General features: G+C 35.8%; 11 protein-coding genes and 2 non-coding genes across 24 annotated transcripts; 6 read left to right on the top strand and 7 right to left on the bottom strand.

Annotated features, from left to right (window-relative positions):
- Positions 1-5612: 5612 nt before the first annotated feature.
- LOC125499173 (small nucleolar RNA R71) lies at positions 5613-5719 on the bottom strand. The gene has a single exon (XR_007275890.1). It is a non-coding gene; the product is annotated as a small nucleolar RNA R71 (small nucleolar RNA).
- A 7847-nt stretch (positions 5720-13566) lies between these two features.
- On the top strand, positions 13567-13673 carry LOC125499213 (small nucleolar RNA R71). The gene has a single exon (XR_007275930.2). It is a non-coding gene; the product is annotated as a small nucleolar RNA R71 (small nucleolar RNA).
- An 11963-nt stretch (positions 13674-25636) lies between these two features.
- Positions 25637-29918, top strand: LOC104897846 (protein argonaute 7). The gene is made up of 3 exons (XM_010684801.4): positions 25637-26419; positions 26960-28172; positions 28272-29918. The coding sequence occupies exons 1-3, from the start codon at positions 25987-25989 to the stop codon at positions 29725-29727; spliced, it is 3102 nt and encodes a 1033-aa protein (XP_010683103.1). The 5' UTR covers positions 25637-25986; the 3' UTR covers positions 29728-29918.
- Positions 29919-39741: 9823 nt separating this feature from the next.
- On the top strand, positions 39742-40410 carry LOC104898073 (tyrosine-protein phosphatase DSP3-like). The gene has a single exon (XM_010685080.1). It carries the CDS (start codon positions 39742-39744, stop codon positions 40408-40410), a length of 669 nt encoding a protein of 222 aa, XP_010683382.1.
- Positions 40411-41681: 1271 nt separating this feature from the next.
- LOC104897845 (serine/threonine-protein kinase Aurora-3) lies at positions 41682-44471 on the bottom strand. Its single transcript, XM_010684800.4, has 6 exons — positions 44186-44471; positions 43829-44071; positions 43032-43127; positions 42348-42562; positions 42196-42268; positions 41682-42083 (listed from the first exon to the last, which is right to left on the bottom strand). Exons 1-6 carry the CDS (start codon positions 44381-44383, stop codon positions 41982-41984), a joined length of 927 nt encoding a protein of 308 aa, XP_010683102.1. The 5' UTR covers positions 44384-44471; the 3' UTR covers positions 41682-41981.
- Positions 44472-48599: 4128 nt separating this feature from the next.
- LOC104897844 (germin-like protein subfamily 1 member 13) lies at positions 48600-50271 on the bottom strand. The gene is made up of 2 exons (XM_010684799.3): positions 50132-50271; positions 48600-49207 (listed from the first exon to the last, which is right to left on the bottom strand). The coding sequence occupies exons 1-2, from the start codon at positions 50253-50255 to the stop codon at positions 48657-48659; spliced, it is 675 nt and encodes a 224-aa protein (XP_010683101.1). The 5' UTR covers positions 50256-50271; the 3' UTR covers positions 48600-48656.
- Positions 50272-54897: 4626 nt separating this feature from the next.
- Positions 54898-55818, top strand: LOC125498298 (uncharacterized). Its single transcript, XM_048646352.2, has one exon. The coding sequence runs from the start codon at positions 54898-54900 to the stop codon at positions 55816-55818; it is 921 nt and encodes a 306-aa protein (XP_048502309.2).
- A 6892-nt stretch (positions 55819-62710) lies between these two features.
- LOC104897843 (exportin-2) lies at positions 62711-69542 on the bottom strand. The gene is made up of 3 exons (XM_010684798.3): positions 69339-69542; positions 66003-68939; positions 62711-63051 (listed from the first exon to the last, which is right to left on the bottom strand). The coding sequence occupies exon 2, from the start codon at positions 68937-68939 to the stop codon at positions 66024-66026; it is 2916 nt and encodes a 971-aa protein (XP_010683100.1). The 5' UTR covers positions 69339-69542; the 3' UTR covers positions 62711-63051; positions 66003-66023.
- A 3583-nt stretch (positions 69543-73125) lies between these two features.
- LOC104897842 (uncharacterized) lies at positions 73126-75115 on the bottom strand. The gene has a single exon (XM_010684797.4). The coding sequence runs from the start codon at positions 74648-74650 to the stop codon at positions 73565-73567; it is 1086 nt and encodes a 361-aa protein (XP_010683099.1). The 5' UTR covers positions 74651-75115; the 3' UTR covers positions 73126-73564.
- A 2593-nt stretch (positions 75116-77708) lies between these two features.
- LOC104897841 (hypothetical protein) lies at positions 77709-82129 on the top strand. 10 transcript variants are annotated; one of them, XR_790703.4, is made up of 3 exons: positions 77709-78864; positions 80211-80282; positions 81215-81580. XR_790703.4 is itself a non-coding variant. In XM_048646071.2 (2 exons), exon 1 carries the CDS (start codon positions 77817-77819, stop codon positions 78843-78845), a length of 1029 nt encoding a protein of 342 aa, XP_048502028.1. In that variant the 5' UTR covers positions 77709-77816; the 3' UTR covers positions 78846-78864; positions 81968-82129. The 10 variants fall into 10 exon arrangements, 6 of the variants coding, with proteins under 6 accessions (XP_048502028.1, XP_010683097.1, XP_019106058.1 ...); XR_007275082.2 differs by having other exon boundaries at positions 81097-81580; XR_790701.4 differs by having other exon boundaries at positions 77710-78864; positions 80204-80282.
- Positions 82130-83966: 1837 nt separating this feature from the next.
- Positions 83967-89882, bottom strand: LOC104897840 (probable protein S-acyltransferase 22). The gene is made up of 9 exons (XM_010684792.4): positions 89234-89882; positions 89032-89145; positions 87335-87742; positions 87109-87177; positions 86943-87014; positions 86420-86548; positions 86184-86264; positions 85819-86001; positions 83967-85095 (listed from the first exon to the last, which is right to left on the bottom strand). The coding sequence occupies exons 1-9, from the start codon at positions 89273-89275 to the stop codon at positions 84331-84333; spliced, it is 1863 nt and encodes a 620-aa protein (XP_010683094.1). The 5' UTR covers positions 89276-89882; the 3' UTR covers positions 83967-84330.
- A 24804-nt stretch (positions 89883-114686) lies between these two features.
- LOC104897839 (protein ENHANCED DISEASE RESISTANCE 2) lies at positions 114687-119580 on the top strand. 3 transcript variants are annotated; one of them, XM_010684791.4, is made up of 9 exons: positions 114687-115091; positions 116095-116467; positions 116702-116785; positions 116921-117047; positions 117313-117475; positions 117551-117679; positions 118002-118181; positions 118408-118530; positions 118996-119580. In XM_010684791.4, the coding sequence occupies exons 2-9, from the start codon at positions 116191-116193 to the stop codon at positions 119107-119109; spliced, it is 1197 nt and encodes a 398-aa protein (XP_010683093.1). In that variant the 5' UTR covers positions 114687-115091; positions 116095-116190; the 3' UTR covers positions 119110-119580. The 3 variants fall into 3 exon arrangements, with proteins under 3 accessions (XP_010683093.1, XP_010683090.1, XP_010683092.1); XM_010684788.4 differs by having other exon boundaries at positions 116885-117047; XM_010684790.4 differs by lacking the exon at positions 114687-115091 and adding an exon at positions 115118-115555 and having other exon boundaries at positions 116885-117047.
- A 491-nt stretch (positions 119581-120071) lies between these two features.
- On the bottom strand, positions 120072-125240 carry LOC104897838 (probable WRKY transcription factor 3). The gene is made up of 4 exons (XM_010684786.4): positions 124655-125240; positions 123234-123931; positions 122991-123149; positions 120072-120751 (listed from the first exon to the last, which is right to left on the bottom strand). The coding sequence occupies exons 1-4, from the start codon at positions 125039-125041 to the stop codon at positions 120469-120471; spliced, it is 1527 nt and encodes a 508-aa protein (XP_010683088.1). The 5' UTR covers positions 125042-125240; the 3' UTR covers positions 120072-120468.
- Between the last annotated feature and the right edge of the window lie 4788 nt (positions 125241-130028).

Raw genomic sequence — 130028 nt, 5'->3', positions numbered from 1 at the left:
AAGGAAGGTTGTTGCTATACCAAATTTTTGAAAAAAAATAAGACTTGAAAACATTTATTATGTTCATATAACTTTTGCCTGGGCAATGCTACTTCTGAAGAATGACAAGAAGGCTTTGCCTAATTTTTCTGTATAGTTTTATATTTGAATAATTAAAATTAAATGCTAGTTATGGGATATAAACAGGGTGAAAATGACTATTTTAACTAGAAGTCAACAGATAGGACCCACCTATAATAGATGGGTAGCTATTCAAACTCAAATTTGAATCATGATTTTGAAAGTGAAAATATGAGGTATGACCGTATGAGAGTTTTATAGTTAAAATCAATCTCTTAATATTAATTGATTTTTTGCACAATAGAACTAATTTTGATGGATAAAAGTGATTTAAGTAACGAAGTTTTTTTTTTTTTTTTTTTTTTTTTTTTTGCAGTGAACATGGCCTAATCTAGAAGAAAAAAGTTTCATTTTTTATTAAGAGAAAAATGCATTATTCCACGCAAAATTTTGGTTCAATAATGCATTTTTCCGCACCATACTAGAATCTTATTGTTTTAAAGAGAAGAACCCTAGCCGCTATCTCCTCTTCTCCTCTCTCTGTCCTCTTATCACATAAAACCCTTTAGAGGGACAAGGACTCCTATATATGTTTTCGTCTATGGTGGTAAGTCCCTCTTTCTCTCTTTTTTGCAGTTTTTAATTTATTTTCTTACTTTTTTCGCTACTTTCAATAAGTCCCGTCTATGTAATGGCTACTTTATGATTTTTTCGCTACTTTCACGGTGGGTGTATTAGTTTGACATCTTTGTTTATTAGTGGGCTTTGGACCCAAACTCTAGTTAAATTGATTTGTTGATAGGATATTGTGCGGGATTACATCGACGGTCTATATTTCTTCACATACAATCAGTTGAATATTCACTTAAAAAACATTCTTGTTTTTTAAGAACTTATTTAATAAAATCAACTCCATGATATATGTTGGTAAGACAAAAATAATCAAGAACTCTCTACCCCATATGACCTACCAAGTACCAACCTTTGCTCTAGTGGATGTCCCCCTCAAACATGGATGTTGATAAAAAGTTGGTGCGTATGGCCGTATGGGGGCTAAAAAAAGGGTGATCTATTGGTCTTGAGACCAGGGTTGTGTTTGAAGACTCCAATATGCATAGAATATGGTCGCCTTTTGTGATAATTCTGTTTGGTAATCATCACATTATTTTAACACATTGTAAAATCAGCAGTAATTTAATTTATTTAATCTATGCTGTTAAGGGTTAAAGACTTAAAAGTTGTCTATAAAGTGAAAAATCATTTAATTATTACAAGTATATTTTATCCTAATAAATAGTAATGCTAGCTTACTAATTAATTGTAGTAGTGTAGTAGTGTGTCTTGTTATCCAAACTATGACCTCATATTATGAGAATAGAATGTTCTCATTCTTGATTAGACCTAATTTGTTTATGGATTACATATCTTTTTATGTTTTTCGTTTCTTTCTCACCTCTTTCTCGTAGCTTTAAACACCATCCATTACGTACATACTTTTTCCGTAACAGAAAGAATGCAATAGTTAGGTATTATTTGTGGTGAAAGTGTTGGGTCAGACCGTCTGACCAATACTTACTGTCAGACGGGCTGAGCCCAAAACTCAAACTCCAACTCAAACTGTACGCACCACTTTCTCTCTTCTCTTCTTCTTCTCCCCACTCTGTACTATTACCACTACAAGACCCTCTCGATTTCACACGTGAAGTTCTCTCATTTTTTTGATGTAATCTTCGGCGATGAAACTCGAACTTCGGCGAAGTCGTCGTTTGCCGGAGTTTCTGTATCTCGATCATTCTATGCTTTATTTTTGGCGTGGTAGTTATGGTGTCACCCCAAACCACTCAAAAATTTTGGATCGTTGGTAAGTGATATTGAAGGAGCCTGATTATTATTGTTGTTGTCGTCGTCGTCCTCGTAATCAAAAGAGTATGGAGGATCATTAGAGATGTAGAATGAATCAGCTTGAGAGTAATCATATGGATGTGAATTGGCATGAGTTTGAAACAAGCCAAACCAACAATGTGCGATCAAAAAGCAATGGCTAATAATAAGAGTAATATCACCCCTGTATTCAAAAGAGTATGGAGGATCAAAAGTAATAAGAGTAATAATAAGGTACTTGGAAACTACCCGCAGATGCGCATAAGATGCAAGATGCGAATGAAGGTAATGGGTATGATGAGAAAGTTGATGTTTGGAGTGTTTCTCAGTCTCACCCATCATCTTTCTCTCTCTGAGGAATGAAGAAGGAGGAGAAAGTGAGAGAAATCAAAGGTTAGTGTTTTATTTTCTTTTCAGTTTGACTTTGTTTTCTTTCAGTTGGACTTTGGTTTCTTTCAGTTGGACTTTATTTTCTTTCAGTTGGACTTTCTTTTCTTTCAGTTGGACCAACTGAAAGAAATAATGGGCCAACTGAAAGAAATAATGGGCCAACTGAAAGAAATAATGGACTAACTGAAACAAAATGAAGACTACCTGAAGAAAAATGTAGACTACCTGAAAAAGAATAAAGACAACTGAAACCCAAGTAAGTCTAACTGAAGCACAAAAACCCACTGAAAAACAAAGAAGACTAACTGAAAACAAAATGAAGACTACCTGAAAAAAAATTGGAACCACCTGAAAAAAAATGAAGACTACCTGAAAAAAAATTGGAACCACCTGAAAGTCGTCCGACCAAGATTATGGTCGGACGAGTCCGACACAATACGTTCTCTTATTTGTAAGGTATAAAATATTCAAATGTTTCATTCTTTATGTTACGGAGGAAGTAATTGATATAAGTAATAGTTATTTGACTTCTTATTCAATATTGGAATATTTTTCAAGATTTTTTTTAACAAGATCTAGAAAATTAAAAGATGGTTTCCAACTATTGAGAATGATATTAAATTTGAATAATCCAATATTTAATCATGGTTTCTAAATACAACCTCACTTTACTAACTCAACCCAGTAAAATACCTAAAATACCCCTCATAACTCCATTCACCATCTACCAATTTCTGCCTACTTTCTCTCTCTACCATTTCTCTGGCTTTTTTCTAGGGTTATACCAATTTAATTTCTAAGAATTCCTCCATTTTCGAGTGATTTCTCCATAACAACACAACAAATTCAGTGATTTCTCTTCCTCCTTTATCCATTTTTGTGGTTTCAAAACAGTAAACAGCAAATTGCGAGTTACAATTTGGAAAACTGCGAAAATTATTGAAGGTTCGAATTTACTGTTTCGTGCAATCTGCCTGAAATAGAATAGACTGTTTCGTGCAATCTGCATGAAATAGAATAAACTGTTTCGTGCAATCTGCATGAAACAGAATAGATTGTTTCGTGCAGATTGAACGAAACGGTCTTTTCTGTTTCATGCAGATTGCACGAAATAAGGCAGATCGATGCATAATAATCGCCCGACAAAGTGATATTATGGTTTTATATAGAGTTTTCTCCCCTAATTATGTGCTAAAAGTTGTGATTATGGTGCTCTTAGGAGCCATTTGGTATTAATTCTCTCCATCTAGTTGTGGTTTGCTATTTTGTATTGAATTGTAGGTTTTGGAAGCTTTCACCTACTTTACATGACTGCACAGTGGATTAGAGAGGTTAGATGCCGAGTTCTAGATCCCGAGGATGATTTCCGGGACTTTGAGCAAAGAAAGAAAAGAAAACGAAGATAACCATCGGCCCGATGTGATCGGGCGGCCCAGCCCGATCGGGCGATATACCAGTGCTTCATATTTCAGCTGCGGGCCCGATCGGGCGTTTCATGCCTTGTCGTAATTCGGTCTTCCGCCCGATCGGGCGAGATGGCCCGACGTCGGGCGCCATTCCAGCACTCTGCCTCCCATTTCATAAGGCCGCCCGATGTCATCGGGCGGGTCAGCCCGATTGCATCGGGCGTCTTGCGGTTTTGGCTTTGATCATCTTCTTTGGAGCCCGATCCGTCGGGCGACTTTGGCCCGATCGGGCGGCTGGCGTGACGCGAGATTTTTAATGATTCGGGCCCTTTTTCGAGATTTTCTTCTATTGTTTTAGGGCTTGTATAAATAGAAAAATAGAATTATTAACTTAAGAGTTCTGATTATTAGTTTTCTCTCTAGAGTGTTTGAAGAACCTTAATTATTGCTTTGTGATTTCAATTCAAGATCAAACCTTTTGCTTATTCATAGTTCAATATAATTCGGTAATCTTTCTTCTTTACTTCTTTGTTATTTCTTCCATTGTTAAATATATTGTTTTCTTAGTTATTGTTCCATGTTTCAAGTATGAGTTTTTATATGATTCTTGTTATTGATTTCATGATTATGAGTGAGTAGTTCTATATCTAGAATTGTGGAGATCTATGTATACAATAAGGGATTGATAGATTAGTTTGATTATCTGGTATTTCAATTGTTTCCTTTGATTGATTCTTCATGCTAGGATTATAAGTTAGGCCTGATTTATATTTCTAATCTGCAATACTGAATCTACTTCGAGAGGAGAGATACCGTATAGGCTTTCAATTATTAGGCAAAGTGACCCTTGACTAGCGAGAGCGGCTGGGTGATCTTTGAGGGAGGTAATGTTCGAGAGAAATTACATGTGCCCTAGACAATTGACTTACTAGGTGGTTATCGTTTATCCTTGATTTCCCGAATTGTATGCATAGTGATCCATGATTCTAGTACTTTATGATATATTTACACTTCTATTTAATTCTGTTACCTGTTTAGCTTAGTAACACAACCATTCATCTGATTTTGTTAGTGTAATATTAAGTTCAGATACAATAGTAAACTTCTCCCTGTGGATTCGATCCTGACTTCCCTGACTACTAGTTAGTGGACCTTAGGTTATTTTTGATTAGGTGATACGACTTTAGCCTGTCAAATTTTGGCGCCGTTGCCGGGGAGACGGTTTATTTATTTTGTCTGAATTATAGTATTAAACTAACCTCTACTCTGAAGAACACCTGTTCTTTGGAGCATCTCACGTTTGTTTTAGTGTTTTTGGTGTATGAGCAGGAAATTGAAATCTCAAATCTCATCCCGTTCGATCCAGAGATTGAAAAGACCGCTCGTAGACTCAGAAAGAAAACTAAGCAAGCTAAGCTGTCTGCAGGGACACCCTCCCAAAAGACACCATCTCCACCACTTCCCCACACCAGAAAACCCCACCTCACCTATTACTGTCAACATGGGTGAGAATGTTACTCGAACCTTCAGAGATATGCGCAACCATCTCCTGATAACGTGCCTACTGGGGTACGGATGCCCACTATTGCTGCTACAAATTTTGAGATCAAGTCTCATGTTTTGAATATGGTTCAGAACAATCAGTTCGCTGGGTTACCATCTGAAGACCCAAATCAGCATCTGCAGAGATTTTTACAGTGTTGTGCTACTCAGAAGCAAGCTGGTGTTACTCCTGATGAGATGAACTCCTTCTATTTGGTTTTCTCTGCGGATAAAGCTTTGTTCTGGTATAACAAGCTGCCTTCCACCATCACCACCTGGCCAGAACTTTCCAAGATTTTCCTCATCAAGTGGTACCCTTACCAGAAAACTGCAGATATGAGACATGCCATAGTTACTTTCACCCAAGATCCTGGTGAATCTCTATATGAAGCTTGGGAGCGGTTCAAGGATCTGCAGCGTCTATGTCCTCATCATGGGTTGGACCAGTGGTACTTGTGTCAGATTTTCTACACTAGAGTTGATGCAGATACACGACGGGTAATTGATGGAGCATCTGGTGGGTTCTTCATGGATAAAGCAATTGAGGAAGGGTATGAACTTTTGGAGAAGCTAGCATCTAATCAAGCCTCTACCATTCGTTCCTCTTTGAAAAAGGTGGTAAACATGATGTTGAAGCCATTTCTCTACTGTCTGGGCAACTAGCTACTCTAACTCAGAAAATTGACTCCCTGAAGTTAGGTAATGATTCCTCCCATATGAGTGTTAATGCGATGGCTAGTGCTTCTAACTATAATGTGCATGTATGTGATGCTTGTGGAATATCTGGGCACAACTCTCAAGAGTGTCCTGCGCTGGGAAATAACTGTGAGGCGTCAATGCTTTCCAATCACAACCTAGGAACCATTCAACCCCTATTCCAACACCTACAATCCTGGGTTAAGACACACCCAACCTCTCATATAGGAGTACTAATGTGTTGAACCCTCAACCTCAACAACCATATCCACCTCAACAACAGGGTCAACAATACCAACCTTCACAACAAGCTCCACCTGGTTTTCAGAGAAACACCTCCCACAGCCTGCTCCTCCTGCTGACCCAGCCATGACAGAGTTGAAGAATATGATGTTCCAGATGCAGAAGGGGTTCAATGCTTTTCAAGCTGACACAAAAGCTCAACTGGAAAATTTGGGCACGCATAACAAGATGTTGGAACTCAACTAGCTCAGTTGGCTAGTTCTTCTGCTAGTAGGCCACCTGGGGCCTTACCTTCACAATCAATGCAACCAAGGGACACTGCCAACGCCATCACTCTTAGGAGTGGACACATTATGATGGTCCCACAATGCCTAAGGATGGTCCGGTTGAGCCGGAAAAAAAATGCAGACATAACTGAAACTTCGTCAGCTCCTGAGGCTACCACCAACACAAATGCAGAGAAGCAGCAGATACCTAAAACATCCCTCACCACTCCTGCGATCAAGGTTCCCTTTCCCACTCGTCTATCAAGAATAAGCTGGATCACCAACTTGGTAAGTTTATGGAGGTAGTGAAAAATCTTCAGGTAACTGTTCCATTTACTGAACTCATTACTCAAGTACCTGCATATGCTAAATTTTTGAAGGAAATTTTGACTAGGAAAAGAGCCTTTAATGCAGTAGAAACTGTTGCCTTTACTGAAGAATGTAGTGCTCTTTTCAAAATCAATCCCCCCCTAAATTGAAAGATCCGGGGAGTTTCTCCATCCCTTGTAATATTGGCACCATATTTATTGACAAAGCCTTATGTGATCTAGGTGCTAGTGTTAGTGTCATGCCCTTGACTGTTTGAAAAAGCTTGACATGGGAGATTTAAAATGTACCAACATTACTCTTCAAATGGCTGACCGTTCTGTTAAATCCCCCTAGGTATCTTAGAGGACGTTCCTGTGAGGGTAGGTAAATTTTACATTCCTGTGGATTTTGTTGTGCTTGACATGGAAGAGGATACTCAAATCCCAATCATTTTAGGGAGACCATTCCTTCATACTGCTGGAGCTGTCATAGATGTAAAAAATGGGAAATTAACTTTGACTGTGGGGGATGATAAGGTAACTTTTAGTTTGACCAATGCTTTGAAAAGTCCCATGCTAGAGGAAGCCTGTTACAGAATGATGTCATTGATGTGCTGGTTAATGATGACATGCCTCAATCCCTTATGCGGGATCCACTGGAGGCTTTGCTTTGTTTTACTCTTCCACAGGTGATGATATTATCCGGACTACTGAAGCGGATGCTTGGGAAGCAGCTTTTACCTGTGTCGAGCTTGATGGTACTACCACTCATGAGGATGAACGGTTAGTATGTGCTACTCCACCGGTAGAGGTAAAGAAACCTGAACTGAAACCCCTTCCCCCTTCTCTGCGGTATGCTTTTCTGGATGATTCTGAAAATTGCCTGTGATTGTTAGTGCTGCATTAAATGATGGTCAAATGTCTCAACTTTTATCTGTTTTGCGACAACATAAAAAGGCAATTGGATATAACATTGATGATTTGAAAGGCATAAGCCCTGACTTTTGCATGCATAAAATCCATCTTGAGGATGATCATCGTCCTAGTATACAAGGTCAGTGACAGGCTAAAGTCGTATCACCTTATCAAAAGTAATCCTAAGTCCTCTAACAAACAGTAGTCAGGGAAGTAGGGTCGAATCCACAGAGAAACAGTGTTCTTTTCCTAATTGTCAGTCAAATCTAGAGTATAGGAACGAGTGTTTGTGTGTAATTATACTAAACTAAACTATAACTAATTCAAGAATTATCAATAATAAAAAGTCTAGGGCATAGGTTCACCAATGATCAATATTTGGGATGAAACACTAAAATCAACAATTAATAATGCAGTTAAACAGATTGATTCGCTCTCTCAAGTCTAAATCAAGCATAGAACGATATTAACAGGCTCTCGCAATTTATTAACACCAATTCTACCTATTGAAACTAGCCTTAATATCAAGTTTATACCTCTCGGCGCATAACCTAATATTGCAACACTATAACAATCAAATCTGGCCAAATTGGATTGAATAGACATAAAAACATTCAATAGGAATCAACATGCATCAATAAAAATCAATACTTTAATAAACATCCCTTCCTAATTGATCATGGATCCCCCTAAACCCTAGAAATAGACTACTCAATCATAATTGGGGAAAACATATTCATAATTAAATAAGCAAACATGAATTAATAATAAAGGATTGAATAGAAATAAGCAAAGAAGAGAAATAATACCAATTGTAGAACCAATCTTGCAAAAATCAAAGCTTCTATTGAAAATTCAATGTAAATGGAGAAAAAGCAAAACTAGGGTTCTTCAATAATTGAGAGAAAAAGAAAAATAACTTTTATGAATTAATGCGGAAAAAAAAATAGAAAATAAGATAGGAAATAATAATATTCCCTTGAGTCTTTATACCTTTCTATTTCCTAAAACAACTAGAAAAATAGAGTCAATTCGTCAAAAGATAAAGCCTTATTCGACTAGGAAACCCGGAATAATCCGCGGCCGCGGATTTTCGGGCTGCAAAACAGCGTCAACTTGCAAAGACCATATCTCCCAAACTAGAAGTCGTATCGGGGCGTGTAATATACCGTTGGAAAGCTCTTCAAGTCTAGTTTCCAACCCCACTGGAATCACGAATTCCGATCTCTGGATAATAAGTTATGATCAAAAGAGTGCACATGACTCAATTTCCATACTTCTTTTAATACGTTTCCGCTATGTTTGAGTTGCAATCCGACTTGAAGATGCCCTTTGGACTTCTCATTTGACTTAGCTCCTTCCTAGATGCTTCTCATGCTTAAGCTTATCCAATAATACTCCAATTGTGTTCTCAATACCTGAAAACTATCAAAAACACCGAAAACACACACAAGAGTAATATCTTCTCAACTTAAGTAACTATGTGCAATTATGGACTAATAATGCAACTAAATGATCCTAAAATGCAACCTAAATGCATCATGAAATGCCTATATTAATATGACTCATCAAACTCCCCCAAGCTAAACTGTTGCTTGTCCTCAAGCAATCAAACAATAGACACGGGAAGAAAATGATAACCTACAATATGGGACTAAAACAGGGTCAAGCACACAATCCAAAACACGAGAGATATCAATCCTACATGAACCAAGCATCGAGTATCAATGAAACAAAGCCGCATAGCACGTCATGTGACCAATCAACTCAACAATCTTACCACAGACCCTTTCCCCCAAGCTGGACTTAACAACACTTGACAGACCTCACTATAGGTATGTGAATAATACTCTCTTGTGTTTAGGGCGAAAATCAATGAAACTCAACGATCTCAACCTATATATATCAACTCAGAAGAAGCAATACTCTTTAACTTTGACCTTTTGACTCACTTTCAACACGAAAAATGTAACACACAAAGATCAAGAGGACTTTCAAGGGTTGTAATGAGGCTAGGGTTAAGGGTATGGATCATATTTTGGGAAATGTGGTGGAAAAGCCAAGAAGGGGAGCAAATATCAATGTAAAACGGCCTAACAAGGCATTCATCACAACTTCATATAACACCATCATTACCACAATATCTTTCATGCATAGTAACCCATATATAATCTTTTCACTTTTCTTTCAAAATATGTTCACCTTTCTTTTGTTCTTTCATTTCTTTTTCTTCACTCTTTTCATATTGCCAAGATCTCTTTGCACCACATTCAAATTCGATGATAAAGCTCATTAATAACACTTTCCTTCAACATAACCATGCATTAACTACATCCATGTAATACAGTATGACCAAACTAAACACTTGCTCCCCCAAGCTAGGCTTGGACAATAATCAAATGAGGTTCGGGTTGTAATATGGGTTAAGTGCAAGCAAGGGTCAAGAAAGCTCAGCGGGCTAGAGACGGGAAATATGTGAACAAAAAGAACTCTGGAGCTAAAATCGTGAAATGAACGCCTCAATCATATCAAATAGTGTACACAATCAAGTATCAAGGACGTACCAGGTCAAAATCAAGATCAATACATCAACTGAGAACTAATCACTCATGAAAGAACATAACCGACACAGATTCGTCAGTTTATTAGGCACAGAAGCTCACATGGGTCAATTTTTGTCTGCACAGTAAAGTTAAAGCCAGCCAGAGAGATCAAACAGTCTTACCACAACCAATCAATCGTATCACAATTATGCTATGAAGAATCATGAAACCACTGTACAACAAAGCTGTACTGTAGTAGAGATATCCACAAAATTCTCGAAGGTGTGCCAACAATAGTCCCATAGATGAAAACTATAATGAAATGAGCTAGCTAAAATGCAACTATGATGCAACTAAGAAAGCAGTACATTTTTTGGTTACACGTAAACTCCCACTCCTAATAAGCAGTACAAACGTGCAACATCCTATGAAAGCAATGAAATCTACCTAAAAAGCCATAAAAGATAGAATATTCCCCCCCAAGCTAGAATTTGCAGTGTCCTCACTGCATAGACTAGTTTAGAAAAAGAATCAGAACCAACCCCGACAATCATCCAACACCAAAGTCTCCCACTAACAACCATAACACATCACGAAAACCATACACAAACTCCAATAATCTAAAAATTCAATCAATGTGTGCAAAAGATTCTCACAAGAGGGCATTAAAACAAAAATTCAAGCGAGTAGAAGTGAGAATAAATGCTTACTACCCAATTAATTGGGGAGAAGAGGCAAATATGCGCAAAATCCATGTCGTAATGCTTCACAAAGACGAACTTGAATCTAGTTGGTGCGCAAATAAGGAACATTGGGTTGCTGGTGGTCCGCCGAATAGGAGGGGAACAGGAGTGATTGGGTTTGGGAATGGGGGATGGTTGCTGCGGGCGCGGGATTTCGGGGGGGGGGCGCGGGCTGGAAGGAGTTGGGAGATCCCGCGGGCGCAGGCGAAAACCCGCGGGCGGACAGAATAGGTGGGAGGCGTGGGATGGTTGCTGCGGGCGCGGGTTTCTGTGTGGGGCGCAGTGTACCCGCGGCGCGGGTTTTACCCCGCGGGCTGGCAGAACATTGGTGAGGGAGGGGTCGTGGCTGGCCGCGGGCGCGTGTTGGAGCTTGTGCTTTCACCTATAGTCAAAAATTATACACCAAAACCACTAAACAACACTTGTTAGCATGGTTAGTCTAATAAAAAATGAAGCTTGAATTCAAGTGAATTCAAAAACTAAAAGAAACTACGAAAAGAAACTAACTAAACTAAAAAAAAAGAAACGAATTCAAGTGAATTCAAAAACACAAAAATAAAAATAAATTGAATTCAAGTAAATTCAATATGCAAATATTTTTGTTCTTTTCTTTTGTTTAGAGAAATGAAAGAAGAAAAGAAAAAAAAGAGTTAGAGATTCGGGTTGCCTCCCGAATAGCGCTGGTTTATGCAGGTCCCGCACGACCGTTTACCTCTACATTACACACAGATCGATCGAACCTCTTTACCTGTTGGCATCCATCAAGGTCGAATTCTTCACTTTCAGCATCTTCTCAATAGCAGCTACTCATTGCTCCATATACTGCCATCACCTGTGGAAGACTCAAGACAAAGTACCGCCTCCAAGGGGTCTCTATAGAGAGCTTGGGGCATGTTATCATGGCAAATTACATCAACCACATCAATACTCCAACACTTTTCCTCTAGCATAGGACTTTTCAAAGCAGTGCTTAGATTAAAAGTGACCTCATCATCTCCAACAGATAGTGTAAGCTTACCATTTTTCACATCAATGACGGCACCTGCAGTATGAAGGAATGGCCTACCCAAAATGATTGGAATTTGCCTATCTTCCTCCATATCAAGTACAACAAAGTCCACGGGAATAAAAAATTTACCTACTCTAACAGGTACATCCTCTAAAATACCTAGGGGGTATTTAACAGAACGGTCAGCCATTTGTAGAGTAATATTGGTAACTTTCAAACTTCCCATATTCAATTTTGAGGAACAGACAATGGCATAACACTCACACTAGCCCCCAAATCACATAAAGCTTTATCAATGAACAAACTACCAATGTGACAAGGTATAGAGAAACTACCAGGGTCTTTTAATTTTGGTGGAGATTTATTTTGTAAAATGGCACTACATTCTTCAGTAAAAGCAACTGTCTCCACCTCGTTAAAAGCCCTTTTCCTAGTCAAGATATCTTTCATAAATTTAGCATAAGCAGGCACTTGAGTAATTAATTCCGTGAAAGGAACTGTTACCTGAAGATTCTTGACGACTTCCAAAAACTTACCAAATTGCTTGTCCAGCTTACTCTTGAGGTGACGATTGGGGAAAGGAAGTTTGATAGGAGGAACCTCAATAGCAGGCTTTTTGGCTTCATTGGTCTCTTCATGTTCAGTGGCTTGCTGAGAGTTCTCCTTGTCATTTTTAGCTTCAGCTGGACCTGTTCCTCATCATTTTTCACCTCAAAGTATCATCAATAGGCATGGGTGGTCCATTGTAGTGAGAACCACTTCGGAGAGTGATGGCATTTGCCGAATCTGTAGGCTGAACAGGTTGTGCTGGAAGAGCACCTTGTTGTGAGTAGGTTCGAAGTAGCCAATTGTGCCAACTGATTCTCCAACATCTTATTGTGAGCAAGAATGGACTCAATTTGTGCCTTTCAGCTTGTCGATCCTTTTGCATTTGTAGCATCATGTTTCTCATCTCAACCATCATTGGATCGGCAGGAGGTGCTTGTTGAGATGGATTGAAAGGTGGTCTAGAGAAACCAGGAGGGTGTTGGGAAGGTGTTGGTAGTACCTTGGTTCAATTGTTGTGCTTGTGGTTGTGGTGCAGGAGGATTTAGGACATTAGTGCTCTTGTAAGACAAGTTAGGATGATTTCTCAACCCGGATTGTATGTGTTGGAGTATGGGTTGTTCGGCTGATATGTTTGAAAAGCATTAACTTGTTCGAGAGAACTCCGACACTCTTGTGCCCAATGTCCAACTATGCCACAATTATCACACAAAACCGGATGTAGTACCCAAAGCAGCAACACTTGCAGGAGAGGAGAGTTGCATATTGTCAAGCTTATTGCTGATTGCATTCATCTGTGCAGCTAATAGGATATAGAATCTATCTCATGCTTTCCACCCTTGTTAGCTAGTCCTCGAGGATTACCATATTGAGAGTTGTGGATAGCCATCTCCTCGATCAAATCATGTGCAGCATCAATTTCTAGTTTCATGAATCTCCCATTTGCTGCAGAGTCAAGGATAAGTCTCGAGTTGTTCCCCAAACCATTGTAGAATCCTGAACTAGGAACCATTTTTGTAGACCATGATGGGGACATTCTCTCTGAAGATCTTTAAATCTTTCCCATGCCTCATGTAAAGACTCATCAGTCCCTTGGGTGAAGTTTGTAATCTGACTACGCAACCTAGCAGTCTTCTCTGGAGGGTAGTACTTTCTGTAGAAAGCTAGAGCCAAGGTATTCCAATCAGTGATCCCAAGAGTGGCTCGATTAATCCCATTGTACCACATCTTTGCCTTGTCTCGAAGTGAAAATGGGAAAAGAATCTCCCGAATCTGATCTTGTGTCACTCCCTGCTGCTTAATGGTAGAGCAATATTGGCAGAAATCTTGATAATGAAGATTGGGGTCTTCATTAGGTCCACCACCAAATTGTTTTCTTTCGATCATGTTTAGCAATGCAGGTTTGATCTCGAAATTTACAGCTTCGATTTCAGGCATTTGATTGCTCTTGGGAAGTTCAGCCAAAGAGGGTTGGGAAAAGTCAGTAAGCTCTCCGAGCCATCTCTGATTCTGGTGAGCACAGAGACAATGCTGGTAGAATCAGAGTCAGAATCCAAAGGATTATCTTCCCTTGGATTATCTCGCAACTGTCTGGAAAAGTTCTTCTGTCTATGAAAGGATCTTTCGATTTCAGGATCAAATTGTAGGCAATCTGAACTCAAACTCCTGCGCATAGAAGAACTAAAGAACAAACAATTAAGAGATTTTGTCCCAAAGAACAAGTGTTCTCTGAGACGAGAGTATATAATCTAGACTCTAAAACAATTAAAGAAAATGGAACAAAACCGTTTCCCCGGCAACGGCGCCAAATTTTGACAGGCTAAAGTCGTATCACCTTATCAAAAGTAATCCTAAGTCCTCTAACAAAAGTAGTCAGGGAAGTAGGGTCGAATCCACAGAGAAACAGTGTTCTTTTCCTAATTGTCAGTCAAATCTAGAGTATAGGAACGAGTGTTTGTGTGTAATTATACTAAACTAAACTATAACTAATCAAGAATTATCAATAATAAAAAGTCTAGGGCATAGGTTCACCAATGATCAATATTTCGGGATGAAACACTAAAATCAACAATTAATAATGCAGTTAACAGATTGATTCGCTCTCTCAAGTCTAAATCAAGCATAGAACGATATTAACAGGCTCTCGCAATTTATTAACACCAATTCTACCTATTGAAACTAGCCTTAATATCAAGTTTATACCTCTCGGCGCATAACCTAATATTGCAACACTATAACAATCAAATCTGGCCAAATTGGATTGAATAGACATAAAAACATTCAATAGGAATCAACATGCATCAATAAAAATCAATACTTTAATAAACATCCCTTCCTAATTGATCATGGATCCCCCTAAACCCTAGAAATAGACTACTCAATCATAATTGGGGAAAACATATTCATAATTAAATAAGCAAACATGAATTAATAATAAAGGATTGAATAGGAATAAGAAAGAAAGAAATAATACCAATTGTAGAACCAATCTTGCAAAAATCAAAGCTTCTATTGAAAATTCAATGTAAATGGAGAAAAAGCAAAACTAGGGTTCTTCAATAATTGAGAGAAAGAAAATTAACTTTAATGAATTAATCGGAAAAAACAAAATAGAAAATAAGATAGGAAATAATAATATTCCCTTGAGTCTTTATACCTTTCTATTTCCTAAAACAACTAGAAAAATAGAGTCAATTCGTCAAAAGATAAAGCCTTATTCGACTAGGAAACCCGGAATAATCCGCGGCCGCGGATTTTCGGGCTGCAAAACAGCGTCAACTTGCAAAGACCATATCTCCAAACTAGAAGTCGTATCGGGGCGTGTAATATACCGTTGGAAAGCTCTTCAAGTCTAGTTTCCAACCCCACTGGAATCACGAATTCCGATCTCTGGATAATAAGTTATGATCAAAAGAGTGCACATGACTCAATTTCATACTTCTTTTAATACGTTTCCGCTATGTTTGAGTTGCAATCCGACTTGAAGATGCCCTTTGGACTTCTCATTTGACTTAGCTCCTTCCTAGATGCTTCTCATGCTTAAGCTATCCAATAATACTCCAATTGTGTTCTCAATACCTGAAAACTATCAAAAACACCGAAAACACACACAAGAGTAATATCTTCTCAACTTAAGTAACTATGTGCAATTATGGACTAATAATGCAACTAAATGATCCTAAAATGCAACCTAAATGCATCATGAAATGCCTATATTAATATGACTCATCAGTCAGCGTCGTTTGAACCCGAATATGCAGGAAGTTGTCAAAAAGGAGGTTATGAAATTGCTTGATGCTGGGATTATCTATCCTATTTCTGATTCTAAGTGTGAGTCAGTTAAGTGGTTCCTAAAAGGGTGGTACTACTGTAGTTAAAATGAGAAAAATGAATTAATTGCTACAAGAGTAGTTACTGGGTGCGTATGTGCATTGACTATAGGAAATTAAATGTTGCACCAAGAAGATCATTTTCCCCTTCCCTTCATTGATCAGATGTTGGAACGTCTAGCTTGTCATTCTCATTTCTGTTATCTAGATGGCTATTCTGGTTTTTTCCAAATCCTATCCACCAGATGACCAGGAGAAGACCACCTTACATGTCCCTATGGTACCTTTGCCTATAGAAGGATGCCTTGGCCTATGTAATGCCCCTGCTACTTTCCAAGTTGTATGATGGCCATATTTTTGAATTTATTGAGTCCATTATGGAAGTATTTATGGATGACTTTAGTGTGTATGGCATTAATTTTGATGCATGTTTGCTGAATTTGACTAAAGTACTGAAACGATGTGAGGATGTCCACTTGTCTTGAACTGGGAGATGCCACTTCATGGTAACTGAAGGAGTGGTACTTGGTCTATATTTCTGAACGAGGCATCCAGGTGGAAAAGCAAAATTCAAGTGATTGAGCAATTACCCCTCTGTGAATGTTAAGGGTGTTAGAGGTTTTCTTGGTCATGCGGGATTTTATCGCCGCTTTATCAGGATTCTCTAAAATTGCTAAAACTTACTCAGTTGCTCCTCAAGGATGCCCGTTCCTGTTTACTGTAGTGTCTAGTGTTTAACAGGATAAGCAAGCTTTGTTATGCTCCCATCATCGATCTCCAGATTGGACCTCCGTTTGAGATTATGTGTGATGCCAGTGATTATGCTGTGGGCGCTGTCCTTGTCAGAGAAAAGACAACATCCTTCATGCATCTACTATGCTAGCAAGACACTCGATGAAGCTCAAGTCAATTATGCCACTACAGAGAAAGAGCTGCTAGCTGTGGTCTATGCCTTGGACAAGTTCAGGACCTATCTGCTCGGTCTAAAGTCATTGTTTACACTGATCATGCTGCATTGAAGTACCTTCTCGCCAAAAAAGAGGCCAAGCCTCGACTCATTCGGTGGATTTTGCTGCTCCAAGAGTTTGACTTGGAGATCAGAGATAAAAAGGGTGCAGAAAATGTAGTAGCTGACCATTTGTCCCGATTGCAATATGCAGATATGGAAGAAGGTCTTCCATTGACGACTCCTTTCCTGATGATAAGCTCCTGGCAGTCACTTCTGTTACCCCGTGGTATGCGGACTTCGCCAACTTTTGTGTGAGTGGACAAACCCCTCAGAGCTAAGCTACCAACAGAGGAAGAAATTTCTCCATGATGCCAAACAATTCTTCTGGGATGACCTCTGCTTTACAAGCTCTGTGCTGACACTATATACAGGCGATGTATCCCAGAGTGGGAGGTGCATGACATTCTGAAGCACTCTCACTCTCTTCCATGTGGAGGCCATGCTGGGCCTTCCAAAACGGTAGCAAAGGTACTTCATTTGGTTTTTATTGGCCAACACTTTTCATGATGCTAGTATGTTTGTTAAGTCTTGTGATGCATGCCAACGAACAGGAAATATTTCCCGTAGACATGAGATGCCCCAAACACCATCCTAGAAGTTGAACTATTTGATGTGTGGGGTATTGATTTTATGGGTCCTTTTCCCTCTTCTCAGGAACAATTTCATACTTGTTGCTGTTGACTATGTCTCTAAGTGGTAAAGCTATTGCATCACGACCAATGACTCTAAGGTTGTCATGAAAATGTTCAAAAAGATTATCTTTCCACGGTTTGGGGTACCAAGAGTTGTCATCAGTGATGGGGTCCCACTTTCACAAAAGAACCTTTGAAGCCCTACTCAAAAAGTATGGTGTCTACCATAGACTGGCCTAGCATACACCCCTCAGACAAGTGGGCAAGTAGAAGTGTCTAACCGGGAGATAAAATCTATTTTGGAGAAAGTGGTAGCTAAATCGAGAAAAGATTGGAGTGATAAGTTAGATGACACCTTATGGGCTTATAGAACTGCTTTTAAGACCCCTATTGGTACCACCTTATCGCCTAGTCTATGGAAAGCATGCCACCTACCTGTCGAATTAGAGTATAAGGCTTTTTGGGCGGTTAAAGAGTTGAACCTTGATGCTAAATTGGCCGGAGAGAAACGTTTACTGCAGATTAATGAGCTTGATGAACTTAGACTAAATGCTTATGATAGTTCGGGCTCTACAAAGAGCGACTAAGAGATGGCAATAGAAAAAAAATTCTGAGTAGGGAGTTCAACATTGGTGACCAGGTTTTACTATACAACTCTAGACTCAAGCTCTTTCCTGGTAAGTTGAAATCTAGGTGGTCTGGTCCTTTTTCTGTCACTAACACTAACAAGTTTGGTTCTATTGAGGTGATGAATGCAACAGGCGAGAAATTCAAAGTTAATGGACAACGTCTGAAGTTGTACTATACCGGAATCCTGTTGGATCTGTGGAGGAGCTATACCTTCAACCCCCTCCCCTTCTGTTTGAGGGATGAAGCATTATGGTCGTGCGGGACCTTTATAAATCAGCGCTAATCGGGAGGCAACCCGATTTCCTTCTTTTTGATTTCGTAGTTTTTCTAGGTTTTTTTTATTTATTATTTTTTTTTGATTTTCTTTACTTTGTTCATTTTTTGTAGTTTGGTGAGAGAGTGAGAGGGTACTGATATCCCTCTTCAGGTTACATGTGTGCAGGAGTGCTACCAAAAGAAAGAAAAAAAAATACGAGACAGAGCTCACTGGTATCGCCCGAAGACATCGGAGTGTTGCCCGATGGCGCGCAACGAGCAAGTGAAAAAACAAAGGAAAAGTCGTTCGCCCGATCCTATCGGCATCCCGCCGATCGGGCGAAACACCGTCAAAAATGTTACGACAAAAATGACGATCGCCCTCCCCGATCGGGCGCGCAACGAATTGAGAAACAAAAAAAAGCGCCCGATCGGGCGTGGCACCGATCGGGCCGCAACATATCTAGAAAAAAAAAAGACGCCGATGGCGTCGGGCAGCTCGCCCGATCGGGCTCGGGGTCCGGCTGGCGATTTAAAGGGGATTTTTCCCCTTCTTTTCACTCACTTCCTTCACATTTTCTCTCTCTTCCAAACCCTAACCCCCAAATTCTCCCATCTTCTTCTCCAAACCCCCTTTCCACCATTGAAGACCCTCCTTCAAATCTTCAAATTCTTACCAATTTTTCTCTCCTATCACTTTCTACTATCTCTCATCCTACTTTCTTTTTTTTTCTTTTTCCCACTCTATCTCTCTCCTTCATCTTTTTCTCCATTTTTTTCTCCACCATTAAAGTGAGGATTTGAGTGCTTCAAGTTTCCCCATCTTTTCCCCATTAAGAGTGAGTTGAAGGTTGATATTTTTGCACATCTGCATAATGTTCACAAGGCGACGAAGATCTACCACGGGTCCCACCACCACCACCACCACCGGAAATTCCCAGAGATGAGACTTTCCCGGAGTCATCTTCTCCACGGAAGAACAGAGGGAACGATTTCAGCGCCTCAAGGGCGCGAGGTAAGTCCTACCACATTCCTTGATATTGAATTCTTGGATAAATTGGGCATTCATAATGAATTTAAGGAATTCATGAAAATCATTGGTATGGAACCCTTTATACTGTTCATGTCAATACCTATCCCGTGCTTGTGTATGAATTTTATAGTAGCTTGAATGTGACTCACCCTCGTTCGGACCAATCTCACATGTTTCCTATAGGCTTTAAATAGGGACTTCACCCTCACCCTGCCGGAGTTTGCTCGCATACTCCGTGTCCTCAACCGGGGGGAATTGGGCATCCACCTGACTATCATCACAGGGATGTCTACTATGCTATAACGGAGGATGAAACTGATTTTACCTTGCAACACTGTCATGCTAGGTATATACACCAACCCATCTTCAAAATTTGGGTTCGTTTCATGTCTAAGACCTTGTTTGGGAGAGTTGAAGGGCAGCTCATTCCGGGGATGAGCTTTATCTCATAGGCAGCTACATGTATCGGGGCACTCCCCGCCGTTTCCACTACAACATCCCTCACCATGTTGCGCTCCAAATGGAGCGTATTGCCACCACATACCCTAAGAGGCGGCCGACGGGACGTTCTCCTCTCGGCCCATCGTGAACGGGGGGCTAGTCACTCTTTTTGCTAGGGCCATTCCAGACTTTGACGAGACCCGTATCAGCCAGCCTTAGGCCCTACCCTCTTGGACTATGCCTATCTCACTCGCCTGCATTGGTTAGAACGGGGTGGGGACACATACAAGTGGCAAATTAACGGAATGCGTTCCATTGACCTGCCCAACCCTTTGGCCAAAATCAAACCTGGCCAACCTCACTATCACCTTCCCATTGCAGGTTCTGACTTTCCCACCCCGCCCCGAGATCCCTGAGCGTACTATTATCGTCGTCCCCATGTTGAGGATATCCCTCATCTTCTGATGCTCCCCCTCCCCCATATTCTACTGCTCCTCCTTCCTTTGATTTTCAGGAAATGATGACCCTGCTTCACGCATGGATACTGGCATTACAGCCAATACAGCGGCTATCCAGGTATCAGCCAGCAGGTTGATGCCAATGGTGTTCTTCTACAGAATCTTAGTCAGCGGGTCGATACACTAGCCAACGATCAACACCTGGCTTTGTACTCGATGTATGACGAGAACTGCCGCTTGCATCGCATTGCTGAGCATGATGCACATCCTTCGTGGTATACTGGAACCCGAGCTACAGTCAGCCCGGCAATGAGGTGGATGGAGATGATGCTAGTGAGGACGTGCACATGGATGACTGATATCCATGTCTCCCTTCCTCTTGTTGCAATGAGGTCATTGCCTCGTTCAGCTTAGGGGGAGGATTTCTGTAAGTACCCCTCTCACTATTATTGCTTTTTAGGTAGGTTAGTGTTGTGTTCTTAGGTTAGTTAAGCTAGTTAATTGTTAACTTTTTCTTTCTCATAAAAACAAAACAACAAAAAAATGAAATATTGCTGAAAAAATACCAAAAATACGAGTTGAACATGAATAGTCTAATTGCTTCCCTGTGCCCCAAACTTTTCCCTTAAAAATGATTTAACTCATTATACTGGATAATCGGGCATTCGTGATTGGGATGTTGTGATGGCTTTGATTGCCTTGGTCTTGAGTAGATTTTGATGATAAAACACCTACTTTAACTGCATGCTTGGACTGGTTACATTGTAAGGATTCATTCGAGCCTTCGGATGCATATTTATGTCCGAATTATCCTTGTGTGTTAGTTCCTCATATCATTCTTATCTTGACTTTGGCATTGTACTCGTTGATTTCTGATGACTTTGAACATTGTGCTGTGATAGAGGCGTTCAATTGTTTTGATTTTTGGCCTCAGAATTTTCTACAAAAGAATCATTTCCCTCCTAGCCCCGCTGAGCCTAATGAGTTTTTTTTGGATCTATATCAAGCCACATTACACGCCTTGAGCCTTTTCAATGTTTATTGTCCCAAGCCTAGCTTGGGGGAGCATTTGTTAGGATAGAACTAGTGTGGTTGATTTTCGGGTTGATTGGAATAATATGTTTATGATGACATGAGTGAAGTGAATAAGAGAAAAAAAAAAAAAAAAAAAAAAAATAGATAGAAAATAACAATGAGATCAAGAAGTCACGAGTCATGAAAAAAGAGTAAAAACAGAACAATACATTTTGCTGAAAACTATCAAAGAACAATTGTTGGTTGGTTCGAAAAATCTAAAGTTGGTCATTATTTTGGGTATGTGATTGAGACCATGGAAGCTTTTTACCACACCTAGTTCTACTAGTGTTGATTGCTCCCCTTTTCTGGGCTTTTCCACCACATTCCCCAAATAATTCCCATACCTTTACCCGAGCCCCATTACAACCCTCAGAAAGACCTTTTGAGCACTTGTTTGAATGTTTATTGGAATGATACAGAGTCAATGTGCCAAAGTCGAAGTTTAAGTTTGTTATTCGAGTCGACTTGAGTAGGATGAGCGATATTTACCTTTTCTAAACACATGAGAGTGTGAGAGGGAAGGGATATTATGGTTGGGTTGGTGAGCGTTCGGGCACACTTTATGCTCGCCACAAAAATTGAGAGGAGTGACATCCTGGTGAGCCCCTTTTCAAGATGTGCAAGTTATGTATGGTTGCTATTTCGGACAATCTGCTTAAGTGATTGGTAGTCAAAAGTGATCTGATCAACTGAACTTGAACTTTGCTTGCTTGAAGGTTTTTGAGGTCAAAATGTTTGAGTTTCATACTTTAGGGGTGAAGCAAATTCTATTCATATTCATGTTGTGCTTTGCTTAGGGACAAGCAAAGGTTTAGCTTGGGGGAGTTTGATTTATGGTTTTATATAGAGTTTTCTCCCCTAATTATGTGCTAAAAGTTGTGATTATGGTGCTCTTAGGAGCCATTTGGTACTAATCTCTCCATCTAGTTGTGGTTTGCTATTTTGTATTGAATTGTAGGTTTTGGAAGCTATTCACCTACTTTACATGATTGCACAGTGGATTAGAGAGGTTAGATGCCGAGTTTCTAGATCCCGAGGATGATTTCCGGGACTTTGAGCAAAGAAGAAAGAAACGAAGTAACCATCGGCCCGATGGATCGGGCGGCCCAGCCCGATCGGGCGAAACCAGTCTTCATATTTCGCTGCGGGCCCGATCGGGCGTTTCATGCCCTGTCGTAATTCGGTCTTCGCCCGATCGGGCAGTTGGCCCGACGTCGGGCGCCATTCCAGCACTCTGCCTCCATTTCATAAGCCGCCCGATGTCATCGGGCGGGTCAGCCCGATTGCATCGGGCGTCTGCGTTTTGGCCTTTATCATCTTCTTTGGAGCCCGATCCGTCGGGCGACTTTGGCCCGATCGGCGGCTGCGAGCGCGAGATTTTTAATGATTGCGGGCCCTTTTTTCGAGATTTTCTTCTATTGTTTTAGGGCTTGTATAAATAGAAAAATCAGAATTATTAACTAGATTTATTATTAGTTTTTTCTCTCTAGAGTGTTTAAGAACCTTAATTTATTGCTTTGTGATTTCAATTCAAGATCAAACCTTTTGCTTATTCATAGTTCAATATAATTCGGTAATCTTTCTTCTTTACTTCTTTGTTATTTCTTCCATTGTTAATATATTGTTTTCTTAGTTATTTGCCATGTTTCAAAGTATGAGTTTTTATATGATTCTTGTTATTGATTTCATGATTATGAGTGAGTAGTTCTATATCTAGAATTGTGGAGATCTATGTATCAATAAGGGATTGATAGATTAGTTTGATTATCTGGTATTTCAATTGTTTCCTTTGATTGTTTCTTCATGCTAGGATTATAAGTTAGGCCTGATTTATATTTCTACTTCTGCAATACTGAATCTACTTCGAGAGGAGAGATACCGTATAGGCTTTCAATTATTAGGCAAAGTGACCCTTGACTATGCGAGAGCGGCTGGGTGATCTTTGAGGGAGGTAATGTTCGAGAGAAATTACATGTGCCCTAGACAATTGACTTACTAGGTGGTTATCTTTATCCTTGATTTCCCGAATTGTATGAATAGTGATCCATGATTCTAGTACTTTACTGATATATATTTACACCTTATTTAATTCTGTTACCTGTTTAGCTTAGTAACACAACCATTCATCTGATTTTGTTAGTGTAATATTAGAGTTCAGATACAATAGTACAACTTCTCCCTGTGGATTCGATCCTGACTTCCCTGACTACTAGTTAGTGGACCTTAGGTTATTTTTGACTAGGTGATGCGACTTTAGCCTGTCACAAAGCAAAATGACGAAAAAAAATGAACAACATACATCAGATTGAAATTCGCTTGAGTCAAAATTATTGTCCATTGAGTATCAGATTAAAATTTGTGAATAAGGTCTTTTAGGAAGTTTTTTTTCCTTTAACAGTTAGAAAGGAGGAGGAGATAATATTTTTAGAGAGAGATATTTTTTTAGAAAGAATATGATTATAAGGATTTTTGGGACTGCGTTAGTAAAGTGAGGCTGCGTTTAGTAACCCCCTATTTAATATATTGATACTAGCTACTTGGATAAAGATGGTTTTAAATTTAACTCCTATAGATATGTTTAGTTTGCGGTGACTAATCTAAGGAGGTCAAGTACAAATATTATTAAATTGAACATGGCTCAATTATTACTAACATCTATCATAATAAAAACAACTATTGTTAAAATTAAATGAGATAACGCAATTAAATCCTGCTAAATTCCCCATTTCCATATCCATTAATGATGACCATTGACCAATGCTATGATATCCCTGTACCTTTATATTCTGTTTTTTTTTTTTTTTTTCAAATTTGAGGGGACGCACAATGTTTACTGTTTTGCTACTCATATGCAAAGATAGCACTTACCTTTACGGCTCGTTTGGTTAGATGTTATAAACGGTGATAATGGTAATGCATTATAGGGTAAATTTGTAAAGGAAGTCCCACGTTATTATATCCATAGAGACCATAGTAATACTACTTGATCCCAAACATCCATTTCTTTCTAAAGTCTCATTACTATTCATTATCACTTGGAAAGGTGGTATTGAAATGGTAATGAAAATTTAGATAGGAAAACTCATATTTTGTGATTAAGTTTCATTACCGTTGTTATTGACATGAGAACTTCTTTATAAATTTACACTAAATTACATTACCATTATGATGCTTTGTGATTAAGGTACTTTCACTTTTATGAATTTTAAGTACTTCTCAACTATTAGGTGGAGAACAATGATAAAGGTACTTATGATGCTCAAAGTACAAGTGCAAGATTATTAAAGGAAGCTTATTTACTCCCTCTCCCTCTGTTTCAAATTATAAGTTATTTTGGCTAAAAGTTTTTGTTACAAAATATAAGGCATTTTTCATTACCGACGTAAAATTAAATGCAACTTTATACTATCAAGATAATATTATAGGTTATTTTCTATTATCAATACAATATTTAATGTCAATTCTTATTACCTATGCAAATCTAACTAAAACTAACTAAATTCTTAATATGCGTAAAAGTGGTTTACATGCCTTATAATTTGAAACGGAAGGAGCATGTTCTTGATCATGTTCTTGATGTTTTATCTCTTGAAAGTAAGTACTTTTTTTTATTGATATATTTACAACACAACTTGAAATTTAAACAGAACCTATTAACTTGAAATAATTTCTATACAAAAGACATCATGTAAAGTGTGAAAAATTATTATATACTCTAGCATGTACTATCTTAGAATGTTTTTTTACAAAAGTTGTCACATCTTTAGTGTATAAATTAAAGAGAAGTATACATCCACAAATAATGAATGGTCTTATTTATATAATCATATAAGATCATTCTTTATACTCCCTTTGTTTTCTTAAAATAAAATTGCATATAACTCGAGAACATGACCTAATCTAATATAATAAAGTCGACCAATTGTCACCAAGAAACACTCTAAGAGTTATACTCATAAACTAAGATTGATCGATCCGAACCTAACCAAAACTTTGTTGCACCAAATTGCAAAAGGCAAGAAGAATACCAAATTGCATACCATCACATATTCACATTGTAACTTTGTAAGGCACATTATACTTTTTTTTTTTTAACCACTTGGTCTTGGCATAGTGATTGCTCACTTTGTCCCTTAATCAATTGGTCGGGGGTTCAATCCTCGACCTTTGGAAATGGAAAGAGATTTTTGGCCAATCCTTTACCTTTAAGTGGAGTATCCGGGGTGAGGGGATTAGTCACTGCTATCAGCGATGGACACCTTGGTCCTTTAAAAAAAAAAAAACCTCTTTTTTTACAAGGTAAAACACTAAAATCTCATACACCTCAAACCTTCCATCCAAGCTAGACACAAAGAACTACAACTCCCTAAACTCCAAGACTAGTCACTTTCTCTCTCTCTCTCTTCAATAACTACATTTGTTTTTCCTTCTGCTTCACAGATCACACATAAAATCAAACCCTTTTTTTCCCTTTTTCAAAGTCCTGCTCATATCATATTCCCATAAAAATCCCACTTTTCATATCATATTCCTCAAGTTTTTCCAAAAACCCAGTTTCTCAAACAATTTTTTTTATGGAAGAAACAGAAGATACTACACCAACTACAAATTTAACTCCTCAAAATAGGAGGTTTAGAGAGAGAAATCATCACCACAACAACCACCATTATCAACAATATCATAGTAATAATCATACTATTGTTCCTTATAATAATAGTAATTATCATAATTATAACAACCTGTTTCATTTGCACCATTCTAATACTTATAGATTAATTGGGTTTTTTAATCAAAACTTACAACATCATCATCATCATCATCAACAACATCAGAGTTACCAAGGTCTTCTTCCATTACCACCATTGTTACCATTTCAAGAACCTTTTCAACAAAACCAGAAATTCAGAGCAAAAACCCAATTTCATAAACCTTCATTTAAACCCCATAAAACCTCCTCTTCTCCTCTTCTTCCCACTTCCTCTCAAAATGATAGAATCTTCTCACAAGGTAAACAATATAATTACATTTTTTTATAATAATAATAATAATTATTGTTATTATTATAATAACAATTACAATAATTATTATTGTTATTGTTAGTGTTGTTATTATTATTGTGTATTTTTATTGGGTATTAGTATTATTTATGCAAAGGGAAAAAATAAAATTTACAAAAAAACATTCCTTTTTGAAGGTATTGAAATGATTGAATATGGATATAGCTAAAAAACAACACTCTTTCATGTTTGTCCAAACTTTTTTTTTGTTTAGGAAATATTGTAACTTTTAAATGGATTAAGTCCTTTTTATTATTTTGGATAAATGTCTTGATTATTGCTTTTTATTTTCATGGGTACTTAACTTTATACTGTACTATTAATCTATCATGTTGCTTGTTCTTTTCTTCAATAAGTAGCTTAGAGTTCTATGATAAGCTTGATGTTTGTGGATTAGTATTAATTATAACCTCAATGTACTTTAGAGAAGTAAATTTTCTTAGTATTTTTTTCTGCAAGTACTAATAATGCAAGTGGATGAATAAAACAGTTGATGAACAGCTTGGGCAAGAACTTAGTGTACTTAGCATTAAGAAGTCTAATGCTATTGATACTACAACACAAGCTTTAGTGGCTGCAAAAAGACCAGATAATGGTGGAGTTGAAGGGCAGGTTATCTCTCTACTTGCTAACCATTTTCGCGTAAAATTCGATTCATATCAGCCTATCTTCCATTATAATGTACAAATCACTCCAAATCCTTCAAAGGAAGTAGCTCGTTTAATAAAGAAGCAATTTGTTGAAGAAAATTCAAGTTTGTTTTGTGGTGCTTCTCCTGCTTTTGATGGTAGGAAGAATTTGTATAGTCCTATTGAGTTTCGAAGCAGGAGGATCGAGTTATTTGTAAGTGTCCCGGTTGTTTGTGGTAGTAGCAAATCATGTGAGGTAGAAGTTGAGCAAAAAAAGGTTAAGGTATTTAGAATCAACATTAATCTTGTATCGAAATTAGATGGAAGTGATTTGAAGGAATACTTAAACAAAGAGGGAGGTGATTGGGTGGCACTTCCTCAAGAGTATCTTCATGCTTTAGATGTTGTTTTGAGGGAATGTCCTTACGAGAAATGTGTCGCTTTAGGAAGATCAATGTATTCTGTTTCGATGGGAGGGGCTCGGGAAATTGGAGGAGGAGCCATTGGATTAAGAGGGTTTTTTCAAAGTTTAAGGCCAACCAAACAAGGCCTTGCTCTGAATGTAGATTTTTCAGTGGCGGCTTTTCATGAGAGTATTGGAGTCATAGAGTTTTTGCAAAAACGGGTCAAGTTTTTACACGATTTACCTGAAAGGAAGGAAAGGAGTTTGACAAGTAAGGAGAGGAAGGAAGTTGAGAAGGAGTTGAAAAATTTGAGGGTGTTTGTATCTCATAGAGATGCTATTCAGAGGTTTCGGTTTCATAGCTTGACTGAGGAAGTTACTGAAAAGCTCTGGTTTGAAGACCGGGATGGTAGGAGATTGAAGCTTGTAGATTACTTCAAGGATCAATATGAGTATGATATACAATACAGGAATCTTCCTTGTTTACAGATTAGTAGGAGTAAACCATGTTACCTTCCAATGGAACTTTGCATGATTTGTGAAGGGCAGAAGTTTCTTGGTAAACTTTCAGATGATCAAACTGCGCGAATAATGAAGATGGGATGTCAAAAACCAAGAGAACGAAGATCGATCATTAATGGAATTATCAATGGATCAGTTGGACCAACAAGGTACTAAACAAGTTTTAAGTGATTAGCTCACATGTTATAATACACTGATAATTAACCTTAAATTTCTTTTCAGTATTCCTTACATTTTGTTTTTTGTAGTGGCGGCAAAGGAGAAGAGTTCAATCTACAAGTCTCTAGAGAGATGACAAGGTTGAAAGGAAGAGTTCTTAGGCCTCCAAAGTTAAAGCTAGGAGATAGAGGAGTTGTAACTGATGTATATCCTTCTTGCATTGATCGTGAATGGAACCTTTTAGGCGGGCATGTAGTGGAAGGGACACGAATTGAGAGGTGGGCATTGATGAGTTTTGGTGGAACTCCTGATCAAAAATCAAACATCCCTAAATTTATTAGCCAATTATCTTTGAAGTGTGAGCAAATGGGAATTTTCCTCAATAAATCATCTGCCATCACCCCACAATTCGAGCCCATACATGTCCTAAACAATGTCGCTCTCTTGGAAAACAAACTAAGCAAAATCAAAAGGGCAGCATCCAACAATCTTCAACTCCTTATATGCTTAATGGAGAAGAAACATAAAGGATATGGAGATTTGAAAAGAATTGCTGATACCCGAGTTGGAGTTGTAAGCCAATGTTGCTTATACATAAACCTTGGTAAACTAAATTCTCAATTCCTGACAAACATGGCTCTTAAGATTAATGCCAAAGTTGGTGGATCCACTGTTGCATTATTCAACTCGTTGCCCTCTCAAATCCCCCGTGTTCTTACACATGACGAGCCAATAATCTTTATGGGAGCCGATGTTACTCATCCTCATCCACTTGATGACTCTAGTCCTAGTGTTGTGGCTGTTGTTGGGAGTGTAAACTGGCCTTCAGCCAATAAGTATGTGTCAAGAATGAGATCTCAAACACACCGCCAAGAGATCATCCAAGATCTTGGAGAAATGGTAAGTGAAATACTTTGTGAATTTTATCAAGAAGTGAAAAGTCTTCCTAAAAGAATCATATTCTTTCGAGATGGAGTTAGTGAGACTCAGTTTTATAAAGTCTTAAAACAAGAATTGCAATCAATAAGAGCGGGATGTGATAAGTTTCCGGATTATAGACCATTGATCACATTTGCAGTGGTACAAAAACGGCATCATACAAGGCTGTTCCCGGATGAAACTGATCCAAATTGTTCCCAATTCTGTGATGAAAATATCCCTCCAGGAACAGTTGTAGACACGGTGATCACTCACCCAAAGGAATTCGATTTCTATCTTTGTAGTCATTGGGGAGCAAAGGGAACAAGTAGGCCAACACACTACCATGTCTTGTGGGATGAAAGCAAATTCACTTCTGATGAGTTTCAAAACTTGGTTTATAGCTTATGCTTTACATTTGTAAGGTGTACTAAACCAATTTCTATAGTACCCCCTGCTTATTATGCCCATCTTGCTGCATATAGGGGTAGATTGTACTTAGAGAGGTCGGAACCTGTGGTTTCAGTTAAGGGTGGAGCTTCTTCGATGTCTCGTGCTGGTCCTCCGAAAGCGACTCCTCTGCCTGACATTAGTGAAAATGTAAAGAAGCTTATGTTTTATTGCTAAGTATGTTCTTGATGTTTTATCTCATGAAAGTAATATGAGCTAGTTTAGCAGCTTGTAGATTGTGGACACGAAGTATTCATCCAGTTGAATTGGATCAGTGTATTCTTGTTTAATTTAGCTCAACATCTTGTATAAATTAGCTTCAATTGATGAATGGAAGCATGTTAATATCGATTTACTGTTTATTGCAACTTTTCCGAAACTTTGGACAGGTCCGTATAAGACTATTAGTCATTTTCAATGGTATAACTTTCTATCTCACACATAGGAGATCAAGGTTCAAATTTTGGCGCAAACAAAATTTCACTATTGTTTGGGGGGGGGGGGTGGGGGGGGGTTCAAGCCTTGTTGGACCTCTGGATGAGTGAGCCATGTACGAGGACAAACTAGAGAAAATTCATTTTATCACCAGTTCCCGAAAGAAAAAAAAAAATAGTGCTTGAGTTTTTTTTTTTTACTTTTGTTAAATGAAGACCAGGAAATACTATTAGAAAGCGACAGCATTCATGTTACACGTGCAATATAACCCTTTTTGTGTCAAGCAAACCAAGATTGAAAAGAAACCACTAATTCTCTAAATCCAAAGGTTTTTATAAACATAAGACGTTGAATATATTTTCTGTGAAAATGGTAGATTTGAGTTGGAAGTTTATAGCGTAGTACTTATCTTGTCCTATCATCTAACTCACACACTCTTTGCCAGGTTGTAAACTTGTAATTGCACCCAATTACCCAAAAAGTAAGCATGCACCATAAAAATTTTGGGAATATTATCGAAAATCTTGAGAGGTGGTTTCAAAAATAAAATTGTAAATCCGTCTAATTCTCGCTGAATAGATATAAACAAAAAAAACCCATAGCAAGTAGATTGACCAAACTACGTCGTAATAGTTATTACACGTTGGATGAAACTCTTCTAGTACTCTAAATCTCCGATTAATTGTTTAGAATGAAGAATGGTACATCGTCGAGGCTATGAAATAAGACTCGTCTCTTATCAAGTAACTAAATCTTGCTTGGTAACGAAGATAATATGCATAAGATAATATTTGCATAAGATAATATTATATCTTAACTACTAATATATCATACATATATTTATTATATCTATAGTATCCTACTTTATCTCTAACATATTTAGAAACCAAAAAGGCTATAGATTCTACTGAGATGGTATATACGGCCCGTTTGGTAGTCGTTAATAAATTGCGGTAATGGAAATGAATTTTAAGTGTAATTTTATTAGGGAAGCACCCTTAAAATCTCCATGGGGAGGCATTTTTTCTCCATGGACAAGCAATCTCACCCCTAAACTTGTGTTTTTGTCTCTAAGGGGAAGCAATTTTCATTACCACTCATTACCACCTACAAAGTGGTATTGGATGGGAATGAAAATTCAAGAAGGAAAGTGGACACTTTAGGATAAATTAGCATTACCATGGTAATGGACAATGATATTTTTCACAAATTTACACACAAATTCATTCCCATTACCACCATTTATGACCAACTATCAAACGGGCCGTTAGAGCTAGGAATTAAGAAGGCAGTGAGAGGTTTTTTTTAACAATGAGACTTTTCTGAATCTCTATGATTCTATTGAGTTGTCAACTTGCGTAAAATGTGAAATATATACACTTTGGTTCCCCACATGAATGCTGTAGACTGTAGTAGTAGACTGTGGTGGTGCAGTATGCATGTACCAATTTTGCAAATAAGATGAATATATTTTTGTAGGATGAGAAAGAAATGACAATGCTTACTTCCTTAGATCGTATTGGTGTGCCCTGTCCAAATCTCTAGTTTGTTTACCTTCACTATTCTCTATTTTTAGTACTGTTCTACTTTTAGTTCTAGCGCCCACCTCAGCCACTAATATACTTGTATAGTCGTATCAGAGTTAAGTATACTTTTGGAGACTGAACTTTGAATAAAATTGCAGTTTATTTACCCGAATTTCAAAAGTTGCAGTTTGCTCACTCAAAGTACAACGCTGTTAACTTCGAATTTAATATACAAAAAAAAAATGTGCGGCCCAAAAAACGAGCCTGACAGTCGTGCTTTACTAGAGAAAATTTTAATTCCCAACAATTACTTAATCTGGCTATTTATGGCTCCAAAAAAAATGTGCTTTTTTTCTCCAAAATTCTCCAATTAATGCCCACTTGTCCTTCTTTGTAATATTCAAAAAATTTAAACTTGATTAACATTAATAATTAGCTTAAATAAATTATTTAAAATTTATTTATTTAATCACTTCACTAATATATTTGAAACAAAATAAAATCAACTATTTGATAAAATAAGTTAAGTTAGCATGATGGTATAATAAAAAAAAGTAAAAAAAATACTAATTTATTAACGACTACCAAATGAGCAGTTAAAGTTTTGCTAAATTTGCTCTTGGTTTTCTTTCCTTATCTTATAGGCTATAGCCCAAATTCAAAGAGACAGTAAGGACTAAACACACTTGTAATAAGATAATTTGTGTGCAATAAGTCAAGAGAAGCGGACAAGTAATGTTATAATAAAGTGCAAAAAATAAATCACATGAACATCTACAATAAATAAAATTTGTTCACTTGTTTGTTGGAAAACATTGCACATTTAACACTATGTCCAACAGTTTGTTCCTATATTGTTGTCTCCACTCCAAAGTGAAAAACCAAGAACAAGGTAAAAGTACTCGTCAATCACGGATAAAACTTACAAATCTTGATTCTCCACAAGGGAATTACTAGAAATAAAAGTTGACAACACTCAAGTTACAGGTGCAAGTTATAAATTACACTTGCATTACAATAGAATAATTATATATGCATTATTAAAATGGAAAAATTTACAAGAGAGGGTCCAATTATTACCTTTTTTTTTATAAGTTCCAACTATGAATTATTCCTTACAGGTCCCATGTTTACCATCTTGTGATTTTTATAGGTCTTCACTTACTTATAAACGGATTAGATGGTAAAATTTTTAAAATTTGGTCCCAAATTATAGGTCCCTGTCACTTGCTAGAAGTTAGAAGATGGTAAATATTCAAAAATCTTACCTTCGAAATCGGTTATAAGTAACTCAAGACCTGTGAAAATCAAAAGATAGTAAACTTGAGACATGTAGGGAATAATCCAAAATTAGGACTTATAAAAGAAAATGTGTAATAGTTAGGCCCCTATTGTGAATTTTTCCTATTAAAAATTAAGTAAACATCTTATATTCATTTTTTTATTATTAGAAAATTAAGTCAGCCCAAGGACTAACCCCTACAAGGCTACTAAGCTGTAGGAAACACCAACACAACCCCTGACCTCAAGGGCCAAGGGGAAGCGCTCTACCCACTTGAGCTAACTCCTATCCTTTTTTTATTCCTATATTCATGTCTAAACTCTAAATCCTTCCTATATTTCGTTTAATTTTAGTCTCATAATTATATATCAATGCATACAAAAAAGTAAATAAATCTTTCTTTATAGAAATTAAAATAAAATACTTAAATTAGTGTAATTCATAAATCATGATTCATGACTCATGAGTCCCATGAGGTTACTTAGGAAGTACATAAAGTTTAAAGGTTAGATTTTTGTGGTTGAGCCCTATAGTAGAAGCAGTGGAAAGCTATGTATCATTGAAACCATCTGAATCTCTGGTAATTCTATGGACTTGTCAACTTGCGTAAAATATAGTATAATATACAGATACTGTATTCACTTTGGTTTCCCCACATAAATGCTGTAGTTTATTGCATTGCATGCAGCAAAACTGCAAATAAGATCAAAAATACTTTGCAGGATGAAAAAGAAAAGTCACTGCCAACTTCTTTTTAGCCTTTAGGTGTGGTGTGCTCACTGTCCCTGTGTCCCAACTCCCAATTCCAATTCCAATTCCAATTCCTTTGCTCTGATATCGTTACTATTTCACTGGTAGTCCTAACTCCCAACGCCTACGTCACCCAGCTATTAACAATTTTTGTCATTTCAAGTATGAAGACTGAAGAAGGCTCAACTACAACCTTTAGGTAACAAACAAATAGTGGAAATATCAGACATACTCTTAAATCTTAATCTATTCTATAGTTAGCTTTGGGATTGTTAAACATCGATACAAAATTTCTTAAAATCGTCATGGGACCACTTTTGATTTACTATTTTTTGCCTTGTTTGGTAATTAGCGATTGGTTGTTGGTTGTTGGTTGTTGGCTGTTTTATGTGGCTATTTTGACTAGTTGTTTGTATTGGTTGTTTGTGTTGGTTGTTTGACTATTTTTATTTTATAAATATGTTTGGTAAAATTGTCTTTGGTTGTTGGCTGTTACACTATAAATTGACCATTATGGGCATTGATTTTTTCCATCCAACTTATGCCATAAGGGTATATTTGTAATCTTATTATTAAAAAGTCAACAGCCAAGGAAGAAAAGCTACTTGGAGTAGCTTTTGGCTTAAAAGCCAACAAAAAAAGCCAGAAACCAAACATGATTTTTGACTGTTTGACCAAACTAAAAAGCTAAAAGCCAAAAGTCAAGCAAAAAGTCATTTACCAAACACCTCCTTTATGGCTTTATCCCTTCTCTTTTTTTTCGCCACTCGCCACCTTGCCACCACCCACCTCCCCCTATCACTCACCTAATATAAAAAATTGATTTTCATTGGGGACATGGGTGAAATGTCCAAGCTGGACGTTCCCCCCATGGCCTAAATTTTTTTCGAAAGTTGGGTGGTAGAGGAGGTGGCCTAAAATTGTTTTTGTTAGATTCATCTCATCATACTTCATAATTTATTAATATCGGCTTTTCATATTTTTCACTTATCAATATACTAATTCTCAAAATTGTATATGATAAAACGTAAAAAGGACTTTGAGTACAACTAAAACCTGAGTTAAGGTAATATAGTACTTTTAAGACCCCCAGTGCAAATTACTCCCCCATTTCTTTTTAACTATTGCATTTATCTTGAATAATTGTTTCTTTCTTTCTCAGTTTTTTTTTTTTTTTGGGTGTGAGAGAATTCTTTCTTCTTAGTTGCTACATTGTTTACATTTTCTTCATTTGGAATATTTGGTCCATCAAGAAGTAATTTTTTTTGTACCTTTCCACCAAACACTATTTTTCTTCATTTTGCCCCTTTTTTTATGAGGGATGATAAATGACTAATGGATAGTGGGTTTACTATCCACTATCCAGGGAAAAAGTGTATTTTCTTAAGGAAAAAAGTGAGAAGCTAAAATCTTATACTTTTTGTTTGAAATCATGTCTTACTTTTTGACAAAAAATTACATTTAATTAACACCAACAAAGGTTGTTTTATATATAACAAGTGTATCAAACACATAAACATGAGTTGGTTTATAAAAAACAAGTGTTTTGAACACATAAACATGAATTTTTAAAAATATCATGTTGTACTTTTTTGAGGGGAAAAGCTGGCAAAAGCACGCAAATCGAAACAACTTTTACTTTTTGTCAGAAATCAGAGTCTTGCTTCTTGGCAAAAAGTAGAGACGGCCAACAGTGCGGGCCAATCAAGCCCATCCAACCCAGCCCACCTCGTGGGCCGTGTGGGCCGGGCTTGCAAAAAGCCCAGTCCAGCCCAGCTCGAACCGTGAAATTGGTGGGTGGGCCGTGGGCCAGATTTCTTGAGCCTAGCCCACTAAAGCCCGCTACTAAAATCACCCAGCCCGGACCACGAAACCGGTCCAGCCCGACCCATGAACCAAACCAACTCAGTCGAAGTTAATATTGAACCAAATTGTATATATTTTAATTAAATTGTATATATTTTAATCAAATTGTATATATTTTAATCAAATTGCATATATTTTAATTCAATCAAATTTTAAAATAATGAAATTATTCATTAATTTTAATAATTGTATATATTTTTATTCATTTTAAAGATTTTATATAACAATAATGAATAATTTCAATGATTAAATAATTTTGAAAAAAAAACTCATGCCGGCCCGCCAGCCCGGTCCAGCCCACTAGACCCATGAACCGTCAGAACCGCTTCTCGAACCGTGAAAAACGGTAACAGACCGGTGTGCGCCAAGATTTTTCAGCCCGCGGACCAACCCACCCAACCCATGAATTTCACGGTCTGGTCCTGGGCCGTGAAATCTCTGCCCAGCCCACTATGACCCACAGTCCGGCCCGCCCAGCCCACACCAGTGGCCATCACTAGCAAAAAGTTACATTTAATTCACACCAACAAGAGTTGTTGTAGAAGTAATAAGTGTCTGAAATACATAAATATTTTTTTGGGCCCCCTTTCTAGAAGCCGTGGTAAGATGAATTTCCTCTAGATGCACTTGCACAAGGCCACTTACCCATATGCCCAACAAGCCCCAACCCCCCCCCCCCCGGCGTGTTCATGGGTGGTTAACTGTCCAGAAACAACATTTTGGTTCGCGCTTTTTGCAAATCGTAACCATTTAGACTGGTTACCGCCTAAACGGTTAACCGTTTTTTCGGAACGGTTTTTCGGTTAATCATTAACCGTTATTCAAGTTATACTATTATGTTTTACTTAATATACATATATATTTTTAAATTTTTTGTACATATATTTTAATATTATATATACTATAATATAAAAATGTACTATAAAGTAAATAATAAATCTATTGAAAAGCATAATTAACACTAATAATTCACTCCATTTCTTAGTTAGAGTTTCCAAATAATCACATACTTCATCTAATTGTTGTAGCTTAGTAACAAATATTAGAATTAATGTAATTGTTTGAAATATTTCACAATAATTAAATAGAGATAAAAAATCGGTATTTTGATTAACCGTTTACTCAAAAATCATAACTGTAACCTTACCGTTTGACTGTTAATTTTATCGGTTCAGTAAACGTACCGTTAAAATATTTTTTTAACAGTATGATTACCACATTTTGACCGATTTTTCGGTATTTCCGTACGATTTTTCGATTTTGGTTGTTTATGAACATCCCTACCCCCTTCCCCCGACAAAATTGAATTTTTGGCTTCCACCGAGATCTGAACTTTGGTCTCCCATGTGGGAGATAGGAAGCCATACCATTGAACACAACATCTTTGTCGCTAGCATAGTTTCTTCTTATTCGTCAACGTCTTATAATTAGGGTTGGGAGAATCTAATCCTATTTCAAAAATTAACCCTAGTTTAATCTAGAGCTGATCAAATTAGTCGAAAATGATATTTTAGTCTTAATTTCGATCTAGCCCGGTTGGCTCGAAATAGCGAGTTTTGAGTACACAAAAATTAGTCCGAATTTTGACCAGGTCCGACTCGATTTATGATCACCTCTAGCTCAATATGAAAATAAAAGTTTAGGGATTTTGAGTTGTTCTTTACAACCCATTTAAATGAATGGATTAACTCGATTGCCCATTTAGAATGCGTTCTGTTCAAATTAAAAAATTAAGTTTCAGGTCCAATAAGTTCAGATAAGTTCAGATAAGTTGCAATAAGGTCTAATAAGTGCAATAAGTTCCAATAAGTTCCAATCAGGGGCAATAAGTTCCAATCAGGTGCAATAAGTTCCAATAAGTTCCAATCAGGTCTAATAAGGTCCAATAAGGTCCAAATAGTCAATGTTTAATAAACATTTGTATTATTGTTCATTATTTTGTTACTCATAATTTCATATCACTATTAGCGGATTACGTTATTATTAGAATTTTAATTAAAGTACCACAATGATTATATAGTATTATACTTGTATTAGTGTCTATTATTTTATTATTTATTTGTATTATGTCTATTATTTTATTATTTATTTGTATTATGTCTATTATTTTATTATTCATATTACTATTAGCTGATTATGTTATTATTAGAATTTTTTATTAAAGTATCACAATGTATAGTATTATAATAGTTGTATTATTGTCTATTATTTGATTATTCATATTGCTATTAGATAATATTATAATCATGGTCAAATAATTAATGTTAACAATAATAATAATAATTATAATTACAATATTGTGCAATTCGTCTTTAAATAACTAGATATAACATGTTTTCTTCTAGTACATTCACATAAATGAAAGGAGAAGAAAGGAGAATAAATGAAGGAAGGAGTTGTTAGCAATAAATGTTAATGCTATCTACTTACCTTCACATTAATGAAAGTGAAGTGAGAATTTTTTATATGTGCCAATTTTAACTTGTTAGCAATAAATGTTAAATCAATTTTTGATTTTCTACTAGTGTTTTATAAAATTAAAACAAGACTATTAGATATATTAGTGATGAAAGTTATGTATAGGCAAATATATAAATAGTAAATCTTTTTGTTCTATTCAACTTATTGGACCTGAACTTATTGGAACTTATCTGAACTGAACTTATTGAACCTGAACTGAACTTATTGGAACTTATTAAACCTGATTGGACCTGATTGGACCTGATTCAACTTATTGGACCTGATTGAACCTGATTGGAACTTATTGGACCTGATTGAACCTGATTGACCTTATTGGACCTTATTGGAACTTATTGACCCTGATTGAAACTTATTAGACCTTATTGGACCTGATTGAAACTTATTAGACCTTATTGAACCTGATTGAAACTTATTTGACCTTATTAGACAAAAACATTGACCATGAAAACATAAATATTACCACTAACGTAAATACTACCCTCAAAATTTTTTATGGAGTAATGATTATTATAATTCGTCCTTTAAAAAATAATGATTATTAATTATCTCTTATGATAATTAATTTAACAAAAAAATTACTATTTATATATTTGCCTATACATAACTTTCATCACTAATATATCTAATAGTGTTGTTTTAATTTTATAAAACACTAGTAGAAAATCAAAAAATTAATAATCATTATTATTATTGTTAACCTTAATTATTATTATGTAATTATTATTATTATTATTATTATTGTTAACCTTAATTATTTGACCATGATTATAATATTATTCAATAGCAATATGAATAATTAAATAATAGACAATAATACAAGTAAATACTATACATTGTGGTACTTTAATAAAAAATTCTAACAATAACATAATCAGCTAATAGTAATATGAATAATAAAATAATAGACATAATACAAATAAATAATAAAATAATAGACATAATACAAATAAATAATAAAATAATAGACACTAATACAAGTATAATACTATATAATCATTGTGGTACTTTAATTAAAATTTTAATAATAACATAATCCGCTAATAGTGATATGAAATTATGAATAACAAAATAGTGGACAATAATACAAATGTTTATTAAACATTGACTATTTGGACCTTATTGGACCTTATTAGACCTGATTGGAACTTATTGGACCTTATTAGACCTAATTGGAACTTATTGCACCTGATTAGAACTTATTGCACCTGATTGGAACTTATTGAACCTTATTAGACCTTATTGGAACTTATATATTGCACTTATTAGACCTTATTGCAACTTATCTGAACTTATCTGAATTTATCTGAACTTATCTGAACTTATTGGACCTGAAACTTAATTTTTTAAGTTGAACAGAACGCACCCTTAGTCTAACATGTTTCGTGACTCCTTGACTCAATTATAATTGTATGATATTAGAATTTTGTTAGAGAATTTTTTTTATGTAATTATTTTCGTTACGTTTTTTTTTTTTTTGTGTGTTTTGCATTTTTGGGACTCTTGGTTTTATATTAATAAGAAGTTATAAATTTACAAAATTATTAATATAATATTCCCTCCCCCACTTTAATATAATTACTCTATATACACTCACATGGTACATAGGACATAAAAAATTTACAAAAGTAAAAAATAATACTATAAAAATCTCTAATTATCTTTAAAATTCAAATTATCAATCATATATTCCATAATTATATTAGATAACGTAGGATTATTTATCCTAATCCTACCAAGTTTACACTTTCCACATAACTTTTATATAAATATTCGTCTTAGGTTCAACTATCAAGCATCACAAACAAAAATATTGAACAAAATAGTTTGTGAACTTCTACTATACTTGAAAAGATGAGTGTTATTTTGTGGAAAAAGCAGCAAAAAGATGAGAATAAAGATGAAGAAGATGTGATGAATCCTCCTATAAACTTTTCAATGGTGGAAGAAGGACTTTACAGATCAGGATTTCCAGAACCTTCGAATTTCGGCTACCTTAAAACCTTGAATCTAAAATCAATCATATATCTGTGTTCTGAGCAATACCCAGAAGAGTATATGAAGTTTCTTGAATTGCACAAAATTCAGTTATTTCAGTTTGGTATGGAAGGAACAAAAGAGAATATACCTAAAGATGTCATATATAATGCTCTTTACATACTAATAGATGTAAGAAATTACCCTATTTTGATTCACTGTAAACGTGGGAAACATCGCACAGGTTGTGTCGTTGGTTGTTATAGAAAGTTGCAGAATTGGTGCATGAAATCAGTGTTTGAAGAATATCAGCATTATGCAGGAGGAAAAGCTAGATCAAGTGACATGAATTTCATGCAAGAATATGATGTATTACGCATTAGACAATCTCTTCATAGTCGGATTTACCAATATCATGGTTATGGTTCTAATAAGAGGCGGTTGCTCGACACAAGACGAGAAGAATTAGAATCCATCAAAGATATAGTTTCCTCAACATGTAGATATCAAACATACAAACCAAGGATGTCTTCGTCTAGTGGTTAAGATTGAGGTGTTGTGCACGATAGGTCACAGGTTCGAGTCCCCTCTCCCCTTTTTTGTACAGCCTTCATGACTCATATATATCAAAAAAAAGATATCAAACATACGATATAGTTTCTTAAACTTATGTAATAGAAGTTTGAAGTGATTATTAAAAATTTTGATTTGATCATAGTAATGTAACATTAGAAATTTAAGATAGTTTCATAGTATGTTTGATTTCAATTTTTTTTTATCAATACTAGATTTCTTTTGGCATGTGTTTTGCTCGTTCTTTTTGTTCTATATAATTATTATACAAAATGTAATTGATGCATTAATGTCTGTTGTTTCTTAAGTTAGTAGAGACTTGGGAGATCAAACAAAAAGATACTCCCTCTGTTTTTTATCATTCTCACTTAGAATCTTAACACTATTCATAGTTAGAGAAAATCTTCTCAATTTTTTTCAATTTATAAGAAAAAATGTAATCATGTGGGAGAGATGTACGCACGAAAGTGATAAAGATAAAAAACAGAGGGAGTACAATTTAGTACTAAGAAACAACATTAGACACACTACACTTTAACTTGATGAGTGAGCCAAAAGAGACCTGAAAAGAAATGACTAACTAATTATAGGCAAGGGAAATTTGGAAATTATGAAAATTACCTCACAAATTGACTTTCTTGGACCGTTTGTCCTTTTTCTATACAGGTTAAGGATGTATTGACAATGATTAACCGTACAAGTTCTACCTCGAATATTATGTCTATCTTATAAAAAAGAGGAGGAAATACATCACAATTGGAAAGGTAGCCTAAACTGCCAAAAAGATATTTCTAAACAACAAATCTGAGGGAGTACATGACAATTGAAAAGCTTGAGTAAATTGCCATAGTGGTGCTTTATTTTTATTTTTTTGGGGGTGGGATGGGGAGGAAGTATTCTCCCATATCCGATAGGGCCAACTGATCCCATACCATTTACTTGATAGGATTAGATGTAGTCTAGATATGATATAATAGCTAACTGATATGATAAGAGTGTTACGATATGATATAAGATTTCAACTAACAATCCCCAAATAAAAATACATGAAAAAAATAAATATAAATTTTTTAATATTACTTTGTCATAAAAATTACATAAATGTCATAATATTGGACCATACCAGGTATGGGAATATCGTTGCTCGTTGGATGGGGGGAGGAGTTGGGAAATTGTTTACCAAAGTCCAAAAGAAGAATGAAGCAAAGAATTTGGCGCGTATTAAAAAGAAAAATGAGCAAAGATTAAGGAACAGATGGAGTATATTACAACATATGTGTCTCCAAGCATATGTATATCCTGCTTATCATTTTCACAGTACATGTTGATGAATCTTTATCATTATACAGTAGTATATGTTTTCTCAGACAACATATGAAATAGCTCAGGCAGACCAAAACATTGTATGCGATTCCAACTGCCACAAGTTACAGCAAACAATATTAGGAGGGACAGTTCTTACAGTCCACAGGAGCATTCCTGGGAAAATCACTAGTACGTTCTGTAGGACAAAATTCCATAACATGCTTGCTGGAAAATCAGATCTATTTACGACAAGTTCCTGTGAGTTCTGCATTCTTCAGGATCCAAGGGTGCTCCAGTATCTTATGAAGAGAAAGCCTCTTTGAAGAGTCCTTCACTAGCAGCTGCAAAATATGTATGTTGTATGCTCAGAAATCAGGAACACCCAAAACAAAAGCTTTAGATGAACATTGTTTTCCAAGGAAAAATTATGTTATGAAGCAAGTAAATACTTACTCCACTAATTAGATCCTTGGCCTCTGAGGAGACTTGGGGTGCATCTGGAAAGGTTAAATCAACCTTCATAATCCTACACGTAAAAAACGCTAAGCTAAATACCCAGATCTTAACTTGTTGTATACTTCTTTGTGAAAATTTGTATTATTTACCTTCTGAAAGTATCACGTTGGCTCTCAGCCTCAAATGGAGGTACTCCAAACAAGAATTCGTAACAAAGAACACCCAGAGTCCAATTATCAACTGCATAATCATGGGCTTTGTTTTCCACCATTTCTGGAGCCAAATAGTCAAGAGTTCCACACATTGTGTGTCTCTTATTTCTTGATTGTACAGACCAACCAAAATCTGCAATCTTCAGGCGACCCTAACGAGCATAACAACAAAGAACACTTTGTCAGTTGTATTGTTGCAAAAGGCTCATTACTTAGCTAATAACCAAGAATTTACTCCACTTCCAAAGGGATGTTGCTTTCGCATTTGACATTCCTACATAGCTTTACATACTCATGTCTCAATGTTGCAAATTGCAAAAGATAAAGAGCTCAAGATTATTCCATCATAGATACAGACTCAACTTTCTCTAAGGCATCGATTGAAGAACGAAGGAACTAAAGTGTGATTGGTGGCAGCACCTAGCTGAAACTCTTTTGAAATGTCTATATAGATATCAGTTCAATAATTAATAATGCCCAAGAATTAATTGGCAAAGAGCAAAAATGCATATTAGTACCTCAAATTGTTAAACATAGCATAAGATGATTAATATGGTATAGTAAATCTACCTCCAAACAGAAAGCAAAATTGAAAGCAAGGCAAGTTACTCAAAACAATACCTCATGATCTAGCAATAAATTCTCTGGCTTGATATCTCTATGGATGACGTTCTTGTCGTGACAATATGCCAATGCCTCAGTTAGACTTGCAATGTACTATCTTCCACAAACATACAAAACAAATCCCCCAAAAACAAAATGAAGAAGCAACCTAAGATCAGCAAAACTGAAATTCAATATTCAATTAGACCAGAACAATACAAACTCAAAGCAACAACATAAAACATAAATGAACAAACTTTTCATGAAATTCAAGCTTTAACTCCTTCCCAACACCCTCGAAAGGCAGCCCTTTTCGAACACCAACTCACGTTGCTATTCCATCAAAGTGCACCACCTATTTAATCTTGCTATCAAACTCTTACTTCTTTCTCTTGATTTTCAATTTTATCAAATCGCACCATCCATTTTCAAAAATTAGTACACCTAAGAAACAAGATAGCTCCAAATGAACATTGAACAACCAAAATCATCATTTCGACAACGACAAGAACTTCCACATACAATAAACACGAAAATAAATCAAATTTCTTAGAGAACTTAGAATGAATACATGGAACTACTTCTGTTTCTAATAGATGCATCATATCGACTAGGCACACTTGCTATTGCAAATTCTTCACCATTAATATCTTTAACCATATACTTTTATATAGAAATTACATTGAGATTAACCCAATAACAATTAAGACGATGACATTTATCTTTACATATAAGTAATTAGATATGGTCAAAGTTTGTTTCTAAATAGTGTAAAAAGTCAATATGACGCAAACGAAGGAAGTATAAGATTATACCGTAGATGCCTGTTTTTCGGAAAGATGACCGGATCGACGGAGCTCCTTATAAAGCTCACCACGAAAAGCATACTCAAGTATCAAGAAAATCCTTGTATCATCATGAAACCACCCATAAAGTCTCAAAACATTAGGATGGCGTAAGCTCATTTGAATCTCCATCTCTCTCCTCAATTGATGATGCAGCTTATACTTCTCAATCTGCTCCTTGAATATTACTTTCAACGCCACTATATAATTACTCTGTTCCTCCAAATTTTCAAAATTGAAAACAAATTACCAAATAGAATGATTGAATGAACATAAAAATTAGTACTAAATTCAGAAATTGGGAGAAGTAAGAGGGGAAATTCGAACCTTAATTTCGCGAGCGAGGTAAACTCTACCGAATTTACCCTTTCCCAAGGGTTTTCCGATCTCGAAATCGGCAATTGACCAATTTCGTTTGATGCTAGGGTTTTCCGGTTTCTGGTGTTGTTTCTTCGATTGTTGATTTTGCGGTTTTGGGGGATTATGAGGGGGTTTTGTTGGAGGTTTAGGGATTTTGGGAGCCATTGATGTTGCTGTGTGGAGGAGAGAGAAAATGGAGGATTAAAGAGAGCGCGAGGAGGGAGATGAGTGAGGAGTTGGGGGACTTGAAGGAGGGAACTTGGTGATTTGAATTCGTGAGGGTATTTTTGTCTTTTTCATTTTTAAAGATCAAAAAATACATTGGTTATTTCATCAAATACCCCTGACAAAAAAATTTATTTACCACATATCTCTCACTTTTTTCAAAATTCACCAAATACCCCTAACCTTTAAAAAAATTCACCAGATACTACCCTTTTGTTGACGGACGTTAGTCCTCCATTAGCATCTATTTACAAGTTTGACCTAAATCAACCTAATTAGCCATAAGTTAACCTAATAAACCCTAAGTCAACCTAATTAACCCTAATTAACCTTAATACTTTCTCCCCTAACCCACCCCTCAGCCCCAAACAACCCCAGCCCCAACCCCCCAGCCCACCACCCCCACCAACCCCCTCTCACGCAGCTGCAGCCGCGCCTCCCCCCTTCGAATCTCGAGCCCCACTACCCCCAGTCCGCATCAAATTTGGGGCAAACTGAAAAGTAGAAGAAACTCGCCAGCGAACTGGTGTTGAACTGATGAGATTGAGTGAGGGAGGGAGGGGGAGGCGCTATCGAGATCGAGGGAGGATGGATTGGTGTGGAACTGGCGTGAACTGACGAGGGTGAATGAGGGGAAGGCGCGAGGGAGGTCGAGGAGAGGGGGAGGCGCGAGGGAAGTCGATGAGAGGGGGGTTATCGGGGAGGGGGGACTGCGTGGGGGATGCCGGGAGGGGGAGGGGCTAGTGGGGCTAGGGTTAGGGGTCGGGGTTGGGTTAGGGAGAGAGAGTGTTAGGGTTTTTAGGGTTTAGTTAGGTTTATTCAGTTTTTTTAGGGTTAATTAGTTAGCGGAGCACTAACGTCCATTAGTCAAAAGGGCAATTTGGGTAATTTTTTTAAAGGTCAGGGTATCAATTGAATTTTTTTTTAAAAGGTCAGAGATATCTGGTGAATTTTGAAAAATGTGGAGGTATTTGGTGAATAAACTTGTTTGTTAGGGGTATTTGGTGAAATAACCAAAAATACATTGATTGTAAATAGTTGTAATGTTTGTTGTGAAACAAAGGAAACAAAAATATTGTAAATGGACAGATTGCACAGAAATTGTTATTTCTTGCTTCCTTCTAGTTATATGCGTTGCACCTTATAGCAAATGTCATATTTATACGACAAGAAGTCAAGAACACTATTACAAGTCAATGCATGTACACTAACTCTAAATGCATGTACACTAACTCTAATATAAATTTTGGCAAAAATCTATCATGCATTAAATGCGTGACATTCACTTTTTGACTTATAACAAGTCTGATTATTGGCACTACTTTGTCTCCTCTAAATAAATAAAGCTTGATTAAACTCCTAATCTAACTCTTTATGTTTAGTTGTTGTTTACAGTCTATTGGATTCGATCAACCATGAAATCTTTTGTGGTGACAACGATCCAAAGTTTGATGGTGCTTACCAATTAATTATTTTGGTTGTTTCAGTATGGACAATTCATCATCATGTTAATGGAGTATCCCATGCATGGTACATATGGGATAACAAAGACATTTTAAATACTTCCTCCGATCTTTATTAGTTTACCCATTTCTTTTGTACAAAATTTTAGGAGAAATAATATTATGGAACATAAATGGAAAGAGAAACTAAAATTTTATATTAAAGTTGAATATATGTGTGATGGAAAGTTAGTGGTCTCATTCCAAAAAATAGAAACAAAAGAAGTGGGTAAACTTAGAAGGGACATCCAAAAAAAAATACGGATAAACTAATAAAGGCAGGAGGTAGTATGTCATAATGTGTAGACACTCTAAAATTCAGATAATGTAATGGCCGCTTAGAGTACTCTTTGGGACACACACATGACACATATACTGATATACATATATCTAATCAGTAATTAGACTCAGGTTATGTCCCGAGTAAGGAAAATTTTCATTTATCAATATTATATTTTAAAATAATAACGCTAAATATCACTTGATCCAGTTGTTAAGACTTTAGTATATAAACTTGAAGTCGTACAAAATCAAACTCTATACTATGTAATTTCTTTTTTTAATTGTATGTTCGTCATATAGAGTAAAATACTCTAAGAAGAGTGCTACGTGGCACCGTTTTTGTTCAGGAACACTTTTTAAAATATTAGTATAGGTATTTGCACAAAATGAAAATTTCTAATAAAAAACCATAAATAAGTGAAAAAGAAGAGAAAAGCCTCACAATATTTTTTTTTTTTTACTTTCATAAGTAGAGTTAGTTTTAAAATAAATTTTGGAACGAGAGGAAAAGAAGTGGTATTATAACCTATATTTCATAATTATTCAATAAGAAATTATATGATGTTTTTTCCATGTCTGTCTTTTTTTTTTTTATTAAAAGAGATAATTGGTCTGAAAATCAATCCCTACTAAGCTACTAACTTGCACGGCTCATCAGCTTAGAGGTTGGGTACAAGGCTAAACAGTCCAAAATTAAATGCCCAAAATATATTTGAGATGAGAATTCAAACCCTAAACAATGCCCTAAAATTCGGGGTGATACTCCACTGAGTTACCACCTTTTCGTCAATGTCTATGTCTTTTGATTTCAAGATAGCCTTTCCCCATATCTTTATCGTCTCCACATCTACATTTATATCACTACAAAAATAAGTGGATTTAGCAACTAGCCATTTTAGTTGCTAAATGACCAAAAATGGTTGCTAATGTTGTTAGCAACGAAATTGGCAACCATAATGGTTGGTTGCTAAAGGGTCAATCACCAATTGTATTTAGCAACAAAAAAGAAGTAAATTTCGTTGCCCTTTTAGCAACCAATTTTTTCATTTTCGTTGCTAAATAGCAACCAAATTTAATAATTTTGGTAGCCATCCCAACTTCCCAGGAGGTCACCCATCCAAGATTATTCCCAATCGAGCACGTTTAACTATAAAGCATGTTAACATATGAGCTCCCTGATAGAAAGATGCACGTTATTCAAATAACTAGTATAACAATTGTTCTTAAAGTATTCATAGATGTTACATATGGCAACGAAATTATAGTTTTGGTTGCTAAATAGTAACGAAATTATAGTTTTGGTTGTTAAAATAGCAACGAATTTAAATTTTTAGTAGCCAAAATAAATATTAGCAACCATTTTAGTTTGGTTGCCAATTAGCAACCATTTAAAACTCTAGCAACATTAGCTTGGCAACGAAAAATGGGAATTTGGTTGCCAATTAGCAACACTTTGGTTAGGTTGCTATATTGGCTACTAAAAATTCAAATCAGTTGCTATAATAGCAAGGAAAAGTAAATCAGTTGTTATATTGGCAATGAAAAATTATACATTCGTTGCTCATCTATAATAGCAACCAACAACACAAGCTTAGCAACCACTTTTCAACATTTGGTTGTCAATTTAGCAGCCAATTTAAAATGGTTGCTAGATTAATTTTTTTAGTAGTGTATATTATGTTTTTGTCCAACTAGTGTACAATAACTATTTTTCCTATTAAAGAACTGATCTGCAATTGCAATTTAACTTTTAACTCCTAATTTGATAATAGAATCTCTTCTTTCAACTCCCATAACATGACACCATCTTAATCATGACTTCCATTGATATCAAACCTTATTTGTTCATGAAGATTCATAAACTATATAGCCTACTAGGAGAAAAATTGTAATTTTGAGTGCTTGTTTAGTTGAAATTGTTAAATATAAAAAGTTAAAGTTATTAGGAATTGGAATTTTATTGATTTTGTTTAGTTGACAAATTCATAGGAATTAGAAATTCTCAGTAAGTTTCATTCTCACAAAATGGAAAAAATCACTTACCTAAGGAGACCTAGGTAAGTTTAAATTCCCATGAAAATTTTCATTTTTCATAAATAACCAAACAACATTTAGCAAATCTTAAAAAATACAATTACATAGAAAAACAAAGTTCCAAATAATCTGCACTCCTTACATTAAACCAAACGAACACGGATTATTATACTAGTCATTCGATTTCTTTCTCAGCACTAGGGGTTATAGCTGTTATTATAACCCCTAGTGCTCTTATTCCCTAGTGCTCCTACAATTTTGGGTCAATATATATCTATCATCTCATGTTTTTACCAACACCATATCACCACCTGGTTATTATTTCATATATATGCTAATAAGTAAATGTTTTAAACTCAGATAAACTCCAACATGTTGATTGTTGAATTACAGGCTTATCCAAAAGTACGCGACTGAAGCTCCTCTACTACTTGAGGATCAAGCTGGAAAGACCTAACTAGTACATCGACCAAGATAGGTGGCTCAGCCCCGAACACAGCAGCAGCAGTAGTAACAACGCCAGGATTTTGGCTGCTAAATGCTGAAAGTGCAACAGCAGGAATCTTACCAATATTTGCCTCAAAATGAATAAGTGCTTGAGGAAAAATGAACACATCTCCTTCACGTAGTACTGATGCAAATAACCTGTTTTCACCATTTGGGAGATTAGAGGTTACGAAACCTGCGTAAAGAGTTCCTTTGAGAACTGTGAGGACTTCGGTGGCGCGAGGGTGATGGTGTGGTGTGTTCACGCCGTAAGGTGCGATGTCGATCCTTGCTAATGAAATGCCGAGGGTGTTTAGTCCAGGAAGGTTATCTGGTGTGATTCGTGTGACATTAGACCCAACTTGGTTGTTTGTGTTTCCTGGTATGTCTAGTCCTCGAAATCGGAAATCCTCCACTTTGGCTGCCATTGGGTTCTTGCAAAATTTCCCATTTACGAACACTGCATATCAAACAACTACCCATATGATTTTATTTCTCGCATGATCCATTTGGAGTCTGTTGTGACAGATGCAATTAACGATAGCAAAAATAATGAACAATCGGCACAAGAATTAACGTGTATGATTTTATTTCTCGCACGATCCGTTTGGAGTCTGTTGTGACATATGCAATTAACGATAGCAAAAATAATTAACAATCAGCATAAGAAGTAATGTGGTTCATTAACAATGTGTTAGCTACGTCCACAGGTAGAGGAAAAATGATTTTATTAGGTTTAGGAGAGACATTACATAATAGAATGAGGCAGAGGTAAATAATAAGGTTTACATAGTATCCTACTAATTAACCTAAATTGATGTGTCTAAATTCGAAATTGAAATAGACTCGATATATTAAATAACATATATTGAAAAAGTTTGGGGGCGTTGCCCTCTAACCCCACCAGAGCGTTTCACCCTGGACCCTGATTCGCTGATTGTCGTGCTAGATTATACCAAGCGTCCTAGCGTCAGATAAATAATTCAAAACATAGTTCAACATAGTCGTTAATAAATGATGTTAATAAGAATGAATTTAAGTGTAATATTACAACGAGATCACCTTGAAAATCACTATGGGAGACAATTTCAACTCCAAGTTTATGTTTTTTTTTCCTCCATAGGGAAGCAATCTTACTTCTAAGGTTGTGTTTTTTTTTTCTATTTTCATTACCACGTAAAAGATGGTATTGAATGAGAAATGAACAATGATTTTCGACACAAATTTACATACAAATTCATTACATTACCACCATTTATAATCAACAACCAATTAAGCAGGTCATCAGATATAAAGCAATGATTATTTTTTGAGCTAAGATTACCAAGAAAATTATTGAGTATAACCAAAATGAATATCACAGCTTATAAGATGAATTACATACATGCATTCTTTGGTTCGTCTATGGCAACGCAGAAATCTTGTAGCGGACTAGGATCTGCGGCGTAGGCCACATAGGACGTTATGGCTTGAATGACAAGGTAGACATGGAAATAGCGAGCTCCCATCTTTTTCTTATTAGTAGTCTTCGTTGCTAAATGCTACACACTCAATACATGGCATCCGAGATGATCCCTTTTATAGCTGGAGATACTAGACTTCGAAGACGTGTAATTCATTCAAGAGTGCAAATCTTTTGTACCACTTGTTTGTATCATTATATTGTGACTTCGAAGACGTGTAATTGGATTACATATTATTAATTTCGGTTGGTCTTGTAAGAAATTGTTACTTTTAATTAAAAATTAGGCTCGGTCCAAGCTCAATATTAAGAAGAGAACATGTCACTTCTTTTTAATATTGTGATCAATTTGATCCATTTAGGGATCAATTTGATTTATTTCGTGATTAGTTTAATCTATTCAGTAATTATATTCTTTAACAAATTTAGTGACTAGTTTAATTCATTTAGTGACTGGTTTAATCTGTTTCGTAAGACTACCGAGTTATTTTATGAAATTGTCTGTGGTAATTCGAGAATCAAGAAAACAAAGGAAGGAGAAGAGAAGGGATAACTACAATAGTGTTGGGTTAGAGTGAATGGAATGAGCTTGTTAAGAAAATTCAGTATTAAGTTCGTCTAATTTTATATTAAAATTAGACCGTCTATTCTAATAATTTGTATATTAATTTTGTAATAAACTTTTTATTTTAAAGAATTCAAATAATACTGAGAATCATTCACATCAACCAATTAATAGATTGAGTCACACAGATAATGGTATAAATATGTGGAACAAAATTTTTCTGTTTCTTTTTGTTTCCACTTTTTCTAGGTTTGACGATAGTTAGTGAATTAGGAGATGTGAATTGGAAGATGATAAGTCTATAAAAAGTTAAAACTTAAGATTTGTGTATGATTGTTTAATGACTATAACAAAATTGTAGCCATTATAATTCAGCCTTTTTTATAGTCTAATCTTATTCATTGATCTAATTAAACCTTAAAAATATAGAAGAATGGAGAAAATGATAGTTTCAATAAGAAAATGAAAATAAAAATTTCAATTACTTAAGGCTGTGTTTAGCACTAACGTTTGAGGTAGCGGTTAGCGGTGTGACAAGATTAAAACGCTGCTTAAGAAAATTATGAATGTTTGGTAAGGTAGTGGTTGTAGTAGCTGGTAGCGGTTGGAGTAGATTATGAGTAGCGGTTGTGGAACGTTACTACAAGTAACGTTTGAGATTTAGAGGTAGCGATCTAGCAAATAAACACTATATAATAGCATAAGCTAGAATTATTAACCAATGTTTTTTATTTCTTTTTCCTTTTATTGTCTATTAATTGTTTTATTTTATGGCAATTTAATGTTTATTTTACAATAGCAGAGATGTAATTTAAATATTTGTTTTAAAGATAAGATATTTTACAAGTATATTATTAAAATTTGGTAATATAAGTTTTTCGATGGTTGAATATTTTCTTAGATTTATACATTTCTTTGAGTAGCTGAAATGTCGTATACTCCTTTTTATGTAACTTCTTTGAAAAAATAAATCTTGATCAACTATTGAACAAACATATGCAATTGTTGTAGTTCATTTTAGAATAAATGTCATTTATTGTCTTTTACAATTTCTACAAGTACTTTTACCAAACACTTCTAACTAAACAACTAATTTAATCGCTGATCGCTGACAGCTACTAGTAGACAGCTAGCAGTTACCCCCAACAGCTACAGCTACTACAACCACTAGTTTTTGCCAAATATGCCCTTAATCATCTTTCTCCTTTAGAAGTATTGTTCCCTACTTGTTTTAGTTTTTTTTATCGCTACTGACAAAAGTTTCTGGAACATAAATTAAATTAACATATACAAATTTTAACATACAAAATTTATTAATGTATAAATTTAAATTATAATTTAATTATAAAGTCAACTTTTAATGAATGGTGTGGCTCTAATACTAAAAATTAATAATGGTCTAAAATACACGAGTTATAGTGGCTAAAATTTTATTCTAGTCATTGTAAAATTGTCCAAAATTCATTGTGTGGGATATCTCCAATAAGTATGCCTCTCCTTGAAATCCTAACAAGATAATAAGATATGTTATTTTTCGTATATTCTAGTAGTAACACATTATTTGTGAACCCCTCAAAAAAAAATCAATTCCATTTTGTTTCATCTTGATGCGTGTAAAGAAATTAATCTAGCTCAATTTCTCGTGAAATGAACCTTCGTATTTGTAAATTACTAGAATCCAACACAATCCGTAATACTTCTAACAGAACTAGTAATACTCCCGAGAATCCCGATCTCCATCTGAACCCAACACAACCTAAAATTAATTAGACCCCAAATTTGTTATTTTAAACCCGACCTACCCTTGAGTCTCCACCCGTACTCAACATGTAACCATTCCGTGCCTAAAATTGTTGGTTTAAACCCGATCCGCACCCAAATCGAGTGACCGAAAAGTCGATTAACCTGACTAAACCTTAACCCGATCACAATTCGTCCTTCGCCTTTCCTTACCACCTTTGTTCTTCTTGTTTAAATACTCTCTCACTGTAATTCTTGCGAAAAACAACCACCAAATCCTTCGCCTTTCCTTTCACTTTTCACTGTTAGTTTTATATTTGTTTTTTGCCACTGTTTGTTACTGAATACCAACACAAAAAATTAAAAACTTTCGCTTAGTTCCAACACCTTCACCATCCGAATTTCTACGTTACTTTTTAAACTTTCCACAACCTATATATTTGGCGAAGAATGAGTTTCTCAGAACCTCAAACTAGTAATAGTGAAGGTCTTCCTGTTCGTTCTATACACAAGCGCATGGGTATCCTTGTTAGCCACCCGCCATCGACTCTTCCTCCTCTGCCTAATATCGAGTGGAGTCATTCTGTAGTTGGCTGTTTTTTTGATCTTGTGCCTCCAAATACGAGCTTGGTTACTAATGTGGTCAATACTCAGTGGCGTACTCGAGGCTCCATTCGAGTTCTTCGCACTGGGATTTATTTTATCTTTGAATGTCAAGACCCGCGTGATTGCGCGGCTCTTCTTCGCCAACACACTACGGTCATCGATGGTAAGATTATTACCTTTCGCGCTAGTTCAGCCAATCAAGTTCCTTCCACTATAGATTTTAGTTTGGCTACGCTATGGGTACGTATCCATAATTGACCTTGGCGTTTTTTGGAAAATGCATGGACTGCTCGTATATTATCTCACGTTGGGTTGGTTGATTTAGTGGAAGAAACTGGGCCGGGTCTCCCACAGGAGGCTTTTCTTCGTGCTCGTTTAGTCGTCGATTTAACACAACCACTAATCCCAGGTTGCTTCTTGCCCTTGGGAGATGGTCAAGTGGTGTGGGTTTATTTTCGATATGAAGGGGTTTTTAAGTTTTGCAAACAGTGCGGTTGTGTAGGCCATCACACTGGACGATGTCCAATGTCTGCATATGATGCACACCATCTTATTCATCATCGATTCCAGCAGTTTGAACATGATGGTATGAACATCATGTTTGGTGCTATGGGTGTTCCTCTTTATACAAATATTATTCGTGGGTTACCAGATCGTTTTATTTACCGTAATGTTCGTGTGGATTTAACTCATGTGATTCCTGGCCATGAACCCTATATATTTGAGGAACGTCATGTTGATGTTCATATGGTGGATTCAAGCTCGGACGAGGAACCAATGGAGGTAGCAAGCTCGGAACCTTCGCCTGAGCCACCAAACTTGCCATCCCAAGCAAATAATCCTTCTCTTCATGAATCTGACTTTCATACTAATCCCCCTATGTCTTTTTCCCGGGGATCACCTGCAAGCGTCACTCAGAATCTTTCTCCTGATATCAGTGGCCACGAAGTGTTATCTCCACCTGGGCGCCGCTTTTCTACTGATGTTATTACTTCCGGCCACATCGAGGATTTTGTATCCCAAGACCTCAACATGTGCCACCCGTATCTACTGCAATTTCTCATCCTTCATTAATCGTACCTACAGCCGCAGCACAAATACATCGAAGCAGACCTTTTTATCGTCATCTGGGGATTACTACGCGACCTCCGAAATTATTTCGCGTGGCAATCGAACATGAGGAGTGTTATGTGCCTCCAACTGATGATGCATCGGGGTTTATTCATCAGTCTCCTGGTTGGGATTCTCTTAGCAATGTGGGAACTCTTGAGGCACTAGTTGAACAAGGAAGGGCTACGAGTGGTCCTCCGCATCCTGACGAACCTGGGCCTAGTACTTGGTTTTTCGACGATCATAAGCGCAGGGCCGAGGATTGGTTGCATAGCCAATCTGCCAATGACATTGCTGGCTTGCCTTTGGAGGTGAGTTATAGATCTCACGCAGGAAAGCGACAACGTTTGGAACAATGGGAAGCTAAAGGAGGATTTAATTTAGGCTTCCTACGTGGTGATGTTCGTACTAAAGCTATTACTGATGTGTCTATGGCTCGAAATTTGGAAGTGGAACCTGGGGAAGAGATTATGTCTTCTTTGGCAAAGAAACGTCATGCAGCTACTTCACCACCTATGCCGGCTAAGAAATGGATTTTCAAACGTCAGCGTGGTAATGATGTCGGCTCCACTGCTACTGACATGGAGGGACATTTTTCTTTGTTGGTTAAGGTTGCAGATGACTCAACTAGGGTAGTGACTGACCCAGACCAGTCACCTCTAGTTCCATGAATATCCTTTCGTTAAATTGTCGGGGGTTGAATACCAGTGATGCCCCGATAATTCCGTACATACGCTGGTTGGTTGCGACGGTTAAGCCCATGTTTCTGTTTTTGCAAGAAACAAAATGTTCAGTTGCACATGTACAGTCTGTGTTACGAACTACTAATCCACACACTGTAGTTGGTGTAGATGCTCTAGGGTATAGTGGTGGGTTAGTTGTGGTTTCTTGGGCACCTTTTGCTGTTAACGTACTTAGGTCCACGTGTAATTTTATGTTTTGTAAAATATCAGCAAATAATGGAATGATTTGGTACGTTTTGTTTTTGTACGGAGAATCGCGCCAAGAATTTCGTACTTCCTTATGGGATCAATTGTTACACTTGTTAGAGGCGTATCCTGACTTTGTTATTATTGGTGACATAAATCAACTTGATCATTATGGGGATAAGTTGGGTGGGACTACTATGATTAGGGGATGGGAAGAATTTACCACTTGGAAGCATGCTCTACAACTACAAGATATTCCCTTTGTTGGTCCTCGATTCACTTGGACAAATAACAGGGATGGTGTGGATTTAATTATGGAACGTCTTGATAGAGTGTATGCTTCCCCAAATTGGAATGACAGATATCCACTTGGTTTTATTAAAAACTTCCCTATTCTACATTCTGATCATGCAGCTATCTTTTACCAGACAGAACCACCAACCCAGGTTCATCGTCGGCCATATCAGTTTGAAAATTGGTGCCTCCTACACCCTGATTTAACTAACATTATTTCGTCTGTATGGAGCATTCCCATAGTTGGGTCAACAATGTACCGGTTCACGAAACATCTATCCATCTTTCGCACTCAGATAGGCGATGGTGTTTGGATCATAAAGTTGTATGGGGGATTGATTGGCAAGAACTTTCTACAAAGTTAATGGCCAATGCGACTGATATCTCTTCTCTTCCTCAGGTAACGCTTCATGCTCCAACGTCAGCAAGAGTTGAATAAGTCTGCTTTGGCACACTCTTATTGGTCGCAACGATCTAAAGATAAATTCGTTCAAATCGGGACCTCCCAACCAAGTTCTTCTATAATAAGATGAGACAAAAACAACGCGCAGCATATATATATCTACTACGGATAGCAGACGACCAATGGACGGAGGATGGCCTACCATAGTAAAACTATTTTACATCATTTCAAGGTTGCATATGGGCCATCTCAGGTGTCTACTGCCTCTGACCAGGTCCAGGATGAGGCCATTGATTTAGTACTTCGTGACTTAAATTTACCCCATCTTTCTCTCTCTCAACAACAACAGCTCATTCGACTTTCTCTAAGGATGAAGTGCATGAGGCCATGATTGGTATTGGTCAGGGCAAATCTCCTGGGATGGATGGATCAACGGCGGAGTTTTTCAAACTTCACTGGGTTGCCCTTGGAAACGAGGTATTTCAAGCTGTTAATCACTTTTTCACAACAGGTTTCATACTTCATGAATGGAACCAGACGTTGATTGTTTTGTTGCCTAAAGGACCGAATCCTGAGGATGTGAACAATTTCGGCCAATTAGTTTATGTAATACCATTTACAAATGTGCTTCGAAATGCCTTGTCAATCGATTACGGCCGTTGCTCTCTGATCTTATCACAGAATATCAGAGTGCCTTCATTCCAGGAAGGCATATGGATGACAACATTTTGATCAGTCATGAGTTAACCCATGTTCTTAATAAACATCGAAGCGGTAATGTTCATCTAGCGGCTCTAAAATTGAATGAATAAGGCATATGACCGGGTTAACTGGAGGTTTCTCTTAAAGGTTCTTCAGGCCTATGGATTTCCGCACAGTGGTACAGTTGATTAGTCAATGTATATCTACAGTAACATATCGCATCCTGGTTAATGGACAGGTGACAAGTCCTTTCCTTCCCATTGTGGGCTCCGTCAGGGTGACCCACTTTCCCCCTATCTGTTCTTGTTCTGTATGGATATCTTCTCTCGCATGATAATACTGGCTACGGATATTCGACTATTTGATGGAATTCGAGCTCACAGGTACGCTCCTGCTATATCTCATCTGTTTTTTGCTGATGATGCTCTTCTTTTCTTTAAAGCGTCGACTACTTCTTTGACGAACTGTCCAATCTACTTGTCGATTCTGCCATATTTCTGGTCAAATGCTCAGTTTACGAAAGTCTTTTGTTAAATTCAGTCCAAATGTTTCCGAGCACTTGGGTCAGGAATACAAACGTATCTTGCAATTAAATGCCAACGTTTCACTGGGCACATATCTGGGTACTCCTGTGGATATCCAAGGGAAGAAAACTCAGCATTTCACCTTCTTACTTGATAAAATTTCACAACGTATAACTGCGTGGAATCATATACCAATTTCGCAAGCTGGGAAATTGATTCTCATTAATTCAGTCCTCATTGCTTCCATAGCTCACATCCTATCAGTTTTCTTATTCCACAACAATCACTAATAAGTTGGATGCAATGCTAGCACGATTCTTCTGGTCCAATTGCTCAGGTAAAGGAATTGCTTGGAAAAAAAGGAGCTCTTGCATTTGCAAAAAGGTGCTGGGCGGACTCGGATTACGTAGTATTGCGATGCACAATTGGTCGCTTCTGATTAAGAAAGTACGGCGTATTCATAGGGATTCCACTGGCCTTATCAGTAAAGTATTTGCTGATCAAACTTTGCGGCCGAGTTCATCAATATCTACACTGCGTCCTATGCGGAATCAATGTTCTTGGGGTGCGCGCGGGTTAATTCACGCTGAGAAGGTGCTCTTGACAAATTATATTTGGAAAATTGGATCCAATTCCAGATTACGAGCTGGCAACGAGCGCTGGGTTCATGGAAGGCTTCCCATCTTTCGGGATAATGTCTCTCTTCACACTGCCGCTACTGCTTCCATTGCTTCCCTCTTGTTGCCACACCAACAAGGATGGAATGTATCCCGGCTTCATTCACTCTTTCATTCCAGCACAGTTCGTGATATACGTTCTCTTGAAGTGCCACAACTCACAAACCAAGAGGACCTGTCTATTTGGCCTTTTACTTCGTCGGGCCAATATACTACCAAATTTGGGTACTACTTCCTCTCTCGAAATACCGATATATATCGCATGAACCCCCCTCTCAATTCGGAGTTCTTTCGAATCTTATGGGGATTGCGCATCATGCCAAAATAGAATCCTCTGGAAACTGTTCCATAACGGGTTAGCAACAAAATCTAACCTTTCGTACCGTGGTTTGACTAGTTCAGATGTTTGTCCAAATTGTAATTTGGAACCAGAGACATGCCAACACCTTTTTCGATTTTGTCATCTTTCCACGTTAGCATGGCAAACTAGCCAATTGAATCTTAATTCCAATCTAACTCCCCTTGTGAGCTTCAAAGACTGGCTCATTGCTTGGATACACTATTTCTACCAGCAGGATGGATACAATGGCCTCGTCTTCCTTTATTTGTGGCTATTTTATGGGCTATTTGGCAGGGACGGAATCAAAAGGTCTTCAACAGCACAACTCCTGATCTGCCTCTCATCCGTTCACTTCAGGACAAAGGTATCCAACAACACTTCACCTTTATGGCTACTCCTCTTCCTCAACCTCGGATTTTGCATGAGGCACCAGGTCCGCCAGGGTTTCTTTTCGCACATTTTGGGTTTTCCTTCTCCGGGGTACCACAGTTACAGATACAAGTGGATGGGTCCTGGAAAAAGTCTTCTCCTTTGGCCGGTATTGCTTGGGTTGTTGATAACGTTAGTACTAACGCAAGGAAGGGACAAGGTAGCTGCATTTATACTGAGTCAGCCCTGGTGGCTGAAGCACGGGCTTGTCTGGGGGCTTTGCTTTGGGCTCAAGCTCAGGGTTATTATCACCTTCTGATCTACACAGATTCCGAAATTCTGGTCCGGAGTTTGCTTCATCAAGCCACACAACCTATTTCAATTGCCTGGACTCTCAACGACATTCGAATCCTGGGACAACAACTTCAATGGTGTCGTATTCTATAAAGTCAATAGGCAACAGGTACAGCGGGCACATGACCTGGCCAATCATGTTCGCCTAGGACAGATTCCAATGGCCAACCTGTAGTTGGTTATTTTATGATTCTGTACGTTTTAACGATGTCCAAAAAAAAAAAAAAAAAAAAAATAAAAAAAAATTCAAACAACTCCAAACTTATAAATTTTCCCATCATAATCAGAAACTTTGTTGATCCATCAAAAGTTTCGTTAAATTACCAACCACCACGATGACAAAATTGTTTAAGTCGACATTTTTGTCTTTATGTAGAAAAACTAATAATTCTCTTTTGAACGATAACATGAACCCCATTTAAACCTTTCTCTGACAAATAATGTTTCCATTTACTTTTTTTCCGCTATACTACTAAAGATCTTAATATATGTGGCCAAACAATTGGATTCTATTTTAAGTAGTATATACTTTGCATAGGTTTGTAAGGTAGTCTTTTGAGTAGGTGATTAGTTACCACATCGTATTAATTTATGTCAACAGAGTTATGTGTGTATCCCAGCACCTAATTAGACGTTGACTACTGAGCTAACTACAAATTGTTCTTAACACAGCAGTCTAATAAGTGCCTTCTGATCTAGAGTTTTTATTTTACGTTATTTTCGTTTACTTTCAGAAATTTTCAAAGTGTAATATCTATTTTATTACGGAAGAAGTAGTTTTTGGACTCCGTTTCGACTACTAGTTATTTTTTGTGTTATATTTCACTAGTTCAAGATAGTTAATTTCATTTGTTTTCGTAACCATATTTGTTTTCGTAACCATTGGGTTCATAATTTGCTATAGTACTCCATTCACGTATGCAGAGCCGTCTTGGAGATTTATTGGGCTTTATTCTAAATTGAAAATTGATCCTTTCTTTCCGGTTAGTGAGAGAAAAAGAGCATAATTTTCCGTAGAGAGTGGAGAAAATGAATACTAATTGATAGATTGGCTTTATATTTGACGATTGTGAGAAAAGGTTTGATGACAATATTTGATGGAATAAGTTAGAAAGTTAAAGATACGGAAGGTTGAATTTTTGGTGGAAAAGATTGAGGAAAATGATAAATGATAGCGTGAATTATGAAATCTAGAGAATGAAGATGTGAAGCGCTTGCGGTTTAGGGTTCACCAAGCATCACAATTTTAAAATTGGGCCCTTTTAAATAAAACCAAATATTTTAAAACTACGCCGGTGTGCAAAGGAGCTCTTTTCACACCCATAGTTACGATCCTACAGGTATGATGCTACATTTTTTCATTTGTTATAATTCAACATGCTCAAGATAACATGTTATTTCATTCAATTAGGTCTATTATTTTTGGCCTTATGTATGCATGTATTTTTGTTTAGGGAGTTTTGAATTCTCTGATTATTTTTGCCTGATAGAGTATAAATTTATTCCTGAGATTCTAACTATCAGTTTAAATTTTTGGATGAGTTGGTCCTCTGACATGGTACCAGAGCCAACGTGTTATAAAGGTCATGGATTCAAATCTCATCCACCCCTCATTTTCAAGTGGAATATTTAGCGTCAAGTATGAGATAACCTGTGCTGCATCTACACTTTAAGCCCAATGGGCTCTTACTTGAGGGGGCGTGATAGAGTATAAAACTATTCCTCGGATTCCAACCAAACGTTAAATCTCATACTAGGCGCTAAATATTTTATTACTTTAAAAGAAGGGTGAATGAGATTGAACCCGTGATCTTTATGTCACATTGGCTTCGATACCATGCCAAAGGATCAACTCAACCAAAAGCTTAAGCTGATGGTTGGAGTTGTAGGAATAGTTTTATACTCTATCATCCCCAACAAAAGATATTTTTATTTAATAGTGTGAAACATGCACAATGGTGTACTCATATCTGAAGAGTTTCTCCAAAAGTAGAATTTCCAAGTGTCTCCTTGTGTGTTTTGCAACCTTATAATATACTTCTTTTGTATTATTTTGTTCCTCATATTTAGAATTTTAGCACCATTTAGAACTAAAGAGAATTTTTTTTAATTCTTTCATATTTATTCGAAAAAATATTATTATATGGGGTCTTATTTAATTCATCTCAATGAATACAATAACATGTGAAGACAAAAATATCATGAAACTATCCTTTGGTTGCAAAATGCAAGAAGATTGCATTTATTAAATTATGTTTCAAGTATTCCTTTGTTTTAATACAGTGAAAAATATTTAAAATCTCCAAAAATAGAATTTTCCTAGAAAATGCTAAAATAAGAAAAGGATTTCCCACTTTGCAAATATCGTCCACGTCAAACTGAGTCACAAACTCACGATATTTCTATTTTATCCTTGCACAGACAAAATCACAAAAAACCGCTTTACATATTAGTTGATGATAACAAAGTGGTCTTGGTATAGTGGTTGCTCATTTTATTCCTTAACCAATTGATCAAGGGTCAAATCCTCAACCTTTGGGAATGGAAAGAGATTATTGGCCAGCCTTTTATCCTTAAATGGAGCACCCGAAGCGAGAGGATTAGTCGCTGTTGTTGACGTTGGATACTTAATTGTTCACCAAAAAATATTAGTTGTTCAACTAGTTTTACCGCTAATTAAATTAGTGATACATTAATAAGTCTAACCGATAATCCAATTAGTGGTTAACTAGATACACTGGTAATTGGAGTAGCGGTTTAGTGGCTAACTAATGAAGAAGCGACAAACTAAATAAATTGTTGTTGTCGTTGTTGAATCATCTCTCTCTAGTCTCTACCTATTAGATAACATTATATGTAAAAGGATAGAATAGTCTGTAACTAGTCATAGGCCTGTATAAAACAATATATATATTGAATGTCAGGTTAACCTACTCAAGGTTAACACAAATATTCTCCTGTACATGGTATCAGGGCCAAGGTTTTATTATAGGTAAAAGGATAGAATAGTCTGTAACTAGTCATAGGTCTGTATAAAACACTATATATATTGAATGCCATGTTAACCTACTCAAGGTTAACACAATTATTCTCCACACTTGTACATTACCCTTCCCCTTTTAAACAAAAAATCATATGGCTTCCAAAAGATGATCGAACAAAGACGGTTTTTCCCATCAATACTCACTTATGGCTTTCCCTTTCCACTCCAATGCAACAAACATACGGCCCAGGATGCAATGAGCCAATAATCTATTGATCTGCACGCAACACGACTCTCTCACATCATCCCCAAGACCCCATCTAATCCATGTCGACTCCATCTGTGATCAATCGGTGCAATTTTCCCCACCAAAACAAGCAGAAACCAGTGGTAAAAAAACCCAGTTCGTATTTCGTAGCAAACCACAATTCAAAGTAATGGTCTACCATAGAGAGCTGCCGCTTTCTGTAGCGGATTTCATATTATTGAAAGCTAAGCATAAATAGCGATTTTAACTAGATAAACCGCTACTAGGATGGCGATGATTAAAAAAAACTTTACTCGCACCCGTTCCTATGTAAACCGTACGTTGGAAATTATTTCAAACTTTAACATAGAGTAAAAATTGTATACTACCTTCGTTTCATATTATTTGCAACGATTTAACGTAAAGTGTAAGTAGAAAATGTCTAAATCTTTACAAATAATATGAAATTGAGGTAGTATAATTAACAATATCTAGGAAAAAAATTTCAAGATATAAGATATTGAAAGAAAATATCCTAAACGAATGAAGTGAAAAGATGAACTTCAGCAAAGCTGTGTGTACGCATTAAAATTTGGCAACCACGAATTTTCCCGAGTTTATATGCCATTTCGCTTTCCATAAAATAGACCAAATCCGATAAACAAATCAATTGATATTTGATACTCTATATCAATAAACAACATCCCTCGACAAACCCCCAAAACGGCTGTTGTCCTGTAAGACTCAATATGAAATACTATTGTACAATTACAGATCACATCAATGATCCAACTGCACTCATACAACACTTATAAACCCAAGATATCAGCCCAGCCCAGGCCAGCCGAGAGACATAGGCGCATATGCAGCCATTTGCACCTGCTAATTTGCCCGACCACCGCCGAAGTACCAAAAAGAACACCCACATGGCCACACCAGACACAAAACAGACACCCCCAAAATCCATTCGGTGGAGCTCAATTACTATGGATCATAATTCTGCGCAAAAAAAAAAGAACCAAATCAGTACAGAATCTGCACGCTGTTAGCTAGACCATACGGTTAACTTGTGTGAACTCCGCAAAGGAGGAAAACTAGTAAAACAGTTAATTGTGATTGTCTGTACACATATGATATGCCATCAAATACAAGAACAATATTGTCAGAGATCAAGTTATGCATAGTAACTGTGGAACACAGAGCTACAGGTCAAACTACTAAGGTAGAGAGACCAGAGCTGGAAATTTATAACTGGGCGCAAAGTTACTGAGAAAATCCTGAACTTGGCCTATTGATCGCATTTTCAGCTGTAGGCTGTAGCAGTGACTGACATTTAAAAGAGCTATTAACAATTCAGCAGATGAAGTAGCTCTCGATGAAAATAAACTACAACCAAACTTCAACATATATTTAAACCAAAATCCTCTATTTGTTATATCTTTAACATTATATGTATGCATACATATATTTAACAATACGTGGATATATATATATATATATATATATATATGGAAAAATTGATTTAATCAATCCCAGCTATGGGTGTCCTGCTGTAGGCCTGTAGCGGTTAATTTGCCATTTTTTTCTTTTTTTTTCTATCTTCTTCCTCCCTCCTTCCTTCACTGCTCCTTCTCCTCTGCCACCCAACCCCCTCCCCCTTCCACCCCACTACCATTTCCCGTGCCCCAACCACCCCTTACCTTCGAAACCCCTCCCCTTCCTCTCCACTACCCTCTCATTCCCCCACCTCCACTTTCCCCTCCCCTCCCCCAACCCTCTCCCTGAACCCCCGCCACCTATCCCAGCCCTCAAAACCCTTCCTCTCCATAACCCTCCCCTTCCACCACCTCCAATTTCCCCTTCCCTTGAAACTCTCCCCTTCGGACCACTAAATGAGAAGAAGAGAGAGACACAGAGAAGCAGCGCCTAAAGGAGAGAGAGACACGAGCAAGGTCGCTTTCACAGCCGCATCACCAACAAGGGTTGCGTGACCCATCACCGGCAACCAACAACCACCGTGCCGGTAGCATCCAATCAGTAGCCGGAAAGACAAAGAGATGAAAGAGAAGGAGCACCGACAACACAAGGAGGAACGAGCGAGAAAGAAGCCATGACAGGCAGGTCACATCAGCAGCATCAGCAACGACATGGCGGCGCAGCAGCGGTGGCCAACACAACACACTAGGCGAGAGAGAGAAAGAGACAGGATGCGGGAAGGGGCTTCACGGGGTTGGGGTTTCAGGTGTGAGAGAGATAAGCCACGAGATAGAAAAATTGCTTTCGGTTTTGCGTTTGCGGAGACGAAAGTGGCGGCGCCGGCACTAAATTGAGTTGCCAAGAGAGAGGTGTCGTTTGGGTGGAAGGGAGGGGAAAGAGGAGGGATGGCAGGGGAAGGGGAGGAAGGAGGGAGAAGAGAGAAGAGAGAAAGACTGAAGGAGGTAAAAGAAATGGGTCAAAAAAAAGTAAAAGGAAATATAGGGTTTTTTACTGGTTTGGCAAGTCACCGGTCCACTCAGACCACACTGCATAAGGAGGATTTAAGTTGGGATTGAATATTAAAAAACCATAGTTGGAATGTTTAAATCAATTTTTCATATATATATATATATATATATATATATATAGGGGTAAGATCACATGAGAATGCTCCTTACATGAGAAATGAGAATGAATCTCAACCACACGATTGAAATAGGGTTATAATAGTTGTTAATTAGAGCTATACCTCCCTAAAAAAATTTAAGCCCAATTTTTTTTTTTTTTTTGAGTTTTTTTTCCTCTAATATTTTTTTTTTGGAGTTACATCACTTTTTCATTAGAGTTATAGCGCGTAAAATTTATTCTCATTTCTCAAGTAAATATGCATTCTCATATGAACTCACTTCTATATATATATAGTTATCACTAGAAAACAGCAAGGTTTCTCTCTCCCTCAAAACACACAAAAAAGAGGTTGCAAGATCACTATTCTTTAAAAATATCTGAAAACAGAGCCTAATTTGTACTACACCAAATTTTATTGGCAAACAATGAATTTAGACAGGGTGGAGTAATTGACATTCAGCTTCAACTACTAACAAGTAACAAGAATATAATATTTCTTCGTATTACTTGTTCTGGATTGAATTCTTTATTCCTGTACTAATTCTTGACACAGACAAAAAGATCATCCCAGATGAAAACATTGGGCAGATTACAACCATCTCCGGCCACAAAACACCAAGTACAAAGCATTCCGCTAGCAACAAAATTTGAGAAATAATTCAAGCAGACTGGAATTCATCAAAAATAGCTCCGCAGTAACTTACTGAAGTACTAAAGCCACATGAATACAAGGTTTAATAGACGAATAGGACTACATGAGTAAGAGAATAGCATACTCAAAAAGTAAATATCTATGTTTAAGCATATGATCAACCATAGAAAGCGATATGTAGCCCACAAAAGATTAATTGAAAATTTAGCACTTCATGCCTAAAATGAGATAGCAAACCACTTGAGCACGCACAAAGGAGAACAAACAAATGTACTATAGGTGTTGGAACCACAAGTAGCAAGTACGCAGAATTCTCAGAAAGCGGGTACTGTGATACATGATTTCATTAAAATAACCTATTATGGGAGGTTAAAGTTAAACAAAAAAAATCACATTACTGGATTAAATTACTTCCTTAGCAGTGGAATAACAAAATGGTAATAATTCATTCTGCATCTAGGTAGGATAAAAGGAATACTAGTCTTTATTCAGGGTATATGTAATCCTTTCCATAGAGGAGATAAGCGAAGAGAATAAAAGAAAAAACTCCCAAGTCAGTAGAGCATCCATGGTACAACTAAATCAGCAGGAACAACAAGCTCAATAACAGCAGAAATAGAGAAAAACAGAAAACATAATCATACATGAATTCATGTTTAAACTGCAAGAAACGAAAGAAAATTGGAGACATTACTTGCTCATATTAGGCAGTAGTTTAAGTGCTGAAAAGCTGAGACAGTGCAGCTTGATTGGCAGAGTCAACATTCTCGCTGATAACTTGTCCATATCTCCCAGTGGAGAAGTCCGAAAGATTCCCCAAGGAAGCTCGCAAAAATTGTTTTGGATCTTTGATTTCCTTAAGTGGATCATCATCTCTTTTGTTAACATTATAAAGGCGAATAAATGTAGCAGAATAGCTTCCAGTCTCAGCAAAATCTGGAACTTCAGATTCTTCCAGTACTCTCTCTTCTTCTGGCCTGGTAACAAGAGTGATAATGCTATCTAACATTTTACCCCAAACCCTAGAAGCTGCAGGATCTAAAAGGGCAGGATATTCACAAATGAGTTTTGTTGAAGCCACTGCAGTTAACTTAGTCTCAGTAGCACCTGTGATCTGTTTGAGATTTGGTATCCAGAACTTCTCCAAGATTGTCAGAAATAGACCAGGCTGAATTTTGTCCATGGTGCTAACAAGATTGTTCCAACCATGCTTTACTATAAAGAGAGAGATAAATATGAGAAGGCACCTCACGAACTTCGGGGTCTGGTTACTCTGGAGACGAGTAAGCAATGAAACCAGAATTTGTTGGAGATATCCTGCAATCACTTCATAGCCAAGGTTCTCAACAACTGTATTGAGCACAAAAAAAGCTTGCTCATCTGTCCGGGAAGAAGGAAGAAGCTTGCTGTATATATTGAGCACCTCATTAAGCTTTCCACCTTGGTTAAGTTCATGGGGGGCCATCCGAAGAAAAGCCTGAAGCAGACGCACGAGGGCTGGGACATCAGCAGATTTGGTCCACAGATCAGGAAGCAAAAGAAGGTCGAAGAATTGCATGTAGTGTGGTGGCAATGGGGGTCTATTCAGTTCAACAAGCTGTGCCAAGAGCTGGAATGCATATGGGAAAAACTCGATGACATTGTTAGTTAAGATTGTTTGAAGACTAGGGAAAAGGCTACTTTCAAAAACCGCTATAACAGAGGGGTCCTTCTCACAAACCCGCTTAATAAGCACGGCAACAGCCTCAAATAGATAATGATTGAATATAGGGTTTTTAGGGTTCTTGCACACTTCATTGAGAATAGAAGCCATTCCAGACATGCAGCTAGCAGCAACATCACTGGAAACATCTGCAACACTAAGGACCCGCATGATGCACTTCATAAGATATTGGTTCTCCTCAGAATCGGGAAACTTCATTGCGTTAAAAAGGTTGTTTAACAGCATAGAAAGATATGGTGCAATATCAGATGCAACATATCTAGCTCTAGCGCCCTCATCTTTAACCAGCAGAACTTTATCAATAAAAATAGCAGCATAAGAGTGGACCACATTTGACTCGACAGCAAGAAACCGTAACACTTGAGGAACCAAGGGCATCACACTGGTCTTTGGAAGCTGATCTCTGAATACTGTTATAAACTTAAGTGCACCTGCCTTGAGCAATGGGTAAGAATTAACATCTTGACTCTCTAACTCTGGAACAACCATCAATGTAAAGAATGATTGCAGATCAAAAAACCCCGTCAATACATTAGGGCCTGTAGCTTTTACAGTGCTTAATGATATAACCAGATAAATGGCAGAGTCCTTGTATTTCCAATTTGCAGCTGGGTTCTCACCACATGTGGTCAACATGGACTGTATGACACTGTTCACCATGGGAGCAACCTTCTCTCTGTAGTGAGTTGCTATTCCTTTAAGCAGTTCACATGCAGCTCTTCTCCGAGTGTCAACATCACTTCCTTCCATATCTCGTCTAATGAACTCAATATAATTGAACTCAAAAAGCTCTTCATCTTCTTCCCTTAGCATGACATTTGGAATGACAATGTTTCGACATATCACATCTAAGGAAGCTTCGTCAAAGAGCTTGTAGTGGTGTGCCATAGAGCTGACCATTGTCAAGAACTTGATAGCAGTAATAGCAAGATGATCACGACCTGAAGATGCAGAAACAATCACAAGGAGGGTCCGTACTGCTTTCTCAAATTGACCCACGTATTTTTCGAAGGGCTCCTCAGTCCTCGCGATATAGAGGGTCAAGATTTCACAAATAGCAGCACGAAGATTATCAACAAGAGCCATCTCACCTCCTTGTTCGAGGACTGGGTATGTGGTAGTTAGATATGTTCCAAATATATTCACATATGATCCCATGTTATCTTCAAAGAGATCAGGCAACTCCTGAAAGTTAAAGGAATAAAATATCCTACAACACAGCCTCTGTGCCTCAAATAGGGGCTTTAAGTTTGCCGCAGCAGCACCAGAACTGATACCTGAATCAATCAGAGATGCAGTATGGGAGAACAACTGCAACAACGGGAGTGCAAAATTATCCAAACAATACCTCAAATCCAGCCTCAGATCATTTGTCCCGTACCCATGTCGAAACTTCTTAAACAAAGAGTTGGCAGTCCCAAGAATTCCATTAATAGCAGCATAATTACCACCCTCACTGAGTGCTTGCTGAAGCCTAGTATTGAGCATCGGAAGTAGCTCGGTCCACTCCCTAGGAAAATCATGCTTCCCAATGACCACCAACGCCTCACTGAGCTGAGCTTGGATACGAGGCGTAGACTCCAGCATCAGAGTCACAATGTGCTCTTTAATCAGCTTCTTTTCATCCTCAGGTATAGGGTTCGGCAAGGGCACATTAGGTTCAGACCGCCTTGCCATTGGTGCCCATCGAGCTTTAAGATAGTTTTTAAAGTTCACTGCTGCAGCTTGCTGGATCTCCTCCCCAACACCCGGTGTGCGTATGAGTGTAAGAACAGCCAACCCATAATTTGGCTGCTCCACTGCCTCACTGAGACTTGCCTCAGCAGAGCGCCGAGGCTCAGGGTGAGGAGATAGAGTGTTTAGAAAACATTGTGACAAAAACTGGAGAGTTTCTGGGCTAATTGCCATCTGCAAACAAAATCAAAAGAACCCACAGTACTGTAATCAGACAAATAAGAAAAACCCTCAAAAGGTTAACAAAAAAAATCACTCCAGCTTAAACAAATAGACCAAAAAAACGCAAAGATCACAAGTTTATGTATCTTCTAGTTAGAAAATCTTTAGGGATTACTTCATTGCCTCAACAGCGAGAATTCGAAAAACCCTAACCCTCGAAGTTGATCGATAATGAGCAAAATTAGTTCACAACTATTCAGCAATTAGGTTTGTTTTCCCTAAAATTAATTCCGAATTAACAGATTATAATATCAAAGGATCAAAATTTAGCCAGATTAAAGACGAAATATAACATAGAAATACACCATGATATAAACGGAAATTCAGTAGTAATTCCAAAAGAAATCTGACCTCGAAAAGGCAGAACTGAGCAGAAGGATCGTCGGCAAGAAGAAGAGAATCGTCGGCTTTGCAAGGAAATGGAGATAGAGAGAGAGAGAGAAGAGGGTGAGAGTTGAGAGTGAGCTTCAGTTGTGTATTTTCAAAATTGCGCCCCTAGGACCTACTGTTGCAATAAGGGGGAAGAGAGTAGGAAGAGAATTACGTGGCTGCTAGGTTGGTTAAGCCGTCAAGGTAAGAAAAAAGTATTTGACTCGTTTCATATCTTCTCAATTTATGGACTTTTAGATAATTTTTGGAGAAGAAAGAGGTAGAGCATACAAAGAAGAAGGACTCATGTGAGAGGAGAGAGATGAAAAGAGTTTATTGCCCAAAAAGAAAGTGTAACAAGTAACGTGAAACCTCCCACAATGGAAAGTGTAATAAGTATTATGAAACGGAAGAAGTAATTAGGAGACCTTCTTAACGACGGGAATTTCGAATTGATGGTTTACAATGATGTGGTGTAAAGCAGAACTATTTTAATCTTCAATTAAGAAATGAGAGTTTATTAAGTATTTGATGTTGGCAATATAATCGTTTGTCTTGTTGGTTTCTTGATAGATATGCTTGATATTTTAAGAGATGAATTGTTGAAAATTGTTTGAATGACTTTGACAATGTAAGTGATTTGCCAAGGACGGCCCCAAATGCTAGTTATCTCATTGATAACCAAAAGTTGTCGTCTTCAATCTGTAGATGTTAGGTCGTGTTCGGCACAAACTTTTGAGGTAGTCTAATTATAATCCATAACCTTTTAAAAGTAGCAAATAGTTCTGTCTTTAATTTTCTCCCCTCTTTCTCTGAAAGCATCAACATGCAACAGAGGGAGTAAGGAACCTTGAAAAATCAACAATCATCTGATCTTGTTGGTAAATTTCCTTTCTTTTTATTTAATCGATTTTCAAGGTTTGATTTCATTTATTTCGCTTTGTATTTTTCCATATCATGATTTTTTGTTTGTTTCATTTATCTCGCTTTGTATTTTTCCATTTCGTGATTCTTTGTTGTTTTAAGGGTTAAATTTTTTGGAGCCTAAAAATAAAATATGGAAGAACTCTTGAAATTTATGTCACTGGTGAAAAGCAAATATGCAAGAATTATGTGAGTCCATCTCCTTTGAATCACCCTAATCTTTGCTTTCAATGTTGTTTCTTGAGTATTTGTACCAGCAAAACCTTATTGGAGCCCTAGAAAGCCGAGGAAGGAACTTTACGCCATTTGTGGGATTCGAATGTGTCCTTGGCTCCACACTTATTCATATAGATATAACAAATCTGCGTGAAATTAGATTATTCTTGGTAATTTCCTTTTCTTTTCTTCAATCATTTATTTATACTTTTCACTTTTTCCCAAGTAGATGGTTTTGTTTTGGATGGCTAGGAATTGCCCTTTCTAGAGGCTTTTACTTCATTGTATTTTAAGGTCTCGAACTTCAAATATATATGTATTTGTTTTTTTGATCCATATGAGCCACAAAGGCGGTGCAAAGTACAAAGAAGCGGAAGGGAAATTCGAACCTGTGACCTATCGTAGGCTAAGACATCCTTGATTAATATATATGTATTTGTGAATGTTGAATTTTTGTATAAAGTTTGATATTTTGGTAACATTTCAAAGGTTGGAGCCAAGCAAACAAGGAAAAGCTTCCATCTTTTATGTACTTCATATTAAGCATGCACAAAAAAGAAAAACACAATTGCTGCTCCTTGGTTCACTTCTAGGATGCACCCCGGTAAACTCTTCTCGGCTCTCCAAGAATCACCTTCAGCTTCCAACATATTTATAGCCATAAGTTGGATTTAGCATATCTCAATTTTCAAGTCTATCTAATATTATCTCCAACAAGATTATTTAAAAGATGAAGACGAAGTCCATTCTAACGTGAAGTTCAACGATACTTGGCAAGTATGGAGTCAAAAAAGAAAAAGAAAAAAAAAAAAGAAGTCCTAGCTTGGAGTATAACAACATATTGTCGTGGGATATTATTCCCGCAATACCCATCATCATAAACAAATTTGTTTTAACAAAATGAAGCTAATACAATAATTTATGATGGTACAAAAAAATCGAGACTCGATCACCTTTAAACACTCAAATCGTGTACACAATAATTGATACAGTCTTGAGGGTCATTTTGTAGGCATGAAACTTTTGTTAAATGCTACATAATTATTATTTGACCCATTAAAGTCAAGTGTAAATTTTATTAATAAATATTCATCAAAATTATTTAATTTGGGTTTCTTATTAAAATTAGGCTATTTTAATTAAATTATCTCTATTATATAAGTCAAGGGAGGAGGTATTATGTCCCCCTCTGGAATGACTAAAATAAACTCTAATAATTTAAAACAACGTTTTCTTTCTATAAAAAAATAAAAACACGAGAATCAATGTAACTTGCCATATAGAATAAGTCGAAAATGGAATGTGCAATCACCATTAATAACATGACAAAATAGATTAACCCAATCAATTAACGAAATTAATTAAAATCTTCAATAAAAGAAGTTAGTGATATATTCTGAAAACATAATAATTCATATTTACAAAGTTCAACCAATATCGTTTTAACATCTATAATCGTTAAAGAACTATAATAAACCGCTGACAAGGAATTATTGAATCATCGACCAAATTTTTCAGTGACGGTATTAAACAGTTAAAAATCGATCAACTTCAATTTTAAAAAATAATTTCTATAAAGAACCTCAATAATTGGTATAAAGAACCTCAATAATTGAAATTACTACCAAAATAATTCCGTACATCTACATAAGGTTGTTGACACACGCATCAGGTTGTTGACGCGTGCATAAACGACTAGTTTATTATTGGGTCAATGTCCCATTAAACGAAATAAGTTGGACTCTTGAGAGGTTTATGTTCATAAGACCTAGGAGGAGGCAGGATAAGTGGAAACCCTAGGGTTCTCTTAACTCTATTAATAGAGTTCTCCTCTTCACTTACCAGTTACCACTGGAGAAGAACCCAGACTCCAGAACCAAAGCCAGGAGGGTGAAATACAGAAGACTACAGAGAGAGAAAGCTAATGTAGAGACTCTAAGTCTGCACATCAAAATCAAACATTCAATCTAGAAGAAGAACAATAAGCATCAAAGCCATTTTCTTTTAGATGATCATACTTGGAGGAGATCAAGCCCGGAGACCATCGTTCAAGATCAAATTCAAGCCGTTTTTGGAGATCGAATCAGAGGATAAAATATATTAGAGATTGTAACCCAAATACAAAATTTAATAAAATATTATTTTGTTCACATCTTTTTGACTCTCTATTTTGCATATCTAAAATTTGTGTTTACAGTTACGTCACAAGATCACGCACAGTGACAAACAATCATCTGATGATAAGTTAACAAATAACTAGACAACCACTAATACGAAGACTGAGATCAATTATGACTGCACAGCAGTCTATAGCAAGACTAGACTGAGATCAATTACAACTGCAGTCTATAGGTGTTTATAAAGAGATCAGCATTCAGCAGCCCTTGTTGCTGACAGACCGCTTTCCGTTTTAGGGTACACTTTCTTCACCTTAACCAAATAAGTTCAGGGCAGATCAAATTCAATTAGGACTGATGAGGTCCAATCAAGTGTAATAAGGTAGATGAAGAGAATGCAACCTTTGTCATAGAGCAAACAATGAGCAAAACCAGTGTACAACTGCAAGCAACCAGTAAGTCGAGCATATATAGCATATCAGAAAGAAGTGCTATCTAAAAGAAGGAACAGCTTTGGGATAACTTTGATTTTATTGCATTTTCTCTGGAAGAAGATAAACATACATGTATACCAAATCAATCAAGGAAAAACTATACTTCAGTTATCAAATACCTCCCAAGAAAAGGTTTGCCGCATAACTTATACCTTAGAAAAAAATATATATGTTACCAATTCGCAGCAGCAGTCTTCCCTAATGCATGTCATCCTCTATATGCACAGAACACTTAGCGACAAACCAGGAAAATGAACCTCACAAATACTGTATATGCAAATGTTAAGACATTCCACGGCCTTCTACTTCATGAGTCACCAGATCCTCTCCCGAGATATTCTATTAGAACCTCAATCTTCTGCACCTTCTTTACTCTTGGGCTCGCAAGATGGGTATCAACCAAAAATATTAGCAGAAACATCCTCATTGGCTATTGACTGAGAAGAGGGTTAAGAGGTTAACCAACCACTAAACCAGCTGCATTCTCACAATCAACAAGGTTTGCTTTTGGGGTTGCAGTAGCCATTTCCAAAATAGGCTGAGCTTCCTCATTCGCTGCTTCCATACTAAAAGACCGGCAGCTAAAATAGAAGACAGCAGTCATCATAGCATCAACGAGCACCACGAAGGAATACATGATCACCAAAAGTGGCCCTTCCCATAGTCTAGAGGAACCATCTCCATAGCTCAAAGTTTTCACTCTATGCTCAAACAATCCTTGCACAAAGGCCATTCCTATCGTCGATCCCAAATACATAAGAAGACCCACTTGAGTCTGACCCCTAATCAAAACACTAGACCTCAATAATGCCTGAGGACCAGAAGCATCCTCCAAAACCGAGATCACAACAGCCACATTGCAAACAATTATCGCGTTTGCAAACACTATAGAGAAAACAAGCCCTACAACAATTCCTGGATAGACAACTAAATCCGGGATGAACCCAAATATCAAAAACACATTGCAAATAGCCACAAGAAGAACAAGGAACAAAGTAACAGCCCCAACAATCACCATACAAGCCCAAACATAGGTCACGACAACCCGCCTCCATAACTTCCCAACTATCACACAGAACTTCGAAGCATCAAATTGTTTCTTAGTGTAAGTACAATCAACAGAGTAAACAACAGCCGCTTTCGACAAAAGCGACAATGTCACATACAAAGGGAAACAAACAGCAGTAGAAATAGCCATCTCAGAAAACCTTTGACAAGATTGCTTAACAACAGGACTTAAAGGTAACCCACTAGTTCTAGCAATCAATAATAACCTTATAGTTAATCTCCTCACAATTGTATGATCAACTAACAAATTCGATAACTGAACAGCAGATACAGGACAAATAAGTAAAGCTGCAATTGCCATAAATCCTGCACAATTATACCTCAGAATTCTCACAGTTTCTCTCAAAATCTCCAACGCGTTCATCGAACGAAATTCATATTCTTTGCTCAAATCAATCGAATTTTCCATCTGGGTATCTCTAGATCCTTCGATTGACAATCTATTTAAGCTAATTTTACCATCACACTCTTCCATTTCTCGTTAATAAATGTAGAAATAAGATTAAACCCGGGTACAGTAATTGTATTAAAAATATAAAAATAAAATTGGATCTTTAGTTAGATTTGATTAGTTGAGAAAATTAAGGCAGTTTATAGATCTGGGAAATGAGGAAAAACCCAGTATAAAGTGAAAAAAAGGCAGTACCTTTGATTAAGAGAAGTGATGAAATGAGTGAGAACGATTGACACGAGGTAAGGGAGAGATTACATGAAGAAGGGTGTGTGATTATTGAGGTGTGCAGAAGAGTGTAGTGAGAGAAAAGAGGTGAATTACAATTTACAAGCTGATGAATAAGGGAGATTTGTGCAAAACGTGAGTGAAGAAAGAAAGGAAGTGAGGAAGGAATTTGGTTGTAAAAGTTGCAGGAGAAGAACCGAGCACATGTTTTGTGTTAAATGTAAAATTAAGTGTGTGCCGTTTTTAGTGACAATGAGGGTGCCGGTGTGGCCGTGTGGGGATGTTCATATGTTCCAATTCACCTTATTTGGGCTTCGGGGGAACTTACTTCTATTCTCGTTAAGTTCATATCAGATCTAATTATATTTAAAAAAAATAAAAAGTAATATATTTTATCTCTATTATATAAAGGAAGGGGAGCAATGTTGTCCTCTTTTGAAATACCTATTTTGCCCCCCTTCTCTTTCTAAATTACAAATTTACTTACAAATCAAAGGGGAATCAAACAAAAATACCAAAAATATAATTATAACATTCACTCACAAACTACAACCTATGAAAAAATTGACTTGAAATCAAAGTGTCCACTTTCTTTACAATTTATGAAGTACTGTACTCAATTCAAAAATCAACTAAAAAATTATAATATTGGAAATCATAAATAAATTCAATAAAATTTCTATTTTGTTCATAGAATTTAACTTTCAAAATTTTTTTTAAAAAAAAAAGAATGGTGAAAGACTTAAGTAACATAAACTAAACTAATCAAATTTTGCAATTAAAAACAATTATACTTCGTATGTCTAATGTTCAAATTCAAATTTCGACTCTTATGCGGAAAAAAATCGAGTTTCTGTTTCGAAAAAAAAAATTCAAGCACGCATCGCGTGCGAAAAATTCAAGTATAATAAAATAGTAAGTACTTACTTTGTTATGATGATACATGTGACTATTTATAATACATGAATTTTGGAGTTATGTGATACAATTGTGATATGTATTGCCGCTTGAAATAGGAAAGTGAATTCCTTTTGAGTTTGCATCATGATTTGGGTTATTCACCTTATTTGAGCTTACGAGAACTATTTCTATTCTCGTTAAGTTCATATCAGATCGGATTATATTTAAAAAATAAAAAATAGTATATTGTATATAATCAAATAGTAAGTTTTATTAAGTTTTAATAAGTTTTGATTAATTTTAATAAGTTAGGTTTAGTTTACATAAAGATAAAATAAGGTGAAGAGAATGCACTTGAGCACCTCAAATGTTGTTAATTTAATCTTCTTGTAATCAACAATAGTGGAATTTGTATTTAGTAAAAATTACAAATATTCGGATCAAGAATGTGTATTCTGTCTAGAATTACCTTCATATTTTATTAATTACCTTCATATCTTATTCTATCTACAATTACCTTCATGTGTATATGATGTAGAACTTCAATTTATTCGTGCTTTTGTATTGTTGCAAAACATCGATATGTTTGGTTAATCAAATCACAATTCAATGTCCATAAGGAATAAATAGAGGCAACATGCATCATGTTTAAATCATGTGAAAGTATTATATCAGACGGTCTGACCGAAACTTTCGGTCGGACAGTCAACAACACCGGGAAAACAATACCAAAAGTGTTCACATCTGGCGGGAAAATCGCATTTGGTTTGAGCATTTCGTCGAGCACCTGGAATGCATCATGAAAACGCCCACATCTAAAAAGTTCACCAATCAATACATTCCGAACATGGCTATTCTTCATTTGGGAATTTAAATCATCATAAACATCACTGATTTCTCGTGATTGCAGAAGATAGAAACAGAGATTAAGAGAGAGAGAGAAAAAGAGAGCAAGATAGACGAGGAGAGATAGGAGAGAGAGGTAAAGATTTGTCTTGTTCATCATCTTCTTCATCATTTCATTTTCTCTCTCCTTCTTCTTCGTAGCTTAGATTTGTATTGTTCGCGGATTAACTGCATTTTCAGTTGGGCTTTGAATTTTTTCAGTTGGATATTGATATTTTTCAGTTAGTTATTGTTTTGTTTCAGTTGGATTTTGTTTTGTTTCAGTTGGTGCTTTGTTAGTATTTCAGTTAGTTCTTGCTGTTATTTCAGTTGGTGTTTAATTTTCGCGAATAACCCCCCTCCCCCCTTCGATCAATTTCCGCGAACAACCTCTCTCTCTTCCATAGTTGAGCAATGACAAAAAAAAGGCGGCGGAGGTGGGGGTGGTTGTTCCGAAATCGAAATGGGGAGTGCGAGGATGGGAGAGGGGTAGGGGCCTGCTAAGTTGGCGCGACCCGTGAGGCTTCGGGGGGAGGGGGAGGGGTTGTTGGGGTGGTGGTGAGGGTGGGGGGCTTCTGGAGTGGTGCGGAGGGTGGTTAGGGTTAGGATTAAGATCAGGGTTAAGAATTAATTAGGGTTGAAAATAATAAAATAAGAGTTAATAACTAATGTCGGTTAACGTTAATCCCGTTAGTTATTAATGACATCTGGGTGTATTGTTATGAAACTGAGGGGTACCAGATGTATTTTCAAAAGTGCGAGGGTACCTGGTGAATTTCGTGAAAACTCAGAAGTATTTTGGGCCTGTTCTCCCCAGCTTATTTTCAGTTCAATTCAGTTCAGTTCAATTCAATTCAGTTCAGTTCAGACTAGTTCAATTCAGTTCCGTTCAGCTCTTGACAATACTTTTACTCTCACATATCACTATTCAGTTCAGTTCAGTTCAGCTGTTTATGCAGAAGAGAACAAACCCTTAGTAAAAAAATCGATAAAAAATCGATTTTTCTAGATATTCACCTTGACACAGAGTGGCCCCCACCACCATCAGGAGTCAGCACACCCCGGCGCCATACCCGCCCATCATTTTCTCTCTCCATAAAAAACTTCTTCAAAACTTCTCCGTACATCTTTTCTCTTCTCTTCTCTTCTCTTCTCTTCTCTTCTTTGTGCAACAACAATGGAGAATTCATCTTCATCCCAATCAATGGTAGATTTCTGGGGCGTAATCACAGAATCAAAACGCATCATCAACGCACACTCCCGCCATTTCTTAGCTCTATCAGTTCTCTTCCTCCTCCCTCTCTCTTTCTCTCTCTCCGTCTTCCCTACTCTCTTACACACCTTCACTTCTCCTGCAACTAATCACATCGTATCTCTTCTTCGCCTCACAACCTCCCAAAACCCCCCAATTCTTCTCCACCCTATTCTCAATCAACATCACCACAAAACCCTAATTTTCTCTCTCCTCTTCTCCTCCTTCATCATCTTCTTCTCTCTCCTCGCCTTCGCTTCAATTACTTTCTCTGTCTTTCATGGCTTCTATGGCCGACCCGTTAAACTTGCTTCCGCTATCTCCTCTCTTCTTCGTTCTTTTTTCCCTCTTTTGATCACTTTTATTGCTGCCCAGATTGTTGTTTTTGTCATTTTATCTCTCTTTGGGGCTTTTGCTTATCTTGGTATGAAGGGAATTGAGGGAATTGAAGGGGGATTCTCGTATAATTCTGTTTACTTTCATGCGCTTTCTTCGATTGGGGTTGTTTTGTTGGGGTTGGTTTTGGTTTATGTTTGTGTCAATTGGGTTTTGGTTGGTGTGATTGTTGTGGTTGAATCAAAATGGGGGTTTGAACCTATGGTTAGAAGTAAAGGTTTGGTGAGAGGGATGAGATGGGTGGCATTGTCTTTGATTATGTTTTTCGGGTTTTTCGAGCTGGTGTTGTTGTGGATTAGTGTCGTTTCGGGTAGCAATGCGGGTGCCGAGCTTGATGGGTGGAATAGTTGGGCGTTTGTTGTTCAGATTGTGGCGACCACGGCTGTTTTGACATTGGTTTTGCTCCATGGTATCGCTGCCACCACGGTTTTGTATATGTATTGTAAGGCTTTGCACGGGGAATTGGCTGGGGAGATAGCTCATGAGTTTGCGGCCGAGTATGTGAGTTTGCCCTTTGATGAAAAGAAGGTCCCTCATGTAGTTTGTTTTGTGTATTGAGCAAGAATCAGCCTTTCAGGTTAGTTGGAATCCCATGCTAGTCTTGTTGTTTTTATGAGAATATACTCTTATATCTATTACATTGCTTAGTTTAGAAATCATTGAAAATGTAGTGAAATATAGATTATAAGAATATGAAGGAGTTATATTGATGTCTGGAGATTTTGACCATTGTTGGATGAATATGTTACCTTTTCTCTCTAAAGTTTCCAACATATGAGATTGCATATAAAGCTCAAGTTGCTTTGCCAGAAATAGAATAACCAATTTAAGAAGAAAGGCCATCACATATAAGATATGACTGCCTAATGAAAAATATTTTTTCACTAGATAAAACATTAGATTGGACTACCATAACAGGTATGGATCAAGGAGGGATTGCTAAATTTGCGACACCGATGGTATTTGGTGGCACAAATATAAAAACATATATATGTGGACCTGTCTTTAATAGGTTTATATTTCCATCTTGATTTCTTCATATCAATGACTGAGATTTTGACCATCGAAGCTTAGTTTTGGCCTGTTTGGTGGAGACTTTGATTGCAGTAAGCAACTCTCATACAGTGTCAGGTAATGTTTATTGAGGGCCTAAATGCTGATAATGCAGTTCCAGACGATCTTTCCTGTTTTACTGGTTATATGTTACTTTTCTTGATTAGTGATGAGACTCCGATCGCAGTAAGCTAGGTCTCTCGTGCAGTTTCAAGTAATGTTTATTGAGTGCCTAAATGCTGATACTGCAGTGCCAGACGATCTTTCTTGTTTTACTGGTTAATGAGAAGTGTTCATTTACTTTAGAAGTTATTATTTTTAAAATGAATGGCTGATGAACGATTAATTAAGATGAAGGGTGATTTAAAAGATTATTCTTTATTTTTGCTCCTACTATAAAGAATATAGGAGGTAACTTGTACATATTGGCTTTTTGACTCAGCTTTTGCTCAGGACAATTTTCAAAATTCCCTATTACCAGTCCCACCACAACATTTTGATAGACGAATTGATCACAGGGTGACTTGTTATATTGATAAGGCGTGTCTTGGCTTAAATTGAGCGAGATTGGTTTTGCCAAGACAAACTATGGAAATTCTCATTTTAGTAAAGAGCTAGTGCCACTAGTTCCATGGTGCTATAATTAAGAGCTCATAATGAAGATACAAGTCATACAACCCTTTTCTTTCTTTATGGCTAAAGTTTGGTTAGTTTTGTGAATCTAGTGACCACGTTATACATTCTATCAGACTAGTATAAATTTATGGCTGTACAGCAGTGGAAACATTTGTCAGTGAAAGCTTGCTTCTGTTTACTGGTTTCTCGACTTGATTATGGGACAAAAAACTAAAAGGGCTTTGCAGGAACTAGCTTGCAGCTGTCATGGTGTATTCTGGATATTTTGCTTCAGCTGCTATTTCAGAAGTCTGACAAGTTTGCAAGGTGATTTTGTTGCGGTCAACCAACTTCCCCTTATATGCAGTTTATATGACACTGATACAGACTTCACTGTATCTTCTCGAAATTGTTCATCATTAATCATCTTGAACTACACATGCACTAAAATATGGGGGTGAAAATTAAGAGTTTTTGTATCAACAAAACATAAAATCTTCTTGTAGGATAAGCTCTATTAAATTACATGCCTACTTGCGCAACTTTCGGAACTTTCGGAACTAGCATGAGTAACGACCCATCTAATCCCTTGTATCTGAAACCAATGTATGTGAAGACCTCCTCTTTAAAACCACTTTTTTTGGGAAAAAAGTTGCTTGCCTTTCTATTTAATAAAATGTGCTTCACTGCAGAGCTTATTGGTGATGGTTTGCTAGTTGTAGTTTCTTTGCTAAAATAGGTGTTTAAGATGCTTAGCTAGGTAGCCTTGCCTAGTTATCTATGGCTGGATGGTCCAGAATTCTATTGTTAAATTTGTATTCTATTCTCTAAATTGGAAATTAGGATGTCCGGAGAAATCTCACATTTCCTAATACAGAAGTAATTTGTGGTGAGTTTTTTTTGGGTACAACCCCACTTCAATGAAGTTATGGAGAGAGGATGAAAAGGAGACAACTTTTATGAAGGATATTTTAGTGAAGTTACGGTAATTACTTAATTACGAATGATTGGGACAATGTGACAATTAATTCCAAAAGAGGGATTATTATAATTGAATTGTACTTTAGGCTTTAGGAAACATCAAACTTTTAAATCCACTTGTTTTCACCCCTTAAACCAGGACCTCTTTTTCTTGTAGCAGACTTGATTTGCTGAGAACATGTTCCATATGACAACTCACAAGTTCACATTGCGGTATTAATTTCAGCTTATAGCCTTGACCCTTGTGCTATCATCTGACAATTTGGGTCTCTCTCCAGGACTCATTTTGAGAGGCGGTTTGTTTCTAATTTGCTCATTTTGAGAGACAGTTGAAGTCTCCTTTGAAGTATTGCTTTACCAAAAAGAGTGAATGTCTTCATTGGTGTCCATTTGTTCATACGTGGTCTATTTGCAAATAGTTGAGCTTCTCGATAGCGGTTCTTCTCCAACGTTATCTCATTGTAGATTTGTAGGTCTGATGTTATGTCTAAAGTCGGAAATTGAAGTGAAGAAGACTGTTTTCTTGTTTTTGTTTCTGTAAAAAATCCGGGACTATGTAAGTAAATGTATGTTAAGATCTGATGTTAACTCCAAAGTCGGGCTTTATACTTAACCCTTTTGATTAAACACTTAAATTTGTTCCACTATTTTTCTACATTTGATTCAGGTTGGGTTGTCATATCAAAGATGCCTTTTGGTTTGCCCATAACTATATAAGTTGCACAGCTATTCCAAATACTTCTTGCATATATAAATTTGTGCTCAAAATTTTGCTACCTGAGGCAATATTTAAAAAGGCCCGTCTTAGGAAGGGCGAATAAGGGTAAATCATCGCTAGAATGAGATCGGTGAGATTTGACCCCTGTAACTTCGAGAGGCAGCCAACTACTCTAACCTTCTAATGCAGAGGAAGTGCTAGTACTAGATAGTATTAATTCTATAGTAGTAGCTTTTATGGTACCAATTTGATGGGTTGTGGCCTCTGGCCTATCCAATATGTCTTTCAAAATCACCTTTTTTTTTTTTTACAGGTCTTTCAAATACGTCTGTGAAAGACTGGCAAACCTTCATAAGCTGAAAACGTACACATGTGAGATGTGACGTAGGTCATGTAGTTGTTTTAACTTTTAAGTTATAACCATATTTTCATGGTTCTCTTTTAGGAGTTGTATGTTAGGTGTTGTTTCCTTCAATTCTAAAGCATTATTATTTAGTAAAAATAAGTTTCAATCAGAAAAAATGAATTGATAAAGATTAGATTATTCAGTGAATAGAGGAAAATATGTTGGATAGAAAAAAATAAACTTTTGATTCCTAAATATTAGTTTTCAGCTAAAATCTAATTTTGATTAGTTTCGATATTATATAGTCCGTACAATTTATCTTAGGTTTAGGAAAATTGTGAACGGGGCTTTTCAAGAACTCAATTACTATTAATTTGGGTGTATCTAACACACCCTTCATGTCGGGCGTAATCATCAAATTCAATTAGGTCTAATAATCCAGTATGTTCAGGTAAGAGAGCACATCCTCAATGATAAATAACTCTTCCTATTATCAAATCTCTCAGTTAGTTTCCCTTCAAATCTTCAATGCTGTCATATGGTTAGTAGTATGATTATCTTGAATTTAAATTCCAATTTTTCTTTAAAATCGTTTTTCCGCAATTCTCAAAGCATATTTTTAACCTTATGTATGTTTATTTTTGTATATTTAACAATAAGATTTGTACTAGAGACACGTACATTTGTAAGTTCAAAGTGTCAAACTTTCCACTATAATTTTTTTAAGAGAGTAGGCCGAAGTTTATCATTAATAGACATGTACAACAATAATATCCTTTATGTAAAAGATAATATAAAACATAAATTTGAAATTCTTCATCTATTTTACCAATAAAAAGCTTCCAGAACCGCTTTTTCGATATAATAATGTGAAAATATTTATAGTACACCTGGGTGTACCATGCTCATGGTACACCCAAGACTATTTTCTCCAAATGAGCAAAATGAGCGAATGAGCAAATGAGCAAAATGAACAAATGAGCAAACATTTCTACTCATTTAAGAAAATGAGCAAACATTTTTATTACAAAATGAGCAAAATGAGCAAATGAGCAAAATGCCCATATGAGCAAATCTGGTGTCAAATGAGCACCTGAAGTTCTAATTTATTACAAAAATACCCCTGGGTGTACCATACTCATGGTACACCCGGGTGTACCATGAGTGAACTCTAATAATGTTCCAACCATAAATGAAATTCGATGACTCAATATCTTTTATTCCTCATGTTCTTCCAAATTGAAAATCTGACCTTCATCAGTTCATCATGATATTCTTAATATTTAACTAATAAGTACGATTTTCAACATCTTCATCTTCAAACTTCAAAAAACCAAGAATCTTCTAATGAGAATAGATAAAACCATCATATTGATAGAGACGACCTTCACAACAGGATGGAGAGACAACCCTCACAATAAGAGGGAGAATTATTAAAAATAAAACTATAAATTAATAAAATTAACAACAAAGCCAAGAAAATAACAAAATATAGACTTTTCTACCAGTATAACAATCGGCTGAATCCCCTATTAATACTAATAAGGATATCAATCTCTCTATCTCTATCTCTGGTTTTGGATAATAGATACTTTAATCTAATATAACAAGAGTTTTTCTTAATTAAACATTACATTCTAACATATGTAATGAGACAAATGTAACAAAATCTTCCCTAATGAAGTCTTCTCTTATTGGTTTCTGAATATTTTTGGCTATATAACCAAAACATTTCAATAAATGAATTTTTTTCTTTTTCTTTCTTAAGATGGAAGGACACTGAATGACTTCAAAACGAAGGGATTACATTTGCAGATTACTGTGTTTCTTTTGTGTGAATATACTCCTCTTAAGAACTTTCTCTGTCTGTGTCTGGGTGAGGCTGAAATTGACAGTACCTTTTTTTGAGAGTACCTAAATTCTACATAGCAAAACAAATTACTTCAATGCAGATTGAAGCAACTGGTCAGTGAAGAATCTTGTAATTAAAGAATTCAAGTAATCCTGACAGTTTTAAGGATGCTAAACATCTCTGAATAGTTCCACCTTCAAACAAGAAACCAGAAAAAAATAAGAAAAGAAAGCTGCCTAGACATTCCTAGCAAAATTCTACATATGCAGGTCATTTAGTAATATGCTTTACAACATCAACCTGACATTTTTTTTTAAGAGAAACATCGCGAAAGTAGCACGATCACTCAAAGTAAAATCTGCACAATGCCTTCTTATCGGCAACTTGTGATCGATCCATCTACCTCATGATTCAAGCATCTTCATGAACCGATTCTCATCATCTCAAAACATCACAATATTCACTAGATTTCATCCAATCAGAACTTTCTGAGATTTCCTTGGCCAAATGCAGATGATCCCTTAAGATTGAGCATTCCTCCATCTTGGTTTGACCTAAAAAGTAAACTGCTCCAATTCACTGTCCTTTCCTCAGGCCTTGAAGGAACCTGGTCACTGTCTTCTCCACCAGAAGGTTCATACCCATCACTGGTTGACCTGGACAGGGGGATCCCGGGGAGTGCAGCTCCACCAGCCACTGATAAGTTAGTAAGCCTTCTAGAATCTTCTGCCCCGGAAGAGGAAAGACGGAATGGGTGCACATCAGGTGAGTCTAAGCTGCTCTCTGGGGAGGAGCTAACATGGTTAGCTCCACTTGACATGGCTAGGCTAGTTCGGAAGGCACTCCGTGCTTCTTGCTGGAGAGGAGCCAAGCTGCTGGAGGATGCCTTAGTTGTTTTTGTAGATACATTCACCAGCTGCTCGAGGGGCATATCTGATGGGAGTCTGACGCGTTTACTGTTTCGCCTTCTACTGTGGTCAATCCGGGATATTATACGACGGCCGCTGCCAAAACTGTTGTCCCTTTCTAAGTTAAGTGGGCTCTCACGTCTAATCACGGGTTGTAGAATCTTGGACTTCTTCCTCGCCTCTGCGGCAGCCTTTGAAACCTGTTCCGCATTTAAACGTGCTAATGTCCATGGGCTGATCTTTACAGCCGGATTCTTTTTCTTGATTGGTTCCTCTATAGCAGCTTTCTTACCATAGGAACTTACTGATCCAGTGTCAGGAGGAACTACGTCAAACTGAAAACAACACAAGCAATGCGGCCACATTAGCATGAAATTAAATTGGAAGTCTCTATTCACTCAACTAAATTTTTAAAACCCCATCAATGTTACCAATAACTCATTCAGCCTCCAATATATCAATGAGAAACATATTTCTTTGTGGAGGCTGATCCAAGAAAATAACAGGTACTAGTACCATTTACCAGGGCCGTCCTTACATGACAGCACACAGCAGTACAAAGAGTGATCCCGAAAAAATTGATTCATTGCTCCATTAGGTTGGTTGTTGGACGAAAAAAACATATCTATTGAAGGGAGCTATGGACAAAAACATTCTTCACCTCAATTTTTTCAACTGAAGTAATCTGAATTTACAAGGACTTGTTTTTGTAACTTACTGGAACTCATCTTAACTTACTCAAAAAAAGTTATAAAGGTGAGGGTATGCACCCTAACTAAATCTCTCTCTTCTTCACATACAATCATTATAACTTTTGCTTTCCCCTTTCATTGCAACTTAATTTGGAACCAAGTATGCATATTCTATTATTCTCTAGATGTGAGTAAACAGCCAAAATAGCCTACAAATTTGGCTTTCTTTCTCAAAGGCAGTTATTAAACACTGAAGCTTAGCACGGAGTAATGAAAGCAAGTGAAGTTTATGATGGTCTGATCTTTACAAGTTCATGGTCACAAAAAGCCAATCCAAACAAGGAAATAAATCAGAGAAAACGTTACCTGATCCTCAAGAAACAACCGTGGAGGTGTACACCATGCACCTCGTCGGAAAGTATTGAAAGAGCTGGCACTGCTCAGTCCAGTGAGGGAGCTGACTTGAGACATTTGAGGACTCTGTCCACCTCCAACTTCTTGCTGCTCCTGCTCTCTCAGAGCTACAATGTAGTCATATGTGCTAAGCCCCTGACAGAAAACATATAAAAAGGTGATTTTCCATACAAAATTAGTTTTCTTTGCATCATTAAATGACTAGGGTTGTAAAGACAACTAGAGGTGGTAAGATCTTGACATTGGTAAACAATAGGTGCTCAATAAAGTTGCAAGTGGAAAAGCTCTGTTATATGCAAGAGGCTAAAAAGACTTACTTTCTTTATGAGAAGAATGTGGAAGAAGAAAAGCTGAGCCAGCGGTAGGGTCGCTATCATAGCCAAAATGGTGCACATGGCCTGCAAATTACAGCATAATCCAAGAAAAAAAGGCAAGCATAAATAAAACATTCCAAGCATACTTCCATAGAGCAATGAAATGATTAGAAAAAATCTAGTGTAACCTGACACAAAAGCACATAGAAAAATTCAAGTCGATGAGATTAGGCACTAACCACTACAATAATAAACGGCGCCATGGAGAAACTGCTTCCGAGCTTTGCAACAATCTCTGCATGGAATCTCTTCCTCTCAAGAAAAGAGCAAATCAAGACAAGTATCCCAGTTGACCATTGAAGAATTAGCTGCAATCTCAAAGCCCAACATGCCATGCATACACCTGTCAATAATTGTCTAAAATAAAAATGACATGAAAAAAATGCTGATTTTTGACAAGGTTCTGGTTTGGTAGACACAGGTGGTCTTTGGTCTTGATTATGGCAAACTAGAGGCAAAGGCTGCCACTATGTAAATGGTTTAGTCAATGAAAATTGGTCAGTTATTTATAGTTATCAAGTCACAGAGTAGACCTCTAAAAGACGAACACAGCAGCCTAAAACTTAAAATCACAAACTTCATATCCAATGCCAAAAAGAAAAACTGATGCTTGCACGGATTGTTTGGTATACTTGAGCATCCTAAATGCTGTAAAGTTCCTTATCTAATCTCTATATGCTAATGCTGGATGCTTATACTTACCAATAGGAGTGCCACAACCATGAGGGTGAAAAACTTCCGATAGTTCCTTTTGCCTATACAGTTATTGAGCCACTGCACATCAGGAGTTGATGCAGTCAAAAGAAGCTAATCAAGGCAAAGTAGAACTCAAATTTAGTAGTCTAGAAGAAGTAATTCTTTCACATACCCGACAGTGGTGATCAAAACTGTCTACACATTTATCACAAACTCTACAATGCTTGCTGTACTTGTAAACCTACATCATAGACCACAAAAGGATTATTGAGAAGTAACTTTAAGGGAAATGCAATACAGCATAAACTTACTTTTAGATGTCAGCATCAAATTTTGCTCATGTGAAGGAGTAAAATGATGGTGACAATAACAAATAAACTCAAAGTATCTGAAGATACCTCAACTTCACATAGACTACAATAGAACATTCCTTCTTCGCTTGTTTGCCGCTCCGAAGATTCTTCTGATGGACTCATGCAGTTGCAGAGGAAAGTACAGGGATAGAACAATATTCCCACAACACAAGATGAACAATGTGACGATTCAACTCCATGTTCATGGTCAGCCTTGAATTTTTCCATGTTAATATCTGTGCTCTTGTCATCTTCGTCATGAGGTTTCCCCCCCTTTCCTGCAGCATTCACAAATTGCTTAGATGAAGCAGATTCCCCACATAGCTTTGAGTCCTTTGCTCCGGTGTGTTCTCCTTTGCCTGAGGTTTTAAGATACTTTTTAGACCTGAAAACGCCCGGGTCCGCTGGATCAGACGCGGTACACCATATATACAGTCCAAAAACACCTACTATCTGAAAAAGGAAAAAGTAACACCATCAAAAAGTATTCTACTTGAAGACAGGTGTAATAGAAATCAGGCAAATATTAGCAGAATGTCAAGAACACTTCTGCCTTTTTAGCTTAAATTTGCATTAAATTCAAAGTTAGTTGCTTCACATGCATCAGAAACAATGTTCGTATAAAAACAATGAGCATATCAACAGCCTTTTCTTAAATCCCATAACAACCAAGCTTTACCGTATTAGAACTTAAATTGTCTCTAGTAACTGAAGAGAACTGAGAAAGCAAATGGACTTTCAGAATGTCAGAAAGAATGGTACCCCGAAAATGTAGAACAAGGAAAACGCAAAAAAAAAAAAGAACGAGAAGCTCATCGACCATAATGAAGCAGCCCAAGAGGCAAGCACCTAAAGTCCATGATTAGAGTTGTCCAAGGGAGCACATCTAAAGTTCTAAACCATTATTCCATTAATAACAAGTATCCAGTGTATGATTTCACAAGATCTAGTTTTGTTCATATAGTAACAAATATTTGCAAGATACTAAAATCTATTCCTAAAAATCGTAACAAGTGAAGATACCCCTCAAAATAGAGAAAAACACCACGGTTTCCCAATACATTATTGTAAGTCGGTCTCATACAAGATTTCGCCAACCTCCATAAACACTAAGTTCAGCTTGATTTTTGGTTGGTTTTTGTGCTTATAGTTAATTAATCCACGCAGAGAAAGTGAAGATCACATAACATAGGCCATGAAATTTGGAATATCAATCTAACCACTAGCCACACTATAGGGTTTATACTTTATATCATCAATCAATGTTGGAGATTATCTTCAATTACAAGTTACCTTTTTACAAAAAAAAAAAAACAGAACTAGCTTGCAAATGAAGGATAGTAAATTTATACATTACATAATCTTTAAACAAATGAAAATTGAACATCATAATTCAAGTGACATCACAAGGAATATTTCGAAAAAACAAAAAAAAAGATGCTAAAAGACAAACATCCATCTCTCCTTATCAACAACAACAAAAAAAAAAAGTGATAACATTGGTGCACAAATAATGTGTGGTGCCAAAAAAAACTCAAAATTCAAAACAAAACCCAGAAAAGGAAAGTAACCCATTAGCGGGAAAGAGGATTAAAATCACAATAACCCAAAAAAAAAACCCAGAATTTAGAACCAAATATATACATAAAACCCAGATCTCAACTTTTTTAGGCAATAAATACAAATAAAAGATAAGAAATTTAATGAAATTATAACATATGGTTGTAAATTATAACACTCACAAGGGGAGTATAGAGGCCCATAATGATATACTGGTAAAGCTTTTTTCCAACAAATGGAGCAAAGAAAACATAGAAAGCAAACCCAAGTGCTAAAAACACAGCAACAGCTACAACCTGCAACAAAATTCAACCAACATTTAGGAGAGAGAAAAATTTCAACAAAAATTTAGCAGGAAAAATTGAAGAGAGAGAAAATGGTTACTTGAAGTGGGTGGTATGGAAGTTGCCATCCATGCTTTCTCATTTTCTCTCACTAAAAATGCTCAACTCAACTCTCAGCTTACAAAAATGGGTCAAAGATTAATAATTTAAGCAAAAAAAATAAAAAAATTATGCTTTTTTTTTTCTGGGTAAGAATTATCTGCTCTCTTTTTCCCTAATTTTCTGCGTAAGAATTATCTGCTCTCTTTTTCCCTAATTTTCTGGGAAAGATGGGTTTGGATCGGTGTTTGACAGTATGAGAATTTGGAGAGAGAAAAAATCAAAATCCCCATTTTTTTCCACTGTAAAAAAAAAAGAAGAGAGAGAATGTGGGTTTTAAGTGAAATGATAATCTGAATTAATGGAAGTAGAGATAGATAAGAGAGAGAAAGAGGTAGAAAAAATGGGGATACTTTAATTTCTTGTGTCTTGTGAACTTTTTAGAGCATTGTCAATGGTTGGACTCTTTTTGGGGGTCATCAATTATTCAATTACTTTCTCTCTCCTTCCTATCACATATGCCCAACTTACATAAAAGACCATATTTTTTTAATCCCAATGGTTAGACTTATTTTTAGGATCATCAATTATCTATATTATTTTCTCTCTCCTTATATCTCATCCCAATACCCAATGACATCATGCCACATGTTCTCTCCTCCCAAATTGTCAGCTTTTGTGTTTTTGCAAAACCTTCATAAACAGTCTATGAGGAAGAACCGTTTATGGTTCTCTTTCCTCTCTTTTCTTCTCTTTCTTCTTTTTTTATTAGTATTTTCAAATTCTCTCTCCTCATAAACCTCTTGGGGTTCAACCATTGGCAATGCTCTTAGAGACTGGGGTTTTGGGGAGATCTGAAGCGGCAGGAGGAGAGAGAAAATGGGAGTGTGTGACTGTGTGAGTGTACTGTCGTAGTGTTGTTGTGTGGGTATGTGGAGTGAAGAGGAGGAGTGTCGGAATGGTGGTTGTTTTTCTTTAGTAAGACCAATTGTATAAATTATAATCACTCAATGCCCCAAAACTCAAAGGTAAGGGGCCCCAAAAGTGATAGGAAGCTTTTTGGCTGATGTTGCCAACTTTCTACTTGCCACCCTGTTGCTGTATCCTGTATGCCTGTATTTGTATGTAATGTAAACCCCCTCTTCTTACCATTGTCCAATGGATCCAAATTTGGATGATTTCGTTTTGTTGGTTGAGGGTTCACCTTGTAAGTTTGAGGGTAGATTTTGAGCTTCTTATCTTTTTTTCCTACTTTTAAGTAGAGGTGGGCATGGGCCGGGCTGGGCCTGTTCATGGGCTTAGCTTGGGCTTGAGTAAATGACGGGCCGGGCCCAAGTCTGGCGGGCCGGGCCGGGCTTGAATTTTTAAAAATTTGTCCACGGCCCGACCCAGGCTCGTGCTTCCTGCGGGCCGGCCCATGTTTTATGTTGTATTTTTGACAGTTTTAGGATAAAAAACAATGGAAAGGAGCGTTCGGCCCGCGGGCTCGCGTCGGTGCGGGAAGGAAATAAAATTTCTTGACCATGACAGGCCCGCGGCCCACGTAGCGGACAACGGGTCGGGCCTCGAGCGGGCTCGTGTCGGGCTGGGCCCAAATCGTGCCCATACCCACCTCTACTTCTAAGTATCTCGCATGCAAGTACTAGAGTACTAGATCAATAAACCGTGAGACTAGTTGAAATCTGGTTAGAGTCTCTCTCCTTACCAACTTAGTTAGGGTAGTCAAGTAAGTTACGGTTTTTACTTTTTTAAGTATTTTGTTCCTTGTATTTGTTAGAAGTATGCATATATTACATTCCAACCCTTTTTAAAGTCTTCCTAGTATTTTTGTGATTTAAAAGTGTGGAGATGATGCAATTATATCTTAATAAACAAATAAAGTTTTGTTGAGAAAATATTTTGTGCGCTTTGTACAACTCATTGTATATTGAACTGCACGGAACTGAAGTGAGCTTAACTAAAATAGGGTTTCAAAAAATAATGTCTTAAGTTATGTTCTTTCAAACTAAACTGAATTGAATCAGAATTGTGAGAGTAAACTAACTGAATTATACAGTCTTACTCACTCCGTCTTATTTAACTTGCTACATTTTTCACAAATGAACGTCTCTTTTTACTGGCTACATTTCATTATTTATTAAACATGCATGGCCCACCAGAAAATATCAATATTTCCCTTTATTTTTGTCATCTTCAGACCTATAACTCCAATATATTTGTTATTATTCAATAAAGATATATTCATCACCGCTTTTCTATTTTCTAATTACAGGGTTGCAACCCTTTGAGTCACTCACTCAATCACTCCCCCACTAAATACCTTTTTTGGAGTCCCACTTAACACCCTTGATAAGAAGAAGGATTTTACTGGACCAACACCTCTCGCAGGTCAACTAGCTTAGCTATATAGGTCAACACTTGAGAGTAGGGAATATAAGAGAGTCCCTACTCCCAAGCAAAAGTATGTAGTGAGGTTCAAACTTGTTGTAACTATAAAGTAACAAGGTGAGTTTCTCAGCACCTCCATCAAACAAGCTTGGTTAAAATGTATGTATTAAGACTCGAACTCATAACTTCTCATTGAGATACAAATGCATTAACCAACTAATATACAATCTCATATAAAAAGAGTTTTCGTTGCTCTTCCCAACTAAATCACTCCGCCACTAAATATTTATACTCACAACAATGTTACAAGTAATTAAAGACGGATGAAGTAGTATAAGTGTATATTCCCCTCAAAAATAACAAAAACTTAGAAGTAAGGGCTAGAGAATAGCCTTGCGACTCAATAAAAATGGCATTACCTACACAAAACATGACATTATAACATCTAAACGTTGCTAATTTCAATACTTACTACAACATAAAATATTGGTTAGTTGCTTGAATCTCCCAACTCTCGAGGAGAAAGTTTTGGATGTAGCGGTTCAGATCTTTGCTCAGTTTCTATGCCACCGAGCCATGAGTCGTGACATTTACAACTACAAGGGCTGACATTTTAGAGTCTAGAGATTCTTTTATGTGATAAAAGAATTATTTGATACATCCCTATCTTGCCTAGTTTGCTATGTGGTTTAGTTGTCCACAACTGTTTGGAACGAATTTGATCAACTTTTTCCATCTTCATGTAAGAATGTGGAAAGTTTAGTAAAAAGTCTGAGTTTGCATTGGTCAAACCCCCATTATATAAATTTGTCATTAGTAGTTTCACATGCAAATTATTAAATCTGACATGAGCACTACTAATCCTACTAGTACTACTATCTTATAAAAAGTCACCTTTTAATATCATACTACCATGGGATGCTAGGTTTATGTGATCTCACTTGATTGAATTTGAGCAAGGTATTTGGTAAATGATGTTTAGTTAACTTCTTTTTTTTATTGATTTATGGCTGTTTTAGGTAGTAAAAGAGTAAAATATTTGGTGAAAGGATGTTTGAATAGCTAAAAATCCAATTATTTAGTCAAAACTATTTTAAAAAAGTTTTACTTGCCTTTTGATTTTTGCTTTCATTTGATCTTGTATAAGTTATTCGAAATTAGTTGCAATACTCAGGGAAACGTAGTAAGAATTATATGTGATGAAGAGAGAATTGAAATATTATTGATCACCAGTTAAGGTAATGTTGTCGACCAAGCAATGTTTTCTAGTGGTAAAGATTTGGTCTCATGACTTTAAGGTCACGGGATCAAATTCCACTAGGGGTTCTTTGAGGTGAGATTACCCCTATCATCCCCCCTCCCTCCAAAAAGTCTAACCTGCAAACCTCACTGGTTATGTTGGAATTAAAGCCTTAAAGTTAGTCATATTCATGGAGTATTTCTTTGTTTGCTTTTGTTCATCATATACCCAAGTCCCACATGAAAAGAATACAAAGTTATTACCTTATTTATATACTATTATGTTCCTTTAATCTTTGTTGGGCAATGAGCTAAGAGAATGCCAAACCACACGCGCGCGTAGGCTGAGTCGGGCTCGCGGTGGGTGTGGCGTGGGGTGTGGGCATGTGACCCATTTTATGATATGCTTTATTTTTGAGCCTGGTTTTTCTGAGATTTAATTTCCTTTGCGAGATTCTCGCAAACAGTTTGTAACGGCAAATCAAATTTTGTCGTTTTTGTCGCAACTGTTATTAATTCCTTAATCATCTCCCATAATATTTCATTGTTGTTTTTCACTTGCTTCTCTTTTCTATTTAAACCCTCATTCTCTTGTTAGACATATACACAAAATAATTTAGTTTTTCTCTCAACACAAAAATGTTCTCGTAAATTCGGGCTAAGTTCTATCACTCCATTCGCCTACTTGTGAATGCACACAAACGGGTGGTGTTGTGTTGATCCTGGAGGGTGGTCGTCGGGAGGAAGTTTGTACCTGTGCTGCGGCGAAATCACCTTTAAGGACATTGGATCTCTCCACGTCACAGAATTCTCATCTTTTCTCGCTTCTCAAATTCAAGTAAGATTGTGTTAACTATTTCTCTATGTATTGTCTCCTTGCGTGTTAGTTACAACAGGTTATACCTGTGTGAGGTGTTAGTTCAGTAGGGTCCTTCATCTTACCAACTTAAAAAAAAGTTAGGTAATGTTGCAACTATTTTGAAACTTTGTACAAAGAGAAGTGTCGCGATTAATTTAGAATAGATGAAGTATAATGATGTTGGGATCTTCTTCAAACATGATCTTAAAATGTTAAGGTAAACATCATAAACTTTGGAAGTAATCCCTCTGTTTTTTATATTTCTCAATTGGAATTTTGATACTATTTATACTTAGAGAGAATCTTCATACTACTTATACTTTTATCATTCTCACTTTCCTGTGCGCGTCTCCAATGCACCTGTTTGAACTTGAATATCTTTCATTATATATTAGTAAAATTATAATGATTGAATATTAATAAAGTACTAATTGAGACGAATCAAACAAGTCTCTACATACATAACTATATTTTTTCTTATTAATTAAGAAAAATTGAGAAAATTCTTTTAAAGTATGAATATTGTCAAGATTACAAGTGAGAAAAAAATAGAGTGAGTATTTGACAAAATAGCATTTTGAAGTATTTAAGAGGTTAAGTTGGTGCTCTAGAAAAGTTAATTTAAATAGTGTTTAAGGTAATAGTACACCAATAGTTTTTGAAGGTAGAACATAGCTCATTCTTTGTTCTTTAACAACCACTAACAGCTACTAATAAACAAATGGAAAAATTGATAGGAATAATATCAATTATTGAAGTTCCACCATTTTCAGTCCCAATTAAAAATTATTTCTGAGCGGTCCCAACTGTGCATCATTTTTGCCAAATTTGGTCACAGCAGGTTAATGACCTGCTACAACAGGTAAAACGAATTTACTTTTATTTTTTTCCCCAACTTTCATTTTCTCTCTCCTCTAGTGGGCATCCACCCTTCTCATCCCCACCTTCAAAGCTCTCACCCCACAACCACCCCCCATCTTCACTCACACATGTCGTCCCGTCGACAACCCCTCAACCCCCAAACGTTGCCACCCTCCCAGCAGGTCCACCACCACTAAGCAACAACATAAACTCTACCCCACCACCCTTTCCTCCTTGCCTCAACCCACTACCTTCTCTCCTTCTTTCATCACATCACTACCAACCAAATGCAACCAACACCAGCTCATTGAGCACTTACACCACCAAAAAGCACCGTTGCACATACCCACAAGACACCTTTACTACATACTTACCCCCAAAACTATCATACCTAACCCCCCAAAACCTTAAACCACTAGTAATATACGACCCGAAAACCCATAAACCACCTTAGCCTACTCGAAATCCATTTACCCATCACTCACGAGACAACCACCTAACCCCCGATTCCACCCTCCCACCTGCCACACACCACCCAAAACACAACCATTTGTCCATGAATTTCAACTCACGAAGAATCTGAGAACGAAAGGAAATCTATAAATGTTTAAATGCTTTAAATTTTAAATGTCAATTTTGAGATAATAAAATTTAACACGTGCGCACTTTACTCACCATACAAACGTGTGCACCATCTACAAATTGCGTTTCTTCCCAAAAATGGTAGTAGTTTTTTCATATACACTTTTCACTCCATATCGACTATTGTCTCATTGAGTCATTTCCCTCTTTTATCTTCAAATCTTCTCTCCATCTGTTTTTGTAAGTTCTATTGACTATCTATCTAGAAATAATACACAAACAATAATAGAATATCAAATAATAAAGCAGGAAAGAACACACAAGAACTTTTACGTGGAAACCCAAGAATGGGAGAAAAACCACGAATATGCACTAGGAATCGATGAATATTCAAGAAAGATTACAAAAAGCGCTCAAGAACTCTCTCTATAGCTTTTTCTCTCTCTAATCTGTGTTTAAGATGAAGAATACATTAATCGTAATTAGGGCACCTATTTATACTCTCATTAAGCAAAACCGGAAAAATAACGCGTCCTCGATAGGTGCGGGCGCACCAGCCCTTGGTGCGGGCGCACCTGAGTCTTCTGCCGTCAGTTTCGTCAGTTTCGTCAGTTCTTCGTAAAATAGTCATAACTTTCTCGTTTCTCACCGGAATTGGACATATGACCTATCGTTGGAAAGCTCTCGGAACAAGCTATCACCTCCACTTTGAATCACCTCAAAAGCATTTATATATTGAAAGATATGTCCATTCAAAGTTCGCCTTATGCCCAATATGACGTTTTCCCTTTACGCAACCTCATCTCCACGCCCATACACCTCCATGAGCTCCATATACTACCATATACCCAACAGTTTTGTCATGTGACCATCGTCAACTCATTTGCGTCGTCTGTAGTCCTATAAGTGAGCGAGCCACCATCTCCACCACCCTCTAAACACCAGCAACAGGTATTAATTTGCTGGTAATTTTTTGGTTGCGAATCCCCGTCGCTATAATTTTCTGTAATTTGATTGATTAGATTTTCCACAAATTTGATTCATGTTTTATAAAGCAGTTGTTTTTCTTTATATATCACTCCGATGTCTGGTATTTCAAATGATAAGTTTATAAATAATGAATACTTATATTTTATGATTATGCAAGATTCTATAATACTCGTTACACTTTCCACACTTTTTTTTTTTTACAATAAACTCTTTCTATCTCTCTCATCTCACATAAGTTTTTTTATAACTCTCTACCTCTCTTTCTCCAAAAATTAGCTAAGAATCCGCAAATTGAAAAGTATAACGAGTAATATAAAACGGAGGAAGTACTTCATATTAATTTTGGTGATTAATGCCAATGATTAGCATAGGGCCTCAAACCTTCTTAAGACGGTTCTGATAGGTTCTAATAGTAATAAGTTCAAATTACTGAAGCTCAAGATTAATAAGGCTCTGTTCTTTTGGATTGAATTGAACTGAACTGAAAATTAATTTGTCTAAATTGAACGGAAGTGAATGAAAACTGCGAGAGAAAACTAACTGATTTAAACTGAATCTTCATACTAAACTGAACTGAATTTTCATTAATTCATTCCACAAGAATAGAGCGTAAGTTTAGATAAGTTCACAAAAGGCAACCCACTTCAAGCCAGAGAAAATGCTTAATCTATTTTCCATTTGATTCAATAAGTTGTTCAAACTCACAAGGAATGATAGTGTTTTTTGCGTGATGATAAATTTGAAAATAAGGAATTTCACTATCATGGAATTATGCAAGAGAAGGGTTCAGTGAAGGATTTTAATGTAATTAGGTATAATGTAGACAACAAGCTTTCATGTTTAAAAATTCGCATGGTTTTAGGGTCTAAAAATCATTTCTTGCAAGGTATAAAGATGATAAGTATGTTGTTTTAACTTCCTATCACAACTTGTCACAAATGTACAACTAATATTGCTCCTGTATAAATCCGAAATTAACACTGGTAATCAATATACAATGCTACACATTCTAACCTCATGCAATTGTATGAAGTTTCTGTCCTGTACTACCTCACAGGTTTTTCGATTAGAAGATCATCATGTAATGGCTAGAATGTAATACTTGAATTAGCGATCAAATATTACATCAAATACTCGTATTTGTTCTCACTCCAACCTAGACACCTAGTGTTACCTGATTCATGGTGCAAGGATGGTACGGGAACACAATTCGATACCTTGGTTTCTTACTATGTTACTTGGACTCGTATACACATGTCTGACACGGGTAAGTATCCAAGTGTTTGACTTGTCTATTCTATGAAATAATTCGATGATTTTAGCCCAAAATGAAGTGTCCAGGTGTCTGTGTCCACGTCCGAGTGTCAAGGATCTAACACGGATACTTGAGGTGAATTGAAGAGTCTATGTCACTAAGGTTTGTTATATTTTCCCAAAATTATACTACTTGCACAGTTGCATCTACCAACTCGCCTTTTCCGGATTGCAACTTGCTGGGTTTTACTGGTTTAGAGAATTAGGCAATATATTTACAACCTCTCATTTCTCTTACTTTGCCTCTCTCAATTCCACATTATCCTTTGCTCTTTCTCTATCCATTGTTCTTAATTTTTTGCGGCAAAAGCAAGTGTAAATAGTTTAAGACAGAGTAAGTATGAAAAGGAGAAAAGATTAGAGGATTAGGAGCTGATTAGGGTCTAAAAGACAAGACTGATTTAAATGTTTAACTAGGAAAAAATTGCTTGATGAGTTTTCGGGTTGCGGAATAATATTGAGCTTGTGGAGACCATTCAGGTTTAGCTTGGTAGGTCTCTTTTGTTCAAATCTGTAGTATGATCTGTATTGCTTTATGGGTTGCTTGTGTTGGTGCTGCTTCATAGACTGGCGGTTATGGACTTAAGTCTTAAGGTGCTGAAAATTCTGAGCTGATTGTGGTACTCTATGTTGTTCAGACTCGTGTACCCATGTTCGACAAGGGTATGTGTCCAAGTGTCCGACTCGGCTATTTTTTGGAATTTTTTCTATTTTTTAGCCCAAAACAAAGCGTCCAAGTGTCCCACCCATGTTCGAGTGTCGAGGATCCGCACGGGTACTTGAGATGAAATGAAGAGTCCGAGCAACATATGGGTACTGCTTAGGACCATTTTGCTTTGTTCATGGCAGAAAGAAGGAAACTTCAACTTGGAAATTCAACAGTTTCCAATTAGTCCCTTTTCAGATTTCAGGTTTGGTCTTGTATTGGATTCTTCTCATACTATCATTCTAATTGAAAGTTGATTGTAGTGTTGGTGAATTTATTTGAGTATACTGTTATTATGCTGTCAGTTGGTGGGGGGGGGGGGGGTGTTAGTGAGTGTGTTAATGCTATATATAGATTCTGCCAATCTTTTAGGCAGGTCAACTTTATTCCACTTTTGGAAAGGTACCAATTTTGTGCTTTTTTAGCTCAATTGATAGAGTGCCTGCAATTGTGTATTGCAGGGGGTGTAAGTTGGAATCCTACATATAAGTTATAACACATACTTTTCGATGCGTAATGTGATCTAATTATGTTAGTTCTAAATTGATTGTGATTCGTGCAACACAAAAATTTCACACTAAAAAGGGATAGTTTTGTTTTAGTTGCTAACACACTTTTATAAAGAGTTTCACGCACTTGAGAGCAACTGCTGCAGCATGATTCGAAGCTCTTTGAAGAGAAGCTCGACAGCAATCCAGTGCTGGAGTTCGGTGTTATTCCGACACCTTCATTTACCTGAAAACGGGTATCCTGTCGTGTCGTGTCTGACACGACACTTTACTTGGATACCTCATTTTAAACTAAAACTTGACTTTTTCTACAAAATAGTCGAGTCGGACACTTGAACACCGTATCCGAGTAGACACTCAATCGGTGTCTGAGTAACATAGCTGGAGTTACGGCAGAAAAGCGGTAGAAATTGCCGGCTTGCAGCTATTGTTTATGTTCTCATATGTTAAGATAGGAGTACCACCGGAGGAGCAATGTATGGAGGTAATTATTGAATAGTTACAATTACCTGCCCGGTAAAAATAGAAACCTCTATTGTTTCTCCCACAATCCCTCCATTTTTTTCATCCTCAAATGCACATTGAAACACTTCTCATGATCCCATATGATATTATTTCTTGTTATATTAATGAAAATTTATGATTGATGTGTAGTTTTGTGATCGTTATATTCCAATTAGGAAGAAATAAGAACGGAGGGAGCTCAAAGCTACATGTAGGGGTAATAACGAGACAATCGGCGTGAAGCTCGAACATAGGGTTGCACACCTTGGCTCGTAACTTATTTTGAAGTTTAGTAAATTTTAATTTGAAGGGATATACATTTCAATATAGCTTTACTAATATTCTAAGATTATTGTACCATTTATATTATTATTAATTGCATGTCAAAAGTCAAAACTCAAGAATATGTAATTCTATGTAATATTATTAAAAAGTTTTTGGGCCTTTTCATAAATTTTCCAAATTAAATCGAGTTTCAGAATGTTTAGCTAATAAAATTTTCAACGGAACTCAAATAATTTGCGAGCTTGTTGAGCTCATTATTACCCTTAGTTGCATGGAAAAATCAACAAATTTTGTCCGTTCCACACTTGTTAGGATGAATATATCAACATGATCTATGGCCAACCAATTACCCATGCTACCTAATTTCTATCTTTTTTTAATACTATAATTATATGTAGACAAGAAGCATAACATTATGATCTTTATCTCAAATTGTATATACCGTGCAGTCTACTTACAACAGGCTACAACCAAGTAGTATTTGGTTTAGTGATTTGGTTTTTCACGACCTTGAGGTTGTGGGATCAAACTCTCTAAAGGTACTTTGTTACCATCTCTTACTCTCAAGGAGTCTGCCTGCAAACCTGAGTCGAATTGACCCGTGTGAGGTTCCGATTCGATCAAGCCGCATTCTCCTTACCTTTTAAAAAAAAAAACCTAAAACGGGCTACAAATATATCCAAGACATTAGACAGCTAATTCTAAGAAAAGAGACAAAAGAATTCACGAGAATTATTCTGTAAAGTTGAGCATTGCTGCACTGGGAACAGATATCTTCAGACAAGCAGTTGAGCAAAGAGAGAAAATTAGATCTTTCATTGACTTTCTGTTTGTTCCCCAAGCTAGAGATCGAAATACAGCTAACCTGTGATTTTTAGGAAATGAAATGGACTAATAGAGGTTCAGAATGATACAGATGAAAATTGAATTGTCAATAATTCAAATTTGACATTTTTTTTTATTATTTTCTATGTTTTTCACTTATTAACAAACAAATAGAGGAAGTATTAATGATTGTGAAAGAATTTTGTTTTTCCCCCAAAACGACTTCGTTTTATTTATTTAATGCTCGTCATTAATTTTTTTTAAAGAGAAATTGCATTAATTGAAGCCAAAAGGTATCTACAATAGATATTGAATAAAAACAAGATATAATTAAATAAGGTTAAATCAAATTCGTCTTCGAAGAAACTACCATGAACCAGATCGAACAATACAACGCAACCCCCTTGTATTTGCGGAATCAAACAACTATTGATGAGGAAGTCTATCAGGCTGGCATAGTTTTCAAAGAGCACTGTTAATCGATCCATGTTAACTGCATCCGAGATTCCAATACCTTCATGTTGAGTATCGAATTTCAACCAATGAGAACAATTTCTCATATCTAAAATAAAAAAACCTACTGACAACTCCCATAGAAGAGAAGGATATCTCCACAACAGAGACTAAATATCACATAACAGGATTTGAAGAAATTACATAAAGAGATATTAATTTATTCAACAAAACAAGAAAAGGAACTAAAAAATGAAAATAAAAGGGGAAAAGCGGCTTACCATGGATGAAATCATCCATGGCAACCCCGAAACTGTTAAAGAAGGGGTAGAGGAGGTTAGGATTTTAGAGAGAAAAGAGAGAACGGGGCGGCTAATTAGATTGGGTTTTTCCTCGTTATTAATTAATTACTATAAGTTTTTGCAGTTTTGCTTACTACTTGTTATTCATTTATTAAAATTTCTTTCACAATTATTATTAATACATATTGTAATACCTTATGTGTTCTTTTTTTTTTTTTTTTTACTTGTTTATTACTTCTTATAAATTTATTGTTATTGACTTAATATAAGTACTATCTTATTAACCCGGGTTGGTATTGTGTTTCCAAACTTGATATGCATTTCATTCCCACTAAAATATATTAAGGAAAACTCAATATTTAATAGGTACAAATATAATATGTGGATGCTTAAAACATGATTAAAAGTTGGTTGAGAGGTCATGGGTTCAAATCTTGTTGCAAGCTAATTTTATTTTTGTTAATTGACATGACTTATGTACACATTGGACAATTCTAGTGAAGTAACAGAAGTGCCACGTGACGTGTATACATTGTCACACACGCCTTTTAATATATTTGTATAGATACTGATGAGTAAATATAAGAGATTCTAAAAAAAAATTGACAATAACTTTGGAGATGATGAAATATTTATATAACTATATACTTTTAGCCAATAGCCATAAAATTCTAAAACAGATACGAGAGTCGAGACCATTTTAAATTAGTTGGCCTTACACTTTTTAAGTTTTAACGGGCCTGGACTTGCCAGTTCTATTAATATAGCAACATGGTTAGTCCAACATTTGTTTTAGGCTCACTGCGTGATCATTCCTACGTCTTCTATGAAGTAGGAAACATGGACAACATTATATATGTTCTAAATGTATCTGATACAACATACTCCCTCGGGTCCCTCCGTTCCAATTTAGTTGCTACATTTACTTTTTCATAGTTCACGAGATGCAATTTCAAACACTAATATCTTGAGTTACATATATGAAAAAATTATAAAAATTATATATTTGGAAAATACAAATTGAGACGAATCAAACAAGATCCAACATGACTATGTTTTTTCTTATTCATATGGAGTAAAAGATAGTCAAAGTTATGACGTGAATAGTGTTTACGTCAAAATGTAGCAACTAAATTGGGACGGAGGGAGTACAGGTGAAAGGTGATGGAGATGGACACACCAATTTTTTTTTTTGGGTTCATTATCGTGGTGGTTGTCATCAAGTGAGAGTGCGTTTTTATTATATTTTTATCTTTTTATTATATTTTAAGAAAGATAGTAAGTATAAACGAGAAAGAGTCGGGAAGGTCAATGATAGTAATATATTAGCCTACAATAATTGCATCCATCGTTCATTAAAATGTATCATAATAAAGTAAATTAAGTAGTTTTCTTAAAACAAACAAAGAGAGATTAATTCTTAGGGATTATATGGTCATTTACTATCATTTTACTTTTATTATAAGAAAGTGACTAGTAAAAATGAGAATGTATTGTATTTTACAATAAGAAATCTTAAAACAGAGATAAAAAAAGGTATACTAACTTAATACTTCTTCAGTTTCGTTTTAAATGCAACAGTTTAATATTTATATTTCACACATAATACCCATTTGCTGCATTTAAAACGAAACAGAGAAAGTATGAGACATCGACAAATTATATATTTTCATAGATACTTATAAATAATCACCTTTCAAGATCAAAATGTTAGTCAATTTCATAATACAGTATCATAACGAATTTATGACCTCATCAAATGTCAATATAGTAGTTATATTATTCAACAAATAACTCATGGAAAATCAAACCCCTAGTTTTCCAATTACTAGCTACTCCAAATCTCCAACTCACACTAAAAAGTTGCAACTCTCAAACTAAAATACAAAATGTGAATGGATTAAATGATTAATGAATGGGACAAGTAACAACTATTTATGAAAGCTTAAAACAAAAAAATAAAGCGTCATATATTGCACGAGATGTGGAGAGAAGCCTACTTCATGGGCCCACACTAAATTTATATAGTTATCTTTATTGCTTTCCTAATGACCTAATCTTATAAGATCCGAATGTATTTCTGCTGTTAACATTCTTAGCTGCATTCCATAACCCATTCTTGGTGGATGTTCAAATATTATCACCAATGTTTGTCTTTTGTTTTGTATAATAACAATCATACATATTTTGACAACAAAATAAATAAATCATACAAATACGCGAATAGATTTTATTACATAAAGCCCATTTTGATGAGTGAGACTGGAGAGGTGGTAGCTCAGTTTTAGGACATGGTGCAGAATTCGAATCCTCATCCCAACAATATGTTGGACATTAATTCTGGACTGTTTAGCCTTGCACTCAGTTTCTCAACTGGTGTGCCCTGTAAGCTAGTAGCCTAACAGGGGTTGATCTTCCGGTCAATTATCTTTCCTAATAATAATAAGAATTAAAGCCCGTTTTGATGCATATGTCATCCTTATGCATTATTGGACTGGTCTAATATTTCATGTAGATTTCACTAAGATACAACCCGAAATGAGCAAAAAGTAATGAATTTATAAGATGATTGAGTGATGGTGGTATTTTGAAAACAATAATTGTAGTATTTTTTTAGCTCATCTATATATAACTTTTAGTTTATTGATAAGCAAGTAGGGTTTAATAGTTTCCGCAATTTGATGAATTTTTTTCCCCCCAACTTAATTTGGCTAAAAGGTCATTTCCATAACTACATTTACTTTTCTATTAGGAATATTTTGTTTCATTGATGAACTTTGATTTGTGACAACAAAATATCACGGGCTATAGCAATCCACACATAATACTCCCTCGTTTCAATTTAATCTACACACTCACACTTTTCACGTATGTCAATGCAAAATTTTGAGGATATATATCTTTAGTTTTGTATTTGTAAAAATTATAAAAAGTACATATTAATAAAATACGTTTTATGATGAATTTAACAAGATCCCATATGACTATATTTGCATCCACGTATAAATCACAAATGATGGTCAAAGTAAAATTTGTGAATAGTGTAAAATATCAAAGTGTAACAACGAAAATGAAACGGAGGGAGTATGTGATATTGATTACAGACTTACAACGTTCTAGTAGAATTAAAACTCGGAAGTCCTGCAAGATCTAGTGACTTGTGATTGTATGAAGAAGCGTTTCATGCTTGTTTGTGAAAAAGATCTATACACATCAAATGGAATATTGACAAGGTGAGTGAGCTTGTCTTATTTCTAATGAATTATTGTAGAGTTAATCTTAATAATGGGAAATTTAATTTATTGGAATTAATCTAAAACCATCTTAATTTATTTGAAATCTATTGTAGCTTCTAATTAAATCTTAAACCTCTAAGTAAAAGAAATTACTTAAATAATAAGAGTATAATAGGTTGAACAAAAGATTACCCGATAAATAATAATTTAGAGGTGATAGTTTATTTAATTCGAATTATATTCAACTGTAACAATCACTTCAAAATCCCCTTTCTCAAAACCTAAAAAAACCCTAATTTCTTTTCCAGTCGCAAGGGGCAATCATCATCATCTCTTTGATGATGGTAAGCCCCAATTTCTTCTCTAATTCCTTAGTTTTCAATTGTTTCGTTTTTAATAATCCTCCTTATTCTCTTTTTATGAGACTTTTCTTCCCAATTTTCGGGTTTGTTCTCTCCTTTAGTGAGAGTTTGGAGTATGATTTTCTTCTCTTCCCTTAGGAAAGATTAGAATTTGGTAATTGCAGTTCGCTTAGAAGATTAATCTTTTGATTGTTCGTCTAGCGAGGAATGAAGATCTATGGTTTCATAATCACTGTAAGTTTCTAGAGGACAACATACATATTTTCATCCAACCGACTATACATCAGTGGATCTTAATAAGCCGAATTGATGCTAACTCGCATATTGTATTGGTAGATTAAGGCTTTATTTATTAAGGGTGTCGTTAATCTAATCTACGATGTAACTAGATCTAAGGTGTTATGTATTTGGTTGGAATTTTAGATTTCTTAGGAAATATATGTAAGTGTCGTATGACTTTCTATTATCAATACAACCTTATTTTTGTAAAAAAAATTCGAAATATATTCTTCGAGAATTGGGCAAATAAAATTCAATTTAGTGGATGTAGTCATGTAGAGCTACGCGAGCCTCGTCATATATGCGCCTAACCGCCTATCATCAAGTTGCTTATTATCATAAATAAATCCTATTAGCATCATTAATTTAGGGCTCGTTCTTTATCATTTTTTGTTTACAGTTTTCAGTTTTTTTTTTTTAAATCAAAAATAAAAATATGGAAACAGTAGTTTCCAGCTTTAGTTGTCAGTTTTCAAAATTGACATGTTTAGTATAAGTATGATTAATTTTAAGTTTATTATCCCCTTTATATCATATTTTTATATTCATAAAACCAAAAACTGAAAACTTACCATTATACCGAACGGGACCTTAGGAGTTGGGTTCACTTGGCTAAAAATAAAGTCATGTACTTTACAAATCTCATATAATTTTGTTAGTTGAGTCGAATAATTTAAACCAGACTAATTAGGCACGAGTCAGTTTTACACCTATATGTTATAATTTATATGGTCCAACATCTACACTCGCGTTTTCTCATGTCTTAAACATCAATATAACTGCGACATAGTAGTTGCCTGATGAGCATGGCTTATGCCTTATTATATCTGAGTGCGAAAGGAACACTGTGAAAAGCGACGTGTGGAAATGGAAGGGTGGTAAGTATTTGGCAAGTCCTTCCTTTTTCCACCTACAAATTGTGGACTCGTCGTCATCAAGGGAGTTGGGGGGTTTTAACCTTTACGGTATGTTGTATATATAGGTGGTGATGCCAAGTTGGCAACGGGTCGAATTTGGAGCAGATTATGCATAATCTGACTCATACGTTCATACCTTATAAGAAGTCGGACCTTAAATACGAGTCCGAGTCCAGCTCCAGAAATCCGAGTCCAAACCGACTATAAATCCTAACACACGGTTCCGATCCGATCCGACTTTTTTTATAGAAAAATCTTCTATAATAAAATAATCAAATCGTTACTTTTTTTAATAATCATATGAAAATCTTATATAGTACAATAATCTAAACATTATTATTATTATTTTTAACAATAATTTCTTCAATGTATAATACAATTGTCTCAAAATTAGAGTTAGATTATACATGGATGACACATTAATATAAATAAAAAAGAGATTAATTGCCTTAAAGTTGGAGTCGGATGTTAGAATTTTTCATTGGATCTAACTAATGATACCAGGGTTTTTTTTTTGCAAAAAAAATTTGATTTTGGTTTGTTTTCGCAAAAAATGCTTTATAAAGTTTTTTTTCGCAAAAATGAACTCGTAAAAGTTTTTTTTTCAAATTTTCCTATATCTTATTATTGGCGCACCCCTTTTTGTTAAGGAGTCGTCATTGATATTCTTTTAGGGCGTATAGTAATCCTCACGAGTCACGAGCATTAATTATAGAGTAAATTATCAACTAAACTAATTGATAATTACATATTGACACTTTATATGATTATCTCTTATTTTCCAACAACATCATCATCATATTATTATTATTATTATTTTATCTCTTCTAAAATAATATTATTATTGTTGTTGAGAATTTACCTTATGTTTCCTCCTCCCTAAACATTTTAAGGAGTAGCCATCATCAACATTTCTTAGCCAACTAAACAAAAATCAAAATTGTACCATGAAGGGTGTAAAATAATTGATAAACTCTACAAAATTGAAGTAGAAAATCGTCCTTGATGAAAAATATCTGTCTTAATTAAATTGGTTAGGTGAAGTGGAGACAAAGACCTTAGCACCTTGACCTTAAAATCGGAGGCTTATTCAACTACTTAGACACGAATTCGACCACTTCAAAAATTGTATATTATATAGAATATGAGAAATCTTTGTTAATCGTTATCATAGACTTAGTTATCTATCTACTTGGTTGCTTAAATGTCCCACTCATAGCGGCTCCTACTCATTTTCATATGTAAGTGCAAGAATCTTTAAGTTGGGTGGTAAAGCAAATCCATTTTGATTTCAAAATTGATTATATTTTTGCTTTTTTGTTACGTTGTGTCTATGTAGTATGTACTATAGGTGGTATTGGATATATGATTCTAAATATGAACGACTTTTAATTACTTCCTCTATTTTCTTTTAACTATACTGTATTAATAGTATTCATGTGTTATAAGTCGTGTTTGTGGATGATTTGGCTTGCAAGAGCTATTTAGAGAGATGCATGATCATGGAGTTTATAGCTGAATCATGTAGAGCCGTAGAGGTGTTATTCAGGCTTAGATCTCATGGTCGTGTACCTCCATTGTCAAGAGCGAGCAAATTTGCCTTAGACTATACCACATTCTCGTGTGGTCATGACACTTGATTTTGTGGTTTGATCTTCTTTTCTTAGGAAATAATGTTGTTTTGCCAATTTAGATTAGGAAAGTTATTGTATCCTATATTCATACACTATTTAGTTGTTAATTTGAAAATATATTATAAAGTAGATATTAGAGTGTTTGAGAAGTCCAAGAGAAAGAATTTAATTACTTCTATTCTTTAGTTTAAAAACATCGATTTTATATTGAGATATATCTTGAGAGTCTTGTATCATCATTTTAAAGTCATTCAGAGTCATAGTGTCATTTGTTGGTCCTCCTACTCGAACTTTCACATCAAATCTTCTTAACACGTTATTCTTTATAGTTATTCTAATAATAATATCCTATATGTGATTTTCACATTATTATAGAGGTGTAATTGTATAAGTGTAAGCATATACAATCTTAACTCTACATGTCCATTATTAATTATTGGTGTTGGACTTTTCTCGTCGAATATTTTGACTTGTGTATTTGTTAGTAGGGGCGTGTACCGGTCTGACGGTCCAGGATCGAAATCTGGTATTTTTTTGGACCGAGAACGGACTGAAATTTTTAAGGTCCGATCTTGGACCGAATATTTTTTCAAAATTTTTATTTTATTTTATTTGAATATATATTTATAAAATAAATACATAAAAAATTATTTAATAATAATAATAATCTTAAAGTAATAAATAGTAGGTTTTAAACTTTATACTTTCTACCTTTTTAAAACTTTTTTTAACCTATAATTTTTTTTTACTAAAATAATAGAAATTCCGGTCCAACCGGTCCGGACCGGATCGACAAACTGAAATCAATTTTTTTTTTGTGGATCGAGGACCGGACCCGGATCTCCGGTCCGATCCCGTCTTTGCACAACCCTATTTGTTAGTATTGCAATTATTTGTCATTTTCATAGAATAAAATTTATTTTATCATATTTAATTTACATCTATTTTAACTTTTACACTTTAAAACTACTAATCAAGAGGCCAAATCCAATCAGCATTTGTAATCTAACCTAGATTACAATTGAAGCTGCTTCAATCATAGATGGTATTTATTCTAATTGGGTCGTCTCTAGAACTCCTATACGAGTCTATAGATTTATTACCAGATCGAACTTTACCCATAGACGATTAACAACAGGAAACAATATTCTTATAGAATTTGTAGAGATTACAACTCATGCAGCCCTAGGACCTATATTTTAGTTATTATATATAGATTAGTTATATTTGTGTAGGAGAAGGAGATATTAGTATTTAGTAGAAGTAGATTACGAAAAGATGACGATAATGTACATATTAAATTCAAGGTTAGGTCACTTATTTGGCGACATTTGAATTTTGTCCAAAATGTGCTCTCTGTCGATATTTGACTATCTTATATTGATTCTAAAGTCTTTCAAAAGAATTCTTGGTCATTCATATTTCACGTAACACTTAATTATATTGTATTCTTGTATATTAAGGACTTGTTTTCCCCACCTTATTTTAGTGCAGTTCAGTTCGTTTCCAATTATCGTTTCTTAGTTATAATTTAATTCATTTCAGTTCAGCCCAATTCAGTCTAGTTCAGTTCGATTGTTTTATGTCAAAGAAAACAAGCCCCAAGTCACTAAATCCCACCTAATTGAGAATAATGATCCATCTTAAATTTAATTTGATTATCGCTTTGTCGATTAATGAAGAATTTAGTGGTAGCTGAAGGTCTACATAGGGGTAAATGGTGATCAATAATTGAGCTCAACTTAAAATCAGATTTTTGCTTAGCATAATGGTTTGCAAATTGCAATAATGTAAGAGATGGCAGCTTCCATTACAATGGATAGAACGCAAGATTATTTTTTTTTTTTGAACGCAAGATTTGTATAAACTTTAACTTTTTTTATTTTTTTTTATTAAATATTGAAATTAATATGACAAAATAAGCTTAGCAAAACAATAAAAAAATATAAAAAATACACTTGTATGGCTTAGAATTTAGTTGAAAGTTTCAGATTCTATGTGTTATTCTTTCCCTCCCTGAAAACATATATTTTGCGCGTTTCTTAAATGCATCATATTGTGTGGACACACTTGTCAATGTACATCTTTTGACTATAAATATCTTCAATTATGTATTAATAAAACTTATAAAAAGACATAATTTCGAAAAGATACATTGAGATTTGAGATAAATTTTATCAACAATTAGAATTAATCTTTATAATTAGTAATTAAAGATAGTCAAAACTAATATCCAAATAGTGTAAAAAGTCAATATGATGTATCTATTAACAAATGGAGGATGTATATACACTATTTTCCCGTTTCTTTTAAGTTATCTTATGATGCATCTATTGTGACCAACTTTCTCCATTTCCTTTAAAACTTGATTTTTAGGTGTTCCGTCGTAAACTAAATTTGATTATAAAAAATAATATATACTCTTTCTTCATCAATAAAAAAATACTCATTGTTTTTCTTTTCTTTTTCCCAACAAGAAGTACTCTAGTAACTCCTCCTATCATATCTATTTTTAATTAAATAAAGATAACATTTGATAACCACACTACAATGATCACTTTAAACTATGTGTTCCACAAGTATTATTTTGATTTTCCTGGGACAGAAGGAACATCAAATATTAATCATATGAAATGAAAAAAAAAATATTTTTTTTTGAAGCAACAATTGTTGGTAAATATGCGTTAGTCAATTTTCAATTAGTTGTTATTCTATAAATGTGTAATATTTTAATATATTAATTATGTCTTAGGAGCTTTTTTTATTTTGTCCTGAACCCAATAATATTCAAGAACGACCCTGATTAAAACAATATCATACGTCATTTGTTATCAGATTTTAGTGGTCAAAGTTTGACATCCGATATTGTTTTTGTCTTAGATCTCTAAAATTTAACAAGAGTGATGAACCAATGAAGGAATTTATGACCATATGGTGATTTACTCACTTCCATACCTCATGGCCTAGAAGAATGGGGACTAATTAAGGAGCTAATCAATAGGAGTTGGAAGCATCAATTTTCTAACATGTGATGACTTAAATGTCTTAACACTCCCAATATGTTCAAGACCAAACCACATCTATTGTGATGCTCGGTCTCCCAAATTACAGAAGCCTTCCCCCTTATTTTACAATGCATTTATTTATTTACACGAGTTACGAGCTTTTCTTTCCTCCTCTTTAAATGAACTGTGATTCATAAGATGAGATTCAACAGTTCACAAGATCTAATAAATCTAATTCAAGAAATTCAAGTGTGAATTTTTTAAGTGATCCAACTATAATTGCCACCAGTTGTTTATGTCTGTTGGATGGGGACAACTCCAGAGTACAGAAAATCCTTGAAAATTCTCCCTACAAGTTAAGGCCTATTGTTTGGACTTATTTTCGGTTCAATTTAGTTATTTGGACTTATTTTCGATTCAATTTAGTTAATTTCAATTCAACTCAGCTTAATTCGGTTCATTTCACCACCCTCATCTCCATTAAAGTTGGCCCTCTCTCTCTTTCTTCAGCGTGCCACCACCACCTCATTCTATGAAGTTAATTTAGTAACTTTATGTTTCAAAAGTACTACTAACTTTTTTTGGATGGATAAAAGTACTATATGACATATAAAGCTTTACCTATAATATCTACCTATCTTCAGGTGAAATCAAGGTGAACAATTGACATGTTATGTCTTGGAGACACCATCAAGGTTAGAGTGATTAGGGAGATTATTCTGGTTTTGGATTGGAGGATCATTGTACTCTTTTCTTGTTTTAACTTTGTTTAATAGTAAATTGACAAAGTTAGTTTGTAGAGGGGCCGCAATTATGTATCATTTTTTACTCGAATATGAACTCAATTTTGTATGTAAAATTTCCTTCCTCTTCGGGCATGTTCTCCCCAGCTTATTTTCAGTTCAGCTCAATTCAATTTAGTTTAGTTTAGATCAGTTCAGTTCAGACCAGTTCAGTTCAGACCAGTTCAGTTCAGACTAGTTCAGTTCAGTTCAGCTCTTGACAATACTTTTACTCTCACATATCACTATTCATTTCAGTTCAGTTCAGTTCAATTCAGTTCAGTTCAGATCAGTTCAGATTAGTTCAGTTCATTTCAGCTGTTTTATGCCGAAGAGAACAGACCCTTCTTGGTATATTATCCTCAAGTTTGTGAATTTATTGGACAAAAGAGTATGACCAATTTTTGGTGAGAAAATTTTACTTAACTATATCCCGCATGCACATATATGATTAGATATGATTAGAGAAGAAAGTTTCATATGAGAAAAGCTATAAGATAAATTTTTCATTAAAAGTATATGATATATAGGAACAACAAAAAGTGACGGAATAAGTAGATACTAGATTTTTTTTAGTTGGTAAGATAAGGGTCCTATTGAAGTGACACATCGAACAAGTATAACTAGCAAAGTGCCCATAGTGAAATTTAATCCCATGACCTTTAGATTATGAGATCAGACCTTTATTACTAGGCCAAATCTTGCTTGATATAAGTAGATACATAGAACACTTTGTAACTTAATTACTTGGTGTTAGCATATCACTTTGATTCTAGAGGTCATTTGGTTGGACATGAAAGCTTATATTTCTTATGATTTTTCCTCGTTCCATATCTCTATGTAGGTAATAAATTTGGTTAATTAAGGGAATTTCACATTTTCGATATTTTTTTTCCTATCGAACAACTTCACATATTCTAGTTGAACAACTTCCTCCATTTCTTTTTGTTATTTCTAGTTGATTTTTTGAAACTATTCAAAGTTTGAGATAATCTTCTAAATTATTTTTATAAAGTACCATAGTCATATGAGGTCTTGTTTGATTCGTCTCATTTTTTTTTTTTTTTTTTTGAAAGAAAAGGGATTTCACTAATATGAGGTCTTGTTTGATTCGTCTCATTATTTATATTATGAATATCAAACTTTTGTAAAAACACTAATATTAATGGAAAATGATATTAATGATATAAGGTGTGCATTGGTTAAACATAAAAAAGCAAACAAGAAGAACAAAAAATATATAAAAGGAGTATATATATATTTCTAAGCCCGTTTGGTAAGCAATTATACATTTTGAAAATGTTAATGCATCTTAGTGTAAATTTATAAAGAACTTCTACCAATCATTTTTTAACCAAACAAGCATATCTCAATTATCCATATATAAGGGTGATTGTAGCAATTGAAAATCATATACTTTTTCCATTTTTTTAGATGACCCGTTTTGACTTACATGTGTAACTTTGACTATATTTTGTGATTTATACTTAAGAAAAAATGTAATCATGTAAGATGTTAGATTCGTCTCAATGTATATTTTCATAATATCAACTTTTTGTAATGTTTGCTTATTAATAATTAGAGATATAAAGGTTTAAAATAGTACATTGACATGTATGTCCAAGAAAAATAGATCAACTAAAAAACAGAGGTGGTAAAAGAAAAACAACCATTAATGCTTATCTTGGTAACTAAAAATAAGTAAGAAAAACAGAAAAAAGGATGAGAGAAAGAAGGTAAGTTTTAAAAATGGGGGGAGGACATGAAAGATTGGTTCCAAAGAAAACGGACATGCTTATTCTGAATAGTCTCTTTGTTTATTTACCTATGTTTGCCTGTATTTCTCCCCCCTCTCTTTCTCTTTCTCTTTTGAAGATTATTATTATTTTATCTCATTTGACTTGGACAGGGGGAGGATCCATTTGGTCAACTCTCAAATTAATTATTAAATAAAAAGAAAAAAAAAGAAGAACAGGGACGAGAGGAAGGTGTTGAATTCCGACGGTGGTAATCACCGTCAACTCGCCGGAATTCTTCGCTTCTCTCTCTCCTCAGGTTTGCACTACTCTATATTGCGTTATTTATTACTAGCCTTCATATGCACGCGATGCGTGCGTTAATTTCAAAATTTGTTATTCTATTAGATACTTCATTCGTACTTTATTTATGATTAAACTTAAATGTGAAAAATTCAACAGTTAGATGAATTTAGATATATTAATTCGCTAATGTAAAAAAATAAAAAAGGTTGTGAGTGATTGTTAACATTATTTTTTTGTGAATGAATATTGAACAGAAAAACAAAAAAAAATGAGTTGGTTTAACTGAATTAAAGAATATTAAAGGTAGTGAATGTTCAGACTTTTCATGTGCACGTTATGTATGCCATCTTTTTTTTATAAGGTATAAATATTTTGTCCATTTAATTTTTGATTGAAGCATTTGATGCATATACCATTTTAAACTTGTTTTAAATGGCAAGTTAGAATGAGAATTTTTAAATGATTTATTTTTGTAATTTTTTTCATTCCATTAATTAGATCATTAAGGGTATTTTAGTCACTTCAAAAGTGGACACCACACCTCCTCCCTTGGCTTATATAATAGAGATATAACTTAGTATCACGTCATTTTTTTTATCCATATGAGCTATGAATGTTTTATAAAGTATAAAGAAGATGAGGGAGGATTCGCAGTACCTCAATCTTAACTATTATGCGTCATTGCATGGATTATATTTTGTATAATGTAACATACTTCATGTAAATTGTAACTTTATTTCAAAAGGGATATCAAAAAGGGGATATCAACTTCGACCTCATGATCTTGCATTTCACATCTAAAAGTAGTAATAAATCGTTTCAAATTTGTTGAATTTTTGAGCTTTTTTTTTCTGAATTAAATTAAATTTATCCAGATCATAATTTCTTGATTAATTTTATCGATTGATATTTATACATTACATTCATAACAGACCTGCTTAAATATTTGAGAAGTTTAAATCAAGTTAATATTAGATGTATATACAATTTGAGTAATTTGAATATGGTAATGGAGTAAAAATCAGTTTTGCCAACTTTTAACACCTCATCAATGTGGAATGATGTGCCTTCAATGATTTCTTGGTTTAGTTTACAAGAATTCAGCACAAACAATCCCTATACCTTCTTTTGTAATCTTGTTGTTGTAAGCTTAATATGATAGATTTCTTTAGCTATTACTCCACTTACATTAATTCATGTATAAAAATTGTCACATCACAAACCCTTTTCATTTTTTTTTTCTTGTAACCACTTAATAATTAATTTCAATTTCTATTGGTTGGTCATCTAAAAGGAGAAACTTTATAACATAGCAAAATAACTTCCCTTTTCTTTTCAATATATTTCACATTTGTGTCTTTTCTTTAAGTTGTAATGATAGGAACATATTTGCTTATTTTATTGGTACCTTTTTCTTTCCATTTTTCTTTGTTAGAATAAATATATTTGATGCTAATGCATTAATCATTAGAACCAAATCAATGACAAATGCCTCTTAAAGGCTTAAACCCCATCTCTTAATCCTCATTCTTCCTCCTTTATATAGAGAAAAAAATAGCTCTTATAAGAAAGATCCTTTAGAATTTTTTTGAGCTTAAATATTCTCATGCATATGAACCCAATATTAATTGACTTTGCCTTTAGAAAATTCAAGGTTCCATTTTTTTTTTTTTTTTTTTTGTGGGTTGGAATTGTTCAAAAGTGAGTGTTAATGATCTGAATTCTGAAATAAGATTGCCAAGTTATACCCAGAAAAGTTTAATCCTCATTGATGATTTCCTTAAGGTAATATATGCAATTTTAGGAGAATTAATAATTATTATGAGTACTTTTTTTTTTTTTCTGATGTTATGTATCCTTTGATGTATGTGCAAAGTCACTTAGAAGTGATGATGATGATGATGATGATGATGTTTGGAATAAAATTGAAAGGACCACCAAAAAAAAGGAAAAAACTTGTACCATGATTTTCTTTTTCATTGTTTTTAATTAGTTTTTTGCTGGCAATGTCATGAAGAGATCATAAAGGCAGACAACTATGTTTATATATGAATATGATGTTTCAGTGGAGCAAGTTCTCAGCTGAAAATGAGATGAATATTTGATATTTATTGCAATGGAAAGAGAAAAGAATTGAAATTCTTAAATGAATAGTGTGTCATATGTTCTGGGCTTTATTCTGAAGTTTGCTTATTATATGTATGAGTTGTTTTACTGAGTTTGTAACCTTTGTATATTTGAAGTTCTGGGTATGTCTCAACTTATTTAGTAATAGCTTTTAAATGATTATCTGAATGTTTTGTGCTTGGATGATTTGATGCTGTTTTTTTGTGATTTGATGCTTTGTGTCATCACAAATACTATCAGAAATGATGGTTGTTTACTAGTATTTTTTTTTTCCTGTATTTAGTGATGTGTTCTTGAACAGATTCTGCTAATGAGTGATTATAAAAAGAATCTGAATATTGTTTACAAATAGGATAAATGACATTATTAATCCAAAGTTTGGAATTTTTGCTCTATTTCGGGTCCGATTTCCCAGTCTCCTCTCTTTCGTTGCTATGGCGAATAGCATAACATGTAGTACCCAATTTGAGATCATTTTCTGTTACCTGTTGTATAGATTGACTTTGAATCGTGTCGAAGGGTATCCCCAGCTTGAGATCATTCATGTATTCAATTAAATTTAGAATTAATAAGGGAACATATTCCAAACTTGAGCTTTGTAGTGTCAATGTTTGCTTACAAATTAATATAGTTTTCTAATCAGATGATTTTTGCATCATAGGTACACACTTCCCCCAAGCTCTGAACAGCAAGAGATCTTGTTTGAGCATCTCAGAACATAATAGGTATCATTGTTGTTGGACTTCGCTAGCCTAATATGGGTGGGTGTGTTTCGACAACACACTCGAGAGTAGCTCCTCATAGGAAGAAGTACACTCGAAGGTCAAGAAAGTGTCACGGAAAATTGAGCACAACCATGGGTGAAGCTCCTATTAAAAGGAGATCAATTAGTGATGCAGGAAGTCGCATATCTGTCAGTGAGTTTGTGCAAATTGACTTTGAGAAAGGAGGTACCACTACTTGTAGGAGATCTGAGGTTTCTAATAAATCATTCCATCTAACCCAGGTGCATTGGAATCATGTTGATGAAAATGGTAAGTTCAAAGTTTATTATTTGGGTAAATTTTGTAAATCAAAAGGTTCCCTGAACATTAAACAGATTTTGAGATAGAGAGAATAAGTAATGGTTCTTGCTTTGCTTATGTGTGGACTAATATAGAAATTTTGGGGGGAACGTGATGTACTTTGAACTCGCTATTAGATGGCCATGTTAAGATCTTGATTAAGCATTATCTGATGATGGCAATTGGTTTGTATTGCATATGCAGGAGTTTGTCATGAAGAAGCATGGTTTGACTCAGTGAGCATACTTGAATCTGAATCTGATGATGATTTCATCAGTGTTTTCGGAGGTCAGCAACATATTCAATGTTGATGTTCTGTTTAAATCACGTTTTCTGTTTTTGGCAAGTTTTTGCTGATTAGTACATGATTGTGTGTACTGATGGTAGATGGAAAAATTCTCAACATGTCAAACCTATGGTCAGGTGCACATATGTTACGTCCCCAAGCAGGACTTTTGATTCCATGTGCAAATGATGAGAAGCCAGTAGCAAGCTCTTGGTCTGCAATTTCACCCTCGATTTTCAGGGTGCGAGGAGAGAGTTATTTCAAGTAAGTTGATTCCATGTACAAGCACTCTCAGTGCCATTTCACCTGACTGTTACTGAACTAGTTTTTTTTTTTTTCTATCAACTAAATGATTTTTACTTATTAAAACTGATCTTTGTTGATGCTCTAGTGTTTCTGTCCTATATAATTTGCTGATCGAAACAGATTTTTGCTGAGTGAAACTAATTTTTGCTAAACAAAACTAAGTTTTATTGATTTAAGGTTATGTGAAGATTTAATAATATATATGAACATGTTTGACATGCAGAGACAAGCAAAAAAATACAGCACCCGGTTATTGTCCATACACTCCTATTGGAGTTGATTTGTTCGCTTGCTCACAGAAGATAAGTCATATTGCTCAGAACCTTGAACTCCCCTATGTCCAAGCGAACAGCAAGTTGCCACCACTACTCATTGTTAACATACAGGTTTGCACTTTTCCCTTCCCGCTTTTTCTTTGAACATAATGCAGTTATCTGAGTTTTTTTTGTCATCCTCTGCAGATGCCTACATATGCTCCTTCAATGTTCTCAGGGGACAGCGATGGTGAAGGCATAAGCCTCGTGCTGTATTTCAAGCTATCTGACGATATTGACCAGGAAATTCCATCAGATTTCATTGAAAGCATCAAGGTACTAGTACTTTTTGATACTTCAAGTAATTTATATTGAACCTGAAACCGCAATAAGTAGAACATACAGTTGATAGGAATTTGCCTTGTGACCTCAAAGGCTATTTCAATTCAACTTGTGACTTCAAAGTCAAAGGTCTCAGGTTCGATCACTAGCAGCTGAAGTTCTTGGGAGGGGGGGGGGGGGGACGTCCCTGTTTCTTTCCGCCAGTCTCAAGGGCCTGCCTTGAAAAGCTGGACCGAGCTTACTTGCCACTTTGTTTTACTTTCAATTCTCTGTAAAAAAAGCATTTCATGAGCTGAAAATAATGCATGTAATACAGAAACTTGTGGACAACGAAACCGAGAAGCTTAAATCAGTGGTTCCTTACAGAGAAAGACTTAAGATCTTGGCAGGGGTGGTAAATCCTGAGGATCTGCAGTTGAGTTCTACTGAAAAGAGACTTCTGAACGCCTACAAAGATAAACCAGTGCTGTCACGCCCTCAGCATGAATTTTTCAAGGTTTGACATCATTACCTTCTTTATTCATAGATCATTCTTTGCAGGGAAACATATATATTAATCTAGAGCACTAACTGAGTGTTAGGAAAGATGACTGTTAATTCAGTGTTGCTTTCAACTACGAGAAGAACTAGATCAAGAGAAGAGGCATCTTTGTAAAAGTTTCTGTATGCAGTTTATTAATTTCTTCTGCGTCTGCTGAGAGTCTTTTGCTTCTGCCGTGTAGGGACCTGATTATTTTGAAATCGACATAGATGTGCATCGATTCAGTTACGTGTCCAGGAAAGCATTAGAATCATTGAGAGAACGATTGAAAGCAGGAACTCTTGATCTTGGTTTGACTATTCAGGTATTATTTTGAATATGTCTGGATTAATCTTACCAAAATCTTCATAATCTTTCTAGTTTGATTTTTAAGTAGTGAGTATACTGTACACACATGGTTGTTACGTGCCATTCATCTGCCTGGAATTGTAATAAGTAATTACCAAAAATTGGAAAATTCTTGAAAGTTTTGAAATGAAAAAACTAGCTAAAACTAATGAAATATATATCTATATGTAAGAAAAATAATGCAGTTTTCTTATGCTATCATCTTGAAAGAGTACATTCCTAACAAATTCTGTGAGTCTCTAGATGGAGCTAGATATTTTGTTTTGAAGATATAATTCTGCAAAGACTATTGGATTGGTGGATAATTTTCTTACTTTCTAAACTTAAGGTCACATGTTACATGAAGTTTTATTTCGACCGATAAACAGTTGAATCCCCAACTGACAAGATTCTTCATTCTGTTGATCACTTTACATTACAGGCTCAAAAGCCAGAGGAACTACCAGAAAAGGTGTTGTGTTGCATGAGATTGAACAAACTTGACTTCGTAAATTGTGGCCAAATACCGGCATTGATGACCTTCGATGAGGATTAGAAGTGAAAACAAGTTTTCAGGGGAAGCCTATCAGAAATTACAAACATGAGGACAATTGACACATTCTTTGTATAGTTGGGTTATATGTGTATTCTTCATTGTATTCTTTAGTGAATCATTATAGAGAGGGGCCATAAAATAATGAAAAGATAGGGAAATCTGCATTCTTTTCTCGTTGCTCTTCCTAAATGAATTCCTATCTGTCTTGATCACCCCCTGTCACTCACTTACTACTGATTTTTCCTTTGATTGAGTCTTTTGTTTTACTACTTCGCTTGAAGTCTAGGCACACCATCTTTGTTCAGAGCTGAGTGTTATTGCTATATATCCTGTACAGTAGAAGCACTCTCAAGTCTTGCCATTTTGGGTTTGTTGTAATATCATTGCGTCATGATTTAGCACTGAAGAAGCAAGTAATTTGAAAAAGAAATTATCATGCTAGTATAGACTTCAGCTCATTATGGCATTCTACATTTTGCTTTACTGTGGTGTGATCTGGCTCGTATAAGGCTAGCAGCCAAGCAGCGGATGACCATGGGTGGTCTTGCACAATGTTACCTAATTCGTGGTACAAGGATGGGTACGAAACACCCTTTTATGGATGGCAGTTCACAGGGACTTAGCAAATTAAGTAACACCAATCTTGTCTATAGAGTTATAACTTGTGAGCCCCTAAAATTTCCTGAACACCTCGAAATCCACTGTGCTTGTAGATCTCGAAAGATGAATCAGCCATTCCGCGAATAGTAAACCCTAAACAAGATAATTATTCTTCTCTGCTTTTTCCACCAGAATAATCAAGTAATTATACACTTTCTTCATTTCGTTTTAAATGCAACAAAGGAGTATTTTACATCTCACAAAAAATACCCCTTTGTTGCATTTAAAACGAAATGGAGGAAGTAGTTTACTAGTAATTACTAATCAAAACGAAATGGAGGGAGACAAGTGAAAGTCCGAACTAAAAGGAACTTGCAATCCGAACTTTTTATTTTTCCTACATAATTTAGCAGTATTACATCAAATATTTGTTTTCCCATGTACAAAAAGAATACATGTCAAAACTCAAATAGATAGATCCACTACACTAAGTGTACACATACAAGTATACAACAATGTTACTAACAAATTCAATACAAGCATAATCCTTTCCGGAAACTCTTACGAGATCCCTCGATTCCAACCAACGGTCTGTATGTCCTGTATACTTGGCTCTTTCCTGTGTATTGGTATGAAGGTTCCTCAGGCCAAGATAAAATTTTGGCCCAAATGATGATCTGCAAGCAGATTTAAATATTGAACACAGTGCCCGACATATCTGTATTTCGACTCTAAATTACTTTTGTCTGGCACGTACATTTATGTAATTCTTTCTTCTTTCAACCTCAGAAGTGCTACTGGCTGTTGATGAGAATTTGTAAAATCTGTGTTCCCGACATATGCATTGTTACTGGCTGCTGAATTGTGTGGTCTCAGTTGTGATGAGTTGTTGTTGGCTGTATTATGGCTACTCATTCTAGCAGCAGGAACATCATGGTTATGCTTGCCTTCGTAAGTTGTTACAACTGCTTTAGGGTCTGTGGCTGCGCGTTCTACATGCTTACGCACATTACATCCTTGGAAAGTGCATTTATAGTAACTCCTGTTGAAAAATTGCACTTCTGTTAGGTGGACATGTAGGATATAGTTTGAATGTACTAGTTATACTGCAATTTCACTCCAGTGGCTTACATATAATGCATGCTGAAAGAGCAGCATACAACAGTTCCAAAAAAAGAAGATAAAATCATACAAAAAGTTCATCACAATAGGTAAAAGTTTACCAAAAAATAAAATGATGGATCACCTGCCACAAATACAGTGATACATAGGAGTCTAGCTAAATAAATAGGTGATTAGTTTTCCATCTAAACAACCTGTGTATAATATCAATACTCTTCTAAACTCAAGTTGGATTAGATACTCGGGAAAATATTATCAATATATAATCAGATAGAAAAATTAGTAGGCAATTTACACCTTCACAATTCAAAACTTGCTCTCTATTCTTGATTTGATGGGCTTTCTCATAGCAGACATGAAATTTTAGGACACCTATGCATTTGTTTTTAGCAGATTTATTAAGATTTGTATATTTCATGATGATTGATCTTGATCTTTGCAAAGTTGACAGATTCGTGAAACTTGATTTTCAAGGTTCATATAAAGTTTCCAGATTCACTTGGGCTTTTTGTAGCTTGATAAGACTATATTTGTAGCAATAAGACCTCCAAAAAGAGAGAAGTGAATCTCGATGTTCAAGGTTCGTATAATTGCCAAGTTTTCTTGGATTCACAACCGGATAGACATCAAATTGAAACCAGCAACATAAGATCCAGTTTGGCATCATGCCATATAACAAGAAAGAGATCCCAAATCAAACTGTTAAGCTTACACCATCATGATCCCACACAAGACAGCTGAACATTAATCACCTCCCCAATCTGATACATTCCAGACTACCATAATTGCCTCATAGTCTGCCTTTCAACAAGACTCCATGATAGCTACATCAAATCAAAGGAATCACATCACTACTGTTGTTATAATTAGCTAAACCTCCAAACTCCTTACAGCATCAAGTATGATCTTCAGCAATTTCTGTCGTCTTTCACTTCAAAGTTCCAAGGAAATCAATATTCATGAAATCCATTGAGAATGGCCAGTTCAAGAGAACATCACGAGCTTATATGTGTTCCCGATCACAAAAAATCCCTCACGATGTGTATGTATCCCATTGAATAACTAGCAAGACATCAAATTTTTCTCTAGACCACTACTTCAATCACTGCGACGAGATGCAGTAGCTAGTGATACTAAAGGGTTGATGTGAGATGTACACATAGTAATAGCTGTCAAGGTAATTTATTTCACTATCATACAAATGCAAGATACGTCCATAAGAGGCGATCTAGACAAAGACCCAATCTAAAATATCAAGTTGAAAGCGACAATAACGGTCTTCATACTTCGTAGAGAGTCTAGACGAGACTATATTGGTACTTGCATCTGATAGGCAAGCTAAACTGACAGATAAACTCTCCTACAACTACTGCCTATACAAGCTCGTCGTCTCCAAAAGGCAACCCTCTAAATGTTACCAGCAAAATCATATATAGCACGCCAACCGCCTCACCCAAGGCTACATTGAGACCCTCTTCACATAGTGATAAATACATCTAATATGATTTAACATCCTGACTCCAAATCAGAGACCAACTCTCAATCCAAATAATTGCTATTCACAGCATCCATATAGTTGTGCGTTGTGTACTTGTGCTAGTCACTATAGCACCACCAACTAAAGGTGGTAGAAAGTGCAATATAAGGAGAAATCTGGCCCTATTCCGTTCAACTTATTTCAAGTCCTTATCAGAAAAAATACGTTAAGACAAGTTCAGTTCAGCAAAAATAGGTTTGACATGTTACAAAATAAAGTCTAATAAGTTCAGATAAGCTAATAAGGATTGATAAGTTCTGATAAGTTTAGATGAGCAAAAATAAGTTGAACAGAGCACCCTTGGAATCTTTGTCTCAGTTTTAAGAACTGTTTAGCCTTAGAAGCCATAGGGAGTAAAGGGAGTATTATTCATAATGACTAAAAAGCTTGTGCTTAACTACATAATACATGTAATAGGGATTGGAGAGAGTAATATTCATGATGGCTGTGCAACTGAATTTGAATATCAATTAATGTCCTTCATGGATTACTAACAAGACAGGAAAGTTTAAACATAATCAATACTTCACAAACTCAACTATTATCATGCTAAAGGACCTAGAACTAAGAGCTCAAAGCTGTATAGTGTGTCATACAATAAGCAAAGAAAACAATCACTTGCCTTGGATATGGATTTCCTTTGACAACTTTCTGTCCATACTTGCGCCACCTATAACCATCGTCCAGAAGATCGACTTCACTAGTTGTTTGGACAATGATCCTGGGTTCCGTAACTGTCCTATGCGAAGCAGCTTGCTCTATCACCCGGACTTCAGTGTTCCTTCACAAGCAAGGTACACAGTACAATCAGCACAAAATCAGAAGATACACGTGTAAACAAGTTAAACACAGTAACAATAGATACCTCCTCTTGGCATCAGGTTCGTCTTCATCCCCTCCACATTCTCTAGTTCCACGATTGCCTACTTCCTCCTCATCGCTAGACATATTCTCTGCTGTAGCTTGACTAGATTCTTGTTCCCTTCTAGATGCAGAGTGAGCCATCCCTTCACTTGTGCTATTCACGTTACTAGCTTGCAGCTGGGAAACTGATTCAGAGTTTCCTTGAGTTCCAGCATTTTCATTAAGATTTCCACCGTCCTTTGATCGTCTTTGTGGTGGCTGATGATTGTGCTGTCCCTTGTAGATTATCTCAGTCACTTGTCCATCAAGAGAACGCTCCACTTTTTTCTTGACAGGACAACCAGCGCTTGTGCATTTGTAATAACTTCGTGGGAACTCACTTCCTTTGACTTGCTTCTGCCCATATTTCCTCCAGTTGAAACCGTCATCGGCAGGCTTATCAACAATAATAGAAGAAGTTTGCAATCTTTGATCAGAACCAGAAAATTGGGCTGCCTCTTTAGTTTCTCTAGAATCTGGTGCAGATGACACTGTATTCTGTTGCGTAGATACCTCAGAAGTAAAAGCTGGCTCTGGCTCTGAAGGACCTGATTGTAATGAAGATTGTAACACACTTTGCATATGCAAGTTAGCTTGAGCCTGAGCAGCTTGTGCAGTAACCTGAGCTAAAGCCTGCTGATGAGACATCCCGAACGGTCCCTACATATACATCTTAAATTAGAGGTACAGCTTTAACCTTTCAACCATGGCTGTTATCATTGGTAGAGCGCATATATTTTGTCCATATGAAGCTGGTGAACTGAACCATACAAACTCTTACCCATGAATATTTGGTGAACACAAATCAAATATTTCGCTTTCCTTCACAAATGTGAAAAATGACAATCTAAACTCTTTTTCAAGAAACTTTAACCAATTGAAACATGGCATTATTTCCTATAAACATATGCTAATTCATTTTAGAATGAAGACCCATCCACTTCCCATATTACACAGATACTCGAGTTTATGAGCCTCATGAAATCAGCAAATGCACCACATTTCAAACACCAATGAAAACAATACAAAAAAGACTATCAAGGATCAAATTTCGATCAATTCCAAGCAAAACACCAACTCAATCCTACCCAAAACAGAATCATACTCAACTAAATTTCATAACCATCAAAAATGCCACTTAAATCGACGAAAGCATAATTCTTTAGTACAAAAGTACCCACAATGATCATTTCATCATTTATTCCTAACTCTAATGAATTTCTTTCAATCATGTTCATAATCATTTCTACCAATGTAAATAACATGAAGTACACTTTATCATTACATGATTTACATCAAATTCAACCTTCCCATTTAGTCAACTCCACCCTCCAACCCCACCCACCCAACAATCACTTCAAACCAAAAAAAATAAACCGATACCTGACCGGGAAATAAACCGGGCGAATCGAGCAACGTAGCCGGGCTAAGCCCCGGTGAAAGCATAAAAAACCCACCACCACCCTGCTGTTGTTGCTGAGAAATCATCAAACCGGGAGGTCGAGAATCCTTGAACCGGAGATGATCCGGTTCAACCGGCGGTCTAGGCGAAGCGATAGCACCAGCTAAGAGCTGAGAGAAAGACCGACAATCAGAGTCAGGGTCGTTTTCGGAGAAGAAACTCGAGACCAGCGTCATCGGGCCTGGGCTAAGCCCGAATCCTGACCCGGTGAAGAGGGACTCGATCCCTGCTCGAGAAGGTAGAGTAATCGTTGGACGAGAAGAAGAAGGTGGAGGTTTAGAAGAGGGAGTTGTGAGATTTTCCGCCATTATTATCGGTTGTTCAAGCTTTTGGTTGGTTGGTGTTGTAAGAAACTAAGAAAGGGAGAAAAGTGGCCTTTTTATGGGTTTTGGATTTTAATCTGGGGAAAAAAATTGTGCTTTTTGGGGTTTCTGGAAGGTTTTTTATTTGCCGTAATCAAAGTATTGGACATGGGGGATTAGATCAGAAGACAAATATCAAAGATGTCTTCTTTTTGCAGGGGTTGTAAATGTATACTTCCTCCGTTTCTTTTTACTCGCTACACTTCTCATTTCACGGACTCCTAGACAATTTTTGAAAAAGAGAGAGGTAGAGAGTAAAAAGAAAAGGGACCCATGTGGAAGGAAAGAGATAGAGAGAATTTATTGCCCAAAAAAGAAGTGTAGCAAGTAATGTGAAACTTCCCATAATGAAAAGTGTAGCGAGTAAAAAGGAACGGAGGAAGTATTATATTTCTTTTGATCAATGATTTTGACTTATTGGTGTTCTTAACTCGAGTTAAGTATATAGGCTATGTTTAGTTCACCTTATTTTTGCTAATTTCAGATTTAATCAGATCATATTAGAAAAAATAAGTTCAGATCAGATCAGTTCAGATCATGCTTATATTTAAAAATCATTATATCTTTCATTACATATTAGTAAAAATTATAATAATTGTATATTAATAAAGTACTCATTGAGACGAATCAAACAAGACCCCACATGACTATATTTCTTCTTATATATTGAGAAAAATCTAAAAGATAAGATCTTGTAATCAGATCAGATCAGAAAAAATAAGTTCTGATCAGTTAAGTTCAGATCAGAAAATTTCAGGTGAACTAAACATAGCCTTAGATACCCAACTTTACATTTTGTTTCAGTTTGGGTACTCAACTTTAAAAAGTTCTTGTTTAGGTATTCTAAATAGATGGACATTACTTTTGGTACTGATCTTTGCAAAGTAACCGTTATCAGCACAAAAAAGGATAATTGTGACGTCGCAAAAAATCAGTTAATTCAATGCATTAAAATTCCATCACAATTCTTCAACTGTAAAAAAAATCAGATACATATTGAAAAGATAGGTCAAACTGAAACCATAGCAACAAATATAATTGAACATCCAAAAAATACAACATCTTGTAAAAATTATCATATTTTTGAAGCTAGCTAAAAGATGCAGACATTTTAATTCATATAATTTTAAGTTTCCAAATCCATCACATAGTTAGACATTTACAAACCGGATAAAGTATTTGTTTAAGTTCTATTGTTCATCTCCAAAAAAAACCAAAAAATCATTAGTTCTTGCGTTTGAGTTAGGCAGTTAGCATGGAGGATGGAGACGTTGATGATTCTGGTTACTTTTCCATTGAGCAGCTACTATTGAAAGTCTGCTAGCTACAAGAAGACACAAAAAATGAGTTGAAAAAAAGTGATTTCTATTCACAAATGTATAACTCAAGTTCCTTAAGCTTAACTCAAATTGCCCTAGTTTCAAACTAATTTGTCATATCAAAGTGTGTTGTGGTAATGGCTATTCTAAACCTACGTATTCCAATTACATGTTTCCAATAACCAAAAACAGTAGACTCAATCAATCCCAGGGACTTATAGAGACATATGCTTACACTTCACAACAATTAGTTTTTATAGCAGCTCACATAACAATGCAGCACTAAATTTGCACTATCAGACCAAAAACGTAACCAAAATTCACCAGCTTAGAGGTCAAATTCACTAATATATACTTTTCATAACAACAAGTTGGAGTAAGAAAATGCAATTAATCACATAACAACAAAGTTTAATTGATGAACACATTAAAATACAAAATACTAAACAAAGATAAGCACATAGAGTCAAGTAAAAGACAAGAGGCAGATATTTAAACCTGGAAACTCTATTGAGCTCCTTTCCGCAAGGAAAGCATGATAATCTGGATCCAATTTCTCTCCATCACGACAGAGGCTTAGAGGAATATTAGAACCATCGTCATCATAATCATCCTCATAGTCTTCATAGATTTTAAAAAGGCGAAACTTTCCCGCATCATCTTCGCAGCACATATCATGGCATTTTTCCCCTTTTGCATTCAGATTCTCTGATAGACATTCCCTCCCAAGACAACCCTTGTTCTTCATCCAAATCACCATTAATCTCCATCTTCACCTCATAAACCTTTTCTTTTCCCTTCCTTATAGGCGCAGAACTCTCATTGGGGGTTGGCATAATTTTCTCTCTGTTATCCTCAGTGTTAGGCTCATTAAGTTTTATCTCCTTTCCCTTAGATTTTTAAAGAAAACCCTAGTTCTAGGTTTGAGTTCAAGGGACTTACAAGAAGGGGTGTTAAACACTTTCTCAACCGTTTTCATTACTTTTTCCAAGGCTTTGCTTAATAAACTAGATGCTTCACCAGAGTAAAACATCTTCCAAGAAAAAGGGCTTCCATCCGAAATAGAATTTGCCAGATTTATGCATACTTTCTTTTCCTCATTTGTTTTCGCAGCAACGGTCGCGTCTTTCAGGGGTTGAATGTTGATTATCTTTCACTTTTAGTGAGAAGATGAGGAAAGGGAAGGAATTTAAGAGAGGGAAAAAGATAAACAGAGGAAGGAAGAAGATGGAGAAACTGTAATTAAATGAAAAGTGCAAGGAAGGAAGATAACGAGGAGTTAATAAAACCCGCCAAAATATACCACCTAAATAAAAGTGCAAGTGTTAGATGGGGGTTCGTGACTTACACGCACCTAGAAAAACGCTTCAAACGACGAATTTAACATATTTTCACCAAAAAGTAATGTCCGTCCATTTTGAGTACCAAAACTGATACTTTTTAAAGTTCTGTAAAATTGAAACAAAATGCAAAGTTGAGTACCCAATTATATACTTAACTCTTCTTATCGCAATTTAGCTAATTTGTTGTCGATAGAATAAAAGAGTGAAAATGTACTCACATCCTTATTCTTACTAGCTCTATATCTTACTCGAAGAATGAAAGGTAAGAGCAACTTCAAGTCTCCAGTCGTTGTAATATTTGAAAGTATTAAGCAAGTCGTTGCTTGACTTTAAAAAGGCAATATGACTTGAATTTGGAAAAAGAGGAAGGTGATGTTCAAGTAGGTAAATGACATGTTTTAATCTACAAAAGATGTTGCAGGTTCGTTCCTGGGGCTGGGCAGGAGGGGCTCCTGCCCAGGTCCCAAGAAAAGGACGTCCAACTTTAATTAAGGCTTTTATTTTTTAAAAAAGCAAAATAAAATGAAAAGCCAATTCTAAGTTTTAGTAAAAGACACACAACTTCGAAATCTTCTTGAAAATTGCAAAGTTCTATCTTATTCCTTCGTTAATCAGAGCCCCAAATTCAACTCCCCACTCCTCAATTCTTTCAAAACAGTTCCATCTTCTCCAATCAGCAAATAAATTTGATTTAAACTATTAATCCCTTTTTTATGATTTTCCATATTTTGTAAACCTCAACCTCTTATAATTTTAAATTTTCACCTCAGTCAATCCCTTAATCTTCTAATTAATCTTCACAATTTAAGATGGTTTCCCCCTTAAACGACTATTTCTATTAGAATTCCTAACGTGTAGGGGTTGTGAATGTATATTTTATTTCTTTTGATCAAAGATTTTGACTTGTTTTGGTTGGTGCTCTTAGCTCAATTTACCTAATTTGTTGTCTATAGAATAGAGTGAAAATGTACTCACATCCTTGTTCTTACTAGCTCTATATATTACTCGTAGAATGAAAAAGATATAGGAGCAACTCCAAATCTCCAATGGTTGTAATAATATAAAAATAGTTAGCAAGTTGTTCAATTGATACATGTTTGAGAGCAAAACATGCTTCACCAAGCTAGTTGGTTGATTTTAAAAATACAATATGACTTGAAATTAGAAAAAGGGGAGGTGATGTTCAATTAAAATGACATGTTTTAGTCTACAAAGGTGTTGTCCTCTAGGCTTTGTCATTTGATCGAATATATGACAAATATAAGGAAAAAAGAATTGTGCTTAGTACTTGGTAGCTTATAGTTTAAGGTGCTCTTTGATACACCTAACAATTTGCAAAGAATTAGGGATTATTATTGCAAATAAATCTAGATTTCTTATTAGATTTTAGAGACGACAATTTCTTTTAATGGCTTGTTTTGCTATGAGTATAAATAAACGTCAAGGACAATATTTGTCTCATGTAGGCATGTATATATCTGTCGACACCTGTGTTGGAGTACAAGGTGACACTTAAGAAATGCGGGGTTGAATTGAGTGACAAAAACTAATCATTTTTCGCAAAAACATTGCTATAGCACAATACCTAACAATGTGTTGTTCACTCGTAAATTCTCCGATTTATGTTTTTGCGAGAACTAACATGTACCAAAATATGAAAACAACGAATTCAAATAACAGACACAGGAAATAACGTGGTTCGATCTCACCTTTGAAATCTACGTCCACACAAACAAACTTTGTTATTATTTGAATCCTAAAATATCAAACTCTTGATACACTACGATTCCCCCACTACTAACTCTAGTAGTGCTCCCCAACACTTAACCCTAAGTGTTGCTACTCTCTATAATCATTGAAAATACAGAAAGAGTAAATCCTCAAAAGTGTGCTTCTTATTCAAGCAAAACAGAGGACTGTTACAAACATTGTGTAGTCCACACTGACTAGAACTCTGTGCCACACTTTGTGCTTTGGGAATCAGTTTTCAGCTCTCAAAATCTCCGATGTTAAATATGAAAACGTGTGTTATTATTCTGAGTTTCTATCCCTATTATAACCTATTTTATGAACGAAAAACCTTTTCTAAGATGTAATTATCTTTTATTCCTAAGTCTAAGGGATAAAACTTTAGAACACTTTTTATCTTATATAAAAGCTGATTTTTTCTTCAATCCTTATAAGATAAGAATTGTCCAAGTTAACAAGTAATCAACTTTTATCTAAAACGTGTTCACCAAATCAATTTCCCCTTTTTTCTTTTCTTTATTA

This window comes from Beta vulgaris, chromosome 6 (genome assembly GCF_026745355.1).
Source record: "Beta vulgaris subsp. vulgaris cultivar EL10 chromosome 6, EL10.2, whole genome shotgun sequence".
Taxonomy (NCBI): Eukaryota; Viridiplantae; Streptophyta; class Magnoliopsida; order Caryophyllales; family Amaranthaceae; genus Beta; species Beta vulgaris.
The sequence above is the reverse complement of the archived record's forward strand: the minus strand, read 5'-3'. Positions and strand labels throughout refer to the sequence as shown.

What these genes read in the sequence shown, in the direction of transcription:
- LOC104897846 (XM_010684801.4), top strand. Translation starts at nt 25,987, where the DNA reads ATGGAAGAAACAGAAGATACTACACCAACTACAAATTTAACTCCTCAA. An exon ending in TGATAGAATCTTCTCACAAG is followed by an intron (nt 26,420 to 26,959) that starts GTAAACAATATA and finishes TGAATAAAACAG; the next exon opens with TTGATGAACAGCTTGGGCAA. An exon ending in GGATCAGTTGGACCAACAAG is followed by an intron (nt 28,173 to 28,271) that starts GTACTAAACAAG and finishes TGTTTTTTGTAG; the next exon opens with TGGCGGCAAAGGAGAAGAGT.
- LOC104898073 (XM_010685080.1), top strand. Translation starts at nt 39,742, where the DNA reads ATGAGTGTTATTTTGTGGAAAAAGCAGCAAAAAGATGAGAATAAAGAT.
- LOC104897845 (XM_010684800.4), bottom strand. Translation starts at nt 44,383, where the DNA reads ATGGCTCCCAAAATCCCTAAACCTCCAACAAAACCCCCTCATAATCCC. An exon ending in CCGAAAAACAGGCATCTACG is followed by an intron (nt 43,128 to 43,828) that starts GTATAATCTTAT and finishes TGTGGAAGATAG; the next exon opens with TACATTGCAAGTCTAACTGA. An exon ending in CCAAGGATCTAATTAGTGGA is followed by an intron (nt 42,084 to 42,195) that starts GTAAGTATTTAC and finishes CATATTTTGCAG; the next exon opens with CTGCTAGTGAAGGACTCTTC.
- LOC104897844 (XM_010684799.3), bottom strand. Translation starts at nt 50,255, where the DNA reads ATGGGAGCTCGCTATTTCCATGTCTACCTTGTCATTCAAGCCATAACG. An exon ending in AGACGAACCAAAGAATGCAT is followed by an intron (nt 49,208 to 50,131) that starts GTATGTAATTCA and finishes TTTGATATGCAG; the next exon opens with TGTTCGTAAATGGGAAATTT.
- LOC125498298 (XM_048646352.2), top strand. Translation starts at nt 54,898, where the DNA reads ATGAATATCCTTTCGTTAAATTGTCGGGGGTTGAATACCAGTGATGCC.
- LOC104897843 (XM_010684798.3), bottom strand. Translation starts at nt 68,939, where the DNA reads ATGGCAATTAGCCCAGAAACTCTCCAGTTTTTGTCACAATGTTTTCTA.
- LOC104897842 (XM_010684797.4), bottom strand. Translation starts at nt 74,650, where the DNA reads ATGGAAGAGTGTGATGGTAAAATTAGCTTAAATAGATTGTCAATCGAA.
- LOC104897841 (XM_048646071.2), top strand. Translation starts at nt 77,817, where the DNA reads ATGGAGAATTCATCTTCATCCCAATCAATGGTAGATTTCTGGGGCGTA.
- LOC104897840 (XM_010684792.4), bottom strand. Translation starts at nt 89,275, where the DNA reads ATGAGAAAGCATGGATGGCAACTTCCATACCACCCACTTCAA. An exon ending in GTTTTGATCACCACTGTCGG is followed by an intron (nt 87,015 to 87,108) that starts GTATGTGAAAGA and finishes CCTGATGTGCAG; the next exon opens with TGGCTCAATAACTGTATAGG. An exon ending in GGTTGTTTCTTGAGGATCAG is followed by an intron (nt 85,096 to 85,818) that starts GTAACGTTTTCT and finishes TGTTGTTTTCAG; the next exon opens with TTTGACGTAGTTCCTCCTGA.
- LOC104897839 (XM_010684788.4), top strand. Translation starts at nt 116,191, where the DNA reads ATGGGTGGGTGTGTTTCGACAACACACTCGAGAGTAGCTCCTCATAGG. An exon ending in ATTTCATTGAAAGCATCAAG is followed by an intron (nt 117,680 to 118,001) that starts GTACTAGTACTT and finishes CATGTAATACAG; the next exon opens with AAACTTGTGGACAACGAAAC. An exon ending in ATCTTGGTTTGACTATTCAG is followed by an intron (nt 118,531 to 118,995) that starts GTATTATTTTGA and finishes TTTACATTACAG; the next exon opens with GCTCAAAAGCCAGAGGAACT.
- LOC104897838 (XM_010684786.4), bottom strand. Translation starts at nt 125,041, where the DNA reads ATGGCGGAAAATCTCACAACTCCCTCTTCTAAACCTCCACCTTCTTCT. An exon ending in CCGGTTTATTTCCCGGTCAG is followed by an intron (nt 123,932 to 124,654) that starts GTATCGGTTTAT and finishes ATGTATATGTAG; the next exon opens with GGACCGTTCGGGATGTCTCA. An exon ending in GAACCTGATGCCAAGAGGAG is followed by an intron (nt 123,150 to 123,233) that starts GTATCTATTGTT and finishes TTGCTTGTGAAG; the next exon opens with GAACACTGAAGTCCGGGTGA.